The sequence below is a fragment of the Perca flavescens genome, chromosome 16, assembly GCF_004354835.1.
Source record: "Perca flavescens isolate YP-PL-M2 chromosome 16, PFLA_1.0, whole genome shotgun sequence".
Taxonomy (NCBI): domain Eukaryota; kingdom Metazoa; phylum Chordata; class Actinopteri; order Perciformes; family Percidae; genus Perca; species Perca flavescens.
In genome coordinates, this window is record NC_041346.1 from 18301853 (window position 1) to 18446031 (window position 144179).

At 40.2% G+C, this 144179-nt stretch overlaps 6 protein-coding genes and 1 non-coding gene across 11 annotated transcripts; 5 read left to right on the forward strand and 2 right to left on the reverse strand.

The window, feature by feature from the left end:
* The first annotated feature begins 1987 nt into the window (after positions 1-1987).
* ermp1 (endoplasmic reticulum metallopeptidase 1) lies at positions 1988-23166 on the forward strand. Its single transcript, XM_028601943.1, is given in 16 exon segments — positions 1988-2353; positions 5077-5381; positions 8239-8366; positions 8446-8551; positions 8994-9140; positions 9273-9365; positions 11194-11279; positions 11281-11407; positions 11647-11867; positions 13781-13955; positions 14507-14697; positions 15076-15228; positions 15837-16039; positions 16179-16294; positions 17057-17220; positions 17901-23166. Coding segments are annotated over 16 exon segments (2667 nt in total). The 5' UTR covers positions 1988-2078; the 3' UTR covers positions 18078-23166.
* A 2724-nt stretch (positions 23167-25890) lies between these two features.
* On the reverse strand, positions 25891-58952 carry ric1 (RIC1 homolog, RAB6A GEF complex partner 1). Of its 2 annotated transcripts, none has more exons than XM_028601408.1 (27): positions 58287-58952; positions 53716-53823; positions 41970-42049; positions 40887-40994; positions 39078-39223; positions 38778-38914; positions 37731-37819; positions 36993-37081; positions 35628-35772; positions 35419-35467; positions 34836-35012; positions 34466-34678; positions 33724-33762; positions 33512-33622; positions 32633-32722; positions 32350-32510; positions 31377-31515; positions 31166-31282; positions 29215-29622; positions 28704-29015; positions 28309-28467; positions 28064-28200; positions 27629-27909; positions 27169-27381; positions 26829-27006; positions 26516-26704; positions 25891-26226 (listed from the first exon to the last, which is right to left on the reverse strand). In XM_028601408.1, the coding sequence occupies exons 1-27, from the start codon at positions 58425-58427 to the stop codon at positions 25911-25913; spliced, it is 4332 nt and encodes a 1443-aa protein (XP_028457209.1). In that variant the 5' UTR covers positions 58428-58952; the 3' UTR covers positions 25891-25910. The 2 variants fall into 2 exon arrangements, with proteins under 2 accessions (XP_028457209.1, XP_028457208.1); XM_028601407.1 differs by having other exon boundaries at positions 37731-37822.
* An 898-nt stretch (positions 58953-59850) lies between these two features.
* On the forward strand, positions 59851-65577 carry exosc2 (exosome component 2). Its single transcript, XM_028601799.1, has 10 exons — positions 59851-59867; positions 60020-60191; positions 60750-60851; positions 61001-61046; positions 61154-61243; positions 61408-61473; positions 61566-61634; positions 62032-62208; positions 62415-62543; positions 65154-65577. Exons 2-10 carry the CDS (start codon positions 60070-60072, stop codon positions 65232-65234), a joined length of 882 nt encoding a protein of 293 aa, XP_028457600.1. The 5' UTR covers positions 59851-59867; positions 60020-60069; the 3' UTR covers positions 65235-65577.
* A 592-nt stretch (positions 65578-66169) lies between these two features.
* abl1 (c-abl oncogene 1, non-receptor tyrosine kinase) lies at positions 66170-102987 on the forward strand. Of its 4 annotated transcripts, none has more exons than XM_028601200.1 (12): positions 66170-66753; positions 67526-67906; positions 93416-93580; positions 94457-94752; positions 96245-96535; positions 96750-96834; positions 97688-97865; positions 98426-98610; positions 98832-98984; positions 99068-99157; positions 99308-99436; positions 99615-102987. In XM_028601200.1, exons 2-12 carry the CDS (start codon positions 67576-67578, stop codon positions 101270-101272), a joined length of 3561 nt encoding a protein of 1186 aa, XP_028457001.1. In that variant the 5' UTR covers positions 66170-66753; positions 67526-67575; the 3' UTR covers positions 101273-102987. The 4 variants fall into 4 exon arrangements, with proteins under 4 accessions (XP_028457001.1, XP_028457002.1, XP_028457004.1 ...); XM_028601201.1 differs by having other exon boundaries at positions 96263-96535; XM_028601203.1 differs by lacking the exons at positions 66170-66753; positions 67526-67906 and adding an exon at positions 85008-85808.
* Positions 102988-103111: 124 nt separating this feature from the next.
* Positions 103112-119872, reverse strand: rab14l (RAB14, member RAS oncogene family, like). The gene is made up of 8 exons (XM_028601845.1): positions 119591-119872; positions 113041-113099; positions 110500-110553; positions 109552-109729; positions 108504-108570; positions 106067-106154; positions 105570-105600; positions 103112-105448 (listed from the first exon to the last, which is right to left on the reverse strand). Exons 2-8 carry the CDS (start codon positions 113090-113092, stop codon positions 105271-105273), a joined length of 648 nt encoding a protein of 215 aa, XP_028457646.1. The 5' UTR covers positions 113093-113099; positions 119591-119872; the 3' UTR covers positions 103112-105270.
* A 14338-nt stretch (positions 119873-134210) lies between these two features.
* On the forward strand, positions 134211-143204 carry ddx54 (DEAD (Asp-Glu-Ala-Asp) box polypeptide 54). The gene is made up of 20 exons (XM_028601293.1): positions 134211-134530; positions 135362-135488; positions 136413-136483; positions 136578-136766; positions 136885-136934; positions 137042-137083; positions 137173-137268; positions 137366-137487; positions 137602-137663; positions 137954-138085; positions 138236-138446; positions 138606-138737; positions 138857-139078; positions 139171-139244; positions 139344-139553; positions 140645-140793; positions 140923-141036; positions 141147-141257; positions 141357-141523; positions 142494-143204. Exons 1-20 carry the CDS (start codon positions 134429-134431, stop codon positions 142757-142759), a joined length of 2649 nt encoding a protein of 882 aa, XP_028457094.1. The 5' UTR covers positions 134211-134428; the 3' UTR covers positions 142760-143204.
* On the forward strand, positions 134658-134729 carry trnac-gca (transfer RNA cysteine (anticodon GCA)). Its single transcript has one exon. It is a non-coding gene; the product is annotated as a tRNA-Cys (tRNA).
* Positions 143205-144179: the final 975 nt, after the last annotated feature.

A 144179-nucleotide genomic window follows, 5' to 3' on the forward strand; every position in this document is an offset into this window, starting at 1 on the left:
TCAAAAAATAATCCAAAGCAAACCATGTGTTTTCTTACTTGTCCTGATTTCTATTGGCATCACAATTCATGTTAAGTAGATTTCTGCAGAAATAGGCCTACACTCATTCGCACAATATGCACAGAGATATTGTTGTTAAAGCACAAAGAATTCGTCCCTCTGCATTTAATTTGTGGCATTTTAGGTGAGCAGCATTATCAGCCAGTAATGCGTTCTGCCTACCAAAAATAATGCAACACAGACATCCTGGTTTAACACATGCTCGGTTCAAATCTAATATGTTCCCCTCAAACTAAAAACCACGACTTTTATTTTGAAAGAGGAAGACATGGTTGCAGCTAAGCCTAAAAGTATCTTATATCTAGCTTCACACTGCTGCTAACAAGCTAACGCAGAAGATGCTATGAAAGATCTACTGTAACTTCACCTAAGAAAACTGACTGGCCCTGACCTGGGACCACAGTTAAAATAACGATAAAGTAGTACTAGCAGTAAACTATCTTTATTATGTATATATGACAGTTAATTTAAATTTCAAAACTAACTAAACCTCAGTGTCCTGATTATTAGCAAGAAAATCTCGAGCCGAGAAAACAAATAGCGTAACGTTAGCTGTTACGTTGGGTTAGCTGTCGCTAGCGGCTATATATTACATTCGGGCGTCTAATGGAAAAGTACCGAGGACGGAGAAAAACAAAGACACCAAAGACCTATGATTTCCGTATGATTATTGACCTCCACTGTCATTTTCACCCTTAGCCCTTGAAAAAGCAATAGTTCATTGAAGTGTACCTTAGTTATGTGTTGGGTGTTTTGCGGTGGTGGAAATACATTTATACTGTAAAGTAAAATATTTACTGTAACAAAACATTGCCGGTGCAACACAGATGTCTAGCCTACTTACTAAAATATTTACTAGGGCTACTAGCGTATACTCCATTAAATATATTACTCCACTACATTTATTTGTACGGCTATATTACTTTGCTGATTAATTGTAAATGTTTTACATAAAAAAAAATAGTATGCATTATTAAACTACCCATCCGTAGGCCTATATAGCAATCCAACTTAGCTTGTTGACCAACAAAATTAAAGCAATGCTCACATATTGCATCAATAAGACTATATAATAATGTAATACTTGCAGGAATACCATTAATGCGTCAACGACGTCAATTAATTTTTTTTGTTGATATTGTAAGTGCATTCTGTTGTTGATAGCTATGTTCTTTACTTAATTAACATTCTGAATGTTTTGTCATTTTCAATGCAGTATTTATAGTGTGGTACTGCTACTTCAGATTAAAAAACGTCATTTTTCACTTTTATTTCCTTAACTGTATTTAAATAACTTGAAGATAATGTAATATAACATGTTCAAAGTATTGCTTGGAAGTTTAGATAAAATAAAATTGATAAAAGAAAAGTGAAATTAAAGATAAACTGGGTGTTGTACAGCAAAAACATCTCGTCTGCTATTCCTATCTCGTCCACACGGTGGCGACAAAGCAGCAGCAAACCCATATAAGCAAATCTGCATACCACCAGTTTCAAATCACATCCATAGAAATCACGCCAAACTCGGGGCCACAAAGCGGCAGTCCACAAACCAATGGATGACGTCACGGATGAGACGTCCACTATTTTTACAGTATCACATCATAATCTCATTTTATTAAGTGTCTGATAAAAGTTAGGGTAATTTTTTATACAAAGCTTAGAATATGTTTTATGTCTCCATATTCAATTTCCCATCTTGCCTAATCAAAGTCTTCTCTCGGAAACTGCAAATGACATCAATTTAATACTTAGGCCTTTAAATTCATATTTGGCATACAGGCATGCGAGTACTGATCTTAAAACGAATATTTCCCTAAAGAATGAACTGTGGAGAGAATAATGCCAGTTTGTAAAATATCCTCTCCTCCTCTGCTTTTAATTTTTCTAGCGCCTCGGCCCGCCCGCATAGCCCGCTCATTTAAGTTTGTCCCTCAGCGCGATCCGTCAGTCGTCAAAAAAAAAAAAAAGCAACGCCTGAGAGCGACGCTTTCAGCTCATGTACCGCTGGCTCAAAGATGGAAAGCGACACCACTGTCAGGAGAATAAAACCCTTCGGGACACAGAATTATGTAGCGCAAGATAACGACGGTTCCCGGGGCCGGTGGGGGGATAACGGCTACAGCGATGACCCGAAGAGAAAGCCCAAAGTGAGCATATATTTGCTGCGGGAAGGGCTTGCAGCTTCTCTGGTCTCTGTGTTTATTTTGGTGCTGTGGGGACTTGTTCATTTGTCGTTACAGCAGCTCGTCATTGGGAACCCCACCGGCGAGTTCAACGCAGGGAGAGCCAGGTGAGTTTTGTATTTATTTTGTCTTTATGTCGACTGTCTCGAAGCAGCAGAGCTAACCTTTCCTCTAGTCTGGCAACAGACCCGCCTAGAAACCACTACCGGGTGTCCCCTCCCCTCCACCTCCACCTCCACCTCCACCTATTACCTCCAAGGTAACCTACAGGGCAGACAGGTGTAACGGGTAATGTGTAACGGTTGAAGGAGTTTGGCTCAGGGGGATGAGATGTACAGAGATACAGCAGCCTCTGGGTCTGGTCTTTAAGTGATGTAGCCTCCATCAAGTCAAAATGAATGTCCTGCACAGAGCGTGTTAATATAATACTATTCTATAAACTCCAAATCTAAACCTGTGAAAAGCTAAAATAAATAGTTTTGACAGGTAAGGTAACATGGCAAGTGTATTTGTGTAACACATTTCATAACCAAAGGCAGTTCAAAGTGCCTTATACAATGTATTAAAGACCTCAAAAAGGAAATGCATTACAACACGAATTAAAAGGAAAGGAAGTGGGCTACGAATCATTTCGGGTAATTTTACTTCTTACTTTTACTTTCCTGTTTTATATCACAATATCTAGGGTTGTGTGGGCCCTTAAGTGGAAGAAAACAAGTAATCTGAAGATGCATTTCTTAAAATGTTTAGATTGTATACACTAGGTAGGCCTACCTGATTAGTCAATAATCTGCCTTACTCCGATTGTTGACAGCCATTAATGATTGACTGAATGAATTCTGATTTTATCTTTATTGTCATTTTCGGGTACATAAAAAGTTGGCAAGGCTTCTCTCGGTGTAGGCCTAGTTAAAAACTCAAAAGAACAAAAGGACCACAAAAAAATCGCAATATTTCGCAGCCTTTCGCGATATGTAGCCTATATTGCGTAAGTTGATATTGCAATGGCGATTGAACTGATTAGTGCTCTGAGCTGCTTTGCTCACAATCATGGCTTTCATGAGTCCATGCCCTGTCAATCAAGAATTGAATTATGAGCCTGAGCATTAAACAGGGCCTTATATTAGGCGCTGCTGTAAAAATGGGATGAAAGCAGCAGTTTTGACATCTTCAATATCATTTGGTACCTCTTTGTCACTACAAGGAAACTACATTTAAGGGACTTTGTGACTTTCTAGAGCAAAAGCAAAGGGGAAAAAACAAGCATTTAGTGTTATTTATCCTTGCTTGTAACAGCTGGACTACAAGAAATGGCTTCATGGTTAGATGACAGATAATATTATTTTGTAACCACTGTGAGCATCAGCTAGCACAGCAGCAATTCTGCTGGTGCAGCTGTGGAGCTAACACCGGCCTTTCTTGAACTGCTGCAGCAAACACCAGCTGCTACTTTTATTTTTTTTTGGGGGGGGGGGCATTTTTAGGCTTTTATTTATAGAGGACAGCTGAAGATATGAAAGGGAAGAGAGAGGGGAATGACCTGCAGCAGGTCTGAGTCGAACCCACGGCCATTGCGTCAAGGAGTAAACCTCAATATATATGGGCGCCTACTCTACCAGGTGAGCTACTCAGGCGCCCAGCAGCTGCTTCTTTTAAAGAAAATATGAGCTTATAAGCTTCTGTTTTTCTTGCCATATCTTATCTTAATTTCCTGTTTCCATCTACTTGCCCGAGGGAGTCTGTGCAGTGGCAATGAAGATTAGGTCAAAGTAATACAGAACAATGGCATACTGTAACCTGACTGGGTTAGGGCAGTGGTCCAAACTCAGAAATCTGCTAGCATAACAAAGATTGGATACACCCTGTTTGTGTATAAAATGAAAAATACATACATTAGTTCTAGTCCTATCTTTTTGTGGGGACATTTTTGTCACTTTGGAAAGGAAAGAAGGGATGTTGGCGATGGTGCATCTGTAATATTTAGAACCAAACATGCACATGCAGTTTAAGTTTTGAAACGTTAAGGTGGTTTTAAAAAGAAAACCAGGACTGTGACCTCACACATACAATGATTCACTGTCTTTAACAGTAGCATTGAACTGCAGGACATTAAAGGTGCTCTAAGCGATGTTGGGTGATGTCACTTCTTGTTGACGTTCGAAGTATTTTCAAACAAAACGAGGCTAGCTCGCCCCTCCCTCCTCCTCATCCCGTCCCCTCTCCGTCCCTTCCGTGCTTCCGCACACTAACCCCCCAACCCCCACCCCCAAATCCTTCTTGTCGGTTATTGGCTGGAATGCTGGAAGACTGTTTTGTTATGTTTGGTGGTGCAGGTTGGCACAGTTTGTTTTTGTTGGCGTTTGTGGAGCCTGGGCTGTCTACAGACACCGCGTTGTTTTTACAGTGTGTTCAGGGGACAGGCAGCTCACGCATAGTGAGGAGATGTTTGCTGTATGTGACAAAAAATGTTGTAGCCTAAAAAAACGTGTGACATCGCTTAGAGAACCTTTTTTTATTTTTTACTTTCCTTTATTGCTTTTTAGAAATGTAGTTAAAGATGGAAAGAGAGCAATAAAGAGTAAATGATGGAAGTTGAGAAATTAAGGGAGAACAGTGCCTGTTAGGGGACAATATACATTACATACAAGCAATATTTTACACATTTCTTTTGCCAAGTACATTTGCCATTTATCGGTTAGAGCAACTTTTAATAACATAATGTACTGTAATTTCATGATGGAACACGTAGGCATGGTTTTCCACACCTTCACAGTTAAACAGCATCACAATACTCTCTCTCTTTTCACTCTTCGCTCACCTTATAAACTAGACGGCACTTGGAGCAGATCACCAGCGTCGGCCCTCGGCCAGTGGGCAGCCAGGAGAATGAAGTCCTGACAGTGGGCTACTTATTGGAGCAGATTGAGAACATCCGGGTTGAGACCGCAGCGGGCCCCCATCAGCTCACGGTAGATGTGCAGCATCCCACTGGCACTTTCTCTATTGACTTTCTTGGAGGCTTTACTAGCTTCTATGACCGTGTCACCAACATTGTTGTCAGGCTGGAGCCTAAGAGCGGGGCGCAGCATCTCATGCTAGCCAACTGCCACTTTGACACAGTGGCCAACAGTCCAGGTACAAAAACATTCCTCCTTCTCTTGAAGAATTCTGCCTACTTTTCTTCTCTTACTGAAAATATTGACAGTGATGAACATTGAGCTATGGATAAACAGTCAAACCACTCAGTTTGCATGTAGATACAGTACAGGCCAAAAGTTTGGACACCTTCTCATTCAATGTGTTTCTTTTTTATTTTCATGAATATTTACATTGTAGATTCTCACTGAAGGCATCAAAACTATGAATGAACACATATGGAATTATGTACTTAACAAAAAAGTGTGAAATAACTGAATAACTTATATTTTAGATTCTTCAAAGTAGCCACCCTTTACTTTTTTTTTATTAATAAGGGAAACAATTCCACTAATTAACCCTGACAAAGCACACCTGTGAAGTGAAAACCATTTCAGGTGACTACCTCATGAAGCTCATTGAGAGAACACCAAGGGTTTGCAGAGTTACCAAAAAAGCAAAGGGTGGCTACTTTGAAGAATCTAAAATATAAGACATGTTTTCATTTATTTCACACTTTTTTGTTAAGTACATAATTCCATATGTGTTCATTCATAGTTTTGATGCCTTCAGTGAGAATCTAATAGTCATGAAAATAAAGAAACACGTTGAACGAGAAGGTGTGTCCAAACTTTTGGCCTGTACTGTACATGCAAAGAACATCCACCCACCTGTGTGCCAAACTTGAATTACCAGAAAGGAAAGGACTTTTATTTGAATAAATGAAAGAGAATATACATTTGAACAATAATTCCTGTATATTTGATCAAATCAATCTTTTTCAACTGATTAAAACTTCTCGAATCGGCTGTTGCAACCCCTCAAGTGCCATCTTGTGTATCTAAAATGGTGAATCTGTGGTTTCTCATTTTGGGTTTAATTACTGTGTCCTGTCCTGTGACTGATGTGAAGAGCACTTTATAGCAAATTCTTTAGTTTTTTTTCATTTTCATTTCAACCACCATTTTTTCATTCTAACGAGCATTGCTCCAGGGATGGCAACGCCAGTAACAACTTTGATTTCTTACTGAAATATCTCAACAGGCATTCAAGTTCCCCAGAGGATGAACCATACTGACTTTAGGGATCCCCTGACTTTTCTTGTAGTGCCCCTATGCTATTCTCATTTTTGGTTCACAGTGAAATATCTACTGGGGGGTTTGCAGTGAAATTTGGTTCAGGCATTCACGGTCCCCAGAGGATGAATTGTAAACCTCACTTTTAATCTAGCACCATCATCAGGTCAAATTTTCATTTTGTCCAGTGCCAATTAGCAAATTTTAGCGTGCTAAACTAAGATGGTGAATATGTTTAACATTACACCTGCTTAATATCAACATGCCAGCATTGTCATTGTTAGAATGCTGATGTGAGCATATAGATTTAAGCATCTCTGAGTCACAGTATAGCCTCGCAGAGCTGCAACATGGCTGTGCAGCTCTTTTCCTCACAGTGTGCACAAGCCATGGGTTTCCTTTCCAGCATGCTAGTCCTCAATTAGTTTATGATGATAATACCCTCATTTGTGTCCCATGTTATGAACTGCAGTCATGTGGACCACATATTGTGAAATTTAGCCAATTCAGAAAATGTGGCTATCCTGATTGCTTAGAGCTAGACTGCACAGTAATAACAGTGTTTGTTGATGATAGATAGCACATTGTTCTATGCAGACATAGTTTCTTTGCCTTGTGTTTTAATTCAGGGATTTTCACAGCTTCACTCCACACCCTTGAGCCTTTTGGAGAGACATATTTTCCCACTTAACACACACACATGCTCACAAATAGGCCCACACAGCTTCACCAGTAAAAGGAAATCAAAGAGGTGTGGACCAGGAAGATACACATACAGTTTCATGTCCACTGCTGCCTGCCAAGCCTTTGATTTCTTGAAATTCTAAACACTTTGTCTCGCTAAAAATAATAAAGGGGGAGAATAAAGAAGTAGCACATTGTCTTGCACATATTTTTGTCCACATATATTTAATGTACCTACAGTACATGCAAACCCAGTCAGCACAGCAAACTTATAATTAAAGCATTTGAAGTCACTTTTTCTAGTTTGAAGCTGCAATGTGCACAGGTGAACTATTCAGGCTTTGATTTTTAATCGCCATCTTCTGAACTCTCACAGAGCTTTTAGGGGACAAGGATTAGGATGTAGCCGACATAAGTGGCAGCAACAGGAGCATGAATGGTACCAAGACAGACAGTGAACAGGCTCCCACCCCCACCTCGTGAACACATTCAATCCAGAAAGCTGGAGCACATGATGCCTCATGTTTGGCTCTCTGATCTTTGGGCATTCTTTCCGCTTTGTTTGCATTTATTCTCAGTAAATTGTGTTCTACACCACTAACCTATCTAATCTTTCCACATCACATGCCCTGTTCACATGCTCTTTTCTTCTCTTCTCACTATTACCTTTTTCTAAATGCTGTCACCGTTATAAAAGCAGTGGAATCTCACATTCTAGTCACATTCTTCACATGTTTACACCCAGAGCCTAATCCCTTCTCATGTGTTTCTTATTCTTTTATTTTAAGGTTAACATTTTTTGAACACCCCACATTCGTCATCCCCACTTATTTAAAGAAAAATTAATACATGATAACTTAACAACCATATTTATTCAATGCAATTGGAATAATTTGGTGTGTCTTTCATAGAAGCAATGCATTGTGTTTGTTATAAGCTCTATCACCTGAATGTGTGTTGCAGCTAATTACAAAGGGTCAGGACAGTTGGGTGATCTGGGCCAAGCCAAGCTTCTGTTGCCTGATACAAATGTGAAAGGCAAGTAGAATCAGGTTTTTAGTATTATTGACACACAAACACTGGTTTCTTTGTCTTAGGTGCCAGCGATGATGCAGTGAGCTGTGCAGTGATGCTGGAAGTCCTCCATTCTCTGGCCAATCAGTCTACTCCTCTCCGTCATGGAGTTGTCTTCCTTTTTAATGGGGCAGAGGAAAATATCCTTCAGGTAAAGTGACAAGGTCGTATTTGCTCTGTTAAATTTTCCCTTTCTCTCTCACTAACTCTTTTGACCTTCTCTTCATCAGGCCAGTCACGGTTTCATTACTCAGCATCCGTGGGCCAAGCAGGTGCGAGCCTTCATTAACTTGGAGGCTGCAGGTGTTGGGGGCAAGGAGGTTGTTTTCCAGACAGGTACTGTACCAAACAAACAATGTTCGGGTTTGTTGGTTAGCATGTTTTTTTCCTCTGGTTTCCTCCTCAAATAAAGGCAATGCAGCTTTTGCTGTAAAAAAATTGGACTGTCTGAAGTTGAGTCACTGTTGCTGCTATTATTACTGGCAGCCTGATTATGGTTCCTGAGGGGCCTGTAACATTGTATTCATATTTTATATATTTTATAATCTGATGCACATACTCACCACTACTGATATGTGTTATACATTGAAAAATCTTAAATGCCTACATCACCAAAACCACAGCTAGAGGTAAAGACAGCAAGAAACCGGGTCATAGAACCCTCATGATATACGTACTTCTACAGAATGGTTATTCTTTGTGCCAAAACCTAGGAAAGTGAGATAACTGCCCAATATATAAAATATCCTACAAAACTTTTCTTCCTGGTACCCAAAAGGTCCAGAGAATCCATGGCTGGTCCAGGCTTACGTTCACGCAGCCAAACACCCCTTTGCCTCTGTGGTCGGCCAAGAGGTCTTTCAGAGTGGCATCATCCCCTCTGACACGGACTTCCGCATCTACAGGGACTTTGGTAACATCCCAGGTAATTCTGAACAATCTTCACAGTAGTCCTGTGGTTGACAACACAAATACAATACAAAGCAAAGGTTTTTATTTTTCTCCCTCCTTTTTTAATCTTATATTGTGTATTCATGTATTTAATTTTTTTTTACAGGCATTGATCTGGCTTTCATTGAAAACGGTTTTATCTATCACACCAAGTATGACACTGCTGACAGGATCCTGACAGACTCGATACAGAGAGCAGGTACGCAGCATACACACACATGCATCTACGTAAACCTACTGTACATTCATATTATGCTTTTATCTGACACTCATTGCACATAGATTCAGCGCATGTTAGCTGGTGGGTGTGTCTGACTGTCAAGGAGAGAGTGGTCACTGCAGCAGTAGACTGGTGTGGTAGAAACAGCTGCCAACGTTGTTTTTCTGTCACAGAGAAAAAAACGCATGCTCACCCCCAGTTTCAGACTGGTGAGCACTCTGCTGATCTCATTACTCCTGAGAACTAATAAATGCATACATTCATACTTGTTGCACTTGCCCTCATTTACCTCGTGCATCTGTGTTGCTGAATTATTTTCTCTTTACTTAGCAGATAATCCAGTCAGTCAGCACTAAAAACCTGAGACAGTTAGCATATTTCCTCTCTCTCAGCAGCTACTGGACATCTCTCTTCCCTTATTCTGTCTACAGTGACTCACAGGGAAAGGCATGAATTATTAGAGAGCGAAAGTGAGATTTCAGAGTTAGGTAGAAGGTATTTTTAGTATGTAGAGAAGGAGGCAGAACAGTTTTGTAAGGTGGAGAGGGTAGATACAGCACAGGGACAGTGAATGAGGAGGATACACCAGTAGCTCTGCTCTATATATGCCTGTGATGAACACAGCAGGTTTTTGGCCTTACCTGCCTAATTCAAATCTCTTTCTTTACAGCTTTGCCTTTCAACAAAGTGAGGGAAAGGTGCAAGGCTAGCATTGTTCTAATGTAAATTCACTTTGTAAATAATTGGTTAATAAAATGGTTATGTATGATTTTTGTTTTGTCATAGTGAAATATTGAAAGGAAAGTTGTTTGTAAAATCACAAAGCAGAATCTTGTAGCTGAATAGTGAACCCAACATGAACAAGTAGATGTTGTACACTCTGTACACTTTCAAAGCCACATTGAGCCTACCAGGCGGAAGAACAATGGAGCTTTGTCTTATGTGTGCGCGTGCACTCGCGTGTGTGCAGCAAATAGGGCAGCACAGAAAACAGAAAGTTGGCCTCGGCTGCAGCAACCTAAACAGCGACTTCTTACTGAGCCTTCACATAGCCAGATTTCTCATCTACATTCAACATCATGATTGTAGCCAATTTATGGAAAGTCCACTACGTGTCCCATATACTGGTGTACACCTGTTGTATAAATATGAGAGGCCATTTAGACCAATAATCAGACTTGACCTCACACACACATACACCACTACACTCTTTGACACACTACTGCTTGAGGGCATGAATCACATGTGCTCACACACATTATACTCTCGCACAAACACTCTGTAGTAGTGCATCTAAGACAGACAGTTGTGTTTGTGAGTGAGATTGTGCATCTTCTCTTGCATATCCATATATGTAATGGGAAATAAAGAGTATAGCTGTGAGTTTGAGAGAATAGTAGTGTATGTCAAAGAGAATGAAGGGGAGCATTATTGTATGTGTAAGAGGGTGTAGAAGTGTGTGTGGGAGAATATAGTAATTTTATATGTGCAGGACAATTAAGCCATTTGTTAGAGCAAGTATAATTTAAAGCCTGAATTGTCTTTCATGCATGTTTTATATGCTGTAATTACCAATAAAATAAAATTGGATTACATTTAATTTAATTTAAAAATAGCTGTAACTGTTGATTAAAGCAGATTGTAAGGCTCAATACACAGTAACAGACCTTCATTTACTAGTATCTTATATTTAGTATTTGCATTGTTTGCATTCCCCCCCCGGATAAGCAACATATGGTGCATATGGTCTTATTGCTGCAGAAAATACTGTCTGGGTGAAACTTTGAAACTTACTTCCTGTTTTTAGGCGACAACATTCTGGCGGTCCTGAGGTACCTGGTAATGTCAGACAAGTTGGCTGATTCCTCAGAGTATCGTCATGGCAACATGGTATTTTTTTGACCTGCTGGGGGTAGTCGTGGTGGCTTACCCATCCCGTGTTGGCACCATCCTCAACTACATTGTAGCCACTGCCACCTTCCTCTATCTGGCCAAGAAAGCCTCACGACCAGGCAATTGGGGTAGGTCACCATTTCCTGTGGTGGATGCATGTTTTGTCATTTCCTGTACTTTGTCTGTTTGTTTGTTTGTTGTCTGTGTTGCGTGTTTTCTGCGGTTTCTTTTTTTCAAATTGCAAGTGAAAAATTGTCCAATCCCAACTTGTGGGGCCAAATCCACATGGTTTTCTGTAGAAGAGTTTGATGAACTTTTTTTTTAGTGTGTTAGGGCTTTATTTACCATTTATCTCCATCTCTCTCAGGTGGCCGATATGTTCGAGATCTGGCCTGTGCTACAGGTGTAGCAGTCCTGAGTTGGTTCGTCACCCTGCTGTCAGTGCTGATTGTTGCTCTGCTTGTCACTCTGCTGGGCCGCTCCATGTTTTGGTACAACCACTTCTATGCCTCCATCTGCCTCTACGGGGCTGCTGCCACAGGCAAGATGATCCTCATTCACACACTGGCCAAGAACTTGTATTACGAAGTAAGTGGAGTTGTATGCCTCACTGTAGGGCTTTCTTTTAAAGGTATAGTTTTAGGAAACATTTTGGGTAAAACGTTTATTTGCTTTCTTGCAACAAGCCTTTTTCCCCACTATAAAATCCACCGCTGCTTAAGTCTTTATGCTAAGCTAACCATCTCCTGGTTCCAGCTTCATATTGAAGAGACATTCTGTACTCTGAAATGCAACAATGTTCAGGTGTTAATAGCTGACTCAATATGTTAATAATTTCTTTATTAAGTATATATCTACTTACCCCCTGGCAACTGCTGAAGTAACCTCTGTGGCACAATTACCCTTGGTTGAGAGTCACTGTTCTGGTTTAACCACAATGACTCTGAAGCAGGTAACACAAAATTCATCACGTCTTTGCCTACAAAAGTACATGCAGAGCAGTTGAATTAGAAACCATGATTTCAGTGTAGTTGTAGTCCCACATCAATCAAGACCAGAATCGGCTGTACAAAGCTACTACTGGGGTTTAACTTGCATGGCAGTGATGCGAGACCATACACTGCTGTACGGATTTGTAATGTTTGTGTATGTGAGGGGTTTCTATCTAACTGCTGGTTTGAAAAATCTTAAACCAAAAGGCAAGACTGTAGACTTTATTGTCCCGTACATTACAAAGTAGCAGTGATTTATCTCGGTCTCTTGTTTTTGGGCTGCTATGGCTACAGGCACCAGGCTTTTGCCATTGTGTCCTGTACCTGCTTCCAGAGGGCAGAATGGTGAAATGGCTGTTGAGTGGGTGTGTGTTGTCCTTTGCTATTGTGGTTGCAATGCATGTGATGGCCTTCAAATAGAGATCTGAAGGGGAACCTATTGCTATTTCTTTTGGCTACGTTGAGATGGAAGAAGTTATGCTTACACCACTGGGAAAAATGTACGGCAGAGATGTGGTAGTCCGTTACAGTTATTGCCCGTCTCAGTCAAGTCATGATGTTATCTTTCATTTACATTACATTACATGTCATTTGACTTAACTTTTTTATCCAAAGCGACTTACAATTGTTCTATATGTCAGAGGTCGCACGCCTGGTCTGGAGTAACTAGGGGTTAAGTGTCTTGCTCAGGGACACATTGGCTGATGTATCGCAGTGGGAATCGAACCCGGATCTCCCACACCAAAGGCACGTGTCATATCCACTGTGCCATCACCCCCCCTTTGATTATAAAAAGAACTTACTTGTGTACATATGGACATTGTGCTTTGTAACGAAATATTGCAGCAAGCCTCTGAATCATCCTACAGTAATGTATGGTAAATTAGGTCAGTTAATTCTTCCTGCAGTAGTGGAGGTGTTGTTCCTTTTTAGTTTTAATATAACCATGGCCATGGTGTAAAGTTCCAGGTGTAGGAACTGGGACGTAACAAATTAAAATAATTGATTCTGTCTTCCTGTTTAGCCACAGCAGTCATGAGTTAGTGATTGTCCTATTTGATGTGATTTGAAAAAAGATGTGTTATAGTATTAGTGATGGATGTTGAGTGTATATGAGGCAGGGACTGAGGGCACAGTGTTGTAATTAACAGCATGGCCAACAGATCTGATCTCCTCATGAGTAGTCTATGAAACAACCTTAACTGCTCTGTATGATATTTATAATTAAAGTGATGCATTTCAGAGGCTGCTTGTACATGTTGCCACCACACACTTCTTTTTTATTTATTTTTATTTTAGTATTACTCTGTCAGCAGATTTTAATCCCAAAGTTAAAGTTTTCCTTTTTGGCAATGCAACAAGAAGATTTTTCCTCAACTGCACATCAGCTGATTTCCCACTTATCAAAGTAACATACAGCCAAAATAAAACTCCACCAAAGTGTCTTAATCCAAACATGCATGCATATCCCTTGTATGTTGATCTGTTGGGTGTGTGTTTTCCATGCAGGGTGTCCGTTTGGTGGAGCTGGGTGATCTCTACTTTGACGTGAGCTTGTTGCTGTGGTGCTGTGGCCTGGTGTGGCTGACCCACCAGGGCCTGTGTTCAGCCTACGTGCCCATGCTAATGGTGGCCTTCCCCCTGGCCACCAGACTGTTGCTGGCAAAAGAATTTAAACACAGAGGTAAACACTCAACTCAACTTTATTTACAATGGATGTTTATTCATAGGCAAATTTAAAAAATACTAGAAATATATATATATATATATATATATATATATATATATATATATATATATATATATATATATATATATATATATAGCGGGGAAATTAAGGTGTCTTTGTAGCCAGGTACCTTAAAAACAGTCACAAAACAATACTATTAATACAGTACAATATGATACAATCACATTTGAAAGTAATGAGTTATGCGTTATTCTTACACTTGTGGACACTTTGGTTGATTTGGTATCCGTTATAGTCAGAGTCAAGAGATAGAAGTATTGTTATGTTCTTTTTAAATTATTCACTACTTCCGCAACTTTAAGTGTACAACCAAGTTCAACCCTATGAATGCCTCAGAGGAGCGACACTCTAAAAGTGTACGCCCCTATCCCCATTTGTATGATGTTTGGGTTTAAGAGGGATTCTCATCAAAAGATTATTGATGGTCTGATCCTTGGCTAGTTCAATTTGATCTGACAAACCATAACCTCTCCATCTTTCTGCAGGAGCATCAGTGAAGTACAGTGTGCTCTATATGTTGGGCCTGACTTTGCCTTACGTCCACTTCATGTTCCTTATCTGGGTGGTGTTTGAAATTTTCACACCCATCATGGGTCGCAGTGGCACTGAGATACCACCTGAGGTGGTGATGGCCTCTCTGGTCACCCTGGCAACCATCTTCCTCTCTTCCTTTTTTGTGAGTGCTACCACATTATGTACAACAATGAATAACAAATCTATCAACAGAATCCGCTTGAACATTGGGAGGGTATGCAGGCTAGAATACACATGACCAAACTGTTGAATTGTGTTGATCAAGCTTCTGGCAGCAACGCTTTCTTTGAGCAGTTTTAAAAAAAACTTTAGATAAGCAAACCAACACCTGTGTATAGTTGACTGACTGAGTGGCAGTTACATTTTATGCAGATCTTACAGATGGTGGCTTAAGTTTTTTGGGGATATTTATCTTAATGGAATTTGTTTTTTATTTGAATCTTTTTTGTTTTAAATTCAAAATGACTGCAGTGCAGATTGTTCCTCCATTCCAGTAACCTATTATATTTCTCTGTCTCAGCTGCACTTCATCTACTTGGCACGGAGCACTAAGTGGATCCTGGCTGGTCTGGGTTCAGTATTCATCATCACGTTCCTGTTGATGTCCTGTGGGCTCTTCTTTCCGTTTTCAGGCAGTCCAGACAGCCCGCGGCCAAAACGAGTCTTCCTGCAGGTTCAAAGTCACAACACACGCACAGAAGCACACACATGTACACAGAAACATCTGCATTTACTCTTATTTTTACTAAGGAAAGAACATAGAAATCCCTCATACATATACTTTCTCATATACATCTCTTCAATGGATGTGAGTCACCCATTTAAAAAAAAAAAAAAAAAAAAAAAAAAAAAAAAAAAAAAAAAAAAAAAAGAATGTTTATATTGAAAGTGGGAAAAATCCAACATAAACACTTTTAATGCCAAGAGAACACGGCTGCTGCAATTATCTTGCAATCTTTTTGTTTGGCCTCAACTGACTATCCTGCAGTGCAGCTCCTGCTTGCATGATTAAAATGTCTTGTTTGGAGCAGGAGAAACACAAAGCCCCTATATAGCATGTTTTTTTTGTAACTGGGACACAGCACACCATGATCTCTCCATTTGTTTTCATGATTAGATAAAAGTGCAATGATTCCACTCCTTCACCTGCTGATGTAAACCACAGAGAGCTCCATTAAGTAATTCTGGCAAGAGCAGAAAATCACTCTGTAAAACGTCTGTAGAAGGAAAATGTGTGCTTAAAAGAAGCAAATGAGAAATGTTTGATATGCCCTCCTGCAGCACACGACGCGGACCTTCCACAATCTCCAGGGCGAAGTGGAGAGCCAAGACTCGGGTCTGTGGATGAACAGTTTCGACTACACAGGCATACAGCACCTCACACCCCACATCCCTGAGATCAACGACAGCGTTCGCACTAGCTGCCGTGAGGACCGGCCCTTCTGTGGTTACCCCTGGTTCCTGCCGTTGAAGTTCCTCAGCAAGTCAGTAACACAGCCTCTCAGCTAATAGCACGGTTTCCATGCTCTTTGTTTTCATTCTCTTGATGTAATTGTCTTCCATCTATACACTTTTCATACTTTATATTCTTCCTCACCTCGAAGTATTTTGTTGTATTTGCAGAAAGAACTGGTACCTTCCTGCTCCGGAAGTGTCACCCAGCTCACCGGTGGAGTTCAGCCTGCTGTCCAGAGAGGAGACCAGCTGGGGGACGGTCAAGATGGTCTTCAGTGTGAAAGGTCAGGGTGTGGCCAAATTCAAAAACACAAATTCTTTCTAGGACTTGCATGCAGAGATAAGAGACAGGATTAAAAAGACTTGCAACTCGACACCAATATCATGTGACTACAGTTGGACTTGAGCCATATGACCAGTGCAGAGGACTTCTGGATGATGACAGCAGCATATTCACTGACGGAGCATGTAGAGCTGGCCGAGCATACTGAAAATATCCAGTGACCCATCAATTGGGATGGAGAGTTTACATCAGCACTGAGTTTATGTCTGTAGAGACATTTTGAAACATTCAATTATTGATTGAAAGTTCAGCCGTCATCTTGGAAACACTAGTTGACAAAATATCTTCACCACAAGCTCCATTTCGTAGCTGTCCTGAGGCTTTCAATCATCATACCACAACTTCCTCAGCGGATGGAGTTTGCCCAGTTGTGAAAAAAATGTAGATGTTCAAGTTTCCATTTTTTTCTGAGCACTGTAAGGACATCTGAACTCATCCATGTTGAAAAAACTACATTTCCACAACAACTACAATGTATGCACAATGCTTGCAGATATACTACTATATTTTTATCAAGCCATTCAATATTATAGTGCATTAGGTTTTTGGGCTTCTGGTGCCAAGCAGTTCTGTAACCATTAAAGTACAGCCACTGTCACAGATATAAACTATCAGTAATGTGATGCTTTCATTTACCAGCTGGCTGATCTGGATGTGTATGTGTACATATATTTTAACCTGTGTCCTGTCCTGTCCCGTGCAGGCCCCAGCCACATGTCCCTGTATCTGATGCCTCACCGAGGAGCCAGCCTCTCCACCTGGTCCTTCGGTGACGGGACGCCTCAGTTTGACCTGAGCGGAGAATATTTTGTCTTTTATTCCCACGGCCTTGACGCCCCCACATGGATCTTCTGGTTCGAAATACAGGTACTGCAGCATAAGGAGCATTCTGTACTTGTAGCCAGGTTACAGTTTCCAGTCTTTATACTAAGCTAAGCTAACCCTCTTTTAGCTCTTACTTCATATTTAGCATACATACATGAGAGAGATATTGATCTTCCCATCTAACTCGAATAAGCATATTTCCCAACAGGTCAAACTATTTGTTTTAAGATTATTTCCCTTGCCCAAAATGTTTTATAAATCATCGGCTACTGCTGCATCTTTGAAATCCATCTGAGTATCCAGACAGATGCTGATTTTTTATTTTTTTTTATGTCATTTTTTTCATTCTTCGCATATTTGTATTTCTGCAAAACTTCACCTTATTGCCTCAGTTAATGATCTCTGCAGGAGATTAGCTCCTGGCAGGACACAGTTGGATTGTGTTGCTGTCATGTGAAAATCTTTAAACTCCCATTTTAGAGACTTCATTTGCAATTGCATTAACAATTGTTTGGGTTAAGAACAACTTGATTACCTTTTGATAACTCTTTTAAAATCTATTGCATAAGCTAAAGCACATGCCGCACAATCAAGCTAAAGACAAGGGGACTTTTCTTAGGGCCTGGAAAAACTGCTGGTCTGGTTCTGGTGCTCTCACATGTTAACCGTCTGTGCTGACATTCGTGGTCTTCTTTCTTTCTTTCTTTCTCCCCCTCTGTTAGCCTCCCAGGGACCCGGACCCAGCTGGCCCTGAGGGGATGATCTCCGTTGCCATCTCCACCCACTATTTCTTCGGGCCCGACAGTAGGACTGCTCAACTGGAGGGCATCCTCCGCAAGCTTCCCACGTGGGCTTTTCCTTCGTCTTGGGTCAGTACCTACGACATGTACCGATACTGAGGATGCCACACATCACAGAGGCCGACGCTGACCAAGCTGAGAGCTACAGGGGCCCCCGAGAAAATATTTCAAGGAACAACACTGAGGACCGGCCCTGACGCCTTTTCTCTCTGACACAAACGCACACTCTAGCACACACTCATGCTCCCTCCCAGCCTGCCTGCCTGAGAGACCTCCATCACTGTGTCAGTAGGTCTAGTAGCTGACCGAGCAGGAGGACGCGCTGAGACACACCAGAGGTAAGCTGATCAGACAGCTTACAAACTGACTAACTCAACGGCCGACACACTGGCCACCGCTAGCCTCATGCTCACTCCTGGGTTAGTGAAAACAAAGTTGTTTTTTTTGGTACTTAATCTGTCGTGCCTTTGCTTTACTAAATCCATTTCACTCCCCTCCTCACTTTCCCTCTTGCTCACTTCCTCCCTTTCTTCATCTCTCATGCTTCCTGAATGAATAACGTTGCATGGCTACTTCCCCTGCACTCTCTTTATGAGCAAACCTCTTGGGCCATTCTCAGACTAGATGTGTCTCTGGCTTCCTCTGCAGAAATGACACAACCACTATCTGCACTGTAGGTGAAGTAACATACTGAGCAATCTGTTTGGGAGGGGAAACAAAGAACGGTTTTGTTCCCCTGATCCGACTTTAACTGGAAACTTGCTTTTCATTTAACAAGTTGCTCTTCATAATTTGTCAATAACACCAATGATTTGCAGCAAGTCGTACCCCTGTGTTTGTCATGTCAGGAATGCCAACAATCTGCTTTAATTGTCAAAGAATCTGGCATGCAGAGGCAGGAAACTGTGCCTGTTCAATGAGAACAGCTGGCTTAAATCAAAATGTGAACGTGTCCTTTAGGAGGAGGAGTCACTTTCTGAAGATTTCATGCAGAGGGCAATATTTAGGGTCTTACATTTTTCAGCCTGGTGTGTTCACGCAAATGTGTATTGATTTTGGGCGCAATGAGACCAAAACTCACAGGGAAACACGGACGTGTGGCAATCTCACTGTCCTTTGATTTCAGATTATTCCCTGAGCCTTGAGGGTGACTGGGTGGAAATGCTACTCCACACTCATTAACATGATCAGTATCAGTCAGCTAGTTCTCTCTCACATTATTTGCATTTGCAGTTACTGTAATAGTATTTTGCACTTGTTCAAACTTGACTTCTGCTCTGTGCTACAACCTATCTCCAGCAGCACCAATGCATGTCACATTTCATATACTAAACGATGAATCAAGAAAAAAAATCAGAAGATTAATAGATAGTGTAAATAACTTAGTTCTGACCCTAAAGGAACGTTATCCAGTTTGCATATCTTGGCTGCAGATGAAGATAAATTCATCAGACCTTGATGCATTTTCAGTTAATTGTACCATGGCATCAAAACAGAATGATGTACTGTAGCTTCATTTGAAACCAGTTAAAAACCACGAAGGTGCACATTTTCAACTCTATAGCAATATAGATAATATATTAATCCAAGTTAAAAACAAATGGGTGAATCTTTGTTTTATGAGTCTGTAATTTCTAAATAATATATTTAATGTATATACAAAATTTTTAAGACTTTTCCTGGATAGAACTATGCGGTTTGGTACTAATGATATGGAATATGGAGAACATGTTAAGTTACTTCCAATTAGTTAATTTCAACAACTGATTGTGCAAAAAAAGTTCAGTCTACAGGCAAGCATACAATTCAAAACATGCGGAGAATACGGATTCCGATAATAAGAATATTTACTGAGCTTTTCTTTTAAATAAATTCATATTTTCCCTATAATTTACCAAATTGCATAGTTATTTCAAGGAAATGTCATCAAATAACATCTATTAAAAAAAAAAAGCGTCACCAAAAGCAGTCATATACAGATAGTTATGAAATGAAATTCTGTTACCATAAATACTCTCTGCTGAAACATCCAGCTAATTGTCAACCCAGTGAGGAGCTGCACTATGCCAAACTGTTCATTAACTGTAATTTCTCTCCTCCAAGTTTTGGTGCTGCTGCGGACAGCTCGTACCGGTTACTATTGCTAATGTTTCTTATATTTCACTCATCTCATGTGGAGCTTCATCTTTTTGGTCTAGAGCCCAAGTATCACAACCCAGTTATTATGACCTGTTTTACATGTCTACTTCACATAGTCAACCCTTATAGAACACCATGGCACAGTTACAGCCAGGTTACACTAAAAAAAGGGGATCGGATGACAGGTTGTCCACACTGGAAGGCGATATTGTTTAAATATGGGGATAAAAGCCATCTCTCCTGGAAAACCTTCAGAGTGTTGCGCTTGGTTGCTCACATTAAAATCGACAAATAGTTGTGCCAAGAATGAAAAAAGAGAGCTAGAGAGAAGCTCAATACCTTGCTCCTTTCTCACCTCCACACAGCTGGCCAATCACAGTGTGAGGTGGGTGTGAATGTCGGTTTTTGGAAAGTTATAGAAATGGTCGGACGGACACAGATTTCCCCCCCCCCCCCTTATCTGATGTCAGAAAGGTGTGGAGGGAGGGGGTTTCTGAAGCTATTAGACCACCACTACCTCCACAATGATCAAAACTTTGGTCCAACACTAAGATAATGGCTATTTTTTTTCATCTTTTTTTGTTAAGAGATTGATTGCATTTTGATGGATTATAAAGCCTCATCATATTTGTTTGTGACTAACTGTTTTCCACTAACAAAGTGGAGAGGTTCCAGTGGTTTGATAGTTGAATTGCATCTGTGTTTTCTCTGCCTTCAGTCCCACTCTGATGAAACCTGTTTAACCACAAACAAATGTCACATGTGTATAGTTGCTTGTTGGCAGTTTGACTCCTCCTATATGTAATCATAGGTGGCAACGGTTTCTGAGGACATGGGAAATTGTTTGCACTTGGGAAATCGACTGAGCAAAATCATCTTTGGTCCCCTTTGTGTGATCCATGTTGTCTGTTTTGGCTTCAGTCACACATAATAAATGCTGACATAAAGGAGGCCTTAACATTTCGCTTCCAAAGACACGTCAAATGTTCACTGTTGTGGACACAAACATCTCAGTGGTCTTAAAGCTATCAGGTGCTGCACTGTACAGTGTGTTTTTATGTACGTGAATCGTTGTCCATTGGGGAGTTTGAACTTAAAATCAGCCTTGGACAGCACTTGGCAAGTAAAGAACATGTCGTCCTTAATCGTCTTTAATGCACAATGTGTAACGAGAAGTCCTTAAAGTACTCTAACTCCATCTGCTGAGGAAGATACAGTGTGATACAATTTAAAAGCTCCAGAGCAGGTGAGATTGTTTTTGTCAAAAGCCAGATGATCATATCAGCTGACCGCAGTATGAAGACATGTCTGACCTCAGTGTCCCTTCAAAAAGTAAAATATCAAATATATCAGACATCTGCTCAATTTAATTGGCTGGTGAAATTGTCAACAACGTAGAGATTTTATACCTTTTATAACGGTTTTCTTTTTTTTCCCCCAAATGTATTCAGCTGGTTTGTATTTCCACCAAGATAACAGTTTATTAAAAGACCACTAGACTTGTTTTTACTTAAAACATGAAATGGAATAATAGTGATGAATAACAGGTGCGTTTGTTTCTATAAAAGCACGAACACGGGAGGAACTGCTGTAAATGTGGGACGCAGCAGGGAGATGTCTGACTTAAAAGCTGTGAAATGGCTCATCTGACGCAGTTGGTGCTCCCACTGTTGGACTAAAGCGTACACCGAACACTGCTAGAGCTTAAAAAACACGCTGCTTTTAGAATGACGTGAAATAAAATTGTTTGTGACAGAATCTAATGTATTAATGTAAGACTCAGAGGCTAACCAAGCGCTGTGCATTGTGATTTTTGTTAAGTGTAAACTCACTCACAGACGTAGCTTTATCGTCATCACATGTTAACAGTCAGTCAAGAAAACCAAATCAGTCATTCACACAAATATTCATATCAGCTGGAGAAATTAGCCATTTTAGCTGAAATCTATTTTGGGATATATACATTGAAATGTCTTAATGTTGTTGAAGGATGTCCTTTTTTCTTTTTTTAAGATGTTTAATTTGTTAAGTTTTTTAAGGGTTACTTATACTGTTTCTTTTGTCCAACATCTTAACTTTTCACCAATGCCTATTTTTGTTACTGTTCACTTTTGTTCTGAAAGTTCAATTTTTTTTTTTTTTTTAAAGACCGATCATGATGTTCTTTTTTTTGTGATTGATTTGACATTTTAAAGGTCCTGAACACCCGCACAAGTGTTTTCAGTTAATCTGGCTCATGAGACCTCTTCCCAGGACTGTGGGACGTGTCTATAGACTGATTGACATCTTCCTGAATTTCTTGTTTCTTTGCTTTGTTGCACCTGTTAGGGCAAGACTAGTCTATAGGTGTTTCTCATGTCTCTTAAATTGCCTCCTCGACTCCTCCACTTGCCTCTCTTCCTCTGTCTTAGTCCCCACCCCCCCACCATGAGGCACGGGAGAGACGCAAGGAAATCATCGGAGGAGAAAGGCAACAAGGAAATGCGTCCTTCGCCCAACTCGACTTTGAACGTACACATGGTCCACCAAAACAAGTTGCGACCCGAGGCTATTTTGCAGAGGCGCCGTTGCTCCATCCGGCGCATAGCACCGTCCGTGACGATTGTGATTGGTTTAAAGAAATACTAATGAACCAGAGCAGGTGTTTCTCGCATCCCGGAATGCTGTGGTGAGTAGAGACTAGGTCAAGACAAATTACAGCTGTATCAACTTATTGGTAGAAAATATTTGTGACCTAATAAATTCCCATCGAAGCTACGACCCACCTTCAACCTGAGCAGAGGTCTAATCGGCCAGAATCCGTGAAATCACCGGTGTGGGACCGGTCAGAGACTTTAAATAACTCCTTAAACTGCTGTTTTGTTTTTGAAATTGCATATTTGTCTGTCAATTGAAATGTAATGATTGATATGACTGTTGCAATTGGGAATATTGGGATTGATCTTATTACAGGGTATCCATTTATTGAATGGATGGGATGATTTTACATTATGCAAAAATCTTGTATTAAATTAGTACTTCTACGGCAATTAAAACGCTTATTACGTTGTTGATTGTAATGTCCTATTTACAACACACATACAAACCGATTAGAATTAGAAATACAGGCAAACTAACCATTTTTAAAAATAATTTATTGGTCTTTATGTACAAGGAAAAAAAAAGTAGAAAACCAAACATGAGTAGAAAAGCCAAATGTACAAGAGTATCTTTACACTGCATTGAGGATGTTTGCTGCTGCCGCCCCAGAAATCAAACTTAACTCGGAGTAAGGGAACAGGCAAAACTTTTAAACTGTATACAGGAGGGAGAGCCGAGTACCACGAGACGCAACTGACCGACCGCTCCTTGCCCACAGAGAAGGAAACCAGAAAAGATCTGCGATATTCATTTCCGTAGGAAATTGTCTCATATGTCGTCAGCATTAGTTTTGAGCATCAATGATTAGGTTTCTGATGACAGGGACGGGGGTAAGGGTGTGTGTGACGTCATAACAAGTCAAGCGCTCAATCAAAGCAACCGGTTAAAACAGAAGGCCTCTGGACATGAAGTCTTTGGTTCGTCATGTTACTGCTTCAAGTAAAGCTTACAGCGGAGCAGCGTAGTGTGGCTGTAGGCTTGTTCAGAGTGGAGACGGTGCAACGGGATTGATGTTGAGTGACGACTGTACATCATTTTGCCCTTTCGTGAATAGTTTGTGTTCTAACAATGCAGGCCATTCACAAAAAAAAAAGAATCTAAATTTCAATAGTTACCACACGCGACTCATCTTGTATACACTGTCAAGAGAGCAAAATTGTATCTTTAAAATATGATTTGGTCTATCATGAAAAGTAAAAGCAAACCGCTGGGGAAAAGAAGTAGTGAACATAAAAAATAAAGCTGAGTAACATTTCAATACATTGCACAATATAATACTGACGTATCTGTTTTGAACCTTTTAGTGCTTGCGGTAGAAAGCCAATACATGACTTTGATTAACTAAAAGGGGGAGAAGTTTGTCATAAAAACCAACCAAGCATCAATCCAGTAATTACCACTCTGCTATAATGCCAATAAATAATAGTAATAATAATAATAATAATAATAATAATGAGGACTAAAATGATTAAATCAATTTGCATGTGATGAAAGTCACCAAACATGTCAACACGTTCTCAATACGATGCGTTCAGAAATCCACGCAGGAGCACACACGAACCGGCAATCATCGTCTCAAGCGGTTCTGGGATGCGATATGTATAATGGACTGGATGAAATATAAGTCCTTATCATGATGATGAGGGACAAATTACACAACTCATTCATTACACAACGACAAAAATCAATCTTATCCTCACTTTGAAAATGATACTGACGTGTCACCGTTAACACTACTGATGAGGGAATCAAATGATGCTCTTTCAACAAGGGATAGGTACAGAATCTAGAGAGTAGGATGGCTTTAATAACACAATATTAACAGTCTGTCTCGCCGATGATAGGAAACACATTTTTGAATCTCCCAGATGGAGACTGAAACCCAAATGTGGGTTTAAAAGCTGGATAAAGCATCATATGATTTGGTTTTTAAAGCGCCTTCACTGCACTGCAGCCTTAAATCCACTCACTTCGGGAAGGCTCAGCGCTGATCTGCTTGTTGTCTAAAATCTGGACCACATGAAGAGGATCAGACAGCGGACTCAGGCTCAGACACTTTGGGCCTGGACTTCAGCAAATTCATGGTGCATGAAGAACAAAAACATGAACAGTACTGATCAGTGGTAAGAAACTAGTCTGCACTCACAACAGTGGATTCTTCTCAGGGATCATTTTCTTAGAAATCTTAAGGTCGTCACTTCTCAAGAATTACATAGAATTCATACCATCGAGTCAGGGAGACTCAAGAGGGACAAGGTGTAATCGATAGAAAAATAATGCTATCTTGTACACTCACATTATTGAAAAAGTTATCACAAAATACTTTTAAATCATATGAGGTATGAAAGTATGAAACCCCTCTTGTGCACACAAACAGAACTGCACACTGTACTGTCGGCTCAGACACACCTCAGTGCATCGTGTAATCTGTTCATGACTAGAGCTTTGTTCTACATTTTGCTTAGCAATGTAGCATGATGCTGATGCAAATACACTCAGATTTGTTTTTTTGTCTTTGAACTGATTCTTAAACCAAAGGACAACAATGGAGCTTTTTGTCTGGACAGTGAACAAAAACAAAAAAAACATTTCAAAGTCTCCAGTTGCACTTGAATGAGTGCCAAATAAAAGTTACGCACACAAAACAAACAATCTGTCTTGGAATAATAAAAAGAAAAAAAGCTTGGTGCTTTCCTGTGCTGGTCTACAGCTTCCAAACACCACAACCTCATGTATAAACACACAAATGGACATAGGTTGCCTTTTGTCTAACCGCACATTTTGGTAAAATGAGGCCTTTTAGAAAAGGAACCATCCGACTGAACCCCGTCTCTGGTTGGGTGTGTCTTTGTGCCAGTCAGGCTGTCTGTCGCTCCGTATCCACAGGGGTTCTCGTTGACACAGAGGGCAAATCTGATGAGTGGATAATACTGACTGAAGTTGAGAATCTGCAGGAGAGGTACTCTGCACACACACACACACACACACACACACACACACACACACACACACACACACACACACACACACACACACACACACACACACACACACACACACACACACACACACACACACACACACACACACACACACACACACACACACACACACACACACACACACACACACACACACACACACACACCGGCTTCAGGACAAGGTGCAGTCGTAGGCTCCCTCCTCCTCTCCCTGCTCCTCTGTCTGTTCAGGAGGGCAGTCCTCAGAGGGTGGGCGGGGAAAACCTCCCACAGGTTCGAGGGAGGGCAGGGCCAGGCCAAGCGGAGCCGCTACTCCTCTACTGTCCTCCGGCCGCGGTAGCGCAGCACCTCCCAGCCCTTCGGAGCCGCTGAGCTTGGAGCTCTGGCCGGTGGGCTGGAAGGACTCAGGCTGCACCTGCTCAGCTGCTGAATCCATCAGCTCCTGCAGCTGCGGCTGGATCAGGTGGAGAAATGGTTTGTAACCCAGGCTGGAAAAAGAAGAAGAGGGATGGAGGAGAGGACAAGGTTAAACTGGGTATGATGCCCTTCACCATTCCACTTTTGCTAAAACACAAACACAAGCACATTTTAAACATTCCTAGTGTTACAATGCTACTGTCATGTTTATGATCACAGCTGCCTAAACCAATGCTGTTAAGTTCATCACATAAAATTCTGATTCCAAAAATTGCAGTATTTAACAAGTGATTTCTATTTTAAATTTCTATTTAATTACCTAAAAACATAAAATAAAACATAGTTATGAGCCATACCCACCAGTTAGTGGAGACCCATGTGTCGACAGCCAATAAGCCGTTGCGGATACTCTGCACAGTTTCTTGGGGAACCTCGGGGCTGTCCAGGAAGCCAATCACCTGCTTTATGACGCTGGCATCCCGCAGGATCAAACCAATCACTACACACCACTCCAGACAGCCCGCCTCCATGAACACATGAAGGAGATACCTGAAAGAAACGGAGAGGCACAGCTGTCAAGTACTGCCTTTGGTTTCTCATTGAATTAAAGCGGGTAACAAACAAAGACACTGCAGCGGGATCATAGAAGTGAGGTTTAGTGCCGGCGTCTCACCTGAGCTGCACCTGGGACTTGTGTGGGCCTTTGTTGGCCAGCTCCATGGAGATGTGCTCCAACTCGGCCTGGCTCAGGCTCAGAGTGGAGGAGTTCTCATCAACCATCGTCCAATCCCCATCCACCACCGAGCTGGTCTCTGTCAGGTCTGTGGCCGAGCCGACACTGTACTCTTCCACTTAAGGGGTGCAGAAAAGCAAGAGGAGGAATAAGAGTGAGAGAAAAAAAAAAAAGACAATGGCATGTCTTCAGGAGGGCTATGGAAAGCTGGTGACAGTGGGTGAGTTCCTTTTATATATGTTAATAGCTGGACAAGGATGAAGTGTTGGAGTCTTGTTACCTTTGTTGGTGAGCAGGGACAGGAACGCATCATGTGTCTGCGGCGAGTGTTGGTTGGAGTGAGCAGACGACGCCGTGTCCATGTCTTTGGCCCTCTGGCCGAGCCCGTCCAGCCAGGTGAGGTTGCTGGAAGCTGCCTGAGGGGGTGCCGTGTCCATGTCGCTGTTCAACAGGCTGTCAGCTGACTGCGACTTCAACAGTTGCGTGCTCAGCACTTAACAGTAGCAACAGAACAAAAAAACCATGAAATATTATATTATAATATTAGAGCCATAAGTATTGTGACCTGGGGAAGCAGAAACCCCAGTTCACATGTTAATGTTAAAAATGTTCTTACTGATGTACATTTTCAAGTATTTATGGGTTAATCCCTTCCTGTGTGCTTTTAGCAACAACACCAAACAGACTGATTGAGGTTTGGTCAGTTTCCTAGACAACTCCTGTATTGCCTGAATCCTCACCCGGGCGACACCGTCCGTTCTTCAGAGGCGAGCTGACGCTGCCCACAGGAATAACAGGGAAGGGCCAGAGAAAATCCTTATGGAGTCTCTTCAGCGCAGAAACAAAATCCTCAACTCGGGCCACGCGGTTTCGTTCGCGACACAACCAGCCGATGAGTTCGAAGCCCAGCTGTGCAGAGAAGCAACCCAGGTCGCGGAGGCGTACCTGCTCCAGGAGGTGGCGGGCGTGGCGCCAGAGCATCATGTCAATATACATGTTCTCCGCGCACTCCGCATCCCGACTGACAGAAATGAACATAGGAAGAAGGAGAGATAGAGAAAGAAAATGTGGAAACATTTTGATGTTACAGTGAGGCCATTTTGAACAAAACATCATACTGTGTGTGTGTGTGTGTGTGTGTGTGTGTGTGTGTGTGTGTGTGTGTGTGTCCATACCCTTTAGATGATGGTCCAGAGGGCATACTGAAGGTCTTCTGCAGGTTGAACTTGCCCGTAGTGATGGCATCTGCCGACTGTGACAAACTGATACTTCGATTTCTGAAGAACTCATAACCGCCCGTTGAGCTGGGTTCCTAAAGACAGAGATACACAGTTTACAGTTTCATGTTTACAGCAAAGCATAATGTTTGTGGGTACAAAGCCTGATGGGTTGGATTCAGATTTGCTGAAATGGAAAATACCTGAGTGGTGGGTGTTGGGGGCGGAGTCTCCATCTCTCCAGAGCCAATAGCTTTGAGGAATCGGATCATGTGCCGGCAGAGGTCCCATTTGCCCTGCTCAAGTGCCGTGTTAAAGAGTAGAGTGGCGTGTTGTCTGCTCACCGCTGGGACCTCCATGTTCTTTACAGAGAGGGACGGGACACCAGAAGGGACAGATGGAAGAGACGGAGAAAGATGAAGGCTGGGAACATTTTATGATACCATGACACCCTCAACAGATTTAGTCAGGTATGCACAATGATTTTATCCGCGGTGGGACTATTTTTTTTTTTTATACTTCTGTCCTAGGCTAAAAATGTCTGATAATCCCTGCAATAAAAACAGAATATGTGCACGATGTGTCAGTGTGTCACTACCTGCAGTATAATCAGATAGGAGGCTGCGGTGTCCAGGTCCTGAGCCATGAGACACTCCTCAAACAGATCTTTGGGGTTTCCCACAGCGGCAAACAGGTAGTTCCACAGGGCGTACTCCGTCTTCCTTGCACAGTGGACGATGGTCTGGAGGAAGAGGGGGAACTCGGTGATGAACTTGGCCACGGTGGGCAGCAGAGGGTCGGGGATGGGCTCCCGCGATGTGGCCTCTTCTTCCAGCACGACGTGCACCATCAGCTCCATGACATGCGGGAAGTAGGGGAGGGAGGCACACGACTGAGCCAGCATCAAAGCCTGTGGGAGAGAATGAATGGAAAGAAGAATGGACGGAAGGAAGGAAGGAATGGACTTTGTAGGTGTGTAATCAATCAAAGGCCTCATGAATATGATCATAATATGGAACGGTTGTATTCACATACACGGTCCACAGAATGCAAAGACTAAAGTTTGTCTAAGTGTTTTGTATCCATTTCCCCCCTAGTATGAGACATACCTGTTCACCAAGGTTGCGGACCAGCAGCTGCCTCAGGATGTGATGGAGGTAGATCTGGGAGGTCCTCTCTACGGTGCAGTAGGGGAACAGCGCCTCCAGAGGCTCAGAGGATCCCTGCAGCCCATCGTAGAGCACAGTCTCATTGGTTGCCCCCAGTACCAGGGCATCCTCGAAAAGCACAGCGAGCGGGTAGATGTTGATGTGGAAGGGCAGCATGATGCGCCTGGAGAGAAAGGAGTGGGGCTTGCGATGGTCTCGGGGAAACAGCGGCAGCCAGACTTTCATGCCCGCCTCACCGCAAGACAACCACAGGGCCTCCAGCAGGTGGCGCTTCTTCCTGTTGGAGCGACAGGTGGTCCAGACATTCTCCACACACTGGGCCAGCACCACCGGAGGACAAAATGGTAGCTAGGGGAGAAAGAACAATTGTTATAGGGATTTAATAATAAATATTTCCATCGCACCATAACAATAGCATGCTGCTTTAGTTGTAGACCTAAAAGATTAGAACTAACTCCAACAGTTATATTGTCTCACACGTGACAGTGACGCCAAAGGCTACAGATCTGAAAAAAACTCGCACCTCAACTAAAGATCATCAGGCCAGCGTCAAGATCACCAGAGGGCTATTCCACAAAACCTAGATAGCAGATTAAGCCAGGATTTCCCAGTTATCGTTGATGAATTTAACTTTGAATCAGTTTCACGAAAGCAGAGGCAGATAAATTACCATGGAGATTTATTCTGTGCATCTAGCCTGCTCCTGACCAGGCTTTTCTGATCACTCCGCAGTGGTTTTACCTTTTTGTTATTAGCCTGCATTAAAATACAACCGGTACATATTGCTGTTCAGTTAAGTACTGTTATTATTTTAACATTGTGACCTTGTTTTTTTAATTATTCATGTGACAGTCATTGTTGCTGTTATATTGTGTTTATGAAGACTGGTGTTCATTTTGTTGTTAACAGTTTGGTGAATATAGTATGGCAGATGTTGAGAGGATTAGAAAAGGCTGACAAACACTGTGTTACAGTCATGTTTACAGTGTGCACTGAATTTATCACTTAATTATTTTCATAGTTTTTAGATTTCAGAATTTAATTTCTTTAGTGATTTTCTTTTCTATGTCAATATATACGAAGAAGTAAAGCATACATGGGAAGAAGGAAACTCGGCCGCTGTAATAAAACAGCGAGAAAAAGCGTGGCAGATAATAGCGAGTTAACGGACTGAACGATCTAAACGTCTAAAAATGTACATTTTTGAACCACTGCTCTTAACTGAAACCATTCTGCTCACTTTTAAGGCAAAATGTACAACTGTTAATTTGTGCAAATGATTAGTAGCCTAACTCCTTGAATGTGATCATTATGACAGATTTCACTTCATCAAACTTTCATAAGAAGCTGCTGCTCACGCTGTGTAAAGCATGCACACATATTCTCCATTTCAGCATCAGTAAATCTGTGATCGACCTCGCAGTCTGTAAAAACAAAAGCTGTGAACGCGCATCTATCCAAATTACTTCATCCTGGCTCGACCTAGTCCTACCTCCTCAGCCTGGCTTGGCTGTGGTGAAACGCACAAAGCCAGGACACACAGATCAGACTATGTCAAGCCACGCTTTATCGGTTATCCTGGATTTATAAATTCTGCTTTTGTGAAATAGTGCCCTGGAAATTGAATGCGCCAGTGATATAGTGATTTGTTAGCAACATTTACCCTAGAGCTGGGCAGTTTGAACAAGGGGTAAAATGTTGCACAACATTAATTATTTGTAAAATTTAAGAGGGTTGCATTAGTATAGGTTCTCCTTTTTCCCCTGCAAAAGTTTCCCCTGTTGTTTTAGCAAGAGCACAGGAAAAAAAATACTTGACGCACTGGTGCACAACACACAAGTCTAACCTGAGACCAGGAAACACCACTGCATTGCTTATTGTTCAAACTCACCAGCTTCTTGTTGTTGGCAGGCGTCTCCTTCTCTCGTACCTGCGGTCCTGAACGGTCCCTCTGTAGCATGATCAACTGGCCAGCCAGATTCAACATGATGCTCTCTGCCATGCAGGCCTGAGATGGACACACACATAAAACATGAATGCACATGCAACCTGTAGAGACCGTATAGGTCAGCGTAGGTGTGTGTGTACTATATGTGTGTTACCTGCTGCGGGGCTTTCAATGTGATGCCAGTCTCTGTGCGCACAGAGGTGAGTGTGACAGAAACCACGAGGGCAGGGTGAGGGATGTAGCGAGACATTGACACCTCCTGCAACAACTCCACGCTGGCTGTCGGGTGTGGACTGAAATATTAAAGAGAGGTGAATATATTATAAAAACAAAATCATGACCTCCAGGTAAAAACACTAAGGCACAAAAAAAATGAAGACAAGCAACAACATGCGACTGCTAAGCAGAATCTCATTTTCTTTAAAAGTCTACACAGACAATGTTCCAAAATGCTGGCAAACAACTTGATGCAGCTTACTTAAATATTTTATTTAGGGAGGTTCCTTGATTCACTTAATTCAATGTACTTGACTGGGAAATAAAGGTCACTAAATTGCAGTGCGCAGAAATATTTTTTTAAGGTTCATAGGCTAGCCAAACACTGTTAATTAAATGTCTACTCCGCTGGGGCCCAGTTCTGTCATGTGATGGGGTTTTAGGTCAATAGCTTTTACTAAAAGCCTCTTTTCCCAAGGGAAAATGTGGCTAAGTAACACAATTACTTAACACTATTATGACTACAGGTGCCAAGGATTTCCCTGGTACTAGAGTGTTTGAAAGGAAGAAATGTGTTCAATGTAAAGAATAGTATCCAGTTTATCAAAAGAAGTTTGGCTAATTCTTACTTAGATATAAATTGTAAAAACAGATATAAATTGTAAAAACAGTGTGTAAAGGTTTAGTATGTATAATCCATCAGGCCTCATCGTCCTTACTGTTACAAGGCACACAAAGCAAATATGTTCCAAGTAAAAAAAAAAACTACAGGACAAAGTTGGACAAAAATGAAGGCCTGGCAGAATGTAAACACATGAGATTATCCTGGGAAAAGATCAATGTCAGGTTTAAGACAGTGAGTGCTGTGGAGTTGAAGACTGAAAGTGCAATGTGTGTACACAGGAGCCCACCTGTCGTTCCTCCTCTCTATGCTATAGAGGCAGATGGAGCAGTCCGCTCTGAACAGGATGATCATGTCTCTGAAGACATTGAGCAACAGAGTGTCTGATTGCAGCTTAGTCACGGATGCAAAAGCGTTGTCCAGGTTGGATGAGCGTTGATAGAGCCTCAACTAGTGTCAACAAAGGGAGAACAGAGGGAAGTGTCCTAATGAATGTAACAAAACTAAAACCACAATAAATAGAAAGAAATAGTGGAATTTATGAGAAACAATAAGTGGTGCTTCAGTCTCACCTGCTCTTGCTGGTCTATAAAATTGTAACAGGCCACCACCACAAAGTCCTTCCACCAAGCCAGACCTCCCGTCACTGTCATGTTCTGCTCCTACAGAAAAAATGCAAACACACGTTAACAATATTTACTTGGGCACAAAACACAACTTTAACCTAAAATAAAATATTTGACAGCTAGCTTGTGATAGAGAAGCTAGCTCTGCAGACTACATGATGGCATATATTACACCAAGGATGTAGATCCATATAGAAATAAAGAAATTCTGGCAGAATTCTTTCAAAGTAATAGGGGTGTAAGAAAAAAAATCGCTACACTTGAGTATCGTGGTATTTAATTTTGCAATACTGTATCGATTTTCAAAAACGCAATAATCTTTTTTTTAGTTTACCTGCAAAAATATAAGACAGTGGTTCACGTTTATGTTGTGTTTAAACCCCCTACCGCTAGATGGCTATGCTGAGACGCACAACTAGTGTCCTTGCCTAACAGTGCCTAGCAGGGCCTGACTTTTTGCTCGAAGCTAACAATGTAGCTATGGCTGAACTTTGGCCTACTTTAGCATATAAAAATTTGCTCACTAAGAACCTGTGTATTGAATTGTTTACCTAAAGTAAACTTCTTTGACTTTTATGCACATCATGTCTTTTTTTAAAGATTAGTTTTTCTAAAATTATACTTCCACTATACTAAAAATCCCAATATATCGCCTTACGCACAGTATCAAAATATATTGAATCATGATCCATGTATCGTGATACGTATCGTATCGCCAGATTCTTGCCAATACAGCCCTACAAAGTAAGTCACCAGTTGTTCATTGACAATTGTATTGAAGCCATTAGAGAGGGTTATTATCTTCCAGTTTACAATGTCACATACCTGAGTGATGTTTCCAAACAGCTTCCATTTCCTTGTGAATAAGGAGTAGTGTGCAAAGCCCCGCCTCCCTGCTACAGCCATGCACCTGCCTGCTGTATCTATGGCTGCAAACTACAAACACACACAAACAGTTTTATGGCCATTTATATTAACATTACTGCTTTGTAGACTCCAGGAGTCAAAATTACAAACACACATGTTCCCATACTTACCCGTATAGGCCAGTTGCTCTCTAGGTAGGTGATGTGAATCTAGAGGAATACAAAAATACTATGAGAAATACAAGATAATAGACTAAAGCTTGTATCCATTGAACTATATATGCGCGCACACACACACACACACACACACACACACACACACACACACACACACACACACACACACACACACACACACACACACACACACACACACACACACACACACACACACACACACACACACACACACACACACACACACACACACACACACACACACACACACACACACACACACACACACACACACACACGATCAAGGCACTTGTTGAATAAAGCTCCCTGGTATTGTGACTGGTGTTAAGCATTATTAGCTGCTGTTAACAGTATTTATTGCTTCTTTGTATCGGTCAGCATCACCATGAGGCTCTTTACATTCAGTATAGCTCGAGATCTATCTCATACTGGAAGCTTGCAGAAAATCTTTTTGATGATCAATTAGCTAAAATGCCAAATATTTGATGGTTCCTGCTTTTCATCATTTGTTGCATTTCCTCATCTTACATGAAATTGAATATTTTGGGGTTTTAGACTATTAGCAGAACAATTAATAATGAAAATAATCGCAGCCTCTGTTGCTGATTCTACAGAATGGCCAGGTGCTGCACTGACATAATATGCTCGCAATATATGTTGTATTATTTGTTGCATAAATTCCATCAAACCAGGTGTGATGAATGCGCATCCTTACCTGGACCACATGCCAGTGCTTGTGTCCCAATAAAGTGCTTAGTCCCTGAGAGAGAGAGGAGTCGGGGTTGGGGGGATGGTGCAGCGGGCTGCCATCGTGTGGGTGTAAGTGTGTGTGCGGATGTGTGTCAGAGGTGCTGTGGACCTGCGAGGGGTCACCACAGGTCAGGTAGAGGCGGTCTTCACCATGGAGCAACACCTGCTCCTGGTTACTCTGTACAGCCAAGAGAGGAACAAACAGAGCATGAATGTTTAATGCGCGCGCGTGTGTGTGTGTGTGTGTGTGTGTGTGTGTGTGTGTGTGTGTGTGTGTGTGTGTGTGTGTGTGTGTGTGTATATATTCACAAAACTTGCAGTATGTTTGCTCTCACCGTGCAGGGGTTGACTGTGAGGGCACTCTTAATGAAGTGGAATTGCAGTATGCCAGCCTGCAGGGAGGGGTGGGGAGGTGTGACTATCTCCTCCTCCTCTTGCTGCGGTTCCTCCTGCCTTCCCCTCTCCGGTTTGTTCGGGAGCACCCATAGGTGGTAGCCCTCTGCTCCCCAGCACTGGAAAGGGCAGAGTGCAAGTTAGTCAGTATGCACACAATGGTAACATTTATACATTTTACATGTAACAGGCAAAGTACCAACACGTAGAGAAATCATTTAAACATGCACAATAAAGCATGCAATAAAGAAAAAAATATCATTATTTTTATTAGAATAGAATTACACAGCCTGTGTTACTTCTGTTTCACTTCAATGAAAAACAATTTGCTTGTAAATAACAGGATTCAGTACGTACTGAATCTTAACATAACCACAACACCTGTGCTTTTAATTTTGCCAAATAATTACCTGCCATTATTTATAATAACTTCTGTAACCTTAAATCTCTTAAATATGCTTTACAAATCAAGAGTTTTATATTAAAGTGTCCCTTTTATGTTATGTATTAAATAAATTCACTTGCCATAGAGCTAATTTTAATAGGGTCCTTTTTGGTACCATCAGAGCGATACCTGAGGGGAGGAAAAACAATAAAGATGAATATATAAATTTATATGAATTTGCATTACATGGAGTGTGTCTATCAGTGCATTAGTGTGTGTGTGTGTGTGTGTGTGTGTGTGTGTGTGTGTGTGTGTGTGTGTGTGTGTGTGTGTGTGTGTGTAGACTTACGCAAAATCCTCTCCCAGAGTGCAGATGAGGTGGGCTCCGAAGACACTCCACAGCGATAGGCCACCACACTCCCATGTAACCATGGCAACACTGTAGTCAGGTGACCAGCAGATCAGCTTGACTGGACCCGTCTTGTTATAGATGTCTGAACAGGCAAAGAATGCAGATTGTATTTTAAAAATACTACCTGAATAGTTTTGCAAACACTTAAGTATTTTCTAATTTGACACTAAATCACATTATATTGTGCATTGAAGCATGCAGCTCATGAATGTTTGGTCTTTTATCAAGAGCTTGATATCACAGAGTGGTATTATTTGATGATAACTCTGGCAGTAGCTGAACAAAGTGTTTTGAAATACAGTCATCAATGTTCCATCCATCTGTGTGTTAGCTACAAAATCCTGTTTCTTTCCCACATGAATCACAGCTGGAGAATGACTTCTTTTTTTTTTTCCTGTTTTTTAAGACCTTTTTTAACACCACATAGAATGAAAACACATTCTAGCTAAAGTATAAAAGTACAATGGAATACCAGTAGGGTCCAAATGATCTAGACTTATTTATTATTATATCACATTTTTCCAGTACTTCCCAGCAGTGTAGAACATTAATTCTTAATGATGTAATTTATTAAATCAATGTGAACTGGATCCGGATACGCAGCAGAAAACGGATGAATGGAATAACCAATTTAAAATCATTTATTCATCAGGTTTCTGCCAAAATCAACACATTATTCCATCATTATACGACAGCTGGGCTTCCGCGCCACTGTAGCTAGACTTTTTAATACCTTCTAAGGTTGTTTTTGAGGAAACTAAATTCCATTTGATGGTGAGGATTGAATTAAGGTTAAATAAACAGACAGCACTTTATATCTATTTATTTAACCTTGAGGCAGTCCTCACCATTAAGTACCCGGTTTTCATTTTAATGTAGCTTCTATTGTGTAATGTGTTTTTATGTTACTGTGTTTTAATGTACCATTTTTAACAGCAGAGTTTGAACATGCAAACTAAAGACAAATTCAACCTTTTTTCACACAACAAAAGTAGACAACAAAGTATTTTCTATTCTATACATGAGACTTTTCAAGACAGACACAGATACTATTGAAATAGATTAATTGTTAAGATAGTGACGGGCCTTCATGGCAGTTCGCCCACTAGGGGGAGCTATAGCTTTAGCTACAGATGTGACCTAAGGGGAAACTCAGGCATGTGCACCCAAGAGACAGCTGAAGGAATGCAAGTTATCTTAAGGAGGAATTTGTGCACGGGTGTGACACAAACGAAGAGAGGAGAGAGACAAAAACAGGGACAGAAGGAAAAAGCGAGAGATGGGGCGCATATGTTGTGATACCTGGATAGTGTTTTGGGGTGAGCTCCAGTTTGTGGGAGAGCTGCATGGATCCTGTCGTGGTGTCTATCATGTACACCAGCACTGAGCCGCTGAAATGAAAACACAATCAAGGTTATTATTTGCGTTGTGTGTGTAATTGCAAAGGATTAATCACAGAGGCCTAAATATATTACTTCAGTTGCTGCCTACTGACTTTCAGTTAACCTCTTGCTCATTCAGTGGTAAAAATCACAGCGACCTACAGAGTAACATGCACTTTTATCTAAAAGGGTGTTTTCAAAGGGGTCTTCAAATAACGTTCAAAAGACAGAAGACGAAAATGTTTTTTTTCCTTGTACAGCGAGACAGTCTGATTTCAGGCTCTACTTTCTCTTACTGTTTGGGCAATAATTGCATGAAGAATTGCATCTGTGTGTGTTCCCAAAAAAGGTAAAAAAAAAAAAAAAAAAAAAACATAAAAAGATGAAGGAGAGGCGAGAGCAATAGAGAGGAGAAAACCCTGCCAACCTGGCAGATTGCACAATCCATTGGGAGTTTCTGACGAGCACACACTAGGTAGGCCTCGGCAAACACAAACTGACAGATTATCACACTGGACACACCACATGGACAACAATCTATCTCTGTAACACACGGATGCAAACAAAAACACACACACACACACACACACACACCCAGGTTTTCTTCCCAACACTGTAATATAGAGATACGAACAGAGAGACAGTTGCAGACACGTACCTGGCACAGCCAAAGGCCATCAGTCTGTACTTGTTGTTGACAGCCACACAGGTGCCATCAGTCACATCTGCTGCCCAGACGCCCTGCAGCTGCTGGTCACACACACAAAAAAAACATTTATGAATTACAAATAACTGAATGTGTGAATGATGTCAGTGGCAGATCAGCATAGCATTTGTTTCCTTTAATAACATCACTTATATTTATCTTTAAAATGTGTTAGTGAGTCTAAATGAAACTCAAGAGCAGAGAATAAAAACAATAGCAGCAGACTGCTTGGTCACGATTTTAATATGACATTTATATCTGGACACATTTGTATCAACAACACCCACTTCTCCGATTTCAAGAACATCATTCCTAGCCAAAATGTGTTAATGTTGAGCTCTTCTTGTCTTTTTGGATGTGAAAAGATATCTTACAGATACTCTTACTGTTAAAATCCTGCCAAGATAAAGTAATAGCCGCAAGTCCTGAACTGGCTCATATTATCAGGGTATTAATAAACAGTTTATGCTGCCCTATTTATAAAGTCTGAAAACTTGTTGCCCTGAACATGTTGCTTCGGCGTGTCTGTCCTCTTAAGGAATACTGAGGTTACTGGTGCTCAGGTTATTAAATTAAACTTTACTGAAAACATAAAGGATGTTAACAGTTCTCTCACTTATCTTAAAACTTGTTTATAGGGGTGCGACGAGACATCCAGCTCACGAGATGAGACAAGACACAAGATTGGGTTCATGAGAACAAGACAAGATTTTAACACTATTTTAAAGAAAACTTCAATTAAGGAATGTGAACCAAGGTTACAGCGTAACGTTCATTGCAGCAGTAAACAAGGAAGTAGGCTGCTCTTTTTATTGATATATGACCATTTTAATACGAGGGGAGAACATTTCTCTTTGTTTAATATCATTGACTTTCATCAGCTTTTTCAATGTCATAACTATTATGCATTTATTATAATCTGGGTTTGGATCATGTGTTTGACCTTTGTGCTGAGTGTGTGTTTTAACATCAGCACCGTTGGCCTGTGAGTATTCTTACATCTGCGGTGATGGTGTTACTGAGCGGTGTGATAAAGCCCAAGCGTCCGTCACTCAGAACCACAGCAAAGCCGTCCAGGGTCACACAATACTCCATACAACGGATATACACTCCCTCCAGGTCCAGAGAGGGACCACCTACACACACACAGACACACAGAATTATTCTATGCAACTAAATGAGAGAACTTAACTTTGAAAAGCTGAAAAAACTATATTTATAATTTATTCCATAGCATTAGAAAGTGATTGGAAACTTCTGTTTCTGTCAACTACAATCAAATCCGCTCTCTTCTCTAACCTCGAGCAGACTGCAGGTCTAGCGAGAAGGGGATTGTAGTGAGGCAGATGGCCTTGCGTCCGTTGCTGCCTAGCCCGTCCCAGTGCAGCACATGGAGGTAGCCGTCTGCAGTGCACACCAATAAGTCCTTCTGGAGGGACTGCAGACTGCAGGGAGGAAGAAGAACAAACACAGAAATGAGCACTGAGATCCAAACAAATAGGACAGAAACTGTGGACGAAGTAGTAAAGGAAAACAGGTAGGGACGGTAAGTAGGAAGAGTGGGAACTAGAATACAAACAGCAGTGTTAGAAAACAGTGGAGTAGTCATCATCCAGCTGTGCCCTCTGAGTGGAGCCTGAAACTTCTAATGTCCAGCTGTGATGAGGCCACATAGCTGCCCGTGCCAACTCTCACTGTCTTCTAATACACAAGGGAACAAACAACAGTGCGTTTATGTGTGTGTAAAGCGCTTCATTGTCTTCCATAAAGTATGCAAGGTCTAACTGAAGATGGCACAATGGGACAACCAATAAGAGAAAAGCAAGAGTCAGAAAGGGAGAACTGAAAGGAAGTTGAGGGCGTCAAGCGCAGTGGACTTTAACTGTGGAGGAGGCAACAACTTTTACTGTAGCTTCACAGCAGGAGACACCCACTCATTTCCTGCATAATCAAGCTGTGCCTTTGAAATGCCAAGTGAGTGCTCTCATTCAGATGACTACCCTATAATCTGTGTCAAGTACACACAGCGGAGGAGATGCGACAGATGAACACAAGGACATAAAAGACAGATAATATAAACAAAAGATAAACTAAACTACGCACGAAAAGAAAGTTGAGCAGAAATGTTCTTGTCACTCAGCAAACAAAGATGTAAAGTTGGAGGATGCGGGGGTGATAATAGGGAAGATGAAAAACTAGAAGAACAAAGAAACTAAAAAAAGAACTGAAATTAGCAAAGACTGAACCAGCAGAAATGAGAAAACAAGGAGGAAGTAGATACAGGCTCTTATCCAACAGCCTCCAGTGTTGTTCCTTGGCTTTGGTTATTTCTTCTTATCAATGTCATTATAATTTGGGGACTAGGTTTTAGAAATCCTCATTTAAAGCACCATAGGTTTCTACGGTAACAATGAACAACGGATAACATGGTCATTTTTTCCTCATTGCACATTAAGTTTAGGCCTACATGAAAATGAAATGATTCACTTAGAGGCCTGAGAGCAGTGTGTTACAACAGGTAAAGGCTTGAAAATTGGTCTGTCTTCATACAGGTGATGCTGATGGCTTGAGCCATCTAAAATGGTGACAAGCCTTTTCAGAGACAGTGAAGGAACAAAATCATCTAATTATCATTTTATGTATTCAAAAAACAAGTTTTTTTTCCTCATACTGTCTGTCTGAATATACTACAATCGGGGGGATTTAAAATCTACACAATGTATAAATTAATGATGTCAATACTGAATGGTAAACCTATATCAAGAAAGACATGATTTTGTTTTTACCTCAAACGTTTAATGGAAGACATCTTGCCTGTGTAATTTACAAGACTTTAAATTACTTGAAATGAGAAGAAACTTTTTGTACATGAAAAAAAGTGCTGAAGCTATGCACAAGCGGAGGGGGAAAACCAAGCATGATAAACAGTGCTCTCTCTTGGTTTACAGGAAGCACTGGAATTACGATAGTAAGACAGTAAATATATCTTTTGGTGGTCCCAGTGTGTGAATGTGAGCTGGAGTCTATATGAGAGAGATGCAGAGAAACACAAAAGGAGAGTGAGAAAATCAGAGAAAGAGATAAAAGGACGATAAGACTTCATCCTACCTGGTGATGGGGGCCTCAAGATCCACAGGCTTCTTCATCTCTAAAGAGAGTGCGGGGGCACATTGCTCCTCCTTATAACCCGGGGTCACCTTCACACGAGGACTTCCTCTGTGCAAACACAAATACATTAATACAGAGACTCATTTTACTGATGTATGAGGAAAACTGTCGAAATCCTAAAATGCAACACATTTTTAACTCGGAGCTGAAAAAGATTAATACGCCCTGACTTGCCTGACTTCTGCTGGTATGCGGTCAAGGAATGTGAAAGACACACATACAAAACCACACATACACACAAGACATGGACACTTGATACAAAGCATAGAAGAATTAGTAAAGGAAGAAATAAAAGCATGGCAGACACTCCTATGCTGTACTGTATGGATACCTATAATATGGAGGTTATGTTAAGGTGTCCATATACTATTGGCCACATAGTGTATCTGTCATATTAATTTAAGAAAACCAGTAATACCGGCAGCAATTAGCAGCTAAAATTTCACTGCATGCTTTCATCAACCATATGTTATGTAGTAAAGCGCAAACATTACATAAGAGGATTTAGTAGTAAAGCGCTCTGTATTCCTACTGGCATTGTTAACCAGCTGTACTGACATACAGCTGCTGGTTGATTGCTAAAGAGACGAAATGCAGCAAGCAAACGATCCTGAGAGGGAAAAAAAATAATCTGTTGATGCTTAGGGTTAATATAAATCAATGCTGTTGTTGCTTATAACCAGCAATGTCATTATACTTTGTCATTTGCAGTAATAACACTAGCAAGTTAGCAGGGCTAACATTGGGATATCCACTGTTTGGGATATTCACTGCTTCAAAACTAGTCAAAAAATAGTGTTGCTGTGTTTTTTATATACAATATTGTGTTTTCACATTTAACCCCAAGCAGATACAGGTAATATTCACTGATATAACATGCATAATAATGATGGTTAAATGGCTCTATAAAAGCACAAATTACAGTTTAGGCTCCCTGCAAGCTACAGCTTGGCCCCCTCTGCTCACTTTACCTAAGCACGTGTCTATCAATATGTGTGAGAGTATGATGTGTGCTGCACTCACTTTGGATAGACAGGCTCATAGAGGGACTTGTCATCCCCTCCACCCAGCACATCAAACAAGAGAATGTAGCCTTTGGCAGTCTGAAAACACAGAGAAAGGACTGTCTTTAAAAAAAACATCAATATAGTTGCTCAAGCACTTTTATTATGAACCAACCAATTTTGTAATCGGACAGAGAGATGGAAAGAGGATTGTTGGAGACAGAACACATAAATGACTTACCAGTATCGGCTCCGATACTGCCTAAAACAATGGTATCGGTATCGCGAAGTACTGGAGTTTATGCACCAATCCGATACCACGTATAAAGCCTTAAAGAAAATCTATGTTAAAGTAGTATATTTTTGTTCTTTTTCCGTTATAACTGACTGTCAAACTGCATAATAAAAGAAAGTTCGAAGTGTTGTTTGTGTTTGTTTATGTTTCACAAAGAGTTTAACCTGAGCCAGACTGACAACAAAGATAGAAATAATATCACATCCATACAGGGATAGTAGTATACGGTTAGTAAACATAATAAAAAATATGACACACTGGTATCGGATCGGTACTCGGTATCAGCCGATACGCAAGTTCAGGTATCAGAATTGGTATCGGGAAGCAAAAAATGGTATCGGGCCATCTCTAAAAATGACCACAAAACGTTTCAGAGAATAAAAGTTAAGAGAAACTGTGAAAATGGATAGGGATGCAGAGGGGAATTTAAAAGTAAAATTGAATTATAGTATTTTCATTATTTAAATGTCATCACACAATTGTCACTCAATGCCTTTTATGAGGGGGTTTATGAGGGGTTTATGAGTAAACAAAAATATTCATTAGATGGCAACAGATCAGTTACACTGTGTGTTAAAATAGGACATCGTAATCATGCTGGTTATCGCAAGAAAACAAAATCCACACCTTCACTTTTTGATGTAGAGGTGTCTGCCTTCTGATTTCTTTGACAAACAATTATTGTAACACTAGGATTACTTGCCCTATTATTAACCATAAAGATTGTCAGTAAAGAGTCTTGATCTGTATTTTAGGGTATTTCATGTTTTTCTATATCTCCTAGGTATGAGCTATACAGGATCATATTTGCAACTCAACTACTGTCATAGTTAAGAGACTATTTCTATGCACAGGGAATGAATATTTCAGTGCACAATTCTGAACAGGCTGAGCTGTTACTGATAATGATGCTCAAAAACAAGTTTGTCAGCATTTTAAAAAACAGTTGAAACACAGGCTCCATTCTGTGGAGAAGCTCACACTACACATGATGTCTAAATATAAGTAAAGTACAATACTTGTATGCGCGTACAATGTTGCAACAGCACTATTGCCACAACTTCACACACAGACATACACATGCAGACACACAGTGTTGTGAGGGAAACTAGTGGAATTGAGCCTGTAGACTGAAACATGACACGAAACCTGATCTTAACTCCACTGTCAGCATGCAATGGTTTTGCAATGACTGCACATAGAAGAAGACTTCAGTCATGCTAGAGACTAGACCCACCTATAACCAGAGCGAGTTTAATGCAGAAACCATGATTCTACTATTTACAGGATTTTATTGAGTTAAGCTTCACTGTATGGTGATGTTTTGCTGATAGTTGGTGGCAGCGCACTAAAGTTGTTAATAGCAGGCCAACACATCCCCATAGCAATAAGAAAACCCAAACCAGAGAGAGGGTAAAGCCAGCAGCAACATGAAGCTCGACTAGAAAAGAGCAGCCACAGCCAGAGAGAGGACAGAGTCAAAGTGAGGCCTGCTAAACCCATCAACAGCCTTGGAGCTCAACAAAGCTGCGGATGAGCTACAAAGGCAAAAACAGCTTAACAACACTACAGCATGAATGCAATCTACTTCAGAACAAGATGTTAATTGTAGATAATTCAAATGTTTGTCTTACATGCTTCTGTTGTAGATGTATGCAAACTGTCAACATTAAGCAGCTTAAATGGCCTTTTAAACTTTCAAATACTGCACGTCTTAATGTGAAAAGAAACACTTAGAATCTACATACAGGTTCAAAATATGATTTATGGGGTAATTTTGTGGACGGATAATATTAATAACAAAGTTAACTTGATTGTGGTCATTTAAAAAATTACATTAGAGTTGTGGCACAACAATTGAGACATCTCTGAATGACATAATTTACATTAATCACAAAACACTGCCAACATGTAGTTCATCTGTGACTTGATAATTTCCTAAATCCTCATGAACTGGCCTAAGTGGTTTAGTCTAAGGAAAAATTATATAACAAACAAGTTGCTACTGATTATGAACTGCCTGTATTATGGCATTTACAGTTTAATTTACTGTCCAAGTGAGGACATGTTACACTGACTTTAGCTTGTTGAGAAAAGTCATTTTGCACTGAGATTGCACAGATAAAATAGCCACTTCATCATATTCACGTTAGCACTATATAGTCTCATTACAATGACCTAGTTAGTTAATATAGCCTAACATGCTCATGCAGTCCACATACGAATACGAGTAAGCACTTGTAGAGCATGTACCTCCACCATGGTTGCACAATTCTCTATATTTGGTAATTTAACAACAGTAAATGTTTAATATTTTAAAACTGCATCCAGTTCCAGATCTGCAACTAAACAGACACACACATCTCCCACAGACAACTACATACCTTTTATATAAATCATAACACTAAATTTAAATAAAATTAAAAAAGGAGCAAATTGAGTAGAAATAGGATACAACAACGTAATCAAATAAATGTAGTGCAGTAAAAATATTTCCCACTGTAATGTGGTGGAGTAAAAGTATAAAGGAGGGGGGCTCTGAAAGGAAATGTGAGTGTGACTATTCAGCTACTGTACTTCAAAAGCATGTCAATTACAAGAGGAAGGGAATCTCACTGAAGTATCAAAGATGGGAGGGGGAGGGGAGGCAAAACATTTGACAATAGGACAAACTTCAGCAGTGTCTCCCACTATCCACATCTCATTCCTTTCACCTGTAGTTTGATCACACTAGATACACAAAAGCATTCATCTTTTCATGGGACATTATGATCAGCTTTACTTAAACTCATCTTGTCAGATTTGTGAAAAACTGGATAAAAAAAAAAAAAAAGAGAGTAGGCCACAATTAAGATATGTCCCATGTCTCCAGGACTATTGGTATGTTCACACATGCTGAGATAATGATACAGGAAGAGGCAGGATGCCGGTCTTTGTCAACTAAGGCCCAATAAACAAGTCGGCACAAAGATTCTCTCCACCCAGTGGCTTAATGTGGGGGGAAGTTTAAAAAGTTTTCTTTTTATGTCCTCTGACAAATGGGAGCAGCAACAAAAAACTGCAGCTCCTCAACCAGCTCTTGGCACTCTCAAGAGTCTTTGTTGATAGTGTTCGGCATTTGAAGCAAAAATACTATTTGATATTCACTGGGAACTATTGAACCATTCTTCGAAGATCGCCTGGTTTCCTTCATAAGTGAGGGAATAAGATGAAACCTGGTCAATAACACAGATGACTTCTTGGCCATGTATAAACTTGACTAGGTTTCTAAACAAAGTTTTTACAAGAGCATGTGTGCACAGCATAAGCAAAGACCCAGGACAGAGAGGGCATTGCTGTGGCAGCAGAAACACAATTTTATGATGACCCGATTTCTCCTAATAAGTTGGGTGTCTTGTGGGCACATACTCAATAATCAGTATATGAGAGGCACATAATAGATGATACTGTAATTATAGGACTCAAGACGAGGATTTAACTCTTTTCATGTAATACTTCCTCTTTTTTGTTGGCTACTACACTATTCAAACCAACTATTACAACTTGATGCTGCATTTGAAAGAGGAGGACATCAAAGGATTGTCTTAATGCGGCTGTAAAAACCCAATCAAATAGAAATGAAGAAGAAAAAGCCAACAGGTAACTACTCTAGTTCAGGCTTGCAAGTAGACTGAAAGACGGTGTTTTCGCAGAGAAAGTAGCAAGTCAGCAGAAAACTGTACACCATGTAATAGCATACTAAGGTCTCTTTTGTACATGTTCAAACAAGTTCCAGAGGTGTTTACACACGCACGCACCTGAAGATAAAACATGTCTGTCACTTTCCAACAAGACATATTGACCAGCTCTGTGTGATCAATGAGGGGACTAGAGTGCGGATCGTGACGCATTTTTCTGTCCGAGCCTGGCCGGCGTCCGGCGAACTTCTAAAATAATTTCTAAATATCTGTCCGAACCCGCCCCAGCTCGGTCCTCTAGAGGGGACACAGCAATAAGTTTACAAAAACATAAAATGCTGCAGAAAATGTTGAGTGTGCAATTTTAAGGAGTTTGCTCCTTATTTAAAAAAAATAATAATAATCTTTTAGCGTGTTGACACCTGCTGAACAATGGCTAATTTCAAGCAAAAGTAGGCTACCAGAAAAATATTTGTATACTTTCTTTGTTTACTATTCTTATTTTCACCTTATACTTACAATGCTTATATTTACAAAGGCTAATAACATAATTGATGTTTGTGGAACTACGTCTGTGCCATAGAAAATTGTACCAAATGTTTGGTCACCAAAACATTCTTGGTTGAAAACCCTTTCTTAGGACTCCTGAGTGAGAGTCTAAAAACAGAGAGGGAACATTTTGGCCTTGGAGGGATCTCAAAATGCAAGCAGAGCTAAATGCTATAAAGTATTCCCCCTGTTTGAAGATCCTTTCTTGACTCCTGCCACACACAAAAAAAAAAGTTCCCTCTCGCTCTGTCAATTGCTTTAGCTGTTTCTCTCGCACTCTCGGTCTCATACACACAAGCATGCTAAAGATAGTCCTAGCCATGGTTTATGAGGGTGATTACGTTAGCCTCAAGGTCTGCAGGCTGTGTGAGCAGCCAAACATCTGGAAAGCAGCTGGTAGTTAAAGCAAGGACTACGGCCTGGGCAACGCTGGCCTTTATTGTTCTGCAGTCCCTGACTTCTCCAAGTCCACTCGCCCTGTAATTAAACCGCAATGCAAATGAGGGACGAGAAATGACATGGCTTCTTGGAGATAAGAAATACGCAGCTAGTAAAGACACTACATAGCCAATGGATAATTTGCATAGACTTAAAATGTGAAACGTGTAGCCTTTATGTCATCAAAACATTTTTGGACGGCAAAAAAGTCAGGGTTCTTTTCAACATGTAAACTAATTACGGAGTAGACATCATTTGGAAAAAGGCGTATGTCATAACAAACCCTTGTTGTTTGATTTACACTACTGAGATCACGATGAAAGAGAGCAAGGGAGTGACAGGATGACAATTCAATTCAATTTGACAGGTCATCTTCACAAATCTACAAAGGTTTACAGTAGAGCCCGACCGATAAAGGATTTTTAAGGCCGATATGGATACAAATATTTGGTGATTTAAAAATCCGATATTCCGATATATCGGCCGATATATATTAAAAAAATAATAATACAGAAACGCGTAACAAAACAAACAGATTTCCCTAACATTAGTTATTTATGAGTCCTCACTAACTTAATATGATAATGCAGTTTAAAAATACAAAGTTAAGATATGTAACTTAAAGGGTTAAACACAAGTGTTGCCAACAGGGATGTTGTAGAGCCCCCTCTGGTGGACAAACTATGCAACGCCAACACTCATAACATGGTTGAAGGGTGTTTCGTCCGTTATGGTTTTATTTTTTAAATATTCGTTTATCTGCCATTATAAATGCAGATACCGATAGTTTGGAAAATGCCTAATATCGGCCCACCGATATATCGGTTGGGCTCTAGTTTACAGCCACCCTATCATGTCTATTTCTTATGGCCAGACCAGACACACTTACTTTAACAACAGGACTAGTTTTAGATTCACCTGGTTTCCTTCCTTCCTACCACAGTAGAAGAGGGCATGTCTGCTGTGGACTGAGACCAGTTAGTTTTGCTTGTTTGATCATAACCAAATCTGTGGCAACAGCCTTTGCTGCTGTTGCCTCACTGAAGCTACGGTCATATTTTTTATATCCGTTTATTAGGATTTGCAATTTCAACATAACACAAACAAGTCGCTCAGATAGCATATGGCACAATCAGACTAAAGACAAAATTTGCCATTGTGTAAGATGATTTGTACATGTATGCTGTTGACAAGACCTGACCACGGTCACCACGAGGTGCTGGGTCCCAATGCCAAAATCAGTTCTCGGGTATATACAGTATATTGGGTAGAAATGTCTTTCAGGGAGTTTGAAAATGAAACGCAAACTGCCAATATACAACTGGTCACTGTAGTAAGAAAAGCAGTTTCTAGTCAATAGATCTCATTATGACTTGACTTCCACTTAGTGTTGAGACTGAACCCAACACAGATACTCACAATCGTTACTTCAAAGTTAACAATGTCTTGCCCTTTCGATTTCTTGCGTAGAAGGAAGTGTGAGGAACAAAAAGAATAAACCTTAAGAAAGGAAAGCAAAGTAAAAACACACAAAAAAAAATTCTCTCAAAGACATATCAGATTTGTTTAAATGAAATGATTAGAGAAGAGTTAATCGTTGAGGACTAAAGCATAATGTAGGACAGCTTCATTACAATTAAAGCCGCAGCTCACATTGGGCTGCAACTAAACACAAGCCAGTCCTCCCCATTTTTAATACTTTTCACTGTTCATGAGTCAGAATCAAACTCGGTGTTTGTGAAGTCCAGGAAGAGAGTGAACAAGCGTGCCCTGTTATTTTTAACTCCTCCACCTGCTCCCTGTTGTGTTTGGCAGGGTGGGCCTGGGACCAAGCTTGACTTAGTGCTTTCCCAGACACATTCACAGCATTCATTCATGTCATGTGTACTTCGGCTTCAGTGTAGGGATGAAAGGAAGGACTGAGAAAGAGGGGGGCAGAGATGAACACCTAGAGGCCAAGAGGTCATCGCGCTAATATTTTCCAATAAGTTATGTTGTCTCTTTGTTGTGTCAACCATTTCATTGTTGACATGAACTGGCAGTTCACGCTTTTACATGACACCATTAGACAAGGTCTCCATTGTTTTTCCAATGGTCTTCATAAATGAGGCATTATCTAGACTTTTGACCACAGTACCAAATGTAAAAAACTATAACATTTCCGCTTCAGATGCTCTAAAACATTCAGTTTGATTATAAACTCCTGTGTGTGTGTGTGTGTGTGTGTGTGTGTGTGTGTGTGTGTGTGTGTGTGTGTGTGTGTGTGTGTGTGTGTGTGTGTGTGTGTGTGTGTGTGTGTGTGTGTGTGGTGGTTGTTGTAGCCCCTTTAACACCTGATACAGTATGTTCAGCAGAATGGCTTCAAGGACATGTGGTTGTGTTTTTGGAGAAACATGTACAACCCTCTGTCACAGTGATTTCTAAACAGCCTCTCGTGTCCCTCACAGTATTTTGTGCCGGGAAAAAAAGATGCAGATTAGCTAGACAAAAGCTATGTGATGAAACAAAAAAAAAATATATGAAAATGCTGAATTTCTTGGAAACAGGGCTGCAACAATTAATGTGCACCCCTATTTTCAATCACTTCAATTTATTTGTTTTGTTCACACATCAAGCAGCCATACGCTGAATCTCCAAGTGCATTAAATTGCGTTGTTATCCTTGTTATTAGCCGTATGTCTATTTCTGTGTATGTACTTTAAGAGCTCCAAAAAGCCGGAGTCAAATTCCCTGTATGTGTTCACACTAACTTCGCCATTAAAGCTGATTCTGAGAAACTGATACAGCACATTGTAAGTATGGAAAAAATATATATATATATAAAAAAAGAAGCAAATATTATCGCTTGTCAAATATTAAACTGCACAGGAAATATCCTGGTCATGCAATATGTGGATGACTGCAATACTTTACCCAGCATTACTTGAGATCGATTGTCCCACTAATTAGACAGACATGATTATTTGGTGAGGAAAACCCAGCATTAGTTATGTTAATAATCATGACCAAATATCTATTTACATCTCAGTTACATTATATTTCAGGATTTATACATTTACACTCTTAAGGGAGATAAACTTTCTAATGGTCAACTGAAAACACTTTTATACCACAGGCAGCTCACAGAGTCGACTCCACAGGCTTGTAGGCATGGCTGGAACAAAAACACGCAAACCAAAGCAGCACGTTCATGCACTAGTGATTCTAATCAGCGTTTTGTTTTGATGCCGTCTGCTTCCGTTCTGAGTCTTGGCGGTTGTCCTATGTGTTGCTGATCACATGGCCTTTGGAAGACGACAGAGTCATCTGCTGACTCGGGCACTCGCCTTGTGTGAGACTACTCAACGAGACATTTCCTTCACACAGTTCTCTTAGTTGCAGGGGTGAATGCGGTGTTGTTTTTGCTTTGAGTGAACACTGAAACTAGATTATAATCATTACAAGACACATTGTTTTCTGTCAAACAAAGGCATGAGATCACAAGCAACACCGACCAGCTGAATTAATGCTTCTTCGATCACACACTTATCCTTATAAGCTTGATTCTGCTACCACGGCTCAAACTCTTTTGTCGGTTTGTTTGACACAGCAGATGCAGCATCCATCTGTTCCTTCTCCGATCTCAAAGTATGTATCAGGAGACAGTTCAACACAGACGGGGTTCATTATCAAGGATTACAAATGATAAGAACGATTTACATTCAAACCTGAAAATAAATAACAGCAACTCGATAAATCCAGCCATGATGTACTCCGTTGCTTTCAGGGACACTTTTCCCGATGGTATCAAAACCTGCTGTCTCTCTCTGATCAAAGCCACTGTGTGACACTATATTTTGTGTAAATTATACTTAGTTATGCTCTCGGTCGCATTAGAACCGGTTTTGTAAAATGTGGAAACAAGGCCAGTGCAGCTGTCAAAATATAAGATGGGTAGCGGTGCTTTATGCTTCAAAGCAATGTGGGTATGTTGATTTGCTGTGTTAAAAAAAAAAAAGCTGATCAAAAATGATAATAATGCTTTTTTTTTTAAATACATTTTACAGCAGACATATGTAAACCCAATCATGAACAATACTACATACTATATTTTAAAAATCTTAAAAAGGTATGGATTTTCTTAGGTGAAACATATGGTCAGGGAACTGGACTACAAATCATCTGATGATCAGAATGGAGGCCTGACAGTGGAGGCAAGGTCAGGTTAAACTAACAATCTTACAAATCAGTAAGCTTGTATGGGCTTACATACAGAAACGTGCTGGCGAGAACATTACATCTCCATGGAAATGAGCCTGAATTTTTTTAATTACATCTTTTAATCTTTGTGGGCTGATAATTTGCATATTTTATGGTTGTGGGTCCTTCTCGACAGTTTAAGCAAGGCAGGGATATAATGACAGGAAGGAAGATCCTGGGAGAGATATGTCATGGTTACTTAAATAGAGGGGACGGGGGCAGGCTAACACAGGCTGTGTATCCTCCCCCTCATCAGATTTAGCATTCAGGTAAATTTGTATTGATTCGCAAAACACAAAAAATGAGGCCCTTACTATCTCCTACAAGAGCTGAGGTAGCTACATCCTTTCAGACTGCTGTAATCTGTTCCCCATTTAGAGCTCGCCTACAAGCCTCATCTGTTAAGAATGAGGTCAGGGTTCAAGGGAAAGGTGACGGATGCCCACCTTAAAACCAATTTAGTGACCGGAAGATGGCTACTTTGATAGTAAAGTTAATACAATAAAGCCGATTTTAAACATTTGTGATTTAATAAACCACAGAACAACAGCCTGTTTCATAGAGAACTAACGTTTCACTTTGAGTTGATTGATTCATAGTCCGATACAAAGTACAGTGATCAGCACAGGACAAAGTATGACAAGACTAGACAGGGAGCAAAGGGTAACTGAGGCATTCAAATATTATCTCAAAATGTCAGTCCAGTTTGTTCAGTGACCTTTATTGATTTATCTACTACAGACATCTTACTGCCATTAGGCATTAGGATAGTACTGTTGATCCCTTTACTTTTACTTTAATCCATAACGAGTTCCCTCCATCATTCCTTATCCCTATGGCAGTAAGTGTAGCCTCCCCCAAATTAAGTTAATCTCGACTAACTTGTCTGTCACAGTTCTGTACTAGGTCATTCTGGTTCTTTTAAGATGTTGTTCTTATGCCTGGAGGAGTTCATTGTTGAACCTTAAATGGTAGTAACTAATACAGCCAATTAGGGCTGGGCGATATGGACCAAAAGTCATATCCCGATATATTTTGGCTGAATATCGATATATGATATATATCCCGATATTTTTTCCGCAAAGTGAGAGCAAATGTTCAAAGTCAAAGCCAAATATGACATGTCACATGTAGTTTCATAGAAACCGGCTATTTCAGTGAACAGTTGCAAAATCAAATGAATAAATAATAAACAGGTTTCTTCACCTGGTTCAATGCTCAGCTGTTCAAATAACAATAAAATGTAAACACAAATACTGTATAACAACAGGAGTTCCTTTTTGAAATCAAAGCTCCATAAGGTTTTTAAACGTTTTAAATTGTTAAATTTTTCTTCTACACATTTTCAGCGCTTATTTCTACATTCCATATTACCTGATATAGGGCTGGGCGATATAGAGAAAATCAGATATCATGATATTCTTGACCAAATACCTCGATATCGATATTGCGGCGATATATTCTAGAGTTGACAGTTGGTGCTCTCCCAAAATATCTTCACATTTAGATTTTAGATAAATAATCATTAATAATAGAACAGCTAGAACAGTCTGGTAAGTTCAGAAAAGTACATCACTTCACTGTAATGAAGCCTTTAAAACCAGGAAAAGACACTTATGTCATATCACGATATTACGATATCCAAAATCTAAGACGATATGTAGTCTCATATCACGATATCGATATAATATCGATATATCGCCCAGCCCTACAGCCAATAATAGACTTTCAAATGCTGCAGTATTCAATTAAAGCACCACATGTAGAGCTTAAATTGGCCACTCTACTCCCGCAGCATTAAGCCTGGAGCTAGCTGGGGACATCTGCAAGATGCACACCTGAAGTGATTACTATGCAAGTCAAAGCATGTCTAGCTTCAGGAATCATACATGAACATATAGGTTCGTTCCCTTTCTCGCTTGAACGTGAAGTTATAACATCATGTAGAGAGCTCAAGGGGCATGTTTCAGTTCCACTCTTATTGCCACGGGAATACCTTCCTTGTATCTAGAGATCAGCATAATAGCAAAAATAGGACAAACGGTGGTGGTTTTCTATAACAGAAGGATCCTGACCAAATTCTATTGTCAGTGAACGATTACTGAAGCATTTTCTACCCACTGACTGAAACTCTACATGCAACAAATTAGTTAGAAAGTGGTAAGAGAGGAAATAACAGTTACAAAAAGTAGAATGAAAACCAAACAAGTCAGAAGAGAAAAAGAGTGTGGAAGAGAATAAGAACTGATTACAGGTGACAACACATGTGGCCCAACAGCACATTAGTATTACAATTACATAAAACATAGCCAAAGGATAGTGTTGTTGACTTTTCACAGCTTAATCATGACATAATGTTGAATTGCTATTGTTATGCACCATTTGAGGACGATGGAGATTGCTAGTGAATGTGTCAGCACTTCATGTGGACTGAACAAGGATATAACAATGTCACACATTAATGTATACTAGTGTTTTGTAGTAATAGGACATGATACAAAATATGGGGCAAAGGGCGTCAATCAAACTGCAAATATGAGATGATATCGGTGGAGTGCGGTACTTACCGCCACAGCTATCATGGAGTCGTCTGGTTTCCATTCTGCCTTCTGGTAGAAGCCAAACTGGGCAGCCGCCTTTGCAGACTCGATATAGCTGACTATCAAAACACTGGGCTGTGGGTGGGGAAAAGGGATATGGGAAAGAAAATGAGCACTTTAAACATTCTGCAAGTCACAGACTGCCACATATAATGACACAAAAACAACAGAACACATACTGTTACTGCCAAAATCTTCGAAAGATCAATATAAAACGTCTGGCCATTTCATCTGCAAATAACATATAAAGTTATATTTAAATAGGTCTGGGGTCTGAATGTAAGTGTCATTTATGACACAGGATTAATACTGTAATTGTCTGTAGGCTCTTACTTAAAATGTAATTTTAACTGAAACAAAAAATAAATACAAATAAATACATTTTGGAATGGTTTAATAATGAGACTGCTGGAGCAATCTAAAAGTAACCAAATACAAATTCTGGACACAGCAACACACCACCATGGATGATAAAATAATCTATTCAGCGGAAACATATTTGAAACAATTAGAAAGCATGATAACATGTTTTAGTGCTCACTAGAAGTGATATCTGCATTTGTCCACCAGTGTCCCCTTCCTGGCGTGGAAGGTGATTTGTCGACACTTATTTAAACTGCCTCAAATGTTGGTTCTTTGGCAAAGAAGCAATACAGATAAATGTCTCTCCCGATGAATGGGATGACTGTGATATCTGACTGGTGCTAAACGGAGGCTGATTTATTCTGAAACATATCATTCAGCGCAGCAAACAAAAGCATGTTCAGGGGAAGCTACCGTTTCTACCATGCCACACAGACAGAAAGATGTACAGGCGTACACAGACAGACATTGCCTGAGGCAGTTGCCCTTAATTAGCCTCTATCCCTAAATCACTACAGCAGATACAATACAATCATCACTACCAGTTCATTCCAATCCCCTAATACAACACCACAAACAATGAGAATGGTGTGTTTACCTGCAGTCAAATAAGAATCATTGAGTGACTTATTATGTGTAACTGTATAACAGATGTTAAAAGAGGATCTCTGGTAACAAAGTTAGTTTCTGAACACCAGAAACCTCAACACCTGACAAAGCCCTATTCTTGAATCATCGGCATTATTCAACCAGTGGAGGGAAAAACCCTGCAGATAATCCATGGTTTATTAATGTTATAAACTTGTCTAGTTTTACTTAATGCAATTTTAATATCCCAGATTATTACTGAAGATGAATTAATACTGAGTCCATCGCACTGTAATTGTGACGAAATAAAGAGTTTTCAGACATGTTACAGTCTTTGACATTACAGGAAAAAGAGAACAGTAAACTGAATGGCTTTGGTCAGGTAACAAAAGCAGGGAAAGAGCTTGTGTAATTCCAGCTATGCAACATTAGACCTCGTACCCAGTAACCGTAATGGGAGAGCAGGTTTTAAGTATGTCGACCCGATAATGTCCCTTTCGTAGTATGAAATCTTAATAATGTCAAAGATACCTGCACTGGTGAAGCTTCCTCGTGGGAAACAGAAATAGAAACCTCTCTCCTCCTTACTAATTGCAATAATATCAGATCACAATCAGAACAAACTCATTAGGTGTTCTGTAAGTTCTAGGTAAAAGGAAAGATTACTGGGCGCCTGGGTAGCTCACTTGGTAGAGCAGGCACCCATATTCAGAGGCTCAGTCCTCGACGCAGCGGCTCAGGGTCCGGGTCCGACCTGCAGCCATTTTGCTGCGTGTCTTCCCCCCCTCTCCTGTCTACAGCTGTCCTACTATTAAAGGCTAAAATGCCCAAAAAAGTATCTTAAAAAAAGGAAAGATTACTCCTGAGGTAGCCTGTATGATTATTTGGGAACTACTCTAACATACACATGGGGAAAAACATGATAGTTCTCATCCCCATCAAATTAACAGTTCAACATTTTGGTTTGAAGGGTAGTAGTGGCTCAAGCGTATGTATTTCTCCTTCATTGCTAATTCCCCATGCTCCACCACAATTACATGCAGTCAGCTGGTGTAACTGTAGTAATTCCATGGGAGGGGAGCATAAATAATTACATATGCGCAACCACACATGCACGCATAGTTGCTAATTTTTGCAGGCACCCAGAACCAACTAGGGTGCTACTATTGCATAACAGTGTGCCACCATCAACAAACTCCATCTCTCTATTCCTAGACATGAGCCTGAGCTCCCATACAGCTGTGGCAGGGCGGCCGAACAGAACAACTACAAGGCTAAGCTACTGTGCTACACGGATTAAGTGTTAACACCTCGACTTAACTAGTTGGGCTCAAGCTGCACTGGTCGAGCATTGACGGGATTAAAGAGAATAGACCTGGAGGCAAAATGATGGCTAAAAACAACAGGGGCAAGCAAGCTGGGATGGGAAATGGCCGTTTTACAATAACCTTGATTCCCCAAATCAGCTGAGCAACATGGTAAGGGGTTTATAAAAAGAAATATGTAGCAAAATATCTATATTGATAGATGCTATGATATGAAGCATGACAATAATTTTCCTAACTTTAAGAATACCTTTACACACAAAAAAAAACATGTTTTATATTGATGGTATATCAATATAAGAATACTCGCACTATATCTAATTAAATATCACAATCTTGTTATTGTATTGATATAGGGTCAAGCTTGTCATATGTGTTTTCTTTAAGAAATTTAATTAGAAAAATAGAAAATATATTACTTGAGAAAATTGTGTAAGCAAAACCCTCCACTATATCCCTATTGTAGACGTGGGCTACATAGTGCACTGAAATTACATAATGGATAGAACAGATGTGAAATGTGCATGTCTAGAGGAAGAAGTTGCTCCAATCGACATTCCTGACACAATCTATTTCCTGGACGGCCTCATTGATACTCTCGGGGTCAGGAAGGCAAAGTTCTTAAGAAAGAGGGGAAGGAAAACATGGATACATCCTGTGTGGGCCTCAGGAAATACGGTGACCCCGATCCATTGTTGCCACACCTCAATAATATACAAGCTGTGTGGAATGCAGACCGCTATAAACAATGTGCTCAACCGCATGTTATCAAATCAAATAGTCCCCTCCCCTTCCATATCAGCATAGCAGAATCTGGTGTATTCAAAAACTGAGGATGGGAGTGTAGTGTAAGTTCCCAGGGCTCACAGTACAGGGACTTTTCTAGGGACTACATCAGATGCTGGTGCTGGCACTGGAAACAGTGTTGAATGGGAAATCACCAAAGGTTTCATGAGCCATTCTACATTCTAGGTACAAGAGTTTCCTGGTAACAAATGGAAATCCTTTGTCGTGAGTTTAAAATATCTTATGAGCAAATTAATAAACATAGACAATGGTGAAAATAGGATCTCATCTGTGGAAGCTGCCACTGTCCCGCACATCTCCTCAATGTCAGACTTAAATATCACCTCACTGTTCACACCACAACGATTCTATTCTGCTAGCATGGCTCAAATGTTTATAAGCAAAGGGACCTAACCTCACAGGTCCCTTGGCTCTAGACCAGTAACTTCCAGGGCCATATTGAGATCAATATATAGTATATCAATACATAGTATATATAGTTTCGTTAGTGAGGGAACTGGTTTCAGCAGAAAACCTCTGTGAAGTTGAATCAGTTTAATTCATGACGTACATCCCACTGATAACAGCCTTTGCTCAGGATTACCTATACAAAAATAAATAAAAAGCTATCCTCTTGTTTAAAAGACTGTCCGAATACATAGAAAAAGAGAGCAAGTCCACAGATGGGGGACATTTAAAATAAAATCTACACAAGATGTTGAAAAAGCAATAAACGGATCAAATTATGTGCTGACATTTACATTAAACTCTGGCAGCCTAAAAGATCTTGAATTAGTGTTGAGCTGCTGCCTGACAGAACATACAGTACCACAACATGTGGTCAGTGAGTATTTGTTTTGATTGAAAATCTCATGCTGATAATAACTTAGAACTTTGAACTTGAAGAGCCTTTTGAGGTTGGGTGATAATAATAGAAAATGTCACTAAAAGTACTGAATGTAGCCAAGAAACTCTACCAGTTTACACGTCCCCCTCTGACTAACATAAAGCCATCATCAGGTGAGGTGAGACGATGAAAAGCCACCAAGCTTTTGTCATGAATGAGGAGTAACGTTAAATGGGAGGAACGACGCACATTCAGATACAACTATGTCTTTGTGGCACACGTATACGGATATACTCAAACTGTTATGATGCGTAACAATGTCACCTGTCAGCTATGTAATAGGTATGGTTTGCCAACACATTCAGGTTAATACCTCAAGCTCGCTCATCATCACTAATTAAATCATTGTTGATCTCGATGTTTATGAACTAGGACAGACAGACAGCTAGATTGCTACGCAGTAGTTCAAACTGTTTAAAAATAAAATCATGGTGGTTGTAGCCAGGTGAAGCAAGGACAATCGCGTATGTACTGCTCAAGTTAGCTAAAATGAAAGTAGCAATCCACGCATTGTTTTTGTCGGGGCAGCTGATTCATGAGCACGACTGAACCGATACTACTTCACTTACCCGACTAAACCAAATGCTGAGCTGTGTCTCCGACAGCACGGCGAAGTAAAACCTCTGGGAGCTGGGCTGGATGTGGAAGGGCTCCTCTTCACTCCTCAGCGGACAAAGCAGCCTCCGGGGCCAGCCGGTTAGAAAATACATGACGGCAAACTCACTCCGCCTCGACACTCCAAACAGTGTCGCAATGCCAGATCGTCTGTGCACCGTATTCCCCCTAAAGTGTTTAATCCAAGCGAGTCATGGGCGCTGTTTCCGTAAAAAATGAAAACTTAAAAAAAATGCACATGCAGTCCAGCGTTCGCCCCTGGTCAGGTTATAAATCCATGAATGCCGTACAGAGAGCTTCCAGCAGCCGATGGAGCTACACAGCTAGCTAGCCCTCTGTTAGCATTCGCTTTCCAACTTGAAGCTAATGAGCTATCCAAGGCAACGACAGCCTAACCGAAAACAGAAGCAACCAGGCCCGCAGCGACAGCACGCAGCACTAAACAGCTTGCTGCTGCTGACAAATGGGTCGATTCACTTTCGCTCCCGCTGCCGTGTCAATTCTTACGGTGTCTGGACCAGCGGTGTTTAATAACGGTAAAGCGTCCAGTTTTCACTCCTCTGTGCCTCACCGTCGCCATCTTTACAAGTATGTGTGACTCCAAGCTGATTGGCCACGATGGAGACGTTTGTGTCTGTTGACATCTGACGTCGGCACTCCGTTATCTGAAACCATAGTAGGCCACGTGGATCGACGCTGACATCTGGTGGTGTTAATATAAAACGTCTTTAATGGAATATCTGCAGAAATCATGCAGGGAAGATATCCACACTGTCACATAACAGTATCATTTTCTCTCTCACCTCTAATCAAATTCACTCACTCACAATCATCGTTTATGTCCATTTTTGTAATGTGATTCATAATTCATGCATTTATACGTTTTAATCGTGTCAGACAAAACGTGATTAAAATGGTGTGGCAAATCATCATGTTCTGGCTAAAAGGCTGGAATGATCAAAGGAAGTCCAAGATCCGAGAATATGAACTTGGTAATGTTTAACAGTTTTCTATGGGGAAAAAAACGTGTGAACACAGGCTTGAACACAGGTTTTCAACCATTGCTCTCATCCACGTCATGAAATAAAGGGAGTTAAAGACCTAATTTTATTTAGTGCTTATTGCACTTCTCTTATTGCTTAGGATGGGTTAAATGCAGAGATTATATATATATATATATATATATATATATATATATATATATATATATATATATATATATATATATATATATATATATATAGGGTAAACAGCTTAATCAATATTATTATGGTCAGAGAGTATAACCAGCTTAAACTTTCATATATATATATATATATATATATATATATATATATATATATATATATATATATATATATATATATATTATTCGAATAATAAAGTTTCTGTTGCTTCTTCTTCTTCTTCTTCTTCTTCTTCTTCTTTTTATTTAACGCCGCTAGAAGACAATAGTGGTAGAAAAGAAGAGGGAAAAGAAGAAGGAAAAAGAAGAAGACGCTTGAATACCGTAATTTTCTTATATACTGTCTATGGTAATTTTCCATTTCTTATATGTTACTGATCTTATTAACAGAGACGGTTTGATATTAGGCTGTTAAACTACTAACGTTAGGTAAAAAACATTCGGGCTCACTTCGGTAGGTGGCGGTATAATACGCATAGTTGTTTGCTAACTGCCAAACAGGAAGAAGAAAAAGAAGAAGAAGAAGAAGAAAAAGGAGCAAAAGCAGAAGCATGGCTGCTGACATGAGATTACCAACTATTCAAAAACCAGTGTCGCTATCAGTTTCTGCTTTGGGCCGAAAAGATTTGGTCGTCCCCGGCGATGTTATCACTTCAGACACCGGCTTCATGAGGTAGGCATTTGGTCGGTACACTGGTGGTGTGATCGGCTGCTGTGTATCGTGGCCAGTGCCACACTATGTTTTCATGGAAGGGAATCAACTAAAAGTAGCTTGATGATGTTGGGATCACTTGGGAAAATGTAGTGTTACCATAAGGTAGATTTAATGTGACCATCATCATCAGTGTCATCATTATGCAGACTGTACTAGATTAAAGTTACCTTTCAAAAGGGGCGAGTTTAAGCTGGTTGTACTCTCTGACTATAATAATATTGATTAAGCTGTTTAACCTTTTATGAAAGATTTAGACCTTATGCCTACCCAGCCTGTCTAGTCTGCCATCAACAGTGATACGTGTAAATCCCACCTTTTTTGGCTCACAAGCAATATGTAATGTGAGTGAAATTGTGATAGGGACTCTAAACAGGAACGACATAATAATTGAGTCCTTTAAGATTGTGTCACTGTGTGAGCACTATCTGGTGCTCATAGTAAAGCCTGATTTTTCTTTAGCACATCCCTTTTTGGCTGTATTACTCATTATCATCACAATACACCATTTATCCACAGGGGTCATGGTACCTATGTGGATGAAGACAAGCTGACGGCTTCAGTTGCTGGAGAGGTGCAGAGAGTAGACAAGTTGATCTGTGTCAGACCACTTAAGACCAGGTAAGGTATTCAATTAAGACACTTATACATTTGCAGTCAATAAGTCAAGTGCGTATAGTTGTACTGGATTGTCATGTACGTTTTATGTACTGCAGCTTTTGCAGAAATTATGTAGATTTATAATTTAGTGGTATGTTATTTAATTGCAGGTTCAACGGTGAGGTTGGAGATGTGGTGGTTGGCAGAATCACAGAGGTAAGGCACTGCCACCACATCTCTTCTGATGTCTGACATTTTAAATATATCCTAAAAATATATGGTTACGACAAGGTCAATATGTGTGTTTTTTGTAATACATATAGGTTCAACAGAAACGGTGGAAAGTGGAGACCAACTCACGGCTGGACTCTGTCCTCTTGTTGTCCTCTGTCAATCTGCCTGGGGGAGAGCTGGTGAGATGCTAGAAAACGTGATTCCCTGGGAAAAGTGTTGTGTGTATTACACTTAGTTGATCTAGCATTATCCTAAAGGATATGGAAATGGGTTTAGGACAGGGAAGTTTATAAAAGGCCAAGTTTTATTTATTGTTTGTCTTTTATTTGATTTTCTCTTTTAGAGGAGACGATCAGCAGAAGATGAGCTCACCATGAGAGAATACCTTCAGGAGGGCGATCTCATCAGTGTAACTTAAAGTTTATTATAATCTTTCATTGGCTGCTCCATTTTATTATTCTCAATTATAATGTTCTTGTTGCTCTTTTCCTGTGCTTTTAGGCCGAGGTGCAGTCTGTGTTCTCCGATGGAGCACTTTCCCTGCACACCCGTAGTTTAAAGTATGGAAAAGTAAGTTATGTCAGTGTACACAATTACAGAGTACTGCTGTGATGAAACCCCAAAACATTTTTCAGTTTGAACTCACTGTTTGTGCTTCTGGACAGTGCTATCACAGATGTGGCGGGCAAAATTTGGAATTCCCAAAATATGCACATCTTGTGGATGTAACCACTTCTGTGTATTTTTAACAATGTAATTAGCGCAGCAACAACATGGTTGAATTCTGGAGTAATAAATTTGGAAGACCTGTACATTTAAAGCAAGGTTCAAAAGTAGTGCAATTCATAATTTCTACATAGTTTATCACCGATAGAATACCTTAGTGATTTTGCTCCATAATAAGCTAGTAATACTTTACTTTCCTAATATGACCTAATATCTTGTATCTATTTTATCTGGCTATCAGTTGGGGCAAGGAGTGCTGGTGCAGCTTTCTCCTTCTCTGATCAAGAGGCAGAAAACACATTTCCACAACCTGCCATGTGGTGCATCAGTCATCCTCGGGAATAACGGCTTTGTGTGGTTATATCCCACACCTGAACAACAAGATGAAGAGGCTGGGGGCTTCTATACCAGCCTGGAGGTGGGAACAGAATAGTACTTTAAATTAAAAAGTTAACAATTAACCAGGTTTTGTTTAGATACTCTTACAGTACAATATGTGAGTAATCTGCAGGGAGGAGACATTTTTATTTTTATGTATATATTTTATTTTTATTTGTATGTAATCGATTTCCATGTATATATTTAACTTATTGGTTTGTGCATCTCTTGTCTCTGCCCTTTCAGCCTGTTGGTCTGTCAGATCGAGAAGTGATTTCACGGCTGAGAAACTGCCTACTGGCTTTGGCTGCACATAAGGTCCTTTTGTATGACACCAGTGTTCTCTATTGCTATGAATCCTCAGTTCAACACCAGGTAGGAAGCAATCATATACAATTTGATGCACTATAATATATGACTGTTTTTAATTACACCTGCTATCTCTCAAATGTAAAGCAATGAAAAGATACTGCCTACACAATTGGACTTTTTGGACATCTGGTGGCCATAAAGGAAAACTACAGCAAGAGTTGATAGCAGTTCTTAAAGGTCCAATATGTAATACTGACAGCTAGTGTTAAAAAAAGTTACTGCAGTACAAATTCAAAATATTGGAGAGAGTTGTCTCCCCCGCCCCCTCCTCCTCCAAGTTCCCAGAGGTTGCCAGGCTGAGACCGCAGCATCCACAACAATGTTGCTAGAAGATTGTCTCACATAGTCAGACATTACTTCGCAGCACAGCGGAGTAGCTTACGTTAGATGCTGGCTATAGTGACAGTCATAAAAGCCCGTGCTCATGCGGAGCTCTGTACCCAACTGACAGACACATTTTTTGGCTTAGAATTACAGTAGGAACCGACAAAAAACCCACAACCTCGCCGTCCTCTCCACACGCCAGACAGGCACACTTCCTCGGCTTAGAATTACAATAGGAACCGCTAAAAATACCACTACCTTGCCGACTGAACACACTTCATTGGCTTAGAATTACGGCAACAATCGCTAAACGCACTGCAAACTCACAGTCCTCTCTTTCCGATTTACAGCCCCCCTCTCGTGGCTTAAAATAACTCAACATTGTCTGCTCCGGCTGCTGAACTACACTTTGTAAACAGCCATGGGCTGCTTGCCTGGTCCTCCCGGTAACGTTAACAGTTAGCAGGGTTAGCATGGCGGCGTTAGCCAGGACCAGTCGGGATCACTTTACTGGCTGGGTCTCAATTGTTTTTCCGAGTAACCAACTCTGATTCTCTAGCTATATAATTCAATGTGAGTACACAAATGTTGAAATGACATAAAATGCCCGTCCCTAGTGGCTGTGATAAATTAGCCTGAAGCTAATGCTTACCTGTTCAGGAGAAAATAAGCCAACTCTGCGTCCTTTTGGGCTCTAAGCTGTCTCCTGTTTCTTTCAAATACATCTCCAATATTTACCAGGTGTTTGTTACGTCTCTGGTCACGCAACTGTTAGAAACATGCCAGGGTTTTTTTAATTAATTTTTTTTAGGTCTGGTAGAATCTATCTCCGTTGATCGTTTGTTTGTTTGCTGCTTTCATGGCTGTACTAATGTTACAGCTGTAGTGTGCTGGGTTTACATTTTTACAGGTATATCTGGCAACCCGGCCTGGCTGTCAAACTGGGAAGTTGATAACAACACACAGACCAAAACACAAACAGAAATTCCGTCACGGAATGTAAATTTCAAAAATAAAAAATACTGACATTAGTATTGTTGTCAGAAAAGATAGTATTTCAGCTTAATGATGTTTCCTTCATATCTGATGAGTCATTGGTGTCATTTTTTGATTTATTACAGTACATATATTACATATTGAACCTTTAACTTTGACTCTGCTGTTCTAAAACAGTGTGGAACAGACATGGTTGATTTCATTGTTCTTTTGGGTGAGGAACTGATGACAATCACTTATGCTTCTCATAAATATTGTGCTTATATAAAATCAGCATCTTAGCAATTATGCTATCACCGTATTGTTGTTGAAGCATCTACGTGGCACATTACATGGACAGTACTTAGTTTCGATTAATTGTTGAAGTAGACATTAGTTTGCAAAATGTTCTCTCTTGCTAATAACCCTGGCTGACTAAACCCAACCCAGTTGTTTTAGGTGTTTTTGAGCAGTCTCCTCTTAAGCTGCAAATTAATAGTACACCGAAGTAGACATTATTGCCAAAGATTTCTTTCATGGTTTGCCTCGGTAACAAAAAACAAAATGTTCACTATTAATGCTTAGATCTCGAAGAAATTACTCCATTCAAAAATGTCAGAATGAAGGTGGATTATGTATAATTCTGCTGGTTTGTCTTAGTGGGATTTTTTTCTTATATTTAGTTAAAGGTCCCATGACATGGTGCTCTTTGGATGCTTTTATATAGGCCGTAGTGGTCCCCTAATACTGTATCTGTAGTCTCTTTCCCGAAATTCAGCCTTGGTGCAGAATTACAGCCACTAGAGCCAGTCCCACAATGAGCTTTCCTTAGGATGTGCCATTTCTGTGTCTGAAGCTATTGAAGAGGAGAGTGGGAGGGGCAAGGTGGAGGGTGGGGGTGTGGCCTTGACCAACTGCCACTTTGCTCATTTGAAAGCCATGATGTCTCTCTCTCATGGGTGGGCCAAATTCTCTGGGTGGGCAAAGCAGAGAAAGGGGAGGTAACCTTGCTCCTTATGACCTCATAAGGAGCAGATCCCAGATCGGCCCATCTGAGCTTTCATTTTCTCAAAGGCAGAGCAGGATACCCAGGGCTCGGTTTACACCTATCACCATTTATAGCCACTGGGGGACCATAGGCAGGCTGGCGGAACTCATATTAATGTTAAAAAAACTCAAAGTGAAATTTTCATGCCATGGGACCTTTTTAATAAAGCCTTTTGTTATGTAAATATTGTCTAACAGGATCCATATAATGTTTGTTTTTTTCAATGTAATTGATTTATAATTGTCTTCTTTATGCTGTCTCTGTAGGTCAAGGACATCTTGAAACCAGAAGTGATGGAGGAGATTGTAATGTTGACGCAACAGAAGCTGTTAGAACAGGAAGGTTAAAGAGCCAAAATCCTAACTGTGACCCTATCACAAAACCCAGATCACATCTAGCAATCAAGGACTGACCACCTATCCGAGGATCGAACTAGCCTTTTTTCCAAGAACCATTCTTATTGAGATTGTCCTGTTGTACAGTTGAACAGCTCCAATTGTATTTCATGTAACAAAACTGATGATTACTATTTGACTGCTTATGGAAATTATGGACATTTTCTCCTAGTTCTGCAGAAATCACAAAACAGCTGTTCTTACATTTTACAGAGGTATAGTGGAACACTTTTGATAATGTGTGGTGTTATACAAAAAAAAATTGTTGTTGCAATACATTTTCTATAAATATCAATACTTCTCCGTCTTTTTTTGAATAATGACAAAACAGGAAGGAAAAAATGTCTAGAATTTTAAGTCTTTATAAGGGGTTTTAGTTAATGTATGCAATTTTTTCCTGTTAGCAATAACGGTACCAAGATGTATACAGCAAATCTTTAAAATGTTTATTTTTTAATTAATTAATTTAATCACTATTAAATGGTAGATTAACTAATATGGTGAAAGTGGTGAAGCTACTTACTTACTATATATATATATAATATTGGTTTATCAGTATCGGTGTACAAAGCTCAGTGAAAAACATTTACTGTACTTTACAGTGTCATCGTTTTTGTTTTTACAACATACTGCATATGGAGGAACAGAAATGGAGCTGTTGTTCCTGTTAAACACAATATCATCTAATTTTATTAAGTGAAAGGGTTTGAAAAGCCGGTGTTGGTAGGTTTTCTTTAACTTATTTTCTCTGAGTATGCCCCATGGATGTATTAAGAGAACGGTATGCCCTCTTAGTGGAACTGGAAGTGCCCTGTCCTGCTGCACTTCCAGCATAATAAAACCTCTGCTCTGGTCCCTGGCCTGTACTAGCCCACGCACGCACGCACGCGACGTCAGACGTAACCCCACCCACATATTTCTGTAAAGTATGGCGGCACCAGCGACACAAGTACTCCTCGGCCAAAGTTTATTGCTCAGATTTTCACGTGAGAGCGATGAATAAGTACGTGAACCGAGCGGACAGTAAAGAAAAGCTCGGCGACCGTAAACCGAGGGAAGGGCTTGCAGAAAGAGTCGTCGGTCTCTGGCCGGTAGAGTTTCCTCGATTTCTTTTCACCTCCTTGATTGAAGTGCCTTCAGTCCGGGTACCACAGGGGAAGAAACACCGCAAGACGGGAAGAGTGGACACGGAAGTTTGAAACAAACTCTTGCTTTGGAAAGACCAATTTCAAAGCATTTAATTGTGGTGACCAGATTTTTTTTTTTTTTTTTGGTGAGACATTTGAATGCACTTGTCCGACATTTATGACCAGCGTGTTAAAAACGACACCGCAAGAACCAACTGTAGAGTGCTCGATGTGCATTTAAGGGTCTGGCGCTGCATACCACCAGCTAACGTTAGTTAGCCTCCATGGCTACCTTTAACATTAGCTTGAGGTCGCCAGCTAACCAACAATATAAATGTTTCTATGTAAGTTTCTGTTCACTTGTCTTTACTATATTAAGTTTTTAACTACAGTGCACGTTTGGGATTTGTGATAGAAGTGTGTAATTTTCACTTTAGTGCTCATTGTTGATGATTTAATGTTTTGGACATTGCTGTTGTTTAAAAAATAAAAATAAATAAAAATAAAGTTGCACAGGGACGCCCTTATGGATAACAATAATTAATGCTCTGGTGCAGTTCAGTGATCTTATAGTTTTACAATTGTGTATGTCGATGTTTTGATGATTATTTTTGTATCAAGCACTTTGTTGTTGTCCCCCGTCAACGCTAAATTTCCTGATCGTCATGTATGTTGCCTGTAGTATACTGAGGTTGATCAATGTTAGCTTGTCATTTAAAGAGCTTGATTGGCATTAGAAAGAGGTAATTTAGTGGGCGTACATCCTAGATATAACAGAGGCAAATGTGGTTGTTTACAGAAGGAAGTACAGGTAATGTAGGTGTGATGAGAACATAGTTGAAGTAGGACAGTTAAAAATCAAACATACTTGCATACTTTTAGTTCAGTTAAGCATATAGTGAGTTATTTGACACGGAAACTAATCTAAAAGAACTTGCTTGGATTAGTTGCAATGGTTATTTCAAATCTAGGATGCACATGTTTAATTAATCTCACTTCAAGCCAGGATCATTTGTTAAATTTGTAAGGGGTTTTGATGCAGTTTTTCTGTTAGAAACAATCATATCGCTCTTAATAAAATCATTAATGATTCTTGATTGTTTTTATCCCCTCTAGATTACTTTGAAATGCCTTCCTTTGACCTCTGAAGCACCCAGGATCTATTTATGCATGATAAACCGAGACCTACTGGAGAAATACGGATCTGCATAGGTGACCCGCATCACCCATACTACAGGAGACGACAGAGTGAGCCAGGAAGGGGTTCCTGTCTTCTCCCGACCCCCTCCCTGCCTGTTGGCCAACTGTTGGACGGTGAGCAACTGAGTCCGGCTTGGAGAGTCCCGGCTGTGGCCTGGCACCCTGCCCTTATGGGGCAGCAGCCGGGAAAGTTTGTAGGGGACCAGAGGAGACCTAGTCTGCCAGCCTTCATCAAGGGTGGAAAGAGAGAGTCGTCACGCCATGGGATCCATCCCTGTAACGTTTTTGCTGTGCATGGTAAGAGCAAATATTTCTGTTAAGGTCATTTGTCAGTCATTGACAGCAAATTTGTTTATCTCACTAATATCAGTTTGCTTAGTGGTATACATTTGTTTAATGACAGTGACAGGGATTAGCATTGCATCCTTTCCAGCATCAAATGCTGCCACAGGCCAAGGATCAAATACTAAGATGCCGTTCTGGCTTGTGCTTCCCCAATCTGTCTGCCACATTACTTTTCAACAAAGTAAATGACATAATGAAAACAAGTAGCCTGGTTTGACCATTGTACATTTTAGTCACGGTTGTGAAAAGGCAAGAACCCAAAACACAGAAGTATGTAAAGATGCATAATTAGAAATCCAAGAATGTACAGATAAGCCTACTGTGGTTGCATAATCGAGAATGCAGCTTGGCAGCTGAATGAAAGCAATAATACATTTAACTGCTTTTTAATTAAACTTACCACAAATTAATATTACAGCAAACAAATCCACTCTTTGACACATGGTGACCTTTGGAGATGTTATAATAAATCTGAAAATAAAAGGCGGCCTTTAATCAAGCTTATGTGCGGTACGCTGCGAAGGCTATGGTGTTATATTGGCTCACTTGGTGTCTCTGGCATAGTAAACTGATAAACAAATGAGTTACTCTCAATGTGATGGTGCACTGAGGGTCATACAGTGTTCTTTACAGAACATCAACTGTCATGTTGTTTAAATGGCTTACTAGTTTCTGGTACTAGGTAAAAGTTACTAAACATCAAATCTATACCTGTTATTTTAAAAAGCATGCTATTAAAAATTCCACTTGCTTTTGATTGATATTTGCTGATATTAGAGTAACAGAACTAGAGATGGCCCGATACCATTTTTTTTCTTCCCGATACCTGAACTTGCGTACCGGCCAATACCGAGTACCGATCCAATACCAGTGTGTCATATATTTTATTATGTTTGAACAATTGTATACTACTATCCCTGTATGGATGTGATATTATTTCTGTCTTTGTTGTCTGTCTGGCTCAGGTTAAACTCTTTGTGAAAAATGAACAAATACAAACAACGAATGCCGTAGAACTTTCTTTTATTATCCAGTTTGACAGTCAGTTATAACGGAAAAAGAAAATAAACTACTTTATCGTAGATTTTCTTTAGGGCTTTATTAGGTGGTATTGGATCGGTGCATAAACTCCAGTACTTCCCGATACCAGCGTTTTAAGCAGTATCGGAACATCTCTAAACAGAACTAACTTTTGTGTTGTATTTTTTCCGTTGACTTTTGATTACACTTAACCATTTCATCTGGGAGTTTGTTTACAGCCGTGTTGACAATAACAACTGATATTATCTATCTTAACATTTTTTAAATTTATTTATTTATTTTTTAAACATTTACCAATTCATAATTTATAAGAGAGACACCATGCTCTTGAATATTAAATAAGTAAGTTTAAAAAGGCTTTTGTTTTGCATATACAAGAATTCTGGCATTATTTTGATTAAAACATTTTTAAAACACAATTATAAAATACCAAACATGGTATTGTTTAGGCTTGAGATATTCCATAGGGGTGTAAAGGGATAGTTCTTTTGACGTCAGAAACATTAATCTTTAAAGAAAACCTCCACATCTATGATGTAAAGGAGGTATTGTAATGTGGCAGAGCTCAACAGTGCCTCCTCCTGTGTTTGTACAGGATCGTGTGTAGTGTCTACTACAAAGCGCCATGAGATATTCTAGATGTGACTGTGAACATACAGGTTGTGCCTGGAATTCAGGCTGAAACTAACAATTATTAGTGTTATTGATTAATTTGCAGATTGTTTTCTTTAAAAAAACCATGTTGTCTTTTTAGCAGAGAATAGTGAAAGTCTGCCATAAAAAGTTCCCAGACCCCCAAAGGACATCTTCATATTATTTATTTGTCCAACCAACAGCCCAAAATGAAAAGAGATCCTGTTTACCATCATATAAGACACAGGAATGCATTGAGAAAAGTACCATACAATTGACGTTAGAGAGCAAACTACCATCATACATTGCACACATTGTTTATGTGGCTGCCAGATAAAAGGATACCTACAATTGTTAATGATTTCAAACACCGCAATAGTAGCCACAGATGCACCTGAAACAGGGCCCTACCTGAATGAGCGACTCACGCCCATGCTGCACTCCTCAGGGCATCTCTATTGCCTCTGGGGAAGACTAGCATGCTGCTGGCACAGAGCCTCACCATGCTTTTCAAAGCAATGACCCAATATCCACTATATCACACAGATAGATAAATAGTCTTAACTGGTGATGGCAATTGTGTATCTTTTAATCCATGGCCATATTAAGCAGTGTCTGTTTTTTTGGTTTACTTTCCTCTTTAGAGACTTTTGTTCTGTCTAATGCCCATCAAATTAGATTTTCTAAAGCAAGCATGGATGTGCACAGAAAGCAGACAGTTGTAGCTTCAATCATAATCTTCACCAGATACTTCACTTCTTGTTTTTATAGTCAACGGTTTATTTACTAGTTTTGGCTTATAAAAGTGCCTTCAGGGTGGTTCACGTCTTCGTTTATTGCCCAGAATAGCACAACGCAATATAACCAAGGTACAGGGAGGTTTGTTCTCTATCATAAATCAAAAAAAAAAAAAAAAAAAAAAAAAAACGTAATAGATTTGTCTTTTAACTGCCTCAGCCACGACGCTTAGTGAGTTAATTAATACTCAGTGGGGGGAGGTGGATCATAATGTTTTTATGTCAAGACATCAGTGCAAAGCATTGGTGAGGTAAACAGAAATATATTTGTCAATGCAGAGCAACATTTCAGACAACTGTTCAGAAGTTCCATTTCAGAAAAATGAATGTATCAGTAAAGAGATTGAGCAAAACTGTAACTTATTTTAATTTTTTTTTTTTTTCTTCAAATTATCACTTGACATTGAACTGGATGCATGCCATGCATCCAGCTAACTGATAAGTTTACCAAATGTGTCTGTGGGGCTGTGAATGCTTTGGCAGGAGTATTTTCCACTGACTCTAAGTATTGCATAACACAGAGGGGGAGAGGACAGGGAAGGTCATAAAAACAGAATGAAAGCCTTTGCCGGTAAATGGATCGAAATTTGGCAAAGGGTCAGTGACACGGGGTGTCCTTGTTTTCCTTCTGTGATGAGCAGGTTAGACTATGAGAGGGGATGTGAGTCTCAGTGCAACAGGAGGGCAATATCAACACATGATTTTTCTTCCTGTTGAGCCCTAGCTAGGTAACAGTAGGCTAGCTAGCGCCATTCTGCTTCTCAGCAGGCAGGTTCAGACCTCTGCATGCAGCTGCCTGTGAGAGAGACGGAGTGAAGGGCAAGCAAAGACCCGTCTCTGCTCTTGGCACCTCTGTGTACTGTACAGTGGGAAGAGTATGATCTCACTGGCTAGCTAGCACAGATCATAAGGATTGAGCATGGTAGTACATTTCTGGAACCATAACTCACACACTGTATTTCCAGCATGGACTAGATTACAAGCTGCAGTAGGTTACCAAGTAGAGCCCGACCGATATTTCGGCCGGCCGATATTATCGGCCGATATTGGGCATTTTCCAAATTCTTGGTATCGGCATTTATAATGGCCAATAAATGAATATTTAAAAAATAAAATAAAAGCGGACGAAACGCCCTTCAACCATGTTATGAGTGTTGGCGTTGCATAGTTTGTCCACCTGTTGGCAACACTTGTGTTTAACCCTTTGTTTAATCTCTTAAGTTTGTATTTTTATACATTTTATCAGAACTTTAATATATTTTGATGTTCCTTTGTTCTGTTGTGACAATAAAACAAAAGTTTATTTTTAAACCGCATTATCATATTATTTTAGGTTTAATTTATATAATTATGTTTTGTTACTCGTTTCTGGATTTAAAAAATATATATATCGGCCGATATATCAGAATATCGGATTTTTAAATCGCCAAATATTTGTATTAAAAATCCTTTATCAGTCGGGCTCTATTACCAGGCCTGTTTTAAGAAACCGGTCTGAGCACAACAGAAGACAGTACTTGATCACTTCTTTCTAGTCTAATTTTGTCTTGTGTATAATGTTTACTTGTAGATACAAAAATACGTTCTGGGTTGCATTATGTGTGTTAATCTGTGGTCATTTCTGATGTTGAGTAATTTATATCTGCTACAAATTGACATCAGTTTTACAGTTAAGTAGCCATCTGTTATCACTATATCTGTACGCTCTCTACTGCAGCTTGTCCCTGCCACAACCAGTGTTGGGCACGTTCTTCCAAAATGTAATACATTATAGATTACTAGTTACGGTCATTTGAGAGTAATTAGTTATATTACAATATTACTGTCTCTGAATTGTAATGCTTTACACTACTTTTGCATTACTTTTGAGTTACTTTCACCAAAATAAACAGCGAAAAATAAAACAATAGCTTGTGAATTTCACCACCGGATCAATAAAGTCTCATCTTTATCCACATCATTGATTATTTATAATATTTTGTATAATATGAATATGCAAATTATCTAAAGCTATAAAAATAGGGAAGTAAAATGTACAATTGGCAAGTAGGAGAAAATGAAAATACTCAAAAGTACCTTAACAGTTGTATTGAAGTATGGCATAGTTACTTTCCACCGCTGATAAAATGCAATGATATTTACGTGTAGCAGTAGCAAGCCTAAACGTTAATTCCCAACATGTTTATATCTGTCAGCAGCTTGGACACACTGCTTTCCACTCTGACATTCCGTCACCTGTTGGGACACAGATGTTGTCTGTACCGTCTCTGGTTCTGGCTCTGACTACGGGAACAGAGACGGGACGGCTCACTTCAACGTAGTCTAACAACTCCTGAAAATAATATCCATCTCGCAAATGTATCTGTCTCTGCAGTCATCTCAACCATCGAATACAGCAACAGGAAATAACACTCACAGCTGTTTTTATTTATTTTTATTTTTTTTCCTGTGAAGAAATGTTTTGCGGTGTTGGTGAATTCTTAAAAAACAAAACGGGTATAATATTACCGAAATTAAATTAGTAATGCGTTATATTACTGCGTTACAGCAAAAAGGAATACATTACTGTAATTGCGTTACTTTTGTAATGCGTTACTCCCAACACTGGCCACGACAGTGCCATTTTGGTTATGAAAGTCCAAAAGTAGATTAACTGAAATTAGAAAAATTAAAACAAATATGCTGTAAGCATGATTGGTGCCAGCATAAGATTTGCTTAAGTCAGAGATTGATCTGGTTACTACACTCCAGTAAAGGGAAATTTGTTCCATCAAATATGCGCCTCCCTTAATTTTAGTATGTAGGAGGTGAACTTGCTGAGCAATGGAATTATGCCTTTTTATTTGTTTTCCTGTCATTCCCTAAAAAAGGGGTGACTGAGGGAAGTTGTAGTGTTCAAAATAAAGAGGCTCACAACAATATAGTCTGATTAATTATTTAGTAATTGCTGTGCTGTTGACTGTTAAAGGGAAATTTGCCCTCTGGTGGTTACATTTACTTAAGGGATATAAATGTTGTTGTTTTTTTTTTTTTTTTTTTTTTGGGTACATTGTAAATTGTGACCTAGATTTTATTTTCATTCAAAAAGAATACTTTTATAAACGTTATGTGTTCACATTAAGCCCCTTTTGTATATAATAATAATTCACCCAATGTATAATTTCCCATAGTAATCATGATAGCAAAGTATAATTAGATCCTATTTATTCTGTTACTTTGGTGTGTGTATCATGTTGATCATTTCTTAATGGTGAGTAACAAGAATTCATGATACATCCTGCATAGTTATTTAAGTATTATGATTTATAACCTTATTATAAAGTGTTACCAGCATTCCCGACATATTTCAGTTATGCAATTCTTAATGCAACAAGGTTCTGAACTCTCAATACATTACTTCAGTTTTGCAAAAGAGTAGTTTGTAGTCCTCTGTTTATTCAGTCATTTTGTTCCTGAAAATGTGCCTTTTATTTAGCTTAACCTATTAGCTGTAAATCTCCCTAAAACTACTGGAAACAGCAACAGCTGGATACAGTGTAAGGGTTTTACAGACAGCATTTTTTGGAATGTGATTGGCTACTGATTGCCCTCGTTGACTAAAATTTTTACTACAGCCAACTTGTATTTGTAAACCACAAAAAGAGAACCTACGGTCATCAGCCAAACAAGTTGGGTCACAGAAAATGTAGAGACCTCTGGCATGTAGCTTCTTGTTTGGATAAGTTTCAGTATGGGCACAACAGGACTTTTCCTTCTTACTCTTAAGCTTTACCCTGCATTTTTTCCCTGTTTGACACCTGGAGGCTAGCCTGGCAAAGCTTCCAGTATATTCAAGGCACATATAAAATGTGGGGATGAAGGAAGATGACACCCCACTTGTTCATTGTCCTTTATTTGCTCATTACTATTCAGGGTCAGTGGGTGCTAGAGCAGTATGTACAAGGCAGAAAACAGGAAAACACATGGGCAACTAAATAACAAACCATTTGACTTGCAAGTCTGTGGAGCACATAAAAGGGAAAAATTGTAACATTGGGTGTCTTGGTGGTCTAGGGGTTAAGGCGCCGTCCATGGTAGTTCCCGGTTCAAGTCTGGCTAGGGATCCTTATTGTATGTTAGTCCCCATCTCTCTCTCTCTCATTTTTCTGTCATCTAATTACAACACTTACAACTAGTTAATAAGACTACAGTAGGTAGTGTGTTCCAGCAGCTTATAAATGTCCACATCTGAAGCCAACCTTGTGATTGTGACAGAAATATTAGATGTCATGTTAACATCCAGCTCATAATGTTTCTTGATCCACTACAAAGGATATGTTAATAATCTTAAATGCACATGGAGTGGCTTTAATATAATCTTGTGTGTGTGTGTGTGTGTGTGTGTGTGTGTGTGTGTGTGTGTGTGTGTGTGTGTGTGTGTGTGTGTGTGTGTGTGTGTGTGTGTGTGTGTGTGTGTGGCAGCTGCTGCGTTCAGCGGTTATGCAGTAAGTAAATCCATTTCTCTTTTAGTCTGTCTGTCTCTTTCTTGGCTGGAACTCGAGGAATCTATACAGTCTGCACCAAACCTCCTCCCATGATCCCTGTGGGTTCTGAAGACGGGAGGAGGGGGGGTGTGTGCATACCCACGCAGCAGGCGCCTCAGTAATGCTCATTCAGGCCAGCTGTTAGGCCCCTGGTTACTTGTCCTTCGCTGTGGCTGGCTATGTCTCCAGACTAATGGGCATGTACTAACATACACATGCAACTCTCAAGTGAAAGAACTTCTACTTTTATCTAATCTGTTTACTACTTAACCTTGATAGTGGTTTGATGGTGTTTTGTGATGGCACTTTGACAAGTTTGCCTGTAACATTTAGTGTTAATGTCTTATTGTGTCAGTAAGGGTGGGTGCGTGCGTGCGTGCGTGCCTGTGTGTGTGTGTGTGTGTGTCTAAGACATTTGTCCCTTGCCGAATGACACCTTGCTGATTAGGAAGCGTTTTCCCCTCTCATCAAGTTTTGACCACCTGGAAAGGAGTCCATGTTATTACCACCCAAGATGATGACTAGTCAAAACAGCTGTGTTTATAAATCAAGGTAGTCAAGTTAGTCTATGCCTCAAAAGTTTTAACTCTTGTAATCAAGGTCTACAATGACCTGAATTCAGGACACTGATGACAGTCATGTGCTAGTGCAAAAAGTCAGAAAAAGCAGTACAGTATACAGTATTTGATCATGTCCAGATCTGAAAAGTCTGAATGACAAAGTCAAGGTAGATCTCCACAAATATGCATATGACCATTCTTTTCCCACAGAAAACCAGAACCAGGTTAATCAATTTTTTGAATTGTGAAAATTGTAGTCTTGTCTTGTGTTGAATTGTGATAGATTTATTAACATATTCGCTTGTTAGAACATTGTAGGATAAGACTGGAATGGAGAGATGCTGGTGTTTTTTTTTTTTTTTTAATGGAAGTATTTTACATTGAGAAGAAATAAATCTTGTTCCTACTGTTAATAGGCGCTGTCCACAGCAGACATTTTGACTTGTCGTAATAGGTAAAGTACAGTTGTTACTAACAACGATGGCTCTGTTTTATCCCAAGTGTCCCAGTAAGCCACGATACTGTGATGGTGAGCCAGCATGCACGATATCAGGACCCTGAAACTGAAGCTGATTTTTATTTACACCTGTGCTCTTTCCACTGTGACATGTCAAAATGCCGTTCATGAAAAAGGACTATTGTATAATTTATCTGACCATATCAATAGATTCCTGGCCTACAGCCTCTTCATCATCTGCCTCTTGAGACAGTCCACTCTGTTTTCTAGTCAATCACTGGTGTTTGTATGTGATCTGTTGCACCAGAGCTGTGTTGAGTATTTTTACCCGTTTTACACCGAGAAAAAGAGAGGGAGAGAGAGAAAGAGAGAGCGAGAGAGTTGAACACAGGGCAAGCCACAGCAGTGGAGTGAAGAATGTGACCTCTTGTGCATTCCTCCCTCAAATAACTGGTGCAATCCCCTTCCTTCCCTACCTCACTCCCTAGTCCTTTCTTTCTTCTCTTTTTCTCCCTTCCTCTTTTTGTCTTTCTCTCATTTTTGCCATTGTCTCTCTCTATTTCTTTGTCTTGCTCTCATTCTCAGGTTTTATTTTATGTGGATTTCACAATTTATATAAATTTTTTAGTTTTATAAACATGGTGTAAAAACAAAAATGGGCAACAAGCTGAATTAATGATAATCTGCAGCAAACATTAGCAGCAGTATATCAGCATTCTGAGTCTATAAATTGAGAGTTGTGTATTTTCTTTTGCAATATGATTATGTGGGTGCATTTTTTTAATAGTTAACCGCTATCTACCACTATTTCTGTCATGTAAGACAAGGTAATGCTGCTTTTTATGTATGTTTTGGGTAGTTGATATTTAGCTACACTGTGTGTGTGTGTGTGTGTGTGTGTGTGTGTGTGTGTGTGTGTGTGTGTGTGTGTTACAAAAACAAATGTGGTTGGTGTGCATGAAATGAAGCGTACACATGTTTCTCACATGGAAAAACAATAAAAAACTTGGATTACAAAAAAAGAAATGAAGCGTACACAATTTAACAGTACAATTTAATGGTGCACCATACCTGTCTTCTGGTTTGATTAAATTTTACATTTCAAGAAAATTTAGAAACATTTAAAATGAATTATTTTGCTGAAAATGACATTTAACTGCTAAAATTGAGAAATTATCATCTACTTGTAATAAAGTTAATTTAAAAGGGGAGAAAATCCCAATTTCAAACAAATGAAATGATGTTTGCACAGAACTATTGAAAGTGCAAGCATGTCGGTTTAGGACAAACAGTCCTGTTGAGTCATTGACTCTCACCCTGGTTTTTGTTATTTGGATTCACTTTGGCTGTTGGCTGGTTTTAATGTTAATTATATGGGCATCCATTGTTTTCAATCTTAATAGACCACCAGGACAAGGACCTTCTTTTCTTCTCCTTGCTGGTTATCCCTCCTTTGTACACACACACATACACAACCTCCAAGTTGGGTTAGGAATGCAGAGTGGCAGATCTTCGCCAGGTGCACGCACACACACCTACAGCAAAAACAACCCATGTTCACCTCTCCATGCCTGAGCAGGCAGCCCCAGTTCCACACACAGCTGTTGTTTTCTCTGCAGACAACCTGCTACCTAGGATGCCAGCTCTGTCTTTTTGGTTTCAGCCATTTATGGGTCCTCTTGGTCAGAAAGCCTTCCTATGCAGATTACAGGATAAAAGTCCATGGGGGCATGATTTGACATAAGCATTTGCTTTCTTCTTGATAAAATACTTTTATACGAGGTTGATTTTGAGTGTCGCAGTATCTTTTTTTTTTATATTTTTGAAGCTTGATTTCTATTGAGCAGGCATGAACAAAATCCTATCCACTCAGGCATTGTCTGGCCAGTTACATTATTGTTGTTATTTATTTATTTTTTATTTATTTTTTTAGGGTTGGGTAGTGGAAGCGGTTCCTACGCAAACCGGATTAGAACGCAAATTTCGGTTCCTCATTTCGGTTCCAACTGAAATATTTTCCCTCTGTTACTCCGGACAGCGGCAGACTCATTTTTTTTTTTGTTTCTTTCTCCCTTTTCTGCCGGGTGGCGCAGGTGCCCGCTTGCGGTGTGAAGCATGTGTCCATGCTATTCTTGGACATTTTTTCACCTGGGTCGAACATTGGGAGAATTAGCGTAGAGTAGCGTTATCAGCTGAATAGCTTAGCACAGGGGCTAATGGACCCAGTGATATATCTCGTAAATGACCCCACTAATAATGCCCGAAATGATACCAAACTTCTATACTAGTACTAATAGTTTATTTACTCATAAAACGATGGATTGGAAAGTTTGTAAGTACACCAGAAATGTATGTAAATAACACTTGCCTGCTGGCTTGTGCTCTCTGCTGCTGCTACCTAACGGGCAGTAAGAGTGCTTAGAGCTGTCTACAAATTACAACACCGAAAAGAGATGCAACAAAAATATTTATTAATTTAACTTTTTTTTTTTTTTTTTTTTTTTTTTTTAAAGTAAGTGCTGTAGTATAACTAGCAGGAGACAAGTTATAATTTAGGTAAGTTTGGAGACATTACCTTATTTAATCATTAAATTAATAAATATATTTTTGTTGCATCTCTTTTCGGTGTTGTAATTTGTAGACGGCCCTAAGCACTCGTCTAACTGCCGGCAGCAGCAGCAACAAAAACAACAGAGCGCAGAAGCCAGCAGGCAAGTGTTATTTACATACACTTCTGGTGTACTTACAAACTTTCCAATCCATCGTTTTATGAATCCATAACCTATTTGTACTAGTGTAGAAGTTTGGTATCATTTCGGGCATTATTAGTGGGGTCATTTACGAGAAACAAACCTGGGTCCATTAGGCCCTGCGCTAAGCTATTCAGCTGATAACGCTACTCTACGCTAACCCTCCCAATGTTCGACCCAGGTGAAAAAAGCTTCGGGGGGGGTGTTTGGCTCGAGGTCATGGTGCAAAGTAGCCTGGTGAGATCGTCCTGATCTCGCGAGCTCCAGTTTTCCACTCGCAGATCAGTCTGGCATCTTGAAGCAGAGAAAATTCGGAGCCGTTAGCCAAACGACCGGGCCAATCAGCGTTGGTTTTGAGGTGGGTTAGGTGGTGATAGACCGATGGTTTATCCAATCAGCTAACCAGTATTATCAGCCAGCGGTAGCCCTAATTCTGTTAGCCGCTCGCTAATGCTTTTTTTCTCTTGGATCCTTCTTTTGGAATATGGTCCGGGAACCTGAAATGGTGCCTTTTATTCCTAAATTTTCGTTACACAAACGGCAAACATCCTTTACCGACATGTTGCTTGCATGCTGAGCTTACGAGCTATGCTTTGCCTGCAGCAGCAGGGGCGGGCTTGTGGTTATATTTTCATACGCTTCGCGGATCTGATTGGTTAATTTGGCCCGTCTATCACCAACATAGACAGATGGTTCATCCAATCAAATAACCAGTATTCCGCCCCTTCCCAAAAGTTGTCCAACGGAAAGTTCCCAGATGAATATGCCGAGCAAATGCGAAGCAATCCATCTGGCGCAGTCAGGTTAGGTGCAAAGGACCCTAGGGTGAAATTACTCCGAACCATCACTTTAACCATTCACTGACTTCACGTGATCGCTAGTATATCTAGATCGCTAGTAAACATATTACACTTGCTCTGCTAGTCTATCGTTCAGGACAAGACTGTGTAGCCTGGTGGTGGGGGAGGCAGGATAGCCTCCCCAAATTGTCTGTCCTTCAAACTCCTACCTGGGTGTGTACAGACCTCTTGGACACTATCTGAGAGAGGTTTCTCCTGTGCAGGATATGCCATAAGTCAGAAGAGGTGTAGTGTCTTGCCAGAGAAGGCAAATATATACATTTTTCTGCAAAAGAACCGCTAAAGTTTGAAGCTGGTTGGCATACCAACTTAACATTTATTTTGTTGTTACTTGTTAATAGTGTAACTGCTATTTGTTAAATTATTGTAGTTATGTGTTAGGTGACTTAGGTTTACTTATTATATATTTAAGTACTTTAAAACGTTAATATATTGTTCAATTTAAATCATTTTCAATTTTAAAAGAACTCCATAAAAAAGCCTTTCTTTTGTCATTTTTCAGTTTTTCAAGAATCTGTTTAGGAATCAGAATCGTTTAAAAGTACCGGTTCGGAATCGTAAAAATTCAAACGGTACCCAACCCTACTACCAGTCCAGTCCATACAGTACTGGTATGCTGTCCTGTCCCTTTGTGTTGTGTCACGCTCCTCTTCATAGCGCTATAAGAGGAGTTCTGCTATGCTTGCTGCATCTGGATTCACTTAGACACAAAGACGAACCGAAGCAGCTCCACTGCTGCTGCCTGAGAGCCTCATTGCCAGAGTCACTCTTCTAATCGGTTTCTGTTTTTACCCCAGTGGGCATACAGACACATGGGGTCTTTCCACAGGCATCCAGATAACATCTCAAAGGTTAAAGTTTGTAAAAAAACAAACTCTCTGACCGGTTTACTCTGTCTGTCTGCTCTTATTAAGGTGTTGTCTTTTTTTATGCTTTTGAATTGATAAATTAGACCCCAAGTAATAGCAGAAGCTTTACTACTAGCTTTCTGTTTTTATTGCTGTAGAATTGCAAACCTCCCACTCATACGTGCATGCACGCTTTTCGTTTCTGCTTTTTCTTCCCCTCCTGAAAGAGTTTGGCTCTCCTTGTCTGCACACTCATAAAACAATGGAATATATAAAAGTTGTGCTTTCATTCCAGCACTCTGGGTCAAATTGAGTAGTTTAGCGGAGTTCTGAAAATGACTGGATTAGCACTCTCTCTTCTACACACACACAACACACACATACGTACATTGCTTCTCTGTCTTAATTTCCACAGACCTTTTTAACAAATTATTAGCGCGGCGCAAGTGATGAATAGTTGTGTGCATTTGACCTGGCTTTCTGTTTGCTCAAAGTATGGAATTTAAACACTGGACTAGCATGCATACATTTCTATTCTTTGCAGGTTTGCATATTTTTGGGACTGTATAGTTTTGTCTGGGCCTATAGCAGTCTATTGTGTGGCGAAATGAGCAAAGGTTCTGCTTAGTCACCTGGTTTGTGTTGCTGTATTTTGTGTCGGTCATGATAAAAATGGTTCCTCTGGTCCTCCTCCAATAGGTCTGCTCGGTTTAACTCCCTATGTCTCAGTTCTGCGTGCTAGCAGGTCTGCAAAGCCCATCTGTGTTGAAGATTGTTGTAAAGCTGAGCTGACAGTGGACTGTTAACGGGTCACCTCAAATGAGAGGGATTTGCAGAGAGTTTGTGTGTGAGCAGTTACACAAGAGCATGCACATGAAGTCGATTTCATCATAAAATATGTTTAATGACTTCTAGGTCAGATTCACCGATTCTATGTAAAATACAGTGGGGAAAACAACTTCTCAAAGCTCTGAGCGAATCAACATAAAGAATGTTGTTTGCCTTTAGTTCTCTATGTGCATGTGGTGATTTCTGCACATTAGAAGCTTTAGAACATATTTGAATTTGCTAGCAAGTTTGCCTTCTGTATGTTCAGTTTCACTGTTGTCTACATTGATTGGAGTTATTACCACCTCAGGTGGATGCTAGAGCCCTTAACCTTGAACCAGAGCAGCCACTGTTTTGATCTTAAGTGTCCACTCTCCCTGTGGACAATACTAAGTGGAGAATTATGCAGAACTCTAAACCCTTTAACCTCATGTGCTGGTCTGCACGCCTCAGACACTCTGGCTGCATTCTCCAGAGGGCAAACAGCCACATGTGTGTGCATGCGACACACACACACACACACACACACACACACACACACACACACACACACACACACACACACACACACACACACACACACACACACACACACACACACACACACACACGGTTCTTGAGTGTCTGATATTTAAGTACACTTGGCTGTGACTGTTTGGTTAGGCAATGCAATGAAAGGATGAACCATGTGCAGTGCAGAATTACTATCAGGAACATACACAGCTTTGTCTATTTCCCGCCCTTCTCCTCCTCTGTAATTAGAAAGCTTGCTCGGTTTAAAAGTGTAATGACTTCCATGACTTGGATGGGCAGGATTTATGCCAAGTACATTTCAAACATTATTAGACGGTGTGATTTATGTTTGTGTGCCCTCATGAATGGAGTGGGTAGGACAGAAATCAAGCAGTTCTCAGATATTGTAGTATTCTAACATTTAAAGACAATATCTTTTTAACCTAGTGTTAGGCTAATTCATCATACAAGCTAATGGCTTACTTTTGCCTTCTTGCCACATGTCAAAAATGTTCATAGCAGATGTAGCAGTTAATCATGTAATGTTATGAATTATTTAGCTGCATTCTTGCTCAATGAATTCTGGTTTTAAAAAAGTATGAAGTGTAAAAGTAATGCCTATTATGATTTTGTGACATGTCAACGTTATCTAAATATTTTAACACCAGTATAGTTTGAATCATAACACTGTTGCTGCCTCCGAGTTTGGGGAAATAACCTCTTCTTTGCTTGAAGATTTAAAGAATGGAATCAGGAAGGCAGGAGAGGGGGGGTTTACATGAGAAGTAAAGGGCCAAAATCTTTCCCGTGGGTGGATGTACGTCAGCTAACTGTTAACATACACGGCCCGGATTATAAAACGCGAGCGAGCGATTCTCCTATGAGCTCACTTCCAAACAATGTGCTTCATGTTTCTCCATCTGCAACCTTTTTTCCTCTCTCCTCCACCATTTTTTTTTTATAGCCCCTCTCCTCTTCCCTTCATCCTCTCATCTCCCCAACACTTTGTGCCTGCGGTAAGTTAATGGGCCTTTCTCAGAGTTTGAGGAAGCCTGCATTTCTTTTTAATTGCTGTTTGGGGCAACGCATGAGAGGAACACAAATGTTTGCCATACCAGCACTGCAGCGATGATGTAGGGCCTGTTGCAATGTGACTGAATGTTCAGGGTATCAAGGTCATTACTTGCAAAGCGACGGAGACTGAGCCATGTTTAAGAATACCCATAGATGCATCACTGCCCACACCAAACAGACAAGCGTACAATACCTTGAGGTATCTGACTAGTAGATGTGTTAGGCCAGGCCATGTCAAGTCTGTAATTTCACCTGGGATTTTGAGTTGTTTGGATTAATTTCCATTCCGTCAATCTTGACCACCAACTGTTGATCTGGAAATAGTTTAACAACTTCAGAGTACCTTTTCTGAATTATTCCTTTCCACATTTGAAGGACTTTTCCAAAGTCTCCTATGAAGCAAGCATAAAAATACCCATTATATTAATATTGATAAAATGTGCATGCCCAGCCATTAGCAAACTTGCTCATAAACTTAGGCAACAACAGCCTACATATTGTGGGACTATCCCATTGCTCAGACAGACATGACCTTATCTTTTGAATTGTTTTTATTTTGTCCTCTTTCTACTCCATTCTCCTCATAGTTCTCCTCATATGTTGCACGTAATTTACTTTTTGTCTTTAGAAACATCTGTATATTGTTCTCTTCTATCTTTTGTATTACTTGCCAAGTGGACAATATTAACTAAAAACTAGGCCTTCTGGTTAACGTTTCTGTCAGTCAATGACAGGCGTATTGATGAGGCACATTTTTAGTCAGCTCTTTTGCTCCGTCATTGGAAATTCCAGGTTGACCAGGTCAACCAGTTAACTGGTTTGGCAATCATGCTGTGTGCTATTGTGTTATCTAGCCAACTTCCCACCAATATGTAATCACTCACATGACTGGGCTTCTTATCTCTGAAGTGATGTTTTTCTTTTAAATAAAAAATATTTCCCAGACATAGTCGGTTAGATTATAACTGCTCTTGTGTTTTCTGTTGTTTCAGTCTTCAGCGTAATCACGTCCGGCAATCCTTTTAGCCCATATAGCACAAGTGAGTGGACAAAATAACAAACGCATAACAGTATCCTGCAATAAAAATAGAGAGTACACCTCCAGAAATTATTAAAGAGTTTGATCATCTCTCTGACAATAACAAATGTGGTATTTGTTGCATGGCTATTGTTATGAATTGCATTAGGTTTTATCATGGTGTTAATGATGGTCTTCACCCCCTGTAGATGGCCTACTATAATTTTGTCAGAGAAATACATAATTCTCACGTGTGTTATCCTTTAATAAAGAATGGGAAAAGAAACATTTAAGTAGAATTTGAACCTAATTTGAGCAGGGATGTACGCTGTGGTTAGCTGGAGCTAAAGAGAAAATGACCTCAATGGAAGTGCAAGTATTAGAAAAAAAATAAGTGTGCCTGTATTTAGCATTGTTGAGTTAGATGGGACAACAATTGGGATAAAGGCACAGAAGCCACAGAACTGAAAACATTACTTATTTAACAGATGCCATCGAAATTCCCAGATGCATTTCTAAGCACAGCGTTAGTGACTTCTTTTTTTTTTTTCTTCAACCTTTCCAATAGTTTTAGTTCCAGTGAATTTACCGGTAGTTCAGAAGCGTGCCTCTGAGTGAGTTTTGTATCACTACACTTTGAGACAGCCGAGAAAAGAGATAAAAGTTGTGTTGTAAGACAGTTTGGCTTCTGTCAAAGATTATTTGTTCCTTTTTAGATATAGCCAAACCACTGCTGTTTCTCTAAAGATCAAAAGATAAATGTTCTCATTTTAATGAATTCAAATATGTTGCTTACTTCATTCAGATTTGAAATGGCCTATGGCAAATGAGCCTTGTTTGAGTGATGTGTGAAGTCCAGAGTAGACTGCTGAATCTTATTCCTTTCTGCCTGTTAGCTGTTCTTGACTGAGAGCTTTAGCTTTGTCTTTTACAACCTGGTCCTGTTACCAGACTGGACGCCTCAACCCGTAAACATTTCAGGTTGAGAGAGGGGGGGGAAAGCATGGTCAAAAAGAAAGCTAGAGCAGCACAGAGACAGTGAGAGGGGGGAAGGGGGGTTAAAAAATTGGAGGAGGAGCTTCTTCTAATCATCTCATGACTTCAACAGAAGGGAAGAAGAACTAGCCTATTTAAGGTCAAAGTTTGAAATGAGACCTCTGCAGCTTTTGTCTCTTGTGTTGGCATGAATTTTGGGTGATGGTGTGCTGTTTGTATTCTTCTTCGGAAGTGCTTGTGTGTGTGTGTGGTAGCGGTCTCTCCCTCTCATTGTGTGTTTGTTGCTGGAGGTGGGAGGGCTCAGCTGATGTCATTGAGTGCAGCAGGCTGAGCCTGAAAGAGGCCCTTTGTTGGCAGCTGTAGCACGAGTAGTCCCTGCGCCTCAGAAACACACTCACACAGGGGACAGGAGAGAGGAATGGCACCCTTCAGACTGCCCTACTGCCCACTCAATTGACACATCTACAGGTCTAGCAAGCTTTTGGACCAAACTTGCGCTTTTGGATAGTTCTTGTTGTATCTTACAGAAGTGGAGCTAACCGAAAGCCCAAAAGCAAAAGAGGGGGAAAAAAAACATGGAGACGCTCCGAAGAGAAAGTTGATAGACTTTGCCGGACAGTGTACTCTGCTTTTTCTGTTTCTGAAAGGAGTGAAGAGGAAAAAGAGGATTAACAACAGCTGAAAGGACAGAGGAAAAGAAAACAAGTATATTTCAACACCTATTTTGGCTTGGTGCGGTTTCTGCTTTTGTCAGTTTTTTTTCTTGGTTTGAACTTTTCTCCTGCTGGACACATGTAGAGGGGAAACGGTCGAGGGAAGTCTGATTTTTATCAAGCAACAACATTTTCAAGCGGGAAGGGAAAGAAAGCAAATGAAAATGTTGGAGATATGCCTGAAATTGGTGGGGTGTAAATCTAAGAAAGGCCTCTCGTCCTCCTCCAGTTGTTACTTGGAAGGTAAGAATACTTTGTGATTGGCTGTAGTATCGTCTTTTAGCGTGGGCAGTGATTTTAAAGTTTAAATAGGAGAAATGTTAACATAAAAATTAAAGAAGGTATGTCAGTAAAAAAAAAAAAAAAAAAAGCAGGGGCTTAAGAAACTCGGGGAGAAGGATAAAAGATGAAGTATCACCGTGTAAAGGCTCAACTATGATCTCTGCACTGTCGAAATAGAAGAATGGGGAGGGGAAAGCAGAGAGTAAGCACAGGGGAGGGTGAGGGAGGCCAGACACACTGGCTAGCTGAAGAGGAAAGAAGTGGAAAAAGAGACTGAGAAGAGAATACAAGGAAATCCGACTCCTGGTCGTGTCCCACTTAACTCTTGTTTATGAGGAGAGGGGATCTAATCTTAGTCTGCGCTCTACTTTTCAGTTCTCTGCTATGTTCCAGTACTTCTTTTTCACAGCTTCTGTAATGAATTTAGAAGATAATGTAGATCCACACATTTCCCATACTCTTTGTAGTATGCGGACTAGCAATTACTTCTTATCCATTACTTCTAATTACACAGTTCTGGTCACAGTTAAAGTGGGCATTGACTTGCTTGTGATATATGAAGGGGACACAAGGGGGGTTTGAAGAACCCCAGGCCGCATCGAGTCTGTACATAATCAACATAGTAATTGAATGGCAATGGAATAGTCAGTGAAGTCTTTTGTGTGCCAAAGATTGTGCATCCAAATGATTTAATAGAGTTAATAGTCCTGGTACGCTCCCCACTGAAGTGGATGACAGTAATAAAGAGTCTGTAATTTTTAGACCATATGGTAGAAGCCACTGCAGATCTCATGCTGAGATGTTCCACCCCAAATTAAACTTTCTGGCCTTCATTAGAGCTGGAGGCCTCATATGTATTTTTCTCCAAGTAGTAAGCAATTTGACATCATTAGAATGGAGATATTCTATGAACATAACAGGAAAATGCAATTTGAATATTTTATGACACCTTGTGGTTATTCTAAATGGTGATAATGATGACTCTTCAGTGTTAAGTTATTATCCCCTTCTCTCCTCCATTGGGCTCTGGTCTAAACATCCTCTCATTACCTAATATCTCCCACAGTGTGTAGAACTAGGGATGCACCAATCCGATACTGATCTATATAGCTGGATCGGGGTATCGGTGACAGTGGGGCTGATCTTTTCAATTTAATTCTATGTTTATATATGTTTTTATTCTCTCTACCCACGCCTACTTGCACGCATCCGAAGAAAAACGGCAACAACACACAGACGACACAGCGTAGCTTACTGGCGTCAGGTAGCATGCAGCTAAAGACCCAGAGTAACATTAGCTTACCGGTAGCATGCAGCTGCACTTTTTCAGACACCACAGCCACTGCCGGAGTCTGAGATGACGGAGAAACAACAGAACTGATTACCTGAAGTCACCGGTGTGGCAACATTTTGCTTTCCCCGTAAGTTGTGTAAAAAATAAAACCTTGAACAGTATAGGGCTGGATCTGAATATTTGTTCGATGAGTAGGTATTTTATTTTAAATTTAGGGATTCGAATATTGTTTTTCTGAGAAAAAAAACATACATGCACTTGCTTCGTTGCCTTTTTATTTTCTCCTTTTTCCAAACCTGCCTTCAAGTGTGGTTGGAAATATTGGCTTCCCCCGCCACTAACAGTATTCGGTACAGCCCTAGAACGGTAAAGGGCATGGGCTCTGATGGGACTTTATGCGTTCAGGTGCCTCTTATAAACTCATGGTGCCAAACTTGTGTTGCATTTAGCATACCTTTTTAATGATGTTTGCCTTACATAAAAGAATGATCCCAGTCAGCTTATGAATTAAACACTGGAATCGGATTGGTACTCGGTATTGGCCAGGTATCAGGACTGAAAAAGTCAAGTCTGTGCATCCCTAGGTTGAACCATATCAAATGTATGATCTGAATCCGTTTCTCTTGTTCTCCACCACCTTGCATTAATGATGCAAGAGAAATATGTAAGCTAAAGATTTTTCCTCTCTCATCCCTCAGACATATGTGGGCTAGGGCTGACTTCATGGAAGTGGACCACATATAGATTCATGGTTTTGGACCCAGACTGCTGTTGGTTTCTATTGTGCCAGGTAGTTTGTTGCATTTTGCCAAGGTGTAAATCATTTAAGGTGACTGGAATCGAAACTAGCAGGGCTCTCTTGGTCACAAGGACAAAATGGAGCCAGACATATGTTGTATGTTTCTTTTTAAAATAGTTTGGTTTTTAAAGAAATTTCAGTCCTGCATCAGTGCGTGAGTTTGGGTGCATACCTCATAGCAGTGCAGTCATAGCTATGAATTTCTTACAAGTTCCACACACATTTAATCATTCAGAGTGTCTTATCAGTAATGGAGCCGGGACAAGCTGCAATTCCTCCCGTTACGTGACTCTGGAGAACTACAGTCTGATATTGAGCCTTTATTCTGGTTTCCTTTTTCCTGTCTTCTATTTTATTCTCTTTTATTTTTTTTGTACGTGTATTCATGGTCCATGTGTCAGTGTGCTGTCGCCCTCTCTCAAACAGCTGTGGTATTTGTGGACATTTGTGGCATGTGCTGCTAAAATGCGCTGCCCGCACACTTTATGACCAGGCCAAACTCTGGACATATGGTATGTCTTGCTGGCTCTCAGGTCTGTATTTTGTTAGTGGAGTTCTTTTTCTGTCTTGCTTGATCTCTTTCCTCAGCTAAAGCCCAAATTTGACAAAACACGGTTTTGGTCAATTTTGTCAAAATGGTGTTTTTCACTTCAATCATAGTGTTATGTTATCTGTGTTTTTGTAACCGAGAGATGAACTGAAATGGAAATCTTTGGCTACTATTTTTCTTCGCCGTATATTAAAAAAATTTATAATGTGGACATAATATCCACCTGTACAATGTAGTCCAACACAGTATCAATTCAAATACTAATACTTTAAAACTGTGTCAGAGCAGTGTTGATTGGTTTGAACTTGATTGTATGCTTTAAAGCATATCTAATGTATACAAATAATACTGTTACATTGTAAAGGACTTAAAGGGATTGTTCAGATGTTTGGATCATATTATGTTAAAAGATCTGAACTGTAAGACAAAATACAAGACCTTGTCAAACCTTTTTCAGATCCCAGTGAACTGAGTAATAGTTGGCTAGTCCTTGACATCACTCATCACTGCATGGTTAAAAAAAGAAAAAAAAGAAGCTAAAACAGACATATTTTGATTACTGGAATACCTATCATTTTATATGACTATATACATTCTAAGGCTTAAATCTACTACTTTTTGAAAAGTGCTATATAATGCTGTAGGAAAGTCACTGCTTTCCTGAAGAGCCCGTTGTTTGTGTTTTTTGAACAAAGTGATGTGGGGCCACTGTCTTTTATTTTTACATGAGGCACATAGATACATGCATCTTTTACAGCTGAAGGAAGCACCCCTGATTGTTGCTTCAAAATGCAACAGGTTTCTCTTTTTTTAAGACTGAAATACCAGACACAAAATAGCAGGTTTGTGACCTAAAAGTAGCACCACATTTGGCTTGGATTGTGCCAGTGTGCTCAGGCTGGCGAGTGTAACTTGGCAGAAGAGGCGGTGTGAAAGTCTTTCATCGGCCTCCTGACACACTGATGCCTGCAACTTGTCAACAATGCCATGTGACTGGCTGTGGGCCACACATTTTCTGTTTACTTTCTTCAGGTTATACAAAGCTCCTCCAGCTGGGTTGGACACAATCACACAAACACACCTGGGGTTGTACACCATCCCCCAGAAGCAAGATCAAATTTGATATTAATTCCTTGTCATCCACACTGTCACAGAAAAAAAAAACTTTGATTGGCAAATAATGCTTTAATGCACTGAATTTATTATAACGATTTTCAGGTTATCAGGTTTTTGGCAGGAAAATCATTTAATTATAAACCATAATCTTGACTAGACCAAGATAACATTGCAGCAGTTCATGAGTCAACCTCTCCCAACTTCAGTTTTATCAGCGGAGCTAGAGTGCATAAGAAAGGAGTTGCCATTTGTTTGATAATTCTATCCAGGGCAATTGGAAATTTGCTTTTTTCAAATGGGTTGCTCTTTAGTTAAATTCCTCATGTCAAGCGCCATTCTTAAACCTCTAAAGGCGGCCACCTAAATCCAGTGCTTTTTTTTTTTTTTTTTTTGGTGACTTTGTTAGTCTATCATCTGCATTGACTTTGACTGTGTATTTATATTTCAGTCCTTCCTAAAAAATAGTTTTTTTGTGATTGTTGCGGGCAAAAATCCTTGACTATGCGGCACGTTTTCTTAAAAAATACAATGAAATATGCAGGATATTTATGCAATATTATGCGATGAAATTGCGGGAACTTGCAAAAACTGCGGTTTGATGAAAAAGAGAAGTGATTTCTCCCAACACCCTGCTTTTCGATGATGTTCATGTCGCGTAATTACATCACTTCATAACGTTCCCATGGCAACAGGGGAAAATGGCTGCTTTTGTGTGAAGTAAACGCAACATTTTTCAACTTTTTCGTATTTGAAAAAAATTCGGCTCCCACATAAATATGCGGGCTTTGGCTGATTATGCATTGAATTATGCGATTGCATAATCGCGTTTTTCTGGAGGGACTGATATTTGGTGATTTAAAAGGCACACTCTGGACTTAATCATCCAGGTCCATCAAGACCAGGAGGGTGGATCACATCAGTCTATTTCTAAGCTCTTCACTGGCTTCCTGTTTGTCAAAATAATTGATTTTAAAATACTTCTCTTGATTTATAAAGCACTAAATGGTTGAGGGTCAATACGCATTTCTGATCTGTTGCTCCACAATGAACTGTCCAGACCCCTCACATCGTCTGAGACGGGTCTTCTTTCTGTCCACAGAGTCTACAGATGGACAAGCTGTGTTCAATTTGTATGCACCACGTATCTGGAACAAACTCCCAGAAAACTTAAGATCTGCTCCAAATCCCAGTTCTTTTACATCCTGGTTTAGAACTTTTCTGTTTGCCACTGCATTTTATTAGGCTACACGTGGGACTATTTATTTATATCTTGCACTGCACTGTGGCTTTAAATGATCAAATCTCTTATATTATGATAAATAAAACCCAGTTGTAGTACAGTACACAGATTCTGGATGTTTTGGGCTGTTTTTTACCCATTGATCTCCTTTAGACCAGACAGACCTTAGCAATCCTACAGGAATAATGTCTGTAAACGATACATCAGATGATTTCACGCCTTATTCTTTTTGCAGAAACACTTTAGACCTGTGGATTTTTTTTTTTTTTTTTCAACTAACAAACACTTATGCAATAAAATGTGGTGAGCAAGTCGTAATATGCTACATTACGTAACTGGAGGACTTGGTTTTGCTCCAGTGCTTTCCATTATATGATGGAAAGTTTGTATCTCCAAAATATTACATTTTCAGAAAAACAGCCTTGACAATGTGTCTTAGACATAATCAGGTGAATCCAGTAGCTTTTTGAAGGCTTTTATGTGCCTAAAGGGTAGAAGGAAATTTACAACTATCAAAACCATAAGCTATGTGGTTTTCAATTGACAGAGAAGATATAACTGTTCCATCTTGTTTGGGTGTATGCAAGTGGGAAATGCTTAAAGTTGTCCACAATTTTCCTGCCTGCGGTACTAGTGGTATGATATGATGCACTAATATAAAACTGTCATTGACAGCTGGTTTTATGTTTTACCAGACACGACCAGCATTTCAGACATGTTGGCAAAGGTCTACCTCTGTTGGCTACTGAGCCATCCTAAGTGGTTTCAACTGTAAATCTTTGTTAATCCACTGAGCTGTGAGATTCGACATATCACTGGGGCGGACCTTTTGACACTGGGGTAGACCCTGGGTCTCCAAATGTCCATTCTTAACACGGAATAAAGTTTATGATAGCAGGCCATAGATGTCCAGTGGAACAAATTCTCAGTTGGAGATGTGAGTAAACTCATCTCTTACTGGAGTCTTCTCTGTTGTCAGAGACTTTCTAGAATTTTTTATTCTGTAGGCTAAATGCATAATCTAGTTTGGGCAACACAAACTGCTACAAAACAACACCTAAAATGATCACAGCATTCATTGTTTTTAACTGCCAATAGGCCTGATAATGAAATAAGGTTCTAGTTGCCTCCTTTTGAGCCATAGACTTGCAGTGGTATGTTCCTCACGGTAAGTATGTCTCCTGGAGCTAAACTTTCCCTCAGACCATTGTTCTTGTTTGAAAGATGTGTCAGTCTGAGAAAAGTTTACTTCCTAGGTCCAATCTTTTGTGTTTCGAGTTTTAGGAAACCTTTTATTTAGATAATTATATCCGGATGTGTGAAAACTGATGTCACAATTTTAACTGCAAATATGTTTTAAATTCATTTGTCATTTTTTGCACGATGAAAATAATAGCTTTTGGATTATGTTTAGCTTTCTTTAGTGTTGTAGGTAATTTTACAGTAGAAGAAGGGCATACTTTCTACTACTTAAGAAAGATTATTTAAGATTAAGTCAGTATTTGTTGTCCGGTGTTAACAAAGCCCCAGATTTTGAAAATGCAAAGCAATGAAAAAACTGTAGAAGCCCAAAGCTATTTTACCATTTAATGTTTAATGCATTGCTGTGCTTGGCCAGTAATACTTTAAGTTTGTTTCATGTCAGTAGCTAGCCACTATTTTTAATTATCTTTAAAAAGAGAATTGGAAGTTAAAGTTCAGTTTCAGTGTTTCGTCACTTTTTTTAAGGTTTGGTTGGTTTTCTAATGGCACTAAAATAATTCCTCCTCAAATCTTCCTTCCTCCTCCTTCCTCTGTAAAATTCTCACTGGAAGGTGAAAACCTAGTGCAGCTGTAGCCTCTTGTCTCTGTTGGAAGGATGTGGGTGTTTGTGATCTGGGGGGATGAAATATAAGATGCCTCTAAAACGTGTGACAACAGCTGAGCAAGCCACACAATAAAGCTCTCGTCACTCTTCTGTTCCCTCTCTTCCTCTCACCGTTTTCTTCTTTTCTCCGCATTCTTTCCATTTTCCACATTTTGCAATTTGGCCTTCTGTTTTATTGCTCTAAAATTGCTATAATTCAAGCTGTGTGTGTAATTAACATAACTATAAGTTAAAGCACTTTGAACTCGGGCTCATTACCTGTGAGCGCAAGCACATCCATTTTACAGCTACAGTGAAAATTCATGCTGAGACACATTATCAGTGTGGTAGCTGTAGGTATTCACGACAATGAAAACTAAGCAGGGTTAATCCAGGAAATAAAAAGTTTAAAGACAGCGGGGACACAGTGGGTCACACATGATCAGGTTTATTACTCTAATCCCACTTTGGGATCACAGCTGATGACCTGCTTGTTGGAGCAAGGCCCAGTTGAAGGGGATGTAGAAGGCTTTAAATGACACATGGAAAGGCAACAGTTGACTTTGTTGCTGAATTATCCTACGTGTGAAGCCGTATGGGAAAACTGCCTCACAATGTTGCTGCATACCAAACAGATCTCCCTCAGTCTCCCATCGGCAATGCATTGTTTGATGTTTTTACCTCACATTTTAGTGAACTGCATGTGTTCTTTTGTTTTTTCAGAAGCTCTCCAGAGACCAGACTTTGAGAGTCAGGGTCTGACCGAAGCGGGCCGCTGGAACTCCAAAGAGAACCTTTTGGCTGGACCCAGTGAGAATGACCCCAACCTGTTTGTAGCACTCTATGATTTTGTGGCCAGTGGTGACAACACACTCAGCATAACTAAGGGTAAGTAAAAGAGAAAAATAAGGCTATTCTTTCTCATAAGTTTATGTAGAGTAGTTTGTGTTCAACTAGGAAGGATTCACATCATTTTGATATTGTGTGTTACTGGTATGGTTGGATCAATATGACAGTAATCACAAATATGTTTTATATTTTTGACTAACCTAACAGTCACTACTGTAGTGACATACAAATACACTAGAAATGTCTCAATAAGGTTATGCATCTTAGGGATCTGCTTATTTACTTCCCGTCTCCTTCCTTCTCTGTCTTCATCCCCGTCTGACTCTCACTTCCTGTCGATGGTCTCACTCATGTTTTTTTTTTTTTTTTTTCTTCTGAAACGACTGCAAAACAATGCCACAGATGGATCACACAGACAAACAGAGGAAGGAAGGAGAGAACATGTGCACTGGAATAAACAAGAAAATATCATGTAAAACAATGCTTTCAAGTTAATTTTTAATCTAAGCCGCTGCACAAAAAAGGTTAATTTTTACTTGTATATTGGTCAACAAATTTTGGCCATCTGTAGGATTTAAATGTGTATTTTAAAGTTAGTTTTTTATTCTATCCATTTTAAACCAACGTAAAGAAGTGCCTTTCTTTAGTCAAGGTCACCAAATGATTGGTTGAAAAGAAAAGCCCGTGCCAGAGATTCTGATCTGAGGAAACATGACTTTAGGTACATGCGGAGTTCATTTCATGCCACGATAGCCTGTTCTTAATGCAGAGAATATGGACGATTCACAACGATCGCACTCCTGGAGATCACAAGAAAGAGCTGTAACCATTAAAGATACTATTTGTGTATGGGTATGTTGCCAATGAGGTACTTCTTGGATAATTCAAACATTTTAAATCTCACACTTTGACTAGGAGAGAAGCTGCGTGTGCTCGGTTACAACCACAACGGCGAGTGGTGCGAGGCACAGACCAAGAATGGCCAGGGTTGGGTGCCTTCCAACTACATCACCCCTGTCAACAGCCTGGAGAAGCACAGCTGGTACCATGGCCCCGTGTCGCGCAACGCTGCCGAGTACCTGCTCAGCTCGGGCATCAACGGAAGCTTTCTGGTCCGCGAGAGTGAGAGCAGCCCCGGCCAGAGGTCCATTTCTCTGCGGTACGAGGGGAGAGTCTACCATTACAGGATTAACACTGCGTCTGACGGCAAGGTAGGCATCAGCTAACAAACACATACCGTATATACACACACCAAGAATGTCTTCTGTCTGCTATGTAATAATAATAAAGGTGGGAAATGCTAAAAAAAGAAAAGTTATGAGGTTTTTCATAATATATTACTTGAAATCATAAATGTGAAGAACTCCTGTTGGGCAAAGAATGCAGGGTGTCTGGAGCACATGGATAGTAAGAGCTTTAAATGAGGTGTAGGGTACCACATCCTGATGGTCATGGAAGATAATTGTAGGCCTTATTTGTATGTACGGCTGAATTTCCTCTGTGGGATTTCCCCAAATTGCTATGTCAATCGAGAAGCCACTGCCATTTTGGCTGTGTCACCCTCCTGTCTGTGATGCAGCGAGGTGAGCTAGATTGAGGAACGCTAGCTATGACAAGAATGCCTCTAACCACCACTGTGCCGCTCATAATGGCCAGCAGACACAAGGCCAGCCAGACACTGACGCCCATGCTAAGACATGCATTAGCACAGACAGATGCAGCCAAGTATATACACACACACACACACACACACACACACACACACACACACACACACACACACACACACACACACACACACGGTTCCCCGGCTCATATTGTTTTCCATCCTCCCACTGAGCTACAACTCAAGAGTCTGGTATGATAGACTTCTCCAATAATTTGAGATTACCTCAGCACTCCCCCAAGCTGCAGCTTTGTTTCACACTGACTCTGTGGTTAATACTGCTCTGAATAACTAAGGTTTTTATGTTGTTATATCCCCCCTCCCCCCCTTAATTTAGTAAATGGTCAAAGTTTAAGCCACGAGAGCGGCCAACTGAACATTAAATCCTCTTTAGATTTCAAAGGTCTTTTCACTACAACTTTTCTGTTCACAAGTAAAGAAATGCACAGTGTAGGTTGTAGGGAGTCATTTTTAGGGTTATGTAAGACTTGGACAATGGAAAAGACTGTGTCCCCTGAGCCCTGACCAATATCCTTCCCTCTACCAGCTTCCTGACTAGTGCCTTGTGAGTTTTGAATGGGCTAACACCGTTCTTTATGAAGATAATGTTTTAGTGTGGTTTTGTCAAGACTTAGTAGATGATTTCATGCTGTATTACTGGCACTTTGCCAGTTATATCTGGTCTTATACATTTCCCTGATATCACTTACAGAAATGATGTGTTAGCACTACCAATTTAATGCATTATTACACAAATAGTCATCATGTAATGAAAACCATTTGGCAACATTTGTTTATTAATATCTTAACAGCTGTGTTGCAATGTTTTGACAGTCCTTTGACCTGTCAAAGTGTAGAATTAAAAATGTTAACTCAATTGAAAATAATAATAATCTAACATTTTTGTAATAATCAAAAATCCCAAACTATTGCCGATATTTGGTTTAGGAATTAGTGTTATCACAGTTAGTTGCTAAAAGTATTCTGTCAATATCCTAATCTGAACTAACCTCTCATGTGCATCTACTCAAATGTAGAATCTCTTTCTCCTCCAGCTGTACGTGTCGTCGGAGAGCCGTTTCAACACGCTGGCGGAGCTGGTGCACCACCATTCCACGGTGGCCGACGGCCTCATCACCACGCTGCACTACCCGGCGCCGAAGCGCAACAAGCCCACCATCTACGGAGTTTCTCCCAACTACGATAAGTGGGAGATGGAGCGCACTGACATTACCATGAAGCACAAGCTGGGAGGGGGCCAGTACGGGGAAGTGTACGAGGGTGTTTGGAAGAAGTACAACCTCACCGTGGCGGTCAAGACACTAAAGGTAAATGGACGTTGACAAAGAGTTGTCATTTGATATTATGAGGAAAGGGCGTATGTCAATATTCATCTAGTCAAGTGGAAACATTTTAACACCTACTATATTAACACGGTGTGAGCTATAAATCTGGCTGACTAATGCTACCATCTGGTGTTTTATGGATGCAACTGTAACCAGCCTACGCCTGTGCTCACTTTTCCCCAATAACTGTGTCCAGGAGGATACGATGGAGGTGGAGGAGTTTCTCAAGGAGGCCGCTGTTATGAAAGAGATCAAACACCCCAACCTGGTACAACTGTTAGGTATGTTAACTTGGTGTATCGTTTAACCTCTGCATTTAAGTAGAGGATTTATTTTGGCTCATATGAACTACAGACCTGAATTTGCTCAGCGAGTCACTCTGGCATTGAGTAATGACGCTCATTAACTATGTCCTTGTTAGCCGAGCTGCACCAATCACATCGCTGTACCTGATTTTGGCGGGCCAGAGAGAGTTAGCTCCGCTGGTAGCTAAGCGTATGGGGCTCTGGATACGTCACCCCGTGTATTGTTGTGATTGGTCGTAGTGTTATCCAATTGCGTGCAGTGAAATTTTCAAATGCATGCTTGGTGCCGCCCCTCGAGTTGGGCCATTTTCATTACTCGATGCCAGACCCTTAATCTTTCGGATTTGGATCTGGATTTCCAGGTTACTACTAGGGTTGCAAAATTCCGGGAATTTTCGAAGTTTCCATGGGAATTAACGAGAATTAATGGGAATAAACTGGATATTTTTAATATTGCTTGTTATAATACTGTTTATACTACTTTGTACTTTTTTTGTTGGGGGGGTAATACATAACCCATTGCTATTAATGTGTGTTAATTGTATAGCCCACTAACCATAGTAAATCAAAATTGGAATGTTTCCAAAATTCCCCAGCTAAACTTTCCATGGAAAGTTTCCGCCCCTTTGCAACCCTAGTTACTACTGACCAGGGTCTTTTGCAGATGTACTCAATCATGTTTGCAGATGAAATAGTTCATAGTCCAGTGCAGCCGTATATTTTCAACATTTTCTTTTCTGCATTGCAAGCTAATGAAAGTAAAGTACAAACACACACGTTAAGTGAATATTGATGCGTTTTTTGTTTTGCAAACTCCTTTCCTTGGTAGGTGTGTGCACACGCGAGCCGCCGTTCTACATCATCACAGAGTTCATGACCCATGGTAACCTGCTCGACTACCTGAGGGAGTGCAACAGAGAGGAGGTCAATGCTGTGGTGCTGCTCCACATGGCCACACAGATCTCCTCTGCCATGGAGTACCTGGAGAAAAAAAACTTTATACACAGGTGGGTGTAAAGACCTTACTTTTCCTTGTTCAAGTCTAAATTTAATCAAAGAGATCGTACAGTATTGATTCTGAGTAAATTGATTTCAGTTATCAAAGGTTGGTCAGGCATCTTCAGTAGTGTTGACTCAGTCAGAGCTGCGTAAATACTAAAGAAAACATCTTCTTTGTTCTTTTCTCTTTTTTTTTTCCCCATTTCTGAGACTTGTATCACAGACAAGTTCATGTTGTTACATAGCTCATTTGTTCTGGCACGTTTAACTAGGTCCTTTTTAGAAGCAAGGAGATGATTTATGTCTTTCATATTTGCGAAACTGCATTTCAATTTTTTAACCTGACAAGACTCAGCTTGTGCCTCTGCTCAACAAAAAACATCTGTAGAAAATGTCTTGTTTTTACAAGACATAATATTTTTGTCTTACTCTTTTTCTTTTCTTTTCTTACTAATGGCTAATGTGTTCAAATCAGTGTGGGCATTTTTTGGACTAGTTTACTGTTTTTAGAAAGTCAGGATTCCACCACAACCTCCTGTTCATCATTTCACCTCTTTGTCTCCTGCAGGGACTTAGCTGCCCGTAACTGTCTGGTCGGGGAGAACCACCTGGTAAAGGTTGCAGACTTCGGCCTGAGCCGGCTAATGACTGGAGACACTTACACAGCTCATGCTGGGGCCAAGTTCCCCATCAAGTGGACTGCTCCAGAGAGTCTGGCCTACAACAAATTCTCTATTAAGTCTGATGTCTGGGGTAAGTTTGATCTCATCGCTGAATGCTAAAATGGATTCCTGATGTTCTCGCTTGAATAGCTAATTTCTTTCAGGTTCCTATTCAACAACGGGAAGCAATTTTACACGTTTGACATATTCCCAGCCATGACTTTACATTCCAATCATTTAGCTCTTGACATGTTTCCGTTGTTGATTGTTGTATGAATAGCACAACTAGCTGTCTTGTGCCTACATCTCCAGCATTCGGTGTGCTGCTGTGGGAGATCGCCACCTACGGCATGTCTCCCTACCCCGGCATCGACCTGTCCCAAGTGTACGAGCTGCTGGAGAAGGACTACCGTATGGACCGACCAGAGGGCTGCCCCGAGAAGGTCTACGAGCTCATGAGGGACTGTGAGTAGCAAAACTCATCCATCCAGAATATGGTTAGAATATGGAATGGAAAAATTCTTATTTTTTTTTTGTCTTCCTGTCAGGTTGGAGGTGGAACCCCTCAGAACGTCCATCTTTTGCTGAAACCCACCAAGCCTTTGAGACCATGTTCCAGGAGTCCAGCATCTGTGATGGTCGGTGCTGCTTTTTAAAAAATCCAAAGCATCTTTTACTTGTGGGTGTTATTTTCTAATATCCACAGTTACCCTCTTGTAATGGTTCTTCTGTCAAAGTTATTAAGATGCGATAAGATGGTTAATTCTTGACCGTATCTTTACTGTTAGAGGTGGAAAAAGAGCTGGGCAAGAAAGGGAAGAAGGCGACATTAGGCCCCGTCCAGCAGGCTCCAGAGCTGCCCACCAAAACCAGAACTCTCCGCAAAAACATGGACAGCCGGGATGGAGAAAGCCCAGGTGAGACACATTTACACCTGGTGCGCCTGCTGCCCTTGTTGCTACAACTTGTTGTAAAATAATACATCTTTTTTTCAAGACTGTCAAAAATATTTTGTAATGGTAGTACGATAATTCGTGAAAGTATTCTTCCTTATCAATGATGATGATTTCCTGGTTCTTTTGGGCTCTACCTTAGACCCAGCGGAGCTGGAGGTAGCTGTGTCGTCTCCCATGCTCCCCAGGAAAGAGCGCCCCCTCCTGGACACTAACCTGAATGAGGATGACCGCTTGATTCCCAAAGACAAGACCCGTGGCAGCGGCTTTCTCAGTCTCATAAAGAAAAAGAAAAAGAACGCACCAGCTCCGCCCAAACGCAGCTCCTCTTTCAAAGATATGGACGTCCACTCTGACAGGAGGGGCGTGACTCCAGATCCTCGAGACAGCGACGGCTTCAACAACGGTGCATCGTTGGCCATTAATGACATCACACATGGCCTCGACCCTGCAAAGTTCCTGGGTAACAATAATGGGGCGGGAGGCATCCCCAACGGGGCTCCTACCTACCCAGGACCTTTGTTTCCTAGGAAGAAGGGAGCTCCTGCGGTGCCTGGCCCTGGAGGAAAAGCAGCTACGACACCGCCCAGCGAGGAGGAGTCCATGTCGAACTCGAAGCGTTTTCTCCGGTCCTCTAGCATGCACACCGGCTCAGATGGCAACGAATGGAAGTCTGTCACACTACCGCGAGACCTCGGCCAGCGCCACTTTGACTCAGGCACCTTAGGGGGCAAGCCAGCTCTTCCACGCAAGAGAACCAGTGAGCAAAAAGGGGATAACAACCGTCGAATGGGCACCCTGACCCCCCCGCCACGTCTGAACACTTCATCGGAGGGTTCCTCTCCCTTCTTAGGCAAAGAGACTGATGCCAGTCCTGGTTCCAGCCCTCAGGCGTTAACACCTAAGGTGGTCAGGAGGCCAGGGTTGCCGGGATTGGAGAACTCCAAGACCAGCGCTCTCCACGCTGAGCTTCTCAAGCCCAATGTGTTCCCCGCTTTAGGGGCGGCGGGAGACGAGTGCAGGGCCCGCAGACACAAGCACGGTGTGGACTCTTCATCCGTCAGGGAAAGGGGAAAGTTACAGAAACCCAAGCCGGCCCCACCTCCGCCACCCACCAATGCCAAGACGGGCAAGATTTCCCGCAGCCCCACTCAAGAACTCCCCAGCACCTCAGACATTAAAGCTAAGGGCCTCCCCTCTCTCTCAGAGCCTCACCATACAACCACTGGCAGTGACCAAGCCCGCTCCCCCCTCAGTGAAGGCTCCAAGAAGCTGCCCGTGGGCTCCACCTCCAAACCTCAACCGTTAAAAACCTCCACCTCAGCGAGCGCCTCCCTCTCCTGCCAGAGCCTAGGAGGCTTCCCTTCCTCGGTCACCTCCCCCGGCGATCTGAGCTCACCCACTGCCTTCATCCCCCTAGTGAACACCCGGCGCTCCCTCCGCAAGACTGCACCCCGCCAGGCTGCCGAGCGTACCCCCAACTCGGCCGTGACGCGCGAGATGGTGCTGGAAGGCACCGAGCTGCTTCGCGCAGCCATTTGTCGCAACTCGGAGCAGACGGGTAGCCACAGCGCTGTGCTCGAGGCCGGCAAGAACCTGTCGAAGTACTGCGTGAGCTACGTCGACTGCATACAGCAGATGAGGAATAAGTTTGCCTTCCGCGAGGCCATCAACAAACTTGAGAGCAGTCTGCGTGAGCTGCAGATCTGCCCCACCGCCACAGGGGGCGCCAACGCACAGCAGGACTTCAGCAAGCTGCTGTCCTCTGTCAAAGAGATTGGTGACATTGTTCAGAGGTAGCGCCATAAAATCCTAAACTACCAAGATGTAAAACTGATATCAACTGTATCTTACCGAAACCCTTTTTATCGGAGCATGCACACGTACTGCGGCCCATGCCGAGCTTGTGTCCGAGATCTGAGGGTAAAGCCTGCGGTTGAGCAGCAACAGCGTGTAGGTCTCACACTACAGCACGTTCTGAAACACTTAAGCCTGTGGTTATTGTGGATGGAATCAAAGGAATCTCTCTGTAGACGTCGTCTGACAGAGTTTGCAATATTGAAAAGCCCTAACCATGACTAAATGGTGTCTTATGGCCTTCGTGAGTGGCAAGGGACCAATTCTTTATCAACATGACTTTTCACCAATCATTTATGAAATGATCATGTCTTATCTATTCTGGTTGTTTTCCCCTTTATCGATGACACTAGTACGAAAGAGGCCTGTGATACTCGTTTCCATCACTGTTTAGTGTTTTGATTTTTTTTTCATCGACAACGATGAGCAGAAACCTCATCTTGTTCTAGGATGCCTTTTAACACTTTAAGCGACTGATCTCATTTTTCCATTTTCACGTGTAAGGATTAGGGAGCTTCTGGAATCACAGTGTTTATAACCTGATGCCTCCCACACATGCAAACGTATTGCATTGCTTTGTACCATTTCATCAGTGATTGGTTGTGTGTCGAGTGATGAAAACGTGTCAGTGTTTGGTCTGTATGAATGCTTTTTTGCAGTATTTGCGACCATGTGCCATAAAATAATAATGGGAGCAAGCAAATGAGGCAGAATGAGCTTCTGGCCTTTACGTTTTTTGCTTCACTGCACACTTTGGTAACAAATAGTGCCTTAAACACTTTTGGCAGTGCTGTACACTTTACAAGTGCAGATATGTGGCCAAGTGGTTAAGAATAGCTGTGTGAATTTGTTTGATTTTAAGCTTGTGATTGCCTTACCAAAAATCTTTGTCTCCAGTCTATACTGGAGAGGGACCAGGGTGCACGATCTGCTATTTAGTGGATCTGACTGTTATGATGTTCTTAGACTGGACCTCTTTATTTTTATAAAACGGATTCAACTTTCTTTTCATGCCAGTCACAAAAGCCATCAGTAGCAGCTCGACCTTGCTGCAGCATGCTGTTTGATCTGTAAGGAGGGTTCAGAGACTGAAACAGTGTTTCTGACCACTGAAGGGACTCCATGCCTGAGAGTTAGAGGGTTTGTGTCGCATGGTCTAAATGCTGTTTCGGAGGCCTTTCCACCCCAGCAGAAAAAGAAAGCGATATCCTGGGGGAAACACTGGACTGAAATGTTAATGGATCTCTCATTTGCTGTCTTATAAAATAATGAATAAGTGAGAAACTGAATATTATAGACTAAAAGAACCCATGATATTCCACTGTAACATCATACGTTCCTTTATGCTTGTCAGTAAATGTTGGACATTTTCATTATTTGTGCTGTAGTCGTCTTACCCCATGTGCCCCGTCTGACTGCGATGCCTGACATGTCAACTGCAAGCTGCCTTGACTTCAACACGGTACTGTCAGTTTGCTTTTTTTTTATTCCGCTCCTTTACCAACCATACCACTACTCAGTTGAAGCTTCCTCACAAATTTTGTAGAAAAACTTTGCTTTCCTTTGTAAATGTTTTTTTCTTGTCTCCTCTCTGTCTCTAGCCTTGGTGCAATTTTTGTTGCAATAAAATACAAAGCAGTTGTGCTACTTGAAATACATTACTGAGTCACGTGCTTTTTCTACACACGTGATGTTTTTCTTCATTAACCGTAATTAATATGCAATCCTTGTTTATTAAAGCCCATTTCTGGAGAAGCAATAACTGATCACAAAACAGCAACAGGTTATGTATAATTTATTTTTTCTGTCTAGAGTATTTTGTCATTAAAATCAAAATGTCAACATTTTAAAATCATATACACTCAAGAACGCATTGAAATGTTAGCACAGCTCCTTAAAAATTTATACATATGTACTTTTTTTGTACTTGTGGACAGACAAAAGCAGGAAGTGGTCACAGGAAAAAGGAAGACCCAGCCCACCAACTTCCCACAATAAACCAATCCCCACTCCCCAAGAGTTAAGACAGCGATGCAGGCCCCTCCCATGTGGAGGAGCGATGATGGGGTGGAAAAAGAATATATAAACATAAAAGTGCCCCATTCTCCACTCCACAGAAATGAGAGGAATCAGAGTTTGCAGACAAATACTAGTTTGCACATAATGTCAATCCACTACCTCCCCTCAACCAATCAACAGGTTCAGTAGTGTGCAGACGGGGTGGGGGGTGTTTAGGTGTCTGTCCTTTACATATATTTATTAATAGAAACTATGTTACAGAATTTCCCAAGCATGAATTACAGGCAACCCACTAGCACATCAACTGTACAGATCTTGGCAGAGCCAGCAAATCAATATCTAAATCCCAAGTAGCGAGGTAATCACCGATAGTTTAGAAGCAATATATACAGCTGTCCAATCAGGGAATCACTATGGTACAGAAAAAAAAAATTTGATTTTGACAATTTCACGGTTTTTTTGGGAGGGGGGGGGGGACATGCTCTTGGGTGTTGTATTAGACAAGGCAGAGGAACAGACGCCTACATGAACAGATCAGCTTTTCAATGCAGCACTTGAGGGAGGGTTGACCTTTTAAGACCATGCTGCTGATACCTTTGAGATATTTTAAACCTGTGAGCCACTTGCATTTTTGTTCTCCAGTAAAATGCAATCGTCAATCTAAAAAGACTTAGATTAAAGACCACTGACTCGACCTGAGTCCAACAGCAGTGTGAAGAGCAAGTGCAGCAACACAAAGATTAAAAAGTAATAACGTTAATTATAATAAGGCAACAAACAAAGAAAGAAAATGCTGGTAAAGACAGAATCTGTTGATATGACCTGGGGGGAGAGTTTTGGGGTCGGACGGGCGAGGAGAGGGAGAACTGGTGCAAAGAAACCGATGTAAATGAATCTATCAAAAACAGAAAAGCCATGTTTTTTACTTAAATGAAACTCCCATCAAACTTCTCAACACACAGACACTCACAAGCTGGAAAAACACCCAATATTCCTTCCTGCGATAGGAGAGACTGAGGAATTAACTTCAAGGAATTAGTGGGCAATTACTGGTTTTCTAAAATGTCTTCACTCTCTCTCCTGAGAACATCAGTGTTGCCGGAACACTCTCTGTGCCGAGCAGCAGAAACAAAATAAAAGCCACAAGCAGGTTTGAATCCTGCTGAAAAAGCTCACTCTGCTACATGTTCTTTGACACACACTTAAGAGCCTCTACCTGTGCGGCTGCATGATCCACTGCTTCGTTGCCTTCACTGTCTAATCCCACACAAGCTAAAGTGTGAGATAGCACACCCGCATGTGTCGATAAAATGCTGGATTGGTAAACCATGCAGGAGAGATGTCAAGAGTTTGAGAGTATAATTTACAGCCGATTCATACAGAACTGATCAGTGGTGGTTGAAACTTAATGCAGTGTTTACACGTCATATATATATATAGCTATAAAACCAAACATAAAAAAAACAGTCTCTGTGTATCATTATCGTATGAACGTTACATCTATCTAAAGTGTCAGTAACCCATGTGATGTGTGGTGGCGTCTACGATACTATGTCGGGGAGAACTAGACTGAATGGTGCAAGAGGAGCAGAGGGGAGCGCAAGAGTTATGGGACGACAACACACTGACAGAGTTTAGGGAGGAGGAGTGAGACAGACCGGTAGAGAAGAGGAGGGGAGAGATGTAGTCCACACAGCCCAGCTCAAGTCTAGCCCAAGTCGGTATCTGCCCCCCCCATCCCCCCTCCCGTTTCTTTCCTCCGCAGCCCTGCTCTCATGCAGCCCCTAGTGCAGTGAGGGAGGAGGGTGGATGGACGTACGGAGGTGGAGGAATGGATGGAGGGGAGATGGTTAAAGGAGGGTGGGCAGGACAGACGAAGAGACAGAGAGAGGAAGGGAGGATAAAGGGGGTTTGCTTGGTCATTAGCATCCACAGCCTTCCCTCTGGGGCTGTGGTTCGCTGGTTAGCCGGCCGCCCTGAGGGGCCGAGGGCTTGTGCTGGACGCCCGACTCAGCGGCGTTCAGGTCCAGGCTGCCATCTTGGATGTTCTGGTAGATCTTCTTGGCAGCTTCCAGGAAGGCGTCCTCAACATTTTCACCTCTGAACACAAGAGCATAAACACAAAATGTGAGAAAGGAGGCAATTGGGAGTTTGAGAATGTAAGCAGAGGGATAGTTCATGTTCTGCAATCACTGGCATGGCTAAAGTTGTGCAGACTTACGTTTTTGCGCTGGCTTCCAGAAACAACAGACCTGTGGAACATAAAACAGACGCGATGAAAAAAAAAAAAAAAAAAAAAACTGTTGCAAGTTCACATACCTCAAATACTAAGTTCTCATTCGCCCCCTCTTTCAATTAATATCTCCGCTTTCCTCAAGTCACCTTCTCCTAGTTTCTGTCCAAGTAATATAAATAAAGGATATTAATCTTCACTTTTGTCTCTTGAAATCAACTATACGGGCTTATATAAACAAACATTCTGAAAAGAATACAGAAGCGAATTTTAATTCTAAATATTTGGACATTTTGTTGGCATCTTGGGATTATGGTTTTGTTGAAATTGAGGATGGATCGGTCACAGTTTTGGAAGAGGTTTTTGCAGAATGAGTTTGAGTCTTATTAGTTAATACCTTAGAGTTGAAGAGAAATGTAAAAGGAAACCATTTCTTCCACCTAGAACCTTCTTTTCTGTCTTCCTAAAATGTTTGTGTGTCTCACCATTCTCCTCAGCAAACTGCTTGGCTTCCTCATACGTGACGTCCCTCTGGGCCTCTAAGTCTGCTTTGTTTCCGATGAGAATGATCACCTGAGAATACAGAGACAGGAACGGGAGTGAGACAATCCTCTAGACACTTCGGTCCCTCAGGGACAAATTTGCTTTCCCAGCCTCAAAGAGCTAAGAAAGCCAAAGGCAGAATAGGAAGACTGTCCCTAAAGCAGTCGTTATGCTGTTGATTTGTCTGTTAAGAGATCGATTGAGACATACACTAACGGAACTGACCCCCCCCCCGCATGAGCACAAGAGACTGTACCCCTAGCAACTGTATGTAATTAGACCTGTAATGTACTGATGTCATGTAATGAGCTTCCTTGATGTAGAAGTGACTGACTCTCCTAAGACTCCTACTGCTGCATGTTGAGCATAAACCACTCGTTTTTTTCTGTTTTATTTCAGAACTTCTCACAATGATCCTCACTGTGCTATGGCAGTTCCAAACTTATTTAGGGTGAGAAGAGTGCTCTATTGCCACTGCATAAAAAATGGCCATAGGCACCAATCTAAGTACTGCTGATTTGATAATGATATTAACGTAAAAATGTTCATCAAATTAAATCATTTTGAATTCTTGGCTGTTAAGTGTGAAAAGTGAGAGCTGACATTTAGCAGATATTGAAAAATTACAAAAAGTCTTACACAACTCGTTTCCAATAAGATGACAAATCTGATCAGTCAAATTATCCTATACTGTGTTCATTAGGTTTCCCTATCTTAGACAACAGCAGCCAAATAATCTCCCTTGAAGCAGGAACACAGTCATGGCTAGACTACAACACTGCCACCGCATGGCCGATACAACATACTTCAGTCAAAGACAGCTTACAGTAGGTTAATAGGCTTGTGTTGATTATTTTTCTACTACTTTGCTATTGTAAAGAGGTAATAGAAAGAACACAACACAAACTAATCATTCAAATAATATTCATAATAACCTTGTGTTCATATTTATCCATAGAAACTAGCTAAAAACAACTATTTTAGTGTATGAAAATAGCTTGATGTAAATAAACCTCACGGTTGCGTATACACCAGGAAAACATTTTCCACTTGATGTTTAAAACCTGAAGTGGCATATTACAGAAACATTCTTCTCTGAAGGAACACACTGCTCTCACTGAGTGTATATGAGAGCAGTGAGTTTTAGAGCTAATCATATTTACCAAGAAATTCAATCTAAGAAATGGACTGTGGCTTCCAACAGGCTCAGGGTAGAGGGAAAATGACACAATGGGAAGAAAGGCAATGGAGCAGCGGAAGTGACAACAGAGGTATATTTAAAAAGGACATAAGAGGGATGACACAGGAGGAAATACAATACAGTTACTACTAAGGGTGTCATGATTTCGACCGAAATTAAGTCACAATCTCGAATTTAAAAAAATGGAATCTTCAATGCAGGTCACGTCCAGTCGGCTTGCCAAGCAGAATAAAAACACGTGTAGCCTGCTACTGTGAGACAGACACACACAGACACAGACACACACACACACGGCACGAAGGAGGTAAAATGACAGGAGTGAGTCGGTTCATTCTCCCGGTTCAGTGACACTACTCAGGTTAATTAACCGGCTCTTCGGTCAGTTCGTCAACACACGTGTTGAAGTGCTGTGAGTCAGTCAACCTCCTCTAACTTAGCTACAGCCAGTCAAAAGATAGCATGCAACTGCAGATGCAGGAGACCCATCGACAGAACTTGAACCCCCTCCTCTTTCACTTTAGTCTCCGGTGTGGAAGTATTTTGGATTTCCAGTGAGTTATGTTGACAACGTTCGCGTTGTCGACAAAAGCCACAGTTTGCAAGCTCTGCTATGTGCATGTACCATATTCTTCCACTCGCAGCACGACTAACATGGCAGTTAATCTGTGTGGTATAAGTACAATTGTTCGGAAATAGTTTGTTAAGATACTTGTTCAGAGAAGACTATGGACATGGCTGTTTTTTTTTTTTTTTTTGTGAACTAGAATATCATCTTCTTTGATGAAGACTGCGGTTACAAAAGAGAAACTAGATGGCAGGTTATAGATATAAGTTATTGTTACATTATGTTGTTAATAAATGTTTTAGATTTGACAATGTAGTGTGGTACATTGCGAACAAAGGTTAGATATTATATTGCATAAAAGCCTAGTCTAAAAATGGTATAGCAACCTGTGCTTTAAATAAAAAAGAAATAAAAAAAAGAAAAAGAAATGGAATAGTGACCTTAGAATCGAAAATGTAATCAAATCGAGAATTTGGAGAATGGTAACACCCCTAGTAACTACACAGTAAAAGAAAATATATAGAAAGCAGTGGGTGCAGTTTAAGAGATGCAGGAGACACAAACAAAATAATTCCGATATGCAAAATGAAAAGATGTTCATCTGTGTACTTACAGTATTAGGGTTGGTGAGGTTTCTGGCATCAGTCAGCCAGCTGCTGAGGTGGTTGTACGTGCTTCTCCTGCAGGACATCAACAAAGGGACAGGGGTTACTAGGACGATGGGCAAAGACCTAATGTTGCCATCTCTGAGGAGAGATCAAGAAAGAACCTGCAGCTGCTACATGAGGATGGTGCAACAATGAGAGCAGGAGAACATCAGTGAAGAATTTAGGAGTTATAGATATATTCAAAATTGATATTTGTTTAGTTTCTCTTAGGTGAAAACTTCTGTTCAACCCAGCAGCTTCTGTCTGTAACTGACATACTGTAACAGTTAATATCTCCATTGCCCAGTAATTTCTGTCATTTGTTACAGCCTAATCTAAAAATGTCCCGATTGCAATAAATTACCATTTCCTCAACATTACAGGTTTGATGCTAATGACAACAACGTCAATGAGTCAAAAGTTACAGAGTGACTCTTCCCAAAGTACAAAGGAGTTCTACCACACTGGCTTAAGTCACTTTGAAGTCAGGTCAAGTGTTTTTTCAGCAATCTATGGCAGACACAGAAATGTCTGGAGTTCCTTGCATTGAGACACTGTATGCCCTAAACCAAACTGGACCATGTGCAAGATTCATGAACTACAGGGAATAATAACTTTAAGTTATTTCATAGTTATTTAAGCCACACCCTTTAACTGCATGACACAAACAACACTTATCTTTGTATCCCATTTTTGTCAATTAGCCCAGCAGAAGCTGAGACTGGCCACGTTAACAGTGATGTAAACAACTTATATTAGATATTCCAGTTAAATACCGTTTCTGGAGCCCTAGGGCCCCTTACAGGAGTTGGGTGGGTGTGGACAGACATTCCACATGTTAAACTGTGTTTATTTGGCAAAACCCCTGATACCATCTAACAGTTTGGGCAAGAGGGTCTGACACAAGCAGTTAAACAACTTGTTCGTGTTTGTTCGGGAGGAAGTGTGCACTAGTTGAGACCATGTAGTAACTGTATTTCCCACATACATAAACACATAACAAGCATCCTGTACCTGGTGATGTCATAGACCATGAGCGCCCCTGCAGCTCCGCGGTAGTAGGAGCGGGTGACGGCCCTGAAGCGCTCTTGTCCCGCTGTGTCCCAAATCTGCAGCTTGATCTTCTGGCCGCTCACCTCAATTATCCTCGTACCAAACTCTACACCAATCGTATGGGGGCAATCCGCCATGACTAGGGAGAGGAGAAGTGAGGTTACTGTGAATTCAATTTGATTCTTTGGGTCAACTTGTTTTACTGGTGCCATTTTATACCTTCAATGGTCATGCATTCCTTGTGTTGCTGTATGTATTTATGTGTTCATTTGCTATGTTTCAATTTAAATGATTTTAGTGTTGTTACCATTTTTTTTAGCTAATTAGCCATGTTTTATCTAATTTAAATTTTAAATTGATAAAAACGTAGAGTTAGTGGGACAGGAAGTGTGTTCAAGGTTTTCTTCCTTCATCAGGTTGATGAAAGTAACAGCCAATTTTTGCTTACAATGAACACAGACCTCCATTGTTAGCCAGCAGCAGGTGCATCAATAATTTATGACAGTCTTTAGTCATCATACTCAGTTTTAAATTGAAAGTATCACACTGAGAAAGCGGCAAATTTCTTTTTAAATGACACTGAAAACCTTTTTTAAATCCTTCCAGTGTGTGCATGTGTATGCAGGATGTGATGGTGGCGATGCGAGTGAATGAGGAACACCGCATCTGGCTCGATAATAGTAGCACTTAACAAAAACGGGGCTGAATGGGAATGGGAGGCTGCAGCTGACTCACACAGAAGAAGAGTCTCTCACTGTTGAGCTCACACTCGACTTGTATGCCACTGATTTCCGCTGGCGTATAAAGAAATCTAAAGCCATGTAGGCACTCAAGTTGAACCTGGCAACCTTACATACGCTGAGGCACACGCACACATGAAAAAGGAGTCAAAATCAGGGCAGCACTTACATTTCTTTTCTGTGAACTGGTGAAGCAAACATGACTTCCCTACCCCCATGTCCCCTGTGGAGAGAGAGAGAGAGACAGACATGGATCAGGTCGTCAACCAAGGAAATAACAGAATAACACCAATTCTTTATTCAAGCCTGCAGTGTTGCCCCCATGCATGATGTAGCAGCCCCTCTAAAGCTTGATTTATACTTCTGCGTAAAATCTTGTTGCTACATACGTAGGTACGTGGACACACAAACCTACACAGGACCCTACGGCGTAGCCTGACATGCACCTCTCGATCAGGAAAATCAAGGAGAGGGTTAACTTTCCCTGCTACAGATTTCCCACCTTGGTCAGAAAAGCACAGGGGAGACACTTTGTTTCTCTCACTATGCCTCTAGAGTTGGTACTCGCTCTGAAGCTAATCGCCGTCACTCTCACTTTCTCCCTCGCCAAACTTTTTGCTATTTGCTTCTCTAGACAGTCTTTACTATGGTTTAACTCATACCTTCACAATAGACGCCAGTATGTTTCTTATAATGGTTGTCAATCTAAATTTATAACTATTGAAAAAGGTGTACCTCAAGGCTCATCTCTGGGGCCTTTGTTATTCTCTATTTTTATTAATGATCTTCCGCAATCCTGCTCTACTTGTCATATTTATTTATATGCAGACGATACAGTGATCTATTCCTCCAAACCAGATATTTTACATATTGAGCATACACTACAGGCCAACTTTGATGCTGTTCAAAAATGGTTTTCACATAAACTTTTACTTAATAAGAAGAAATCATATATCATGTTGTTCAGCACTAAATTTAATTCTCTTCACCCATTTAATAATTATTAAATTTGCTTCTTGGAAGGAACAACACTTGAGAAAGTGGAGGAATTTAAATATTGCTTGACTCTCCGCTTTCTTTTAAACCTCATATTGATTCAGTTAAGAAAATAAACTGTAGTCTGAGAACACTATCGTTCTATCAACTGTTTTACACTACAGGTCAGGAAAAGGATTATCTCACAGCTTCTATTACCAATATTAGATTATGCAGATGTTATTTATCAGAATACCTCTGAAACAAATCTTATCCCTCTCAATGTAGCTGTAACAGTCTGTCGATTTGTTCTGAGGTGTCCTTATAGAACCCATCATTGCCTGATGTATGAGTCGCTTCATTGGTGAACACCTAAATCTAGAAGGCATTCTCACTAGCTGCAATTTCTTTAAATACATTTTCTTTAACTATCCCTTTTACAGTGTGTTCAGGGGACACGCAGCTAGCAGATAGTGAGGAGATGTTTGCTGTATGTGACAAAAAATGTTTTAGCCTAAAAAACGCGTTACATCACTTAAAGCACCTTTAAGACAGTCAGCGACTATACTTAAAATTTCATGTGGAGCAATAAGAGACAGAAAGACTTGGGATATAATGTGCATTGCCCTTCTGAGTTTGACAATACATGTTTAGAACCATTTTGACACTTATGGTACGTTTATTCTTTATCCTGTTAGTGTAATCATATGTGGCTCCTGAGTCCTTCATTTGCAGCCCATCAAAATAAGAAAAACAATGCTGCAAGCAAACAAAATCCCAAATCAAAATTTTGACTGAATAACTTGATATTAAAAGTGTGCCAATATTCTGGGAATAACTATTGATGCTTTTGGGGAACACTCACACAAGAAAAAGCTGAAAACCATTCATCAGTAATTTTGATACAAATACCAAGCAGCACCAGGGTTGAGGCATTTCCTCTGCTCGAACAATCAAAAGAAGCTTAGAAAATTGTGTGCAACTGCAAAAGCAGGATCAGAAGGCATGAAAAAAATATTTTTTAAAACCAAACCGTGAAAGTAAAAAGGTATAAGCAGAAAGTAGCAAGCCACAGGCTGCTCTTATAAACTCATTCACACACCCCTTTAAGATCCAAGCTGACTGTTAGCTTTGAGGCAGGGTGTTTTAGGTTTTACAGAGGAGGGTAAACAGCCCAGAGCTGTGGGGGTTTGTTTATGCATATGTCTGTCTGTAAATGTATGTCCATGTAAAAGCAGCAATATGTTCACTTCAAGCCCTCACAAAAGTGGAACATAATTTTAATGGGGAAAAGGCATTTAGACATGTGCAGTATATGCTAAACTGGTCATTTATTAGCAGCACAGGGTAATGCATTTATGCATTAGTGATTGTTATAAAATGACATAATACGACATAAGTAATTGATTACATGATATCTGAGTAGACTAATGCATTTGACAGGTTTACTGATATATGTCTTTTTGTCCAGTATTACTGTCTCAGCAGATTAATGCAGCCATGCAGAACTTTCTTTTGAAATCAGGTGCTATATTAAAGATCAAACAAAAAAGAGACTATAGACATATTGAGACATTCTGAATCCACTCAGTGTATGTGGTGGTGTACAGTATACAAAATATAGATTTAAGTGTGATCATTCTATGGTCCTTTTGGAAGTGGAATATATCAATGCACTGTGAACTGCTCCCACAAGCTCATCAACATGGCTCGCTGAAGGGCATTGCTCACTTACCGATAATGATGTACTTGAAAATGTAGGAGTAGTTGTACGGTGCAGTGGTCATTGTGGCTCTGAAAGAGAGAAAAGAAGGGTAAGTTTAGGCAATTTGCTGTTTTCCTAATTAAAGATTTTTAGGTAATTCAGAGTGCAAATAAAACACAGCAAATACTGTACACATTTTAATTTAAATTGGTCATGTAAGGGCCAGTGTTATTCAACACAACAATAATCCTGTTAGAGCAATATGACCGTAATAATGTCAGCCCTGGCAAGGCCAGATGATTTATCAATGCACTAGGGGTGTGCAAAAAAAATCAATTCATATTTGAATTGTGATTCAAGATTGATTCATAGGATTCAAAAATTAAACTTTTTTTATTGTACGTCTACTGCAATCACATGGGAAAAGTAATTACATTTACATACTGTGAATCGTTTTGAATCGAGAATCGTTTTTGAATCGAAAGCCTAAAAATCAATATCGAATCGTGACATTTTCTGAATCGTGCACCCCTACAATGCCTGCTAAAGTACAGCAATAAAAACAGTATAGTTCTAGGAATGTGAATTAACACTTTAAAACATATACATTGTGTGAAAGGTCCAGTTATATAATTTGAGTAATTACCTAGTTATATAATGCAATTTTAAACCTGATGATTATAAATACAGGCTCATCAATATCAGCAAGAATGATTTATGATGACTAATGATTAAAACCATAAAACACATATCTGATCATGGAGGTAATTTACTTCCTATTAAATTCCAATGATGCAATAGTGGAGACTAGCCTATACAAGTAACCAAAAATGAAACTGAACACTAATACTTTATTATTTGGTTGGCCAACTAAGAGGTGCGATGACTGCACTTCCCACACACTTCATACATATTTCTGCTTGCATAAATAAATACAGAAAACAACTGCAACAGTCTGGTGACCAATAACAAACTGCTTATTAATCCTTAATGATTCATTGCCCCTTTATAGCCCATTACTTATATTACTACCACAGAGGTTAACAAAAGTCATATCTTTGTGGAGTCACAATCTATGTGGACGGAGACTTCACTTTTTAACTTCAAGAGTACCACCTGTTAGCTAACTGATATACTACTCTAAATACAATATTCTAGGATGTACATTTTAATAACATTTAGTATATAATTTACCCAACTTTACTTGTTTTAACATTGGGAAGTATAAACACTTCAAACTCACTCAGGTGATGCTGTGCCACATTGTTTGAGCTTTCACTATAGCTGAAGTTAGCATGCTTCACATTACAAATATCTCAGAGCTTAAAGCTCAGGCAACCTTTCACATGCTGCACAAATGTTCACTTGGCTTGTGAGAAACTTAAATCAAGTGCGTTGCCTATTGTGGATATTTCACAGTGCCTAGGTGAGTATTCACAACGAAAATAGAGCTCTGCCTGATTCAAAAGAAAAAAATATCAGCAGCCACTATGGTATAAGAAGAGCGTTATAATATTGCACATCTATCATACTACATCTTAATTAGGCCTACATGGCAGTCATGTTTTTGTATTGTCTTTAACAACCCACTGACCAAAACAATTAAGTATAAATAAAAAATTAAATGTGATGGGATGCATTTGTCTGCTCTATCCGCACTTCAGCGGCTCACAAAACAACCATTAGCCATATTCATAGTTACAATAACCTAATGTAGGAATGTAGACAAATGAGTTGATGGATCATTTGTAGCATGTAGGGGTAAAGAAAGCTCCTCAGCAGTCAGTAGGCCACTTTTCCACAGTTACAAGCAACCCATGTCTCTTCTCATAATGACAGAACAACACAGTGACACTGGCTAAATTTGATTGATGAGTGCACAGTCTAGAAGGAAACCGTGATCGTCAGAAGTTTAGGAGGTCTTGATAGAGCTATTTAATATGGATGTGATGATTGATGCTTGATCTAACGAAAGGGTCAAATAAAATCAATCAATCGATCAATCAATCAATCAATCAATCAATCAGCACTACATGCACACCTCCAGCATCATATGCTCAAAGCTAGACTAAAAATAGCCCTGACACCTCTCTGAGACTAGGGCTGGGACGATTTGTCGTCGTAGTCAACGTCATCGATTATGTAAATGCGTCGACACAAATAATTTGCGTCGACGCGTCACTAAATAAAATAAATAGAACTTGCATGCAAATTAATTTAATGTAATGTGGAAAGTTACGGTTAGATACGCAGGTTCTAGGGACACCTAATCTGTAGCCCCGCCTTAGCTCTGAAGCTAGCCGAGCTCTCCGACTACATGCAGTTTTTTGTCAGGTCCCGTGTCATGCCCTCCCGCCTGGTGCAGTCCCCACATTGAAAACTTCTGTCTTCGGGTCAGTTACAGTAGTAGGCTACAGGTGAGAGAGTGGTAGATAAGACGAGGACTGTGTGTCGGCGTTGTTCAGCAGTTGTTGGGTATGTGAGTGGAAATACATCGAACATGCTAACGCATATCCGACGCCATCACCCAGATGTGCCAATCACTTGAACAAGACCAAAAAAAAAAAGCTGTCCAACTTCTCCTCCCTACAGTGCTTAACCAGCCTTTAGATACATTATTTTTACCTACTGTTAAAAAAAGCAAATAAACTACTCTTTTTGCACTTGCTCCGTTTACTTTAAGTTATTATTTTTGTATTCCTCTTGAAAGTGACTTTATTTTGTGGTTGGATTGATAGCCTACATCTGGCTTCAGGTTGCACTAAAAAATTAATTTTACATGTTAAATAATTTGAATAAATAGAGATTTGAGCCTTATTGAAATTTGTTTTGTGTAAATTGTTAATTGAGCAATGGGAAAATAATAATTGAAAAATTAATAGTTAAATCAATCAAAAAATGAATCATTAGATTAGTCGACTAATCAAAAAAATAATCACTAGATTAAATTGTTCAAAAATAAATCGTTTGGGACAGCCCTATCCGATACCCAGTAATGCTTCATTGATCAAACTCCATTTACAGCACACAGACAAAGCACGCAGGGAAAAGCCTTAAGATTTATCACACAATATGATCACTACCAGGCCTATATCAAAAAAGCACTCATACAAATACATTGGTTGAACAGCCAGGGTGAGATGTTCTTTTTGATCATGCAGATTTGACATGACATCAATGAAGCTGCTTTAGAAAACAGGCGGTTTCTCTCATTTCACCATAAAATTCACTTTGCAATGCCATCTCCTGACATCAGGCCATGTTGTATTTGTGCTGAATAAAGGCTGCTTCGTACTTCTGTATCAAGGTGCTGCCGAACAGTGTAACTGCTGTAGAGAAGTAAATAATTCAGGCTTAACAATCAAGAGCATAATCTTTCAGCAGCCTAGTGGTTTCTATGCCCCTTGCAAAAATAGTCTGCCTTAAACCAGTGTTTTTCCTCCGATCTGCAACTCAGAGAAACAGTTCCTGGAAATTTAAATCACTGTGCCACATCAGAGCCTTGAGCTGGTGTTATGCTCATACTTCTGCATCTGAAGTTTAATGACCAGATTAATGCTGACACAACCAGACGAAATGTGGATGGCTGCGATATGAGAATCTAAGAGAGAAGCAACAGAAATAGAGAAAAGGACTTTACAGTCAGAAGGTGTAAACTTTCTGAAGGAAAATGGAGTAAATGGATGAATATAGAGGATCAGAGACAGGAAATTACATGGGTCTGCAGGGCTACTTAGGGTTAATTCAGGTCGAAGTGTCACTGAAACCTTTGTTTTAATAAAAATGGTGTTGGGTCAAGTCTGATGAGTATGATGGCACATACTGACACTCATACTGACTCCAGTTACAACACTTTGAGAAGAGCACTGAAAATCGTATGCCTGAAAAAAATAGTAAAGTATACTTTATGTTCAGAGATGAATTATATAAAAAATACAATTTGATAAGACAACTCAAAGTATGTTTTAGTATTTCTAATTTCCTGAAAAATATGACTTCTCTATAACAGCAGAAGCTGCTAACTATTATCATTTGAAACTATGTAAACCACCTGCAGGAATAAGAGCAGGCTGTGACTGTGTTTTTGTTGGTGGCCCCAGAAAAGACTTGGCTCACACTCAGTCCTCCATAAACTCTGCAACTTGACCTGACATTTAGTAATAACTTAGGTTAACACCAACTAGCTAATTTATGCAAAAAGCTGTCTGTATGGACTTGATGTGATCATAAACTATCTAGGTATCTAACCTCTTACTACTTTAAAGCAAGCCCAACTTTGATTTTGGGTAAATTGGGCACTTTTTTTTTTAAACAACTTGACTTATAGTCTGATGGAAGTGAATTAAGCTACAGGGAGCAGGTTTCAAATGGGAACTGGAGGCCATGAACAAATCACACAAAACACCATTGCTATGCTTTAAATTAGAGATGTTCCGATACCAGTATCGGTATCGGCTCCGATACTGCCTAAAACGCTGGTATCGGTAAGTACTGGAGGTTATGTACCGATCCGATACCACGTAATAAAGCCCTAAAGAAAATCTACATTAAAGTAGTTTATTTATGTTCTTTTTCCGTTATAACTGACCATCAAACTGGAGAATAAAAGAAAGTTCTGGGGCATTCATTGTATGTGTTTGTTCATGTTTCACAAAGAGTTTAACCTGAGCCAGCCATCTCTACTTTAAATCCTATAGTGTAATATTTATGGGCCTTTTTCTAGGCTGCCTCCTGTCACATGACTCATGTGTGATGGTTTTTAGAGCTCTCGAAGGTAAACTTTTAGACAAAGCCAAAAGGTATTCCCAAACAGATATAAAAACAATGTGATTCAGTTGTGATACCCAACCTCCCTTTTTCAGCTTTTTGTGCTCATTACGTAGAAATAAACCCTATGAGTATTCATTAAGGAGAAGGCGAGTCAAGACCATGTGACCAGACTGCAGCCTCAGCACTTCTGTTACTCCCCAACACACAAATATTTCTCCAGAGAAATGTGTCCTTGCCTTTCCTCCTCTCAGCCACTTCCCATAGAGGGGAGGAAGCATGATTCAAATCTGGGCTATCAGGAAATCATGACATATATAGTCAAAGTGCATCCATGATGTGCAGGCCCACTATTCAAATCATGTGACTCCTTTCAAGCTCTAAAAACAATATAATGAGATCACCACTATAGCGAGGCGAGACAGAGCACACTTTCACAGTGCATACAAATCAAATTAGTGATGTTTTACATGTAAAAGAAAATCAATTAAAAAAAAACAACCTGCTAATACACAGTGCATTGGCACAAGAAACAGAAATGATGCAGAACTTTGTTAGACAAAGGCAGTTTTATCAAAATTTCCAACACTAAGACATAGAAGTTTATACTTTGTCGCTAACTTTGGTTTTTAAATTATACACATCTGTTGTTTTGAAAAGTAAAGCCAAAAAAGCCAGTTTGTTTACATGCATATATATATATATATATATATATATATATATATATATATATATATATATATATATATATACACACACACACACACATACATATATACATATACACACACTTTTTATATACAAAAAAGGACCTAGTAGTCAAATGTTTGTTTATTGTCCTTGTTTTAGCCGTATTTCTGTACATGTATGTACTTTGAGAGCAACATAAAGCCAGAGTCAAATTCCCTGTGTGTGTTTACACTTACTTGGCCATTAAAACTGATTCAGATTCTTAAAAGAGGAGGACCTTATGTGCAACGGTGCACAACAGCTGATCACGATATAATTTCTATACTAAAAACCAGAATTTAAAAAAGGGATGAACCAGCAAAGCATCGGTTTGGTTAACTCTCTCCTGCTAGTTAGCACATAAAAAGCTAGCAATGTTACTAAGCTAAAGAGGAAATAAAACATGACATTGACTTGGTTAGTAGCCAACTACGTGATTGTGTCTGATAACAATCACGGCCCTAATGGGCTGTTTTGACAGTCTCAGTTTGTGTTAGCTGGTTAGCTACCTGCTTGCTGACATCAATGGATAACATTATATCTTGACAACAAATAGCATAAATCACAATACGTAATCCGGTTGCCTCTATCGGCACACAAACAATCAAGTCCATGTCATCTAATTAGTGATTAGTGTCGCTAACTAGGTTAGAAAATTAACTTGGCTTCTATAATCATTTCACAAAAGCCACCGTACACCAAACTAACGACAGCTAGCTATAGCTTTAGCATGCTAGTTTGCCAGTTAGCTGCTAGGGTTGGATTATGGTAAATACGTTGCTTAGTTAGCTTGTCAACCAATATTAAGCCATCGCCGGGTAAGTAATGTCTCCCCTAATTGTATTTTCTAGCAGTTTAATATACAGTTAGTATATCCCATTCTTGGCAGCTAACGTAAAAACAACCTAGCTAGTATTAGCCATCTGTTAGCTTGCCAATTAGCTGACTCCTGGAAAACACAGGCTAGCTAAACTGTTCAACCGTTTCATAATTTAAACACCAGTGTTTCTACGTTTATCAGACATTGTGTATGAATATATGTATGTATGAGTGTGTTCAAGTATTTCCTCTTCTCTGTCCTTACCAGAAAGTCTTTTGAGCTTTGTGTTCTTGAGCTGTTTAGAAGAGGAATGCAGGTTATCCTGGCTCAAGTATGATCAGTCTATCCAAGATGGCTGCTCACGGCCCATAATAACGCCACAGGGTTTCCTCCGCTCTGTACAATGGGCTTCTGGGACAAAGAGCATCATATGCGGCGATTTGCGGTTGCGGTGTGTGCACCAATAGTGTGCACTGTTTCGCGGAAAGCAACCTCACCTGCACAGGTGTATTCATACATACTGTACTGGTATACCACTTAATACTGGCATGTGCCCTATCAGATTCATTTTCAAATTGATTACACCTGATTACATAGCCTACCTTGATTGACCTGGGTTCAGATACTACGCAAAGGTAGCCTACATTTTGAAGAAGACCTAGCCTATATCAGACTGATTCAGATGTGAGGTTTAGCCTATGGGTTTAGCCTCGTAGGTCCATCTAATTAAGCCATTGTATGCCTAAAAATATATTGATTGTTTCCTTCAGCAGCGTATCAAAACCAGACTGACAAACATTAAAATAGAACAATTTAAATGGGTTGACAGGACTGTGTTCTTCAATAATAGTAGCCTATATTTAGCTGAAAGAAATTGTAGATTCCTGAGATAGAATGCATGGCAAACCGTTTCAGTGAAATAGCCTATGGCTTGTTTTGGAGTTCGTGCAAACAAACAGATAGCTTTTGAAGTTGAAGCTAGGTTCAAATCTGCATTTGTGTTAAATTGGAACAAAACATATTTTTCTTTTAGAGATAATTACACATTTGTCACATGCAAACAATCAGCATAAGGAAAGTACAGCTATGAGGGGTTTATTAAACATTTGGAGCTGACAGCATCCCTTCTTCTAAAATGTGATGTAAGAGTTTCTGCTGCAGCAACACTGCCACTTTGAGTTTACATGGTATGGGCTAATTTGTATTTGACAGGTTTATAATAGGCCTACATAAAAATATATAATACTAAACTAAAGCCCTCTATGAAATGTCTGTATGGAAATAATAATGTTAATGTAAACTATTATAGTTGTTCTACATCTGATTTATTTTATTGAGTGTAGAAATAAATGTATTTTAGATTTTGTTGTCAGCTTTACACATTTTCATATGCACATAAAATTACTTTTTCAATCAGCTGGCCTACGGTTTAGCACGGTTTCATTTATTCTAATGGAATCATGTGAATCCAAAGTAATTTTAATTGGCTCTGATTATGTGTAGCATGTGACATTCATGGCATGATAAAACATTTCAAAGCATTTTCTTTTTGAAAAATATGAAACATTTTAATACAGTAATTCACAACATTACATGCTTTCATTGTAATATTTCTTACAATTCTAGAACCACATGCAGTGTGCTTTCCCAAGCTTAGCCTGGAGAATTGGACAGCAAACTAAAAAAATAATTTTGCAAAGTAAATAGTCTGTGACTTTAAAAGAACATACTGCACACAAAGATTTGATCATGAGAAAGATGATGAACTTAACAGATATATGGGATTTTTGTCTTAGCCTATACATGTGGGTGTAAGCCATTATAAAACTGAAGTCAGTGTGTATCGCTGATACAAGATGTACAAGGTTTACTGAAAGCTTTTTATGAACTGACATTATGACTCTAGCAAAGATCTGTTTTTTTATAACAACACATTTCCCATAATATTCTATAATGTCTACTGTACTTAAAGCTACACTTAAGTGAGTGAATGTGCACAATAAATTCACAGATGACTGCAAGCTGCTTCATCCTCATTTTGGTCAAACATATTCACAGGGTTATTTTGCCATCGCTATGACTGTAAGTCCAAACTAACATTGTGATAAAAAGCTATTTCAAGGTGCTCACCAGTAACACCACACTGAGTAAAACTCTTATACTGCTCTAATCATGAGCAGTTAAGAGAAGAGATGAGAGTTGTTGTTTCTCCCATAGTCCAGTGGTGGTATGTTCCTCTCCAGATTGACTCAATATCACAACCACATCCTCAGCAGCAAGAGGCTGAACAGTGCACAGATGTAGTAGAGAGTGATTGAATGCCAGGAGGGGGCGCTGTTACATAGGTCTGAGTCACAGCAGTGGATGCGCACCCCTGGCAGCTCGTGTTGCTGGCAGTGTCTGGATGTGGCACAACCACTGGTCAGGATGATACCCAGGGCCGCTGAAAGGACAGAAGTGGGAGACAGTCAGTCAGAGAAGAGTGACGAGCTGGTGTTTGGCTCAGCAAGAAAAAAAAGCACAAGTAAGCACCAAATACTGCAAGTGTGTAATGATGAGGAAGACATTTAGAGATCTTAAAGGCACACTCCACAGGAGATGTCTTCACAGCTGAGAAACCAAGCCTCTAATAAAAAGTACACTTTGTGCTCTTAAATGCAGTAACTTGGAAAAGCATTGCCACAAACATGTTTATTTAAATGGAAAAATATATATATACAAACAAGGACATTTTGGCATCCCAGTGAGGCATGTCAAACCTAAATCCACACTTATGTGAGAGCTATAGATTATCTAATTTCTGGTTGCCATAAAGTCTTGGAGAAAAGCATGGGATTGATGTGAAGTGGCCTTCAATAATTACTGTAACACACTTTGTGAGGTATTATAACTCCTTATACCGTATTTTATAACCAATGTGAAATGCATAATTTGAATCCTAGAGCAGCAATACTTGGCATTGACATGATTATCATAGCCAATTTCCTGGTAACGCATTCTCATGAATGGGTTCAATCTAGATTCTTTTGTGGGCCTGTCAAGAATCTTCACTTCAGTTATAGGTAGGAGGCAGCTGAGAAGTGAGATGACATTGTTCAGGAGAGAAGGGCACTGGACTGGTTACGGATTAAGGACAGATGTCTTGTATCTGAGGACAAAGGGGACTACAACTCTAAGAGTCTTATGGAACTTTACCAGCATTTGTTAGATTTGGGTTTGGCGGGGTCACATGAAGATTAACAGACTGACTGGCCGCAGATTACTGCCAAGACACTACTTCAAGATTTTGACCGATAAGTGCTTGTCATGCTGTTTCTGATGGGCTGTTGTCAGTCCTTTTCTGAGCTTGCTGTTTCTCCAAGCGAATGAACAAGGTGCCTCATCAGCCCTTTCAACATGAGTAGATCTTTCACGCAAAGGAACAGCTGGATTGTCCACGCTTCTATGGATATCAGCAGAACTACTCATCTGACCATCACTCTCCTGTCGTGGGTGTCCACATCCTCCATTTGACTTAACATCAAACAAGGAGTGACTTATAATTCACTCAGCAAAGCACTCCAAAGTAGGGTTATGTAACTACACTCAGTGTAGGGAGCAATGGAATATTCACATCAGCGGACAAAGAACATTTACAATAAAGTATGATTAAAAATGATTATGCCAATGTCCAGTGGCACGCCCGAGTGAATACATCATGATTTAATAATCTCCCTCCACCGTAAATATTCCTCAAATATGTATCATACACAGGCACATTAGCTCACTGAGTTAGAGGATGAAGCGTAGAGAAAATTGTGATTTTGGTTTATAAGTCATTAAATATTAGTCATGGAGGTTGACTCACTGCTCTCTGTCTTGATGCAGAAACGGTGTTTGAAGCCTTTGTGTGAGTGGGTGCAGGTGATGACCTCTGGGTTGGAACAACCCACGTCCACATACCTCTGGCCCTGGATGATGTTGCAGCCATAGCACTGCAGCCCTTGGACTGCAGGGGAAACACAGAACAGTTGCTGCTACTTTTGGGCTATGGAAGGAATAATACATAGGCCTACTGTATGCACTACAGGCACGGTATCCACCATCAGAACCTATGGTGACCAGCTGGGAGTTCCCCACACCACCCTTATGATTATCAATATAATGATTTCATTTTCACATAACAAAAAGAAATATTTGAAAATTGAATAGATTAGCCTATGATTTGTCTGGCACAGATTTATTCCCTACATCCCCTCAATGGGAGACAGGACATTTGGAAATATGGAGTGCAGATAAAACAACATGAAGACTACAAAAAATGCAACAAAGGTGGGTCATATTAGGTTGCATGGCAATTACCAGCATACCATACATACCTTCTGTATATATCCATCATACATAGCATTATATGTGTTGCAATACATTTCCAAACTATTCCCCTTAATTTATTTCTGATGATAAATCAAGGTTAAAAAACAAAAAACAAAAAAAACTGAATGTTACTGCTGGAAGACATCCAGTTTTCCAAGTTGCACCCTAACAGCCACTTGACTTTAATGTAGTCATGATTCCAAATCTAAGTAAGAAGCATCTGCATTGACTCTCCTGTGATGTAGACTTAAATTGCAGCATTATAGACCTTCTTCCTGAAGCTATGCAACACATAAACATTGCAAATTAGCTCATTTTCATGCAATCCTTCAGTTCAACTGAAAGCAGTATCTTGCATAGTATTTCAAGAGAAGTACATCTCAAAGGCATCAAGATCCCCTCTTAACATGTCACGGTTCAAACAACGAACATTGCTTGGAGTTTGTTGTTGAGTTTGTGAGTTGTTTTCATGTTGATGCTTCTCTTCTCTTCTCTTCTCTTCTCTTCTCTTCTCTTCTCTTCTCTTCTCCAGCTTGTGCTTAAGGGTGACTCACCCTAGTACACCCCATCCCAAGCTGTCTGTCTGCCAGCTCCAGCTTGTGATCTCAAAGCCATGTCTCTACCACGCAGCACCCTAAAAGTGGTGTGGTGGAAGCTACAGCACAGAGGGAATCGAGAGGGACTAAATCGACATGCAGCTAGATTATGCTGTTTACTTTTCCTTCTCAACTGATGCCTAATCAGTTAACCCGACCATCTGCCAAAATAGGTTTGGTCCCTATGCTGCTGAAAGAGGAGCTGGCACACATTGGATCATTATACAATGGGGATTTTAAAGCACATCTTTTCAGAAATATAATTTTATAAAGAAATATAAATACCTCTTTCATCTTTAGTTCTCTTCTCCAGTGCCACTGCTCACTGTCTAACTCTCTCAAGAAAGTAAGGCTAAGCCTAAACAGAACAAATCCACCAGAGCTTAAAGGGATTGTCCGTGAATTCAAACCCCTTAGACACCTGTACCTGACCTCCAAAATCCCACACACAAGATGGAAGATCAGCTTTGGCTGAAACCAATCCTCCCTCTTTATCTGTGCAGCTCTGTGGACTCAGTGCGAGGGCAGAGAGCTGACGCGAGCCTCTGTTAAATAGCCCACCAAAAGCTCTGATGGAGCTTTCAGGAGCAAACTAATACCAGGCAAATGCTCTTACAAAATCATTTTAGAAATCTGCTGGAATCAATGTAAAGCCTCACAGGGACAGAGAGCACATGACAGCCTTTAGGGGATGTGTCATTCCCCCCTGCTGGTGATACACCATGCAGTCAAAGCTGTTATAAATATTTAAGTATGTCGTTAGAGCTAGGTAATGGTTGTGAAATAAACAAAGCAGTGAAATGGTCATTTACATCTGGCAAAAAACTTGATTTATCAATTCACTGGCATGTTATGCTGTTACACACTGCACTCATGAAACATTGAAAAGCTGCCTGGTATGTGCATTTTCTCAACATAATGAGGACATATTGGAAAGACATTCAGCTTTTATGGCACAATACAATTTAGTATAATCAGATCCTCTCCCAATGTGCATTGTAAATGTTGAAAAACTCTGTATATATAAAAATATATTGTGACCTAAATCTAATCTTATCAATTATTGGTATTGAGCACATTTAACATGCATATTTGCTAGGAAAGCTCATCTGCATTTCAACACTGAGCCAATTTCATTCATTACATTATACATTTTTTATGAGAAACATTTCGAGGAGAAAAGACAGCTGGAAAGAAAAAGTAAGCAGCATAAGCGGAAAAATAAAAAGGATTTCAAGGATTATAATAAGAACATTTGTATTTAATTTAGGAAAGGTTACTACCACTTGCCTGTCTCATATATGGTTTGCTTTCTTAGTAGGACTTAAAAATGCTCAAAATTAACTTTTAGGGCACCATAAACACATTAGAAACTAATCATGAATGCAAGATGATTACTGTAATGAAGCATTGGGTATCATTGGTAATGTTTTTTATGGTTATGGTTCATTAAAACCTCTTAATACTATCACATCACCTTTTTTTGAATTCCTGTTGAATTTTAAACAGAAATAACATTGATTTGAAAATCTGATACTGTTCATGATGCATTTATATATTTATATATATATATATATATATATATATATATATATATATATATATATATATATATATATTGTGGATGTTGCTCTACTGATCATCATTAGTCTGTCCAGGAGCTCATTTCCCCTTCTGGTCTGGAGTTGGGATCAGAGGTGATCTGACTCAGACCAAACACTGAGATATGAATCAAGCAGAGCAACATCTCAGCACACAACATCACCCCAGTTTCTTCTTGTTTGGCCGCAACTGAAGCAAAGGTTGCAGCCAAGCCAAATCAGGTCAATCGTTATTGCTCTATGGGGAAATTTAGTTTGCTGCCTATGGATATCACCTATTGTTAGGAGGCAATTTTGACTCCCAAGTCAATTACATGCAGAACAAAGGCATATTTATTGGAATCACCTTCCAACATGGCCATTCACTATATAAACATGATCCATTCAGGTGGTTTAGGTTTGGAATGTTCACCAGCCTCTTTTATATAATTCTACTGCTGTGTTGCTCTAATATTTTGCAAATGTTTTAAGTTAATTTTACAGTACTGTCACTGTATTTATATTGTATTTGTATACTTCAGCATATACATATTACCTGTGTTGCTGTACATTATGCTATTGATTACTTTGACTGTAAAAGGCTATTGTTAGTGATCTGTGCAATGTATTCTCTCACAGATCACAGAGACACACACACACACACACACACACACACACACACACACACACACACACACACACACACACACACACACACACACACATATATGTCTCTATGCACTACACATTTCTCCATTTCACATTTCAATACTAAAAATACATCCTACTCACCCTGTTTCAAGCAGAGCGCCCAAACCAAGATAAATCCAAGCCCATACACCAGCCAGGTATGTAAAGTCATGGATGCAGCACAGTAGTGATGGCCAGTGATCAGTGCTGGAGGAGAGAGAACCAGAGATTTTCTCTGCTCTCATCTAACAGTCCACCAAAACAGACAGAGAGAGAGAAACCCAGCAGAGATCCCACTTTCTGAAGCCCGAGCAGCCCGAGTGTCTCTCTACACCCCAGACTCAGCGAAGCTCACGCAGAGTGAGTTAACTGCCAGTGATTGTCCAGTGAGAGGGGGAGCCAACCATCCAGGCAGTCAGTCAGCTCAGCAGCCAGTCAGGCAAAGAGACGAAGGGGAGGAAGATAAATGGTGAAGGAATTTAATAAATGTATGTCTTCCTCAGCAGTCTCCTCACGTCCTGAGTATGGAGAAGCTGGTGGAACTACTAGTTTGAAAAAAAGTCCTCTCTTCTCTCATGCCACCCCCTGAAGAATAAAATAAAAGAAAAAAACACCATTTCCCATCACAGAAAAACAAACAAAGTGTAGCAAGTGAGTGCGGTCCTTTTCCAGTTGGGGGAAAACCATAACAGTCCATGGGGAAAACACATCATTCAGGATTAATTCCTGATTGATAATTCATCGCTTCTAATAATAGCCCTATCGCAATGTGTTAAAAGCCCAGGCGCTAAATGGGATGGCACACCAGGAGGGCCAGGTTGTTGTGTATACGTGAGTGTGTGCATGTGTGTGTCTCAGAGAAGGAGCATTGCCAAAGGACCAACACACACACACACACACACACACACACATGCGTGCACACACACACACACACACACACACACACACACACACACACACACACACACACACACACACACACACACACATTCCCAATAGGGCAGGTTATCTATGCTCTGTGTATCACTGCGCTTGCACACTGGGGAGAAAATTCTATCTAATCAAGAATTAAAGAGTAAATCCTTTCTTAGAGACTGTAATGCCAGAGGATAAGGCAGGCTTTGCAGTAAGCCCTCTTTGCCTCCCAACCCAAAGCAACATATGGTCCAGCCAGATAGATGGCTGCCAACGATTGCTGTTATTCATATAAAGACATATTTAGAGTGGCCAGTTTAGATTTTCTTCACATAGATTTTGAAAATAGTGGAATGCAGACAAGCTTTTTTTTCAGTAGCGCTCATTAACAAAACAAACAATGCCTAATCATGTCACACATACAGTATGTGCCTCTTTTTATTTCTAAGTGTGGGCAACTGTGTGAGTTGTCTCTCCTTGCTTTGCTTTTATTCATGAGTCATTGTTTGTGTGTGAGTGTGTGGGAAATAAAAACAGGGCAAGAGAGGAGAAATGTCAGCAGTGTGTCCTATTTGTGATGGGATAAAATCCTGTTTGTGTGTGGGCATGTATTACTCATGTTGCTTGGACAAAAATCTGTTCACACAGTCACATTGTGATGGGATAAAATGCAAGTCCCCATAACAAAAATCATTACATTTTAGGGTGAAGACTTGGTTAAACGTTAGGTTAAGGTTAGGGTTAGGATAAGGGAAATAGCGGTTATGGTTAGGGTAAGACTCCAGGAAATGATTGCAAGTCAATTGAATGTCCTGTAAGGTGATGGAAACACGACTGTGTATGTGTGTGTGTGTAAACTATATCCTTAAAGTAACAGTATGACCTTTTTGAAAATACACTAATTTGCTTTCTTGCTGAGAGTTAAATGAGAAGATTAAGAGTGGTATCCATGTTCTCTTCTAACTGTCTACCAGAAAGCAAAACTAATCATATTTCCCAAGATGTAAAACCTGTGCTTGAACAGGAACTCTTTTCATAATAAAAGCCTTATCTCATGTGATATACTAATTCCAAAAGTACATTTCACATGCACACTCACAAAAACACACACCCACACAACTCAACATCTCAAGATTCCCATTCGTCATGGTGATATGTCACGTAGGTGATGAATCTATAATGTGAAATTTTCATATTGCATCAACACAACCAAACTGAGTGGTGTGAAGCATTACAGAGCAGTCCTTGTAAAAGTCCCAATACTGGTGTGCACATGCATATTTTGTCCCGACCTTTTCCCTCTTTCCCCATCTTACAGCCCTTGTTCATTTATATTCTGCTGAGCCGCTTTAGCCTTTGAGTGATAAAGCCATGAAAGAGAGAGTGAGAGAAGGATGGACTCGGAGCTGGAAGAGCAGGTCCAGCAGTACTACAATGATGAGAGTGAGTCTTCCCCAAGCTGCTCCTGACTTATCTTATGACACACAATAGCTGCTTTAAATACCCTTGAAGTGCCCCACGGTGGCTAGTTTGGAGTGGCAGTGACAAGAATAGGGAAGGCTACATGGCTTTAAATTCTTGATGAAATTGCAATTAAGACACCAGAAGAGGAACTGAGCCTGAGGCTGTGCAAGCAACAACCAAAAAGAAACAACAAGGATATAGATGAGGAAATACATGAAAAGTTAATTCTGCTCTGTGGGCTTTAATTCTGGGCGTCTGTCTTCGCATATAAACCCTCCCCTAAAAGTGTAGAGAAGATGAAACTGAAAATGGCCATTACGTCTCGGCCCAGTGGGTTCTCTGCAGCTTTAATGAGCAGTAATCCACGAGTGTTTGACCACAATACTCTACAACATGGAAAGATATTCTGCAGGCTATGTGCAGCTAAATCAAAAATTAATTCAAGAAACTGCATTGAGCTCAGTGAGGTTTAAGACATTACTTTCAGGGACTTTGATTCCCCACCAGCTTGGCTGATGGGAGAAATCCTTAGGGGCTTCTTTCGCTTCCCTTTAGGGACAGTTTTTGTGCTTTTGTCACATGTCCCATGATTATCGCCTTAATGCTGGCACTTGCTGTAAGATTAACTACTGAGGCCTTGAAGGGAAACTGCCTTTTAGCACCCAGAATATCAAGTAATTGAAAGTTTGACCGGATGTATGTGCCTCTGCAGTTTTACACTAAAGGGAGTGCAAAGCCGGATTCTCCTTATAAAGCAAAGGAGACGTCTCAGCAAAAGGCTAAGCCCCAGTTGTGGAAATCTAAGCACTTCTGAATTTTGCTTTATTACCTTTTAAGCATTTTTTTTTTATGAATTACGAATATTGTGGTTACAATGCGCTGATTTGCTACATGAATTCACAACATGTACTATTTCTATTTGACGAGTTCATATACTCAAAATAAGATACAATGCATTTTTTGCTTCACATATTTAATGGACTTATTGTAACTGATACATTCCCACAATGTGTTAAAATGTCTGCTTGTTTCTTTGCATGTGTGTGATTATTTTTGCAGGAGCACAGATCACACATGAATTTATATTTTTATAGATTATATGCTTTATACATTTTTGTGCATATTATCTTCTACATCAGAAATCATACAATTATTCTTGCTGACACCTACAATTTCTTTAAGGATTGCAATACAGCCAATGCTAATTTACTGACCTAATAAACTACAATCTCCCCTGCTGGTTAAGAGGAGGGTCCAGAGAAACTACTGGGTTAACATAATTATACGTCTTCTCAAGCATGTAAGCGCAGCTCCTCTCAGCGTCTAATCAGCCTGTGGCATCTTAAGATGCAAGTCCAATCAGTGGCCTTGTATTTTGTGCATGGCTGCTCTGTTTCCCTGCCCAGCAGTCCTGCGGGTAACACCCTGGGGTGCTCTCACCATCTGCTGCTGTCACTGGGGGTGGCACTATCACGCTCGCAGTGCCATGCCAGCCCAGAGAGCCCAAGACCAGGCCTTGACCCTCTTCAACTGCCCTTAGACCTACGTCTCCCTCACCAGGTTATTCACAGCTGCATGATGCACACTAGTCGCTGATCCAGAGGCATATTCTGTATTGACTTACAGAAAAGTATTGGCTTCGATTTACTGTACAACCTAGCTTTGTGACAAAATGTTTAAAATCTATACACAGGTCTGAGTTTAGACTGTGGATGGTGAATTGCCTCTCACTGTCTAAATATGTTTAAAACAGCAGTTTTCACAGTTTCAACATTGACAGTAAAGCTCACAATTAGGATTTAATAATTTCATGGGTTGCAACTCCAAGGCTGATATTTCCTCTTACACAGCCGTTTTCAAACTTTTTGAAGAGCTGTTATCAGATTTCCAAGATTAATTTGCCCCTTGGATGTACAGCGTTTGGCATGGAAAATCAAACCAGCATTTGAAGGCTTGCTGGAGGGACATGCCTGCCTGATATGCTGCAGCACATCACTCGCAATGCTAATTGGATGTTTGGACTATTTTTAAAAGGTCCACTAAACCCACGGTCAGCCTTTTAAATAGCGGTTGATAAATAATTAAATTGACACAGATAGAGTAGAAGAATATTTAACTGCTACCACCATTTAAAGGCTTAGCTTTACAAACCATCATCTCAATAATCTCTTAATTTAAACATACCCCCTCCAATCTCCAAGGCTTAGAGGCAGCATCTGCTACACACACTGCTGGTAAACATCTTTATAAAAATCCAACCTGAGACATGTTGACATCTGTTTTTCCTAATTATTTTCATTCAGTGCCCATTTAGTCACCGACTGCATAGTGAACCAGTGTATATCTAAATCCAAGTTGACACAATTTACACCATAGGTTTTCGAAAGGTCAGATACTCCGCAGTAAATCCCCTTTAGCCCAGGATGCAGCTTAGCTTGCCCTGCATTAGGTCCTCATAAATCTATGTATATTTGTCATTTTAGATCTTATCGTTATACTTTGTAAAATCAATGGTAGGGCTCTCAGGGGATTTGTAGGAGTTGGGGTGTTACGTAGCCATGCTGCCAAGAGAAAAATCTAAACATGCTACCCTATTTTCTTCTATAGACAGGAATATTAAAAGCCCGGCCTGATGAATAATAAGCAACATCAGAAATTTAATTCATGTGGAGATAAAGCGTGATTCATAGGCATGTTTTCAACATGAGGGCTTGACTTTGTGGGGAAATTGAGAGTTAAGACACTGCCAGGAACTTTGGAGGCTGACCTGATAACACACTGATGCCAACACCCGCTATATTTGAATGCCAAATTGAAAACACCACAACCTTCCCATGCCCGCCAGCTTCATATCTTAATCCTCCTCAGGCTTTATCACCTAAATCACCTTAAAGAACAAAAGCGGATCCTATAGGTTGCTTGCTGCACCTTTTGCCTCAGGTCATCCCTCTCAGCTCCCTGAACAGATTTGGCTCCAGGCCACCGCAGCCAGGCTCTGTAAGGGAATATGAATGGCATTAGCTCCGGGCTGTTGCCACAGTGTTGACTTATTTACTGCACATCAGCCCACTGACTTCAAACAGCGCAGTACACATTTTGGCAGCCATATTAGTGTCAGTGTTCCAAAGGACACATTTCCACTGTGTGATTTAAAAAATGAAACTGGGGCTGCTTATAAACAACAGAAACGAATGAGCAAATGCAAAAAGTCCTGTAAACTGAAGACATACTGGACAATAGAAAATGTGCATCGTTATAATAAATCAAATCCAAACTTTATATACTGGTTTTCATTAATAAAACACACCTAATACACATAATCAAAAACATATGAACTCCAAGACTGAAACAGAAACAATGTTTATTAAAAATAGGAAGAAAAACACTGACATCTTTTCCTGATATTGGCTCCTAATAAGTAACATACTGAGCATCTCAGTGTTCATTTGGGGTTTTGATGTCTTGGGCAGCTGTTTTCTTGAGCAGCAGCTGGCCTCACATTTTAATGAAACCACATGCAGGAACATTACCGACATTTATATTTGCCCAATAATCATTGTGCGTAGGAGTGAATGCATGGATTATTGGAGGCTTCAAATGACACATTTTGACAAAATTACTTACCACTTTAGGCAAAATCAATAGGAATACAATTAAGAAACTCATATTTGTTTCACTTACGGATTCAACTGGTTGTGAAAGATTAATTTGGATTCAAGGCTGTCAAGCAAGGATATTCCACATAAACTTTTGTCAGGGCAATATTTATAAATGGAGGTAGAGCTTTGTATTGTTACGTCATTAACAATGGCATTGTATTATTTGACAAGGAATGACAATCTTGTAACATATGTAAGGATTCCAGATTCCAACATACAGTAAATGTGACAGTTGTTGCATGGATGGGTAGGCTTTGCCTGGCAAAATGCCCTATGCAGTCATTTCATGAAAAATAACAAAAAGAAAAGCTCTGAGTTTTGGGTGATGTAAAAACATAATCAACACAATAGAGGCATATTAGGGCAATGCTTTTTACATTTCTCATAGAGTATGTACATGCCTAAAAAATATTTTAACACAAAGATATATCTGACTCTAGGTTGAAAAACGGCTTTGTTCATTCTCCTCAGACAAATAAAACAAGATTATTTTTGCAAAATGAACCGAATGACCTTTTGAGACAGTGTTACACTGGAACTGCGGGCTGACTGCCAGCTCATCTTTTCACATCATGCACTACAGACATTGAAATTAAACATTATGATTATATACTGTGAATACATGTGTCCCTGTTTTCTTCAGTTGTACAATCAGAGTGTTCAGTTGGTTCAATGGAAATAAAGAGAAAATAATCACGGCAAAGAGTTTGAATTTATGTATACCTCCTGTGATTAAATCAGCATTGGACTGTGTATAATACATCTTCGCACCAGAAACGCTGCAGAAATGAGGGTGTTATCGAGATTCACGACTCTGATACAAGACATCTGTGTCAGACTTTCAAGTGCACACACAGAAACGCTAACACAATATGAGGAAAGAGGGTGCAGATGCTGTATGTATGTTCTCTCTCATAAATCAGGGAAAACTGTAAACTGAACTGAAACATGTCTTAAGAACTGTCATGGAAAAAAAACTTTTCTATCTGGTATTACAATAAACAATACAATAAATGGCTAAACAATGCATACTACATAAAAAATGTAAATACATTTAGAGATGAATGTCCCTCCACTCCTGCAAAAAAAAATTGGGTAATTTCTCTTAAGATCTCAGGTGCTTTTTGTATCTTGTCAAATTGACAAGATACAAAAAGCACCTGAGATCTTAAATGCAGATTTTTCAAAGATGAACGACAAGAGCCTGACATCTGCAAATCAGTATTCATGATAATTCTACTCTACATGCTACAAAATATCAGTCTTTCTTCTTTATTGAAACGATGAGATTAATTTAGGTTTAGAGGGGGTGGAAAAGGCAGGACCGGAAAATTGTGTTATATGGCTGTGTTTAGCAGCTAGATTATTGGCTTGGTGTAGGCTACAGTTCATCAAATCTGCATCCTCTAAGTAAATGAAACATTGCTAGGCCCACTTTAGAAATTATGTCGTAAGGCGTTGTAAAGTGTTAAAGATGATAGAAATTTACACAATTTACAATATAGGATAATGGCATGAGAGGAAGTGGAGATGATGTAAAATATGCATAATTATAGACGTGAATTGTGAAATGTGATTGGACTTCTATCTAGAGGCACACGCTCCGTAGCAGTAGATGGCGGTGTTGTCCTTAGAGCGACGAGCGACATACCATAGCCTACCAGAACGGAAGAGGAAGAAGAAGACAAGAAGAAGAAGCTCACACGTGTATCCAACATGTCTGCCCACCGTGTTGTTGTGTGTTGATTTTCTATGAGTGTTATTGCCTAGTTTGACTCCGTTTTATTTCATAAACCGTACAGTAAAGGTACCGACGGCAGTCTGAGAGAGTTTTAAAGCTTCAGGATGGCGCAAAGAAGGAAGAAACTGACGAAGAAGAAGAGATACACTTCTAATGCTGACAGCGGAGACTTTGAACTGGCTGCTGAAGTTAACGACGATGATTCTGTAAGAAACAATATTTTAAGACAACATACTAAGCAGCTGTCCGCGTGGTGGCATTTAATATAGCAACATCTTCAACTTCGTGGTGTATCACGGAGCCACTGAACATACTATCCGTTTACCTGTAGTTGGGGGTATAGCTCAGTGGTAGAGCATTTGACTGCAGATCAAGAGGTCTCCGGTTCAAATCCGGATGCCCCCTGTTTGTTGTTTTGACCAACCTGGCTTATATGACGCATTAATAATAAATTAAAACATGCAGGGATATTATCTATACATGTATGCTATATTCAAAGCTCTATCCGGGTGACTTATAGGTATGAAATATGTTCATAGCATGTAACTTTAATGTAAGGGTTTGTAGTTTTAAGTTTATATACGCTTACATTAATGTCAATTTTATTTGTTTGTATTTGTCTTGTTGTCACTTGATCTGTTTAATCACTGCCACTTTATAATTACACTTATTCTGAGACCCGACCATTGGTACATTGCACAAGTGTAATGAAACAAGCATATACATCATTCCATAGAGCATATCTACAGCCATTGTACATCCCTCTGATTAATGTAAACATACCTTTTTATACTAATTGTTTACCTACATTTTCCAAAACAGTTCAGTGAAGTAGGAGACATTCTGTGTCCATCAATTAAACTTTTGAAATGAACAATAATAGCATAAATAAACTCCTCCTTACGTAAAAAACAAACAAAACATGTTGTTTTAATGGCTGAATTCACCAAAATGCATTGATAATATAGGTGTATGCTTTTTGATACCTCTGTTGTGTTGTTAACAAGCTATTGTTGTGTTTTCTTATTGGCTCACAGCCAGGGAGGAAACTCCCGCGGTTCCCAACCACATCAGACTGCCTGTCAGATGTGGAGCCTGATACCAGGCAGCTGGTCAGAGCCCAGAACAAGAAGAAAAAGAAGTCTGGAGGCTTTCAGTCTATGGGTAAGACCTGGTGAAGACTATACAGATAGGGCTGCAGGTCCACTTGCAGTATTGGAAATCTACCTGTTTAAAGTAATTTGAGCTGAAACAGTAATCTATATCAGGGATGGAAATTACGTGGGTGATTTTGTGCATTGGTGGGTGAATTTGCTCAACCTACCAGCCACAGTGGTGGGTAAATAAAAGTAGTAGGCAGACAGTGAGCTCACAGAGCTCCGCAAGCGGGCCGCCTGTGCAGGTGGCCATGTTGTGTGGTATGTGAGACAGCTATCCCTCCTTCTTCTGTCTGAACCCGGCGTAAGCCATATAAACCATGGCTGAATTTCTAGTCATCTAGACACACGCTGCCCTTTTACCTGTCAACCTGAGGTAGATGCTAGGATGTAGTCACCGAAAGAGTCTCAACCAAGCGTGAGCATGAGCGCGGTGGGTGGGGCCAGGCCAGATCCAGAATTCCAGAAAGGTTAGATGTGCTTCCAGCCCCTTTCAGACCATGTTAAACAAAATCTTGGTCATAACAGAGTACAGTAGTTTACATACTTTAAAATGTGTCTGGAGTGGGGCTTTAAGTTGTAATGCCACTGCCCAATGTGATAGTTTCTCTTCTTTTAGGTATTACTCCTGTTTTAGTATGATCTGATAAAGTACATGGTGAAAGATCAGAATGCTACTGGGAATGGGGATAAGGATGGTTGGAGGAATGTTTTTTGTCTAATCTGCCCAACTCATTAAATGTAACATGCTTGAGTGTTGTAGATCTTGTATTATTTCTCACGTGCAGTTACACTTGTCGGTCAAAAGCAAGAAAGTGGCAGGTGAACAAAAAAGTTAATTTGCACCCCTGATCCCTAATCTATGTAAGTAAAGTATGGTCCACTTTTTTCATCAGAGGCAATATTATTTAACTACTATGTATGATTTCAGGTCTCAGTTACCCTGTATATAAAGGCATCATGAAAAAGGGTTACAAAGTCCCTACTCCAATCCAAAGAAAGGTAAGTCAGCACCACTTCAGGATCTCGTAATCTAACATTTTGTAACCTCTAAAGTCACAATATTGTATGCCCAATTTTCCTTTCACCACTTCAGACTGTTCCAGTGATTCTGGATGGCAAGGATATAGTAGCCATGGCTAGGACTGGCAGTGGTAAAACGGCTGCCTTCCTGGTGCCCATGTTCGAGAAGCTGAAGGCCCCTCAAGCCCAAACAGGAGCCAGGGCCCTCATCCTGACCCCCACCAGAGAGTTGGCACTGCAGACCATGAAATTCACAAAAGAGGTCAGACGAGTGTTTGCTGTTGTTGTAGTTAACCGGTGTTACATGTATCTATGTTACCTGTGGCTATTATTTAGTAGTGTCCCTGATTTCTTTCTCTTACTGTGCTGTGATATTATAGTTGGGGAAATACACTGGCCTAAAGACTGCCTTGATCCTTGGTGGAGACAGGTGCGCGACCCCTCAATATGTTAATATGTTTTATGTTGTACTCTGAGATCCGTACAGTTGCCCTTTTTAACTCTGCAATTAATGTAAATGTCTTTGCTCCTTTCCAGAATGGATGATCAGTTTGCCGCTCTTCATGAGAACCCCGACATGTGAGTGTTTTGTTGTAGCACTAACTTGTTTTGTCGTTTCATCCATGGACTGTATGTTGGAGTCATGATCTCTGTGCTTTCCCCCCCAGAATCATCGGTACACCTGGTCGTCTCATGCACGTTGTCAGTGAGATGAATCTGAAGCTGCAGAGTGTGGAGTATGTGGTGTTTGATGAGGCTGACAGGTGAGAAATGGAATTGTTTAAAGGTGTTATACTTTCATTTCACAGCTTGGATTCACACTTGCATGTGTGAACGTGTCGGTGTTCTGCTTCCACTCAGGTTGTTTGAGATGGGTTTTGCTGAGCAGCTTCAGGAGATCATCCGGAGGCTTCCAGACACCAGACAGACTCTGCTGTTCTCTGCCACTCTGCCCAAACTGCTGGTGGAGTTTGCCAGAGCTGGTGAGATCACTCAACCGTTCTGTTTAACATGCATCCTTCATGATTGAAGATATTTTTGAAGATCATCGTCTTAACCATCATCATCGTAAATATGCTTTTCTTTTATATTCCCAGGGCTAACTGAACCAGTGTTGATTCGTTTAGATGTGGATTCTAAACTCAGTGACCAGATTAAGGTAAATAAATCATTTAAAAAAAAAAAAAAGAACTGTTCCTACCATATAAACCAAGCTTTAAGGAGGAAAACATACTTTTTCAAAAAAGAAATGGATTAATACTTTTATTATGATAAACAAATTAAGGATGTTCTCAACAATAATTTTTAATGTGACATTTTCTGATGTCAATAACTGTTATAAGTATATGACTGTTAAGGGTGCATGTTGCATCTAAAGCTTGGAGCTAAATCCTATCTTTTATATCTGCCCATCCCGTACAAATCTGAATTTCTCCGGTCTTTCCTCAGCTGTCATTTTTCCACGTGCGTATGGATGACAAGCAGGCACTGCTGCTCTACCTGCTGAGGAACGTGGTGAAGCCTCAGGAGCAGACAGTGGTTTTTGTAGCCACCAAACACCATGTAGAGTACATCAAGGAGGTAATACAAACCGCATAACTCAATCGTGTCTCTGTTTGGGTGCGTTTTTCCTGTGTGAACCCTAAAACGCTCTCAGTAAGTCCAATTGTGGAAAAAAACAAACACCCATCAGCTTTGATTTATGGTGCTTTCTTTTGTTTTGATCTCCAGCTGCTGACTTCAGAAGGTGTGGAGTGTGCCTATATCTACAGCGCCCTCGATCAGACTGCCAGGAAGATCAACATAGGGAAATTTGTGCATCGGAAAGCCATGGTGCTAGTTGTGACAGACGTTGCTGCTCGTGGTATAGACATCCCCATGCTGGACAATGTCATTAACTACAACTTCCCCTCCAAGCCCAAGCTCTTCTTGCACAGAGTTGGTGAGTGGCTTATACAACAAATTACAATCAAGAGTCTGCCCCTAATCAAAGTTTATTTTATATATTTTTTTTTAAACAAATTCTAAATTCTAAGTGGAAGAAGTGATGAGGTCGATATGATAAATGAGGATTATTTTTCCATCTGTCTTTTCCCATCAGGCCGTGTGGGACGTGCTGGACGCAGTGGCATAGCCTACAGTTTGGTTTGTCCAGATGAGATGCCTTTTGTCTACGACCTTCACCTCTTCCTCGGAAGGCCTGTTCAGTTCGCCACACATGAACACACACAAGGTAGGCTTCACAGAATGCCTGCAAGGACTTCAACTTATAAATGAACTCTTGGATTGATTAGTTTACACAATCTTTGGCTCTCTGCTGTCAACTCTCTCCGATCTAAACCTCTCCTCCAGATTCAGAGGGTGTGTTTGGTCGGGTACCTCAGAATATCCTGGATGACGAAAGTTCTCATCTGACGACGATTCACGAGAACTCCCTGGACCTGCAAAATATGCACCATGTCTCAGAGAATGCCTACAAGCAGTATCTTAAGTCTCGACCAAACCCCTCACCGGAGTCCTTCAGACGGGTCAAAAACACAGATCTGTCCAGCATGTCTGTCCATCCATTACTAGGTCAGTTTGTCAAGAGGATCAACTATGAAGAGAACAGTGATGATGGTACTCCAGCAGTAGTTGGTAACAGCATTTGATTGATCTTGTTTCAGTGTCCGGTTTGGGGAAAACCGAACTGGAGCGCCTTCAAATTGTTGATGCCATCAAAGGCTACAAATCCAAATCGGTGAGTTACTGTAGATAGTAATTCAGATATCACATAGTGCTGAAATTCCCGGCTAACCTGTGATAAAACATTAAACAATTCTCCCTTTGTCTTTTGAAGACTATCTTTGAAATCAACTCTAACCGTAAGACACAGGCTGGTGAGGTGATGCGGACCAAACGCTCTAAGGACACGCGGCTGGTGGACAAATACAGCAAACAGAGAGACAACCTGGCTGCAGAAAGCCAGCTGCACCAGCCTGTCAAGCCCTCCACCAGCGCCGACGATGATTACACACACACCATGGGCGAAGAAGAGGACGATATAAAGGCAAAAAAAAAAATGTCATGCCACTGTGGTATTATGATTTGAAACCAAGCATCTACAGTGCGTTTTTGTAAGACCTACATGTGGAGCACTGATAATATAGTACGGGAGTGACGAGACACTCGGCTCACGAGACGAGACAGGAGATTGCGTTCATGGTGATGATATTTTAACACTATTTCAAAGAAAATTTCAATCCTGCTTCTGTTACAAATTTGCAGGAACCAATCACAAACTGGCTTATCACCTGGCGCGCTATTGGCGGGTTTAACACGATGACGATAGAGAAGCGACCAAGCAGCTTTTTGTTTACATTCAACAAGCCGGCCACCGAAGCGCAGAAACCTGTTGATGCCGCGGTCGCTGCTATGTCACCCGGATTGTTGGTCTGATTGGTTGAAGGACTATCCAGTTGCGTACAGAGTCATTTGAACTATGCCTGTTGATCACGCCTCTTGTGCAGAGAAAATACAGAGCAGACTCCCCAAGACTAATGTTCAATCTTAAAAGATTGAGCTTGGTCTGGTGATAGCCAGACTAGGGCAGAGGATCTTCTATGCTAATTTAGAGGTCAAAGCCAGACTCATTTTTTTTAAAGCCAGATGTATTATAAGACCAACCAAGTCAGACTGGCTGCACCTGTAACAATTTTTCCCTCGACGAGAAGTCTCATCACATTTTAATCTTGTGATTACGAGATCTCGTCACACCTCTGTAATATAGTCTAGAATTTAGACTATATTCTCAGAGCTGCTGCTCTGTTTTATTAAATCTTCTTATGGTTTATAAATCTATTAGAGCACAGGAACTCTAAGCGTTGGCATCTAGAGTCTAGATCCCAATGCTGTAGTGAGTGTTCCTGTGCATTTTAATTTACCAAGGAGATGGAAGAAATGTCATTTACCACTGTCCCACATTCAACTGAAGTAGGGACAAAAAAAATAATTATGTCATATAGAGCTCTGATAGATTATTATTCTTTTTTTTAAACTGTAAGAAGATTTGATAAAACAGAGCAGCATCTCTACTATGTTAATACTTACGTAGCGAATCAATGTCAATGTTTAACATGTAATCCTTCATGTTCCCACCAGGGGGTGTTCTCTGTGGTGGTCGGTGGCAAAAGGAGAAGCCTGCAGGAAGATGGGGAAGAAGGGCAAAAGAACAAGAGAAGCAGGCTGTCGGGCAAAGATGAGGACTATTACATCCCCTACAGACCCAAAGACTTCAACTCTGAGAGAGGGTGAGGCATGAACCATTGCGATATTTAAATTTTTTTTTATTTTTATAAATGTGAAAAAAATAACATCAGACATGTTTAAAAATGTACTATGTGCTTGTGATAACCTACTCATGTTTGGTGTGATGGTAGGTTAAGTCTCGGCGGAGAGGGCACTGCCTTTGACCAGCAGGCCTCCTCGGCTGTTCTGGACCTCATGGGAGATGATGGAGCCAAGTTAAACCAGCACAAGAGCATAATGAAATGGTGAACATTTTAATTCACTCTAAATCTGCCTCTTTCTGACACCTTTTTGACACCTATATATTTATTTTTCCATGTCATACCATAATTTAGAGTCTGTCTGTCATTTGTAGGGACCGTAAGAGGAAGCGCTTTGTAAGAGAAGCAGGAAAGGAGGACCAGAAGAAGAAGATCAGAACAGATGGTGGACAGGTCATCAACAACAACAAGAACAGGAAGAACTTGTATCCTCTTTGTGCACTTGTTCAATTTGACTATTCTCTCTCACTCTGGCTACATTTATCTGTATTGTTGAGACGTTGTGTCACTTAACGGCAAGTCAGTTACGAGGAGTGGAAGAAGAAATACAAGGTTGATGACGGAGGATCTGGCTCAGATGGAGAAGGAGGAGGAAGAGGAAGAGGCGGAGGAGGCGGAAGAGGCGGAGGAGGCGGAAGAGGCGGAGGAGGCGGAAGAGGCGGAGGAAGAGGAGGGAGCAGGCCAGGAAGAGGTAGGAGAGCATTTTCATCTGAAATAAGCCATTACATCTGATAGACATTTTTGTTACAAAATAAATAAATAATTAATTAAATCTACTTAATAAATCAGAAGGTTACTTATACATTAAATCATTTGATACATCCAGAAAATATAATATAATAAATGTCCAGTTTTTTTTTTTTTTATTCAGAGGCCACACATTTTAAAGCAAAAGTTCGTCATTGTCTAAAACTCTAATTAACACTGTTTTTCTCGTTTGTTTTATCCGTGCCAAAACCAAAGTTGAAAAGTGGCAACCAGGAAGTAAGTGGTTATGGCCAAGATATAGAAAGTCACACAACCATATTTTTTTAATAGCCTATGGCTAGCTGTTTCTCCCTGTTTCCAGACTTTGTTCAGCTAACCGGTGTTATATTTAAAGGACAAATATAGGAGTAGTATCTATCTGCTCATCTAACTCTCTGCCAGAAAGCAAATGAACATATCATTCATAGCCAGACATCACATCCATAAAAGGAAAATAAATAACATAAATAAATTGAAGTGACAGAAAAATCTGTTACATTTTCATGGTGTTGGCTCCATATCCTCAACACAGGTTTAAAAAGGCTGCCAATTGTATGGAATTTCTTAGTAGACCCTCTGGCAGTATATTTAATCTTTTCTAATTTTAAGATAGTACATGACTTCCCTGATCCACTGACTATATGTTGGTGGAATATGGTCATTCCATTTAAACAATAAAAGGCCAACATGCTGATTTTAAATTAGATAAATATATTGCCATTTTGAATCTGAATTACCCAACCTGCAACGGTGTTGTGAAATTAGTTTGCTTTAATTCTGACCGAAAAAAAAGAGAAGTCACTGTCTACATTACAAGTATGTACATGCTTTTTTTTCAGTTCTACATGTACCATCAAAAAATACAACAAATATTTTTTTCTTAATACTTGTTTCTGTATCCTTCCGTCTCCCAGGTCGTGGCCGGGGTCGTGGCGGTAACCCTAACTTTCAGAGCCCTGTAGGACCACAGCAGACACCCGGTGGCCGCAGAGTGCGCTCAGAGCTGAAGACGCCTGAGCAGATCCTGAAGCAGCGCAAGAAACACCAGAAGCACCAGTTCCTGCAGAGTGGAGGCCTGAAGAATCTCCGTAACAAGAGCAAACAGTGGGTCGGAGAAGTCAATAAGTCAGGTTTTGGACGGGGTGGTCAAAAGAAAGGTAAGATGAGGAAGAGACTCTGAGGAGGACCCAGAGGGACAACCGTCACGGAGGGATGATGGCGTGAGATAGTTGAGATGGAGGGCGTCATGAGAGACTGGATGATGAATACAGTTATCTTCCCAAACCACCTTAAATAATTTCACGACGTCTTTCATGATTGTGGATTAAAGGAAAAGATGAGGAGTTGAGGAAAGCATTTCTAGACTGTAGAGATGAACTACTGAAGTCTAGATTTGGCAGAGTATATATAGAAATGATCCAATGAACTGAGTTTACTCTTATGTGTGTTGGCAGATTACTGAGATATTTCTATACACGTTATTAACTGACATCAAAATACAGATGTGAATAAGACAATATTCTGCTGGGGTGTCTCCATTTGTAGTCAATTGCATGTTGATGATGAAAAAAAACTGGTGTGTTTATGACGTGACTTTCCAAAATATATAAATTTTCAGTCTTAAAGCTGTGTCTCATACTGTAATCTGCTAAATGCCAGCCAAAAAGGCTCTACGCTGGGCCAAAGGGATGAGGAGGGACTGAAGTGTCCCTGATCTGCTCCAGGCAATACTGGTTCTGGTCCGTTACTTTTAAAAAGCAGGAGTCTTGTGTCTGGAAGAAAATCTTTAAGATGTGAGAAACCTATGGATGATAACGCTCCATTAAACGGATTATAGTATCAGGGGAACTGTGGTGTGACTTTCTCTATCTGTTGTCCCTTTGGACATTTAGTTGCTATTTAAATGAAAGCCCTGGCAGGGTAACCACAGGATGTTTGATGTGACTTTGTTCCCTGTCTTCTGCCTTCTGGATTGCTCCCAGTTTGTACTCCAGTGGATGATGTGATATGAAAAATTAGGTACTGGTTTGCGTGAACCTCTAAACTGAGTCCTACCGCTTCTTTATGGTGAGAGAATTCATCTCTGTAAAATGAATGTTCTCCACCAAATTGTGTTCAATGAAGGAGTTGAAGCCACTGGTTTTGTGATATGTAGACCTAAGATTTTGTTCTTAATTTTTTACTAATAATGAAATGGTTAAAAATAGTAAAGCATCTTTATAAGGTACAATGCTGCACTCTTTTGGTGGCGAACCAGCACTACAAATCATTTTGTATCTGTTTCCCCGGAGTGTTGAAGACTGCTGTGCTCCACTGTTTACTCACACCACTTATGGTGGGTATACTTGCATATACAGTATGGCATTAGAAGAAAGTGAAGAAAAAAAGAGAGAGGCCATGTCACTGGGACAATAACTGCCTTAAATATTAGCATTCAGTTTGGATGCTTAAACAATACAAAACAGTATTTCACAGTTTTTCACAATGTGTCAATGATAACCTTTAATTAGAAATATATCTATATTTATCTGTAATATAATTTAAGAGCTTGATTGGCATAATATAAAAAAATAAATATTGTATTATAGTGGCATTTAATT

What these genes read in the sequence shown, in the direction of transcription:
- ric1 (XM_028601407.1), bottom strand. Translation starts at nt 58,427, where the DNA reads ATGTATTTTCTAACCGGCTGGCCCCGGAGGCTGCTTTGTCCGCTGAGG. An exon ending in AGACCTGCAGTCTGCTCGAG is followed by an intron (nt 38,915 to 39,077) that starts GTTAGAGAAGAG and finishes GTGTGTGTGTAG; the next exon opens with GTGGTCCCTCTCTGGACCTG. An exon ending in ACATGGGTCTCCACTAACTG is followed by an intron (nt 26,227 to 26,515) that starts GTGGGTATGGCT and finishes TTCTTTTTCCAG; the next exon opens with CCTGGGTTACAAACCATTTC.
- abl1 (XM_028601200.1), top strand. Translation starts at nt 67,576, where the DNA reads ATGCATGATAAACCGAGACCTACTGGAGAAATACGGATCTGCATAGGT. An exon ending in TAACGTTTTTGCTGTGCATG is followed by an intron (nt 67,907 to 93,415) that starts GTAAGAGCAAAT and finishes TTGTTTTTTCAG; the next exon opens with AAGCTCTCCAGAGACCAGAC. An exon ending in TATTAAGTCTGATGTCTGGG is followed by an intron (nt 98,611 to 98,831) that starts GTAAGTTTGATC and finishes CTACATCTCCAG; the next exon opens with CATTCGGTGTGCTGCTGTGG.
- rab14l (XM_028601845.1), bottom strand. Translation starts at nt 113,092, where the DNA reads ATGACCACTGCACCGTACAACTACTCCTACATTTTCAAGTACATCATT. An exon ending in ATGGTCTATGACATCACCAG is followed by an intron (nt 108,571 to 109,551) that starts GTACAGGATGCT and finishes GATGTCCTGCAG; the next exon opens with GAGAAGCACGTACAACCACC. An exon ending in GCAGTTTGCTGAGGAGAATG is followed by an intron (nt 105,601 to 106,066) that starts GTGAGACACACA and finishes TATGTTCCACAG; the next exon opens with GTCTGTTGTTTCTGGAAGCC.
- ddx54 (XM_028601293.1), top strand. Translation starts at nt 134,429, where the DNA reads ATGGCGCAAAGAAGGAAGAAACTGACGAAGAAGAAGAGATACACTTCT. An exon ending in CTACTCCAATCCAAAGAAAG is followed by an intron (nt 136,484 to 136,577) that starts GTAAGTCAGCAC and finishes TCACCACTTCAG; the next exon opens with ACTGTTCCAGTGATTCTGGA. An exon ending in AGGGAGCAGGCCAGGAAGAG is followed by an intron (nt 141,524 to 142,493) that starts GTAGGAGAGCAT and finishes TCCGTCTCCCAG; the next exon opens with GTCGTGGCCGGGGTCGTGGC.
- exosc2 (XM_028601799.1), top strand. Translation starts at nt 60,070, where the DNA reads ATGGCTGCTGACATGAGATTACCAACTATTCAAAAACCAGTGTCGCTA. An exon ending in ATCTGCCTGGGGGAGAGCTG is followed by an intron (nt 61,244 to 61,407) that starts GTGAGATGCTAG and finishes TTTCTCTTTTAG; the next exon opens with AGGAGACGATCAGCAGAAGA. An exon ending in AGGAGGGCGATCTCATCAGT is followed by an intron (nt 61,474 to 61,565) that starts GTAACTTAAAGT and finishes CTGTGCTTTTAG; the next exon opens with GCCGAGGTGCAGTCTGTGTT.